Genomic DNA, 122,376 nt, shown 5'->3' with positions numbered 1-122,376 from the left:
CTGGACGTCCAGCTCTGGAGGAGCCTCTGCTGCACGTCCCGTAGTAGTGGGGGCTCTGAGATCAGGGATGGGGCCCCTCCCCACTCCCGTCTCTGGAAGCTGCAGTCACCCTGCAGCCCGTGACGCCCTCAGCCTCCTGGGCTCAGCCTCCGAGGCGCGCCCGCTCATCCCTTCGCTCTGCAAGCACCTGCTGGCCCCGCCACGGCCTGGCGCTGGACAGTGCCCCTCTCCAGGGATTCCCAGCCCGGTGGTTGGAGGTGACCACAGACTGTGACGCACCAGGAGTGGTCAGCGAGGAACAGGACAAACAGGGCGTCGCAGGCCCGCCCCCGCCTCCCCGAGGATTCCTGGCATGTTCACACGGCCATTTCTGGTCCCGTGATTCAGGGGAAATGAGGTCCTGGACCCAGTCTGCCCACTGGCTCTTCCCGCCTGCCCCCTGCCCGGGACGCCAGGGCTGGCAAGGGTAGTGCCGGCCACTCCACTGAGGGGCATTTGCAGCGGACGTCCCACCCCCTCACATCTCCTTGGCAAAGCCCCGTGGAACTGAGTGGGCGAGGTCCCGGGCTGGGACCCTGGGAGCCCTGAGGATACGGTCGCCTCTGCCGGGACGTGAGTCCCCACCCCGTGGAAAGCTCTGGGCAGGGAGGGGAGGCCTGGGGGCTCATTTCACACAGCCACTTCCTCTCTTTGAGTTTTGAGGTGCTGGGCAGTGCTGGCGTGTGCGTCGGCCGGGGGTGCAGAACCAGAGCTGGTCCCTGCTTCCAGGGGCACAGAAACACAGCTCGGAGGTGACGCAGCTGTTTACTAAAGCACTTCAACAGACTCTGCCTCCCAGCGATTCTGGTCTAGCAGCCGGGGCACAAGGGACCCGGGGGCCCAGGCCGCTGTGGGGTGGGCCTGGACGCATTCCTTCCCCAACCCGTGCTGCCGAGCCCCCCAAGATGCTCCCCTCTCGCCGACAGGGCCCTGGCTTCACCGTGGAGGGAGAAGCAGGTTGCTGCCCTGTGCAGAACGGGGGCCGGGCGGGGTGGGGGTGGGCTCTGGCAGCACAGCCTGGGAGGAGGTCACGGGCGGAGGGGCCGGGGACACCAGGGAGGGGGATGGCGGATGGTGGGGACGGGCTGTGGGGAGGCGCGGCCCCATCACACGATGGCCTGGTGCGGCAGCCCGTAGAGGACCAGGTTGAGGGTGACGGGGAGCCGCTCCGAGCCCTGCGGCTGCGGCCGGAAGAGCACCAGCCTGTCCTCCCAGGTCTGCAGAGCCTCATCTGTGGGGAGAGCAGGCGGGCTTGTGAAACACGGGGCTCACGGGGACAGGATGCCTGCGGCCCAACCAAGGCTCACGGTGCATGCGGGGAGCACAGCAGAGGTGAGGGTGCTGCTGGCCCTGCCGCTGGTCGCAGCCCGGACGGGGACGCCGGGCGCGGAGGCAGCAGCCAGAGGCCAGCGCTCGCCCACCCCTCACACCTTCACTCGCTCATCTGCGCGCTCGCTCCACGAGCTTTTGTTGTTCGGCAACTACCTCCCGGGCACCCGTGGACCATGTGAGTTTTGAATTTGAAGCCCCTTTCGCCTTGTATATTTGAACATTTCATGATTTAAATGACCCTGGGATAAACCTTTCTTAGTTACGGTAGATTCTCCAATCAACGTATTGCTAAAGCTCAGACTCCCTCGCACTCCATTTAAGGTTTTTACACCAGAATCCGCGTGTAAGGCCGTTGCCACACATGGACTTCAGGGCTCCATTTGCCTTGAAGGAGGAGTGGGCTCCCCGCCTCCCAGAGAACACACCAGGGCTTTTGGATTTGTGGGACTTGAGCTGTTTTGAAGATGAAGACGTGCCAGTGACCCATGTGTGTTTCCGTAAAGACATTCGAAGCCAGATCTCACTGTAGGCAGTGGCCTGTAGGAGGCTGAAGGTCTCTGTCAGGCAGGCTGACCTTCGGAGGCTGTGCAGAAACGGGAGAAGTGGGGGACCCCTGACCCTGCAGCCCGAGGGACGAGCAAGGAGGGAGGGCCGTTTCTAATCACCGTGGTGGACAGTTTCACTGGTTCCCCTCTTCTGAAGGAGGCGGGTCGTTCTCCCGATCGGCTTGCCAGCTGTCAACAGATCTGGAGAAGAAGCAGCCCTTCAGAGGGACCGTTAACAGCCCACAGGCTTCTGGGAGCCCCGCGGGGCTGCAGGACGGGCGGCTGCCGGCACGACTCACTTTCCCACAGGATGCTGGCCCGCGTCGCGTTGTCCCGCAGGACCGTCGGCCACTGGTTCGCCACAATGCTCCTGACCCCCACCAGACTCAGGAGGACGGCCGTCTCGACGGGCCCCTCCAAGGACAGTCGGGGTGCGCTGCAGGGGACCGAGCTCCTGGGGGCCGGGCCAGCACCAAAGGGCCCGGTCCGAGCCCTCCTCCACCCACAGCCCGAAGAGCGCCAAGTGTTGGACCGGGTATTTGGACTGACAGCTCTTAGGGTTCTCGAAAGAACCGAGAATTCCTCCCCCGCCCCCGCCCCCGCCCCCCACACAATTAAATACCATTTAACAAGAAAAGGCATTTCCGAGCCCTGCCAAGTCCCCCTGGGCGCTCCCAGTCATGCGGTGCGGGGCCAGGAGGGGAGCCCCGCCAGAGGGTGTCCTCTGCTCCGCCCGCCTGCAGCCCACAGAGGCCCTGGGTGGGGGGGTGACGGGTGACACGGGGAGCCCTGAAGCCAGGGTGTCCTCCCAGTTGCCAGCCATCGCTTCCTGGCCCAAACCCAGCTGCCTGAGGTTCCAGGCAGGCCTGTGGCCTGTGCCGGCGCCGTCCATCCACCCCCCGCCCTGGGACTCTGCCAGGCAGGGTCTGGGGGCCGGATGACGGCACCCCAGCTGCCCAGGGGGTGCAAGGACAGTGCCCCAGGCGGACAGCCGTGGCTCATATGCCCCCCCAGGTCCCTCGTCAGCTGCCGGAGGCCAGGCTGCAGGCTTAAGCCCGAGCGGAGGGGACCCTGGGCACCTCTTGTTCTGCGAGGACTCCACGTGGCGCCGCGTGCTCTCGCAGGACCGCGCCAGGTCCAGCAGCACCACCATCTGGCACTCTGTGGTCACAGGAGGGGCGGCTCAGTGGCAGGGCACCCAGGGTGAGGGTGCCGTGCAGGCGGGGGTGTCACCCAGGGCGAGGAGGATAGCGGGAACTCGGCCTGACCCGACCGAGGCTCCGACACCACTCGTCCCCGTCCTGGGTCGCGTGGGCTGCACGGGCAAGCCGGCCGTTATTTGCCTTGGCCGACCCACACCCTTCACGTCCTCCTTGGGTGACCGGGCTGGGCGAGGGAGGGAAGCCCACCCCGGGGCCTGCCACAGCTCTCCCTGCCTCGCAGAGGGGTCTTGGCTCCCAGAGGCCACCCATGAGGCACTCCGGCTTGCCAGGGGCTAGGCGTCGGTGGCCCTGGCCCCGTGTGCGCACTGAAACGGGGCCAGTGTCCAAAACGCAGCTCTTGGATGTGGGTGTGCGGAAAGCCCCACAGATGCTGAGGCCAAGCGTCAGGGGCCGTCCCCAGAGGGGGCAGAGCCTCCAGCTGTGTGAGGACAGGCCTGGCTGGGAACGGCGGGGGCACCCAGCGATGCTGTCACCCCTACAGGCGCCTGGGAGCCTATGATTTCTTCAGTGTCACTCACCGCTCGTCTGAGAAGGTCTAGAATTCAAGTTTCAGAGAAGCCTGTTTCTACCTTCTCCTGGGGTAAGAACGTGCGGACCCCACCCATATCGGCAGGGCCTAGGGAGGAGATGGGGTGACGGGCTGGGTTCAGGTATCCCGACCACGGACAGTGTCCACCTGGGCCACACACCCCAAGGGTAGGGGCCTCTCTGAGGGGTCCCTGAAAAGGCCCCCACTCAACCGTGCACAGTGGCCAGCTACCCAGCAATCCCCTCAGGAGAAGGTCACCTGAGGGCAGGCCAGACGACACTCACGGGCACCCTGGGGGTGGGCTGGGTGGCGCAGGGGCCAGTGGACAGCGGGAGGGAAAGCGGGGCCAGAGCGCCTGCATCTCGAGTACAACAACTGGTGGGAAGGGGCTGCGACCCGCACTTTCCAGAAACGCCCACCCAGCCTTCCTGCGCTCTGAGGCCCAGCCCTGGAGGGGTGACCCCCCACGCCTGGCCCTGGCCAGGCCTCTCAGAGGAACGGAGGAGGGGCCCCCAACCCAGGCCCCGCTGTGCCTTCCTAAAGCGCCCCCCCAGCCCTCCATCAGAGCTCAGGGGAGACACCTGATAAGACACAGGGGCTCCCTGCTCTGTCCCCGTGTGGATTCGACTTGTGCCGGCGGGTCTGGCAGAGAGGCGGGCTTTTGGGGGGTCTCACCTTCCAAGTTCATGGCAGCCAACCTTTCTACCAATATGTGGGACAGGAAGCTCTCCATCCCGTAGAAGAAAAAGCCTCCGCAGCTGCCCAGCAGCTGCTCCCACTCTGCCTGGCTGCCAAGGGAAGGAGAGAGACCCGGGGTGGGTGCCTGCGGGAGCCGCGGGCTAAGGACGCGATCCGAGCAGACTGTCCCCGCGTTCCGTTCCACACCCTGCCCCCGGGGCGGTTACTCTGAAAAGCCGCAGAGGGTCTTCCGTCCGGCCAAGGAGCCCAGGTCCCTGCCCCAGAGGGCCCCGCCCCGACAGAGCCCCTCCCCTCCATCGCGCCCCGCCCTCTGGGGCCCCCGCCCCCTCCGCGAGGCCCCGCCTGGAGGGGCCCGGCCCTCGTGCAGGGGCGCACACGCGGCGGGGGCCCAGGTCCGCATCCAGGATCTGGGGATCTAGGCGCCTCCATGCACCAGAGGGAAGGGTCTGACAGGACAGAAGTGGGGGTCAGGGCAGGAGGGAGCCTCGGCGGGACGGGGAGGGGGGAAGGGGCCGCATGCGGAGCGCCCCTCGGGCTGGCGCACCCCAGCCACCGCAGGACGGCGTCCCAGGAACCCAGATGCCAACCTGGGAAACTGCTTCTTTCCCAGATGCCCCGCCCATCTCGCAGTGAACGTGTCTCGGTATCTTTCCAAAATTTCCCGGGTCACGGAGACAGGAGTCAGCATTTCTGCAGCCAGAATCGGATGGTGAGAAAACTTAGGCGCACCGCGCGTGTGGGCACGGGCGGTCCCGGTGCCCTTGGCGGCTCTTGGCGTGGCAGGGCGGCCTGGGCCTTGGGCCCTCACAGACGGGGGCCCCGGGGGAGTGGAAATCTTAGTACTCCTTCCCTCCTTTGTGGAGAGATGAAAACACCAGCTCAGCAAAAGAGGAGCTGAGGAATCCTGTCCCCGAGCCGCAGAGGCAGCCCTCAGCCACAGCCGCAGGCCCGGAGTGGGGCACGGCGCCGCCTCGGGCCCAGGTCACACAGCTGTCGCCCTGACTGGCCGCAGACGGTGAGGGCGGGGTCTCGGAGCACACCAGTGTCCCCCTCCTGCCCACCGTCAGTGTAGCAGGAGGTGACGGAGGGCCGGGTGGCAGCAGAGGCCGAGGCACCCGGTCCACGATGCTCCGAGTGCTGTGGGCGGCGTATGGCTTGTGCGTGGGCGGGAGGGCTCACCTGGGCCTCGGGCCTCCTCGTAGGGGTCCACAACGACTGGGCCTTGGTTAAGGAGAAACAGGACCACACACTCGCTGTCTGGGGCAGAAGCAGCAGCAAAGGATACATCTGAAGTTGTCCGCGTCGACCGCGATGCAGTCGGGGGGGATGATCCGGGACACGACGCGCTGCAAAGACAGGCAGGCGTCCTTGGGGATGCGTCCTGGGGGCACGGCCGGACCTCGGGCCCCGCCCGGCTCTCTGCCTCAGCGGGGCCTCGACCACCTACCTTTGCTCCCTTCTTTGCTGTGCCTCTCTTTCTGTGATCTTTACCTCTGCTCTCCTTTTTCACATTCCCTTCTGTTGAGACAATAACAAGAAGTGGTGATGTCCTGGAACTAGACAGAGGCCGTGGTACACGACGTTCGAATGCTTAAATGCTTAATTTTATATTACGTGAATCTCACCTCAATGAAAAAAACAAGAAGTGGTGTGAACAGTTGATTTCCATTTTTGTAAAGTTGAAATGGCAGTAATCTCTCAAAGGTAAAGGCTCACAGGGTTGGGAAAGGCCCGGGCCAGGAGACCTCAAGAAAGGAACGGCCGCCAGAGGTTCCCGGGCCCATGCGGCTGCCCAATCACACACCACGCTGGGCACCTACCGGTGCACCTGCTGAGCTGGCCCAGTCGCAGAGGGCTGGGCCCTGCTGGCCCCTCTCCCTCTTGCAGGAGTATTTACACCTGCCCCCGCTGTGCTCCCATTCTGGTGAAGGTAACCGAAAATAACGCCAGTTTCCTTCATTCCCGTCTGGCCGCCTCAGAGATGTAAGCGCTGATGTGGGCCTCTCTGCCGTGTCCCAGCCTTATGGGGGCACCGCTGGGAAGCAGCTTGCCCTAGATTTGGATGGCTTTCTCCACCAGGATGAGAAGAACTCCTGGTTTGCTAAGAATTTCTATTACGGATGCATGCTTTTTTTTTTTTTTTTTTTTTTTTTTTTTTTGCGGTACGCGGGCCTCTCACTGTTGTGGCCTCTACCGTTGCGGAGCACAGGCTCCGGACGCGCAGGCTCAGCGGCCATGGCTCACGGGCCCAGCCGCTCCGCGGCATGTGGGATCTTCCCGGACCGGGGCACGAACCCGCGTCCCCTGCATCAGCAGGCGGACTCTCAACCACTGCGCCACCAGGGAAGACCCGAATGCATGCATTTTATCAAATGCTTTTTTTCCTGCATCATCTTGGATGTTTATAAGTTCGATTTCCCTTTAATCTGTTCCTCTGTGATACCTGTAAGTTTTTAAGGTCAGACTGGGTGATGAAATGTTACATGTTTCTTTCTTTCTTTGCTACTCCTGAGAAGTTTGGGTGTCAGGGTCTGGACTGGCCAGCAGAAGGATGGCTTTTTTTTCTTCTACCTGGGGAGACATGTATAGACTGACATGAACGGTTTCTTGAAATTTTGGTAGAATTCAACAGAAAAATGGTAAAAGCAATATTTTTTGTGGGGAAATGTAAATGTATTGATCGTCCTTTCTTCGCTATGAGGCCGCTGGGTTTTCTTTCCTTCTTGAGTCTCCGAGTATTTTTGAATATATTGTCGAAAAGTTGTTCATAATATTCTCTTAAATCTCTGATGCTCTTTAGAGCTGGTGTCTCTTGTATTTCTCACATTGTTTATTTATGTCTTGTCTGTTTTTTTCTGGATCATTCTCACCCAAATGTGTCTATTTTATGAGGTTATTTTTTCCCAAATAACTAATTTTTGTCTTTGCTTCCTATTTTGTTTTAGGGTCTGTTCGTGATCCTTTAAGCATTTAAAGCTAAAGGATCCTTCTAGATTCTGCTGTGGTAACATCCAGCCATCTTTGGCATTCCTATCATTGCTTCTTCTGAGTCCCGGGAGTTTTTAGAAGTCAGTGTTTTAAAATTTCCAGATGTATGGGAGTTTAAAAAATCCGTCTTTTGGGAATTGGTTTCTAACCTAATCACATGTGGCCTCAGCCAGTTTCTGTGATTGTTTCACGTGCACCTGAAAAGAATGGGAGTCTCTAAGTTTTAGACGCAGGGCCCACGTGTCTGTTAAGCCAAGTCTGTTAAGCGTGTTGCCGCAATTCTCGCTGTTGGCGCTCTTTCTGCTTGTCTGACCTTTCGGTCGTGGGGGCGTGCGGGAATCTCCCATCGCGGGAGTGGCCACCAGCCTCGCCCCCGGTGCTTGTTACTTGCTGCCTCCCGTATCGAGGCTCTTTGATCCTGCCACGAACTTCACCGCTATCACTGTGTGATGACCCTACGGACGCCCGCGGCGGTGAAGTCGGCCCCGGCGGACAGTGCGACGGAGGCCCTTTTGGGGGCTCGCCCGCCCGGCTCCTCTTTCCGCTCTTCTGCTTTCTGGCTTTTGCGCCCCCTTTCTGTTCAGGAGAGTCTCACGTGGCCGGCACCCCATCTACGCGCTCCTGTTTACGGTGTCTTTAGTCGGCAGGTGTGCTGCACTCACTGGTTCGGTTCCTGATCTGATGGATGGGCCACCGCACCTTTTCGCCCGTGGGTTCTCCGTCCTCTGCTCCGTGTGTGCGTCTCCACCACTGGCTCTTTGTAACTCGACTGAGGGGTTGGTTCACTTGTTTTTCTTATTCATTTTCCCTCTTTACTGGTTTGGAATTTATACACCAGTTATGCTCTTTCGTGATTATCCTTAAAGGTTTGCCATGAATATTTAACACTCAAAGGGCATTCCTCCAGCCTGAAGGGTTCAAGGCTCTGAGAACACTTCACTCTGGGACCTGCAGAATCCTTTTTATCCCCACTCCGTAATGCATTGAAAAGACTTCACTCACATTTATGCAGTATTTTTGTTACTTTATGGTGAGAGTTTGTATTAGGGTCTAGTTGCTGCTGTAACAAATTACCACAAATGTTGGGACTTAAAACAACACCAATTTATTACCTTACAGTCTGGAGGCAGGAGTCGAAAGGGGTCCCCCTGGATTAAAGTCCAGGTGCGAGGGAGGCTGTTTCCCTTGGGAGGTTCCGGAGGAGAATCGGCTCCCTTGCCTTTTCCAGCCTCCAGAGGCGCCACGAGCCCCTTCCGCTACCGCCGCACCCTCCTGCCTCCCTCTTTTCAGAACCCTGGCGATGACACTGGGCCACCCAGACAATCAGGACAGTCTCCCCATCTCAGGACCCTTCACTGAATCACATCTGCAAAGGCCCTTTTGTCACATCAGGGCACCTCCTCTGGGGCCCGGGGTCAGGGCGTGGGCACCTTTAGGGCCGCTATTCTGCTAACCCCACCAGGGGGTGGTCTGCTCTTCCAGACAGCGCTGGCGGCGCAGAGCGGCGGGGACAGGAAGGCCCTTTCAGTGAATGGGGCGTGCACAGCGGGGGACTCACGTGGGAAAGAGAGACCTGCCCCTTATCTCACACTGTGTGCAAAACCGATTTCGGATGGAAGGTACGTGAAGACGTGAAGGACAAAAAGAGAGACACAGTTAGAAGACATCATAGAACCTTCATGATCTTCAGGTAAGAAAATGTTCTTTATAAAAAGACCCCAAAAGCACCAGCTGTTAAGAGAAGATGGATGCATTGGACTATATTCAAATATTTTGTTCACCAAGAGGTACCACGTAAAGGAGTGAAAAGACCAGCTGCAGACTGGGAGGACATCTGTAGTTCATAAAATGATCAGAAAATTTATACAAACCTAAAGAACAAAAGGCAGATAACCCAAGAGAAAAACTGGCCAAAGACTAGAACGGATTTTCACAAGTGAGGACATCAAACGGCCCATAAAATGTGGAAGGGCTGGGCTCGCCAGCAGCAGGGGCTGCAGATAGGCGGGGCTTGAGCCCGAGGCCCCGCCCGCAGCTCCTGGTGAGCCCAGCACCGTGGCCTCTTGGGGGCGCAAGACCTGTTCTCTCTCCCGTCCTTTGTATCTGGCCCATTAGCGTCCTTTTATTTACGCTGATTTCCTTAAAGAAGCATGTTTGGGACCTTGCGTTTCCATTCCCAAAGGTGATCTTTACCTTTTAACTGGGATGTTTTGACCTTGTGCGGAGACTGTGATTACTGATGTGGTTGGGTGGAAACACACCATCTTGCTGTTTGTTTTCTATTTGTCCTGTCTCTTCTTTGTTCCATGTCCCTTCTTTTTTCTGCCTTTTTCTGATTAATCATATTTTTTTTTATGATTCCATTTCGACTTCCTCGTTGTGTACTAGCTGTACCTCTTTGTTTCTGTTTTCAGTGGCTGTGCTGGTCCAGTAGCCCGAGCCTCCATTCTCCACCCCCCACCAGCCTTTGCTGCCCCACAAGTTACATTTATGTACTGCTGTAGAACCCCACGACACGTTGCTATTATTTTTCACTCCAAGCTGTCAAAATCTTTTTTTTTAATTAATTAATTTATTTTTGGCTGTGTTGGGTCTTCATTTGTGTGCGAGGGCTTTCTCCAGTTGCGGCGAGTGGGGGCCACTCTTCATCGCGGTGCGCGGGCCTCTCACTGTCTCGGCCTCTCGTTGTGGAGCACAGGCTCCAGACGCACAGGCTCAGTAGTTGTGGCTCACGGGCCCCGTTGCTCCACAGCATGTGGGATCCTCCCAGACCAGAGCTCGAACCCGTGTCCCCTGATTGGCAGGCAGACTCTCAACCACTGTGCCACCAGGGAAGCCCCTGTCAAAATCTTTTAAAGAGATTTTAAATTAAGAAAAAAGCTTTAAATATTGACCCACCTAATTCCAGTTTCTGGTGTTTATTTCTCTGTGCAGATGCAGGTTCCCATCCTTTTTTCTCCTGCCTGGAGAACACTCTGCAGCATTTCTTGTGGGGTAGGCAGGCCTGCTGGGGAAGAATTCTTTCAGCTCACCTATTTCTGAAAAAGTATTTCACCATTGTTTTTGAGAGTTATTTTCAAAAATATCTGCATTGATAGATATTTTCTTTAATAATTTAAAGCCGTTCCTCACGGCTTGCATTGTTTCAGCCGAGAAGTCTGCTAACTCTCTTGTATTTGTTTCTGGATATATAATGTGTCTCTTTTCTTGGCTGCCTGTAAAATACTCCGTCACTGGATTTAATCACCCTGACTACAATGGTCCCTGGTATGGTTTTATGTCTTGTTTGGGATTCATTGAACTTCTTGGGTCTGCAGGATTACAGTTTCCATCAAAATTGGGAAAAGTTGGCCATTATTAACTCAAATGCTCCCCCGGCAAAGACTCCAGTTACAGGCAGGTCCGGCCGCTTCACTTTGTCCAGCAGCGCACTGGTGCTCTGTCTCTGTTTCTGTTTTTGTTTTTTTTTCAGTTTTTTCCTGCTGTTACTTCTTCAGGCTCACTAGTCTCTTCTCCTGTCGTGTCAAGTTGCATGAATGCTGCCCAGGGCATGTCCCTCCTCAGCAGAAGTTCAGTTCTGGTCCGTTTTACATCTTCCGTGTCTTTGCTTACCGCCTCCTGGAACACCTGGATTATAGTTCCAGGAACTGTCACCTGGGTCACCTCTGGTTCGCTTTCGATTGGCTTTTCTCTTAACCACGGGTCTTTGCGTGCCAGGTGGTTTTGATCGGACGTCAGACGTTTTGAAGTTTTCCTTGTTGGGTCCTGGATTTTTAAAAACACTCTACCCATCTTGAGCTTTATTTCGAGATGCGGTTAAGTTACCTGGAAATAGTTTGATCCCTTGAGGCCTGTTTTTAAGTCCTGTTGGTGGGACTAAAGCCAGTCTCCCTAGTGCAGACAGGCAATGCCCTCTGGTTCCTGTACCTGATAGCTGTGAATTGTAAGATGTTCCATTCTGGCTGTAGTCTCCACACACGCTTGCACTGACCGGCTCTCAGCAGAAGACTGAGGGGGGCCCTCTGCAGGTCTCTCCTCCCAGGACCGCCTTGGGTGCCCAGCCCCTCGTCTCCTCGCCTCGGGGAGACCGCCAGGCTCTGCCTGGTCCCCCACCCCCGCACCATGTGCTTCAGCCTGTGGACTCTCTCCAGGCAGAAAGCTGGGGCTCACCTGCTTGTTTCTCTCTCTTGGGGATTGCTGTCCCCCACTGCCTGTTCTGCAATATCTGAAAACCGCTGTTTCAGGTATTTTTCAAATTATTTATTTATTTATTTTTTGATGTGGACCATTTTTAACGTATTTATTGAATTTGTTACAATTCAACATTAGCTCCCCGACCAGGGATCGAACCTGCACTCCCTGCATTGGAAGGTGAAGCCTTAACCACTGGACTGCCAAGGAAGTCCCTGTTTCATGTATTCTTGTCTGAGTTTTTGTTCTTCCAGCTGGAAGGGCAAATTTGGTCCCTGTCACCTCATCTTGGATGAAAACAAAAGTCCAATCTATCTACTTTTAATGTAATTTGATATTTATCGTAGTGCAACATACACGCAGAAAACTGCACACAGCACCAGTGTACATCCTGGAGAATTTGCACACCCCAGGCACGGCCAAGTCACAGAACGTGATCATGCCTGAGTCCCCAGCCACCCCCAGGCCAAGCCAGGTCCCCCTCGTCCTCTCCCTCATTGCCTCTCGTCATCTGATTGATGACTAACTGTGTAGTTGGTTGGTTATCACCAGTCCCCTCCTTTGAAACAGAAGTATGTGAGGCCAAGAACAAAGTTAAATTTCCTGTTCAGGGCACGTTTGGCACCTAACAGGGCACCGGCACATAGCAGGTGTTCTCGGAATGAACCAGGGCCTCGAGAACTATGGTAACAGCTGATAACGATTTTTTGACAAGAGTTACATTCTCTTATCGTGAAAGTCACTTAAATATTTGCATTTTAAAGTCAAGTATCAGTGTAGCTCTTACCTGTCTCCTTTCTATGCAGGCGGTTCCACAGCATCTGGAGAGAAAACTCTCGTGACACGGAGGAGACCATCCCTTCATGGAACACAGAGAGACCTTCTAACGGCAGCTCCAGAAGGTGCCTGTCAGCGATCAGGATGACGTTGTCTGCGACCTCGGGCTGTACTGTGGGCGGGAACGCCAGCGGCTACCAAGGCAGCGGCAGACACCTGAGGGCCAGGCTCTGGCCCTCGCCACTGAGGCCGTCTGGCTGCTGAGCAGCCCCGCCTGGCGGGAGACGCGGCAAGGATCTGAGCCGGGCACAGCTCGCAGGCACGCCAGCGCCGTCCCGGGGGTACACGCCGGTTTTGACGGTGCGGCCGGGTCACAGCCAGGACCTGGACAGAGGCCAGGCCATGGGGACGTCAGGTCCCCTGAGGTTCTGAGGGCCGCCCAGGCTCCGCGGCCTCACCAGGGAGCCCCTTCAAGGGACGAACATCTGCACGAACCCCCCTCCCCGAGGGCCGTCCAGGCAGGGGCCACGGCCTCTGGGGACAGCTCCGTTCGAGGAAGGGTAGTGGCGCTCCCCTGACACCACGGCTTCTCCAGCCGTCGGGAAACCGGTGCAAAGGCTGAGGCCACCAGACATGTCAATGGAATTGATGTGTTTGCAAAGTCAAGTTACTTAAAGTCCAGCGGGTTTTCATCTGGGAACGTTTAGGGCAGAAGCTCCGTCACACAAGTGGTCACTGGGCTCCCGGCAGCTGCACACCTCGGCGCGGCCTGGGACCTCGGGCACCGGGTGGCTCAGCCACGGGGCAGGTGGCGGGGAGCAAACAAGAGCACTTCAGCTTCCACGTAGGAAAGCAGCAGACTGCTGACCTGGGAGGCCCGTCTGCCCTCCTGCCGTCTGACGTGCTCAGGAGGGTGACGGCGACGTCACCATGGTTTCTGCCCGGGCATCCGGCAGGGCAGGGGCATCTGCGGTCGCGTGGGCAGTGGCGGGGTGGCGCAAACCTTCCGGGAAGGCTGCCCCCGGCGGCCCCGCTGCAGCCACAGAGAGCACAGCTCTGCCGGCCTCCATCCCACAGACACGGACCTGGGGCCCCACTCACCCTGCGGCAGGAACTCTTCCCTCTCCTTGTCTTTGCCCTTGTATTTTCCCAAATCCGCAACAACTGTGGGAATCGGCGCTCTGAAAGGCAAAGGCAGAGATTCAGTTTTAAAAACTCCATGAAAATCACTGAGAACAGGGACAGCATCTCCTCAGGCTGTTCCCACCAGGGCAGTGAGGGCCACAAGACTCTCCCGGCCCGCTGTTGGGGACCGGTCTCCTGAGATGCGGGCAGGGACAACAGGCAGGATGTGAACACACAGGATTCAGGATGCTCTGGCCTGCTGGCCAATCAGGGAAGTTCACCTGCCCGACCCCTACCTTCTCTCCCACCAAACACAGACCCAAGGGGCCAGGTACTTCACCGTGCTCTCCCCTCCTTCTCACACCCAGGCCAGCGGCTCAGAGGGCGGCAGGGGCCCGTACGGCGGGGACGCCCCCAGAAAAGGTTTCAAGCAGGGCCAGACTTCCTCCCGACGGCAGGCGGACAGAGCCCGGGCTTCTGTTCTCAAAGAGCCTGTGCACGTCTCCCGTTTAATCGAACGGTCCGATTCAGCGCAGAGAGAATCCCACCAAGCCTACGGCGCTGTGGCCTCAGAGATGCGAGTTTCCACGAAGGAAACAGCTCTGACTTTCCCACGCCCACAGCCAGTCGCTCAGCTGGCCCTGGGACTCAGGGAGTGCTTGCAGGCCGCGCCCCGCAGCCCCGGGTGTCCCTGTACCTGTGCACACCTGGGTGCACCTGTGGGGACAGAGAGACGACACGACCCTGTACCTCGAGGGCTCGGGCAATCCAGACGGCGCCTGCTCTCCGCACCCTGTCCCTGAGCTCCTCAGGAATCAGCCCTCGATGGGTACCTGGCTTCCGGGGGGCAGCTGAGCAGCGGGAACAGTGGCCTCAGATACTCCTCCATGGGCTTCACGACCTCTGCGAGCCTCTGCACAGCGTGTTCTTCCCCTCTCAGGGCTGCGCCCTCTGACTCCTTCTTGCCCCAAAGACAGCCGCAGTCAGAGGCGTCAAAGGGGAAGAGGGGCGAGACCCTGCAGGCAACCCCCCAGGACAGGCCCAGCTCAGCAGCCAGCAGCCCCCCACCCCCGACTCCTCTGCCAGCATCGCGGAGGCGTCTGCAACAGACTTGGCTCAAGGATTGGTCCCGTGCCTGGTCTGGGAGCCTGACCCGGCGTCCAGCAGCGCCTGGGGGGTGGTCCTCGCCCAGGCCTCCCCATCCTGCCCTGCGGGGTGGAAGCAGCCCTGGCACCGGGCTCGGGGCCTCACCAAGCCTGGGCTCAGGGCCGTGTCCTCACTGTGTGCCTCAGCCTGGGTGTGCTCCCGGAACTGCTGGGCACTGGCCAACAGGGAGGAGAAGGCGGCTGGGCTCACGGCCATACGAGTCACCTTGCAGGAGCCTGCAGAGACAGACGCCGCCGCTGTCCCCACACGCGGCTTCGCAGAACGCCCCCCGGGGCTGAGGGGACCGCGGGTGGGAACCGGTGCGCACGCTCGGCCTTGGTGCCGGTGGGCGCACCCCTGCACACACCCCGAGGGTGGTGCTCCGGCAGAACTCACCCCCGACCTGGGGCAGTTTGCCTTTGGCTGCGGGGATGAACTTGGATTTCTCGTAGGCAGCGCCATACAGATGGGTCCTGTTGGCAGGACGTAGGGTGGGGTCAAAGCCCGGCTCCGGGGATCCCAGAGGAGCCCCGACGACGAGGCCGACTCTGTGCCACATACCCACCCTGCTGGGAACAGGAGCCTCCTCCCTGCGGTGCCCCAGCCAAGTCAGACACAGGGTTAAAACCGGCCCCTGGGGGGTCTGTGTGCGGTGCTGCCAGAGGCTGGGACACCAGCTTCTCCCCAGACCAGTGGGTTCTGCACCACTTGAGCAGTGAACTTCAGACCAGGGCCACGTGCTGGCGGGAGGTGGCACCGTGCCCTCTCCCCTCCCCGGGTCGTACGGGCCAGCCTGGCCATCGTGGCAGAGGGACAGTCGCCCCCCGCCTCCCCCCTCAGCGGGCAGCCCCCGCCGGCCTGTCTGTCCCTCGGCTTGGCAGCCCCGTGCTGTGTCCACAGGGACCTTAGCGGGCAGAAGCCTGGGTAGCAAGCCCGAGAACAGGAGAGAGAAGGCCTCACCTGTCCCGTGAGTGGTGCAGAAAGAGGATCCGAAAAGTGGGAGGGATTTCACTCAAGAAGTTAAAGTGCTGTTCGGTGACCCAGAGATTCTGCCAAGCCTGCGGGGGGCAGTCAGGAGTCAGCGCCGGGCGGCGGCTGCGGGGCCGGGCGCCGCCACAAGGGGGCAGCAGACGCACGCGGACTTCACCGCTGCCCTGGACACTGGCTCCGCCGGTACCGCCAGAGCCCGACCCGCCGCCGCACACCCGCAAAGGCACCGAGCCCAAAGGCGCACGGAAAAGCCCCGGCACGTCCTGCAGCACAGCTGGCGCCCTCTCCCCTCCCCGCGGTCCCAGCGCCCCCCGCGCAGACACCGGCAGGGCACGCGCAGGACCCGCGCTCCCGGCCCGCAGGCCGCGGGGGGCGGGGGCGGCCGGCGGTTCAGCCTGCCCGGACCCGGGTCCCCCTTCTCTGCGGGGAAGGGTCCGCAGCGGGGGCCACACAGCACCCCGCGGGCCGCCTCCCCAAAGAGCAGCGGTTGCTCAGAAGCCCATTCCCCACTTTCGGATGAAATGAGCTTCAGCTTTGCCCAAGCCGACCAGCGTCGGCACTCAAGCCCACGGAGGTGCGGAGGGGCTTCTGGGACGCTTGCCCCGGCGGCGAGCTGACACACGGAAGCCGTGGGAACGGCGCTCGGGAGGCTGCGGGCTGCTCACAGGGGCCACGGCCTCGCTCCAGGGGAGGCGCCGGCAGGCTTCCGCAGCTCGGGCGGCCCGCTGTGCGAGGCCCGGGCCCTCCGCGCTGGCGCACGTGGCGGCTGACCCCGCTGCCCTTTGCTGCCTGCAGAGTGTCCCATCGGTGAGGGCACCGCTTCTCGTCGTCCCTTCTGTGGCCACTGGGCACCTGGGTGGGCTCCCTTTTTGGGCCACAAATGCTGCTGTGACGTCTGTTCTTTGGGGACCACCGGCCGCAGGGGAGTTGCTGGGGGACGTCGCTTCCAAAGGGGCCACCGGGCCCCACCCCCGCCAGGGCCCCGCCTGCTCTCCCGCCCTTGGGGTTTGCACCTGTTCCCTTTCGGCCCTTCTGGTGGGTGTCTAGCAGTACCTGAACGGGGCTTTAAGTTTTCCATCTTCCTGATGAGCAGTGAACTTGCGCGTCATTTACAGAGTTTACTGGCCACTTGGGTATCTTTTGTGAAATTCCAGTCTTGTGATTGTTTTCTGTGGGACAGTCAGTCTTTCTCCTGCCGAGAGGGGACACCTCCTGTCTACACACAGGACACCAGCCCCTGGCCCCCCGCGTGTGTTGTATCTCCTCTGGGGCTTGCCTTTTGACTCCTGGGCTATGGTTTTGATGAACACAAGTTCTTACTGTCAGTGCAGTACAACTGATCATTCCCCTTTTGATGGTTAGCACCTCTGTCTCCTGCGTAGTAAGTCTTCCCTACTCCGAAGGCATGAAGAGGTCCCCTTAAAGCTTATTCTGAAAGCTCTGCTGTGTTACCTTCTCAGGTAGAGCTGCCCTTCGTGCAGGGCTGCACCATCCGCTCTTCTGCCGTAAGTGTCGCGCTTTTCATCTGTCAGGTGTGGGTGGTGGGTCTGTTTCTGGGCGTTTTCTTGTCCCATCGGTCATTTTCTCCATTTGTGTGCCAATGCCACCCTGTCTTACCTTCTATAGTTTTAAATACGTCTTGGTATCTTGTATAGTAAGCTGGCGTTTCCTTACAAACATCTTAGTATAGAGCCTTCCCCCACAAACAGCTGCCTCTAGGCTTACTTAGTTCTTCTTGAATTTTCCTTAGGATAGGTTTGCAGTTTTCAGGGTAGAAGTCATGTGTATCTTTTGTTAGATTTTCCTTAGGTATTTGATTGTTTTTGATGTTACTGAAAACGGTATTATTCGGACATTGTCATTGCTTGTTTGTAACTGGCATGTAGAGATACAAGTCATGTTTACAGCCTTCAGCAGTGACCTGCCAAATCTGCATGTTAAATCTGTTATCGAGAGACTGATTTTCAAGGCCCACAATCATGCTGATTGTGAATAATCAGTTTTACTTCTTCCTTTTCAGTGCTTCTGCCCTTTATTCGTTTTTCGAGTCTAATTGTTCCATTGAATAGAAGCAGTGATAGCTTTCTTGTGTCATTCTGACTCAAGGAGAAAATTTTTCAAAATTTTAGTATATAGTATGATGTGGGGTTTTTTTTGCGGTACGCTGGCCTCTCACTGCTGTGGCCTCTCCCGTTGCAGAGCACAGGCTCCAGATGCGCAGGCTCAGCGGCCATGGCTCACGGGCCCAGCCGCTCTGCGGCCTGTGGGATCTTCCTGGACCGGGGCACGAACCCGTGTCCCCTGCATCGGCAGGCAGACTCGCATCCACTGCGCCACCAGGGAAGTCCTGTAGTATGATGTTTGATATGGAGTTTTAAAGACATTCTTTATCAAATTAAGAAAATTATCTTCTATCTTGATATTTTGAAATCACAGACTGGTGCTGAATTTTGACAAATGTTTTTTTTGCGTCTATCAAGATGATCTTATGATTTTCTCCTTTTCCTCCTGTTAATACGGTGAATTATATTGAATGATTTAAAAGTATTAATCCACATGGAACACAGCCATTTGATCCTCATGTATTATCCCTTTTATAATCGCTGGATTTTACTTGCTAATACTTTGTGTCCACGTTGATGAGAGAGATTTTCCTTCCATGTAACGTCCTTGCTAGGTTTCTAGTATCGAGGCTCACTGGGCCTCTTTAAAGACAGTTAGGAAGTATTCCTTTTATTCCTATCCTCTGGAAGTGTTTTGAAGGATTACTTTTTCCTTCAATGTCTGGAAGAATTTATTGGCGAAGCCAGTTGGGTCTGGGATTTTCTTTGTGGGAATGTTTTTAATAAAAGCTGCCATTTCTTGAAGCGATATTATTCAGATTTTCCATTCTGTCCGCTTTGGTAGGTAATATTTTTGGGGGAATTTGTCCATTTCATCCAAATTGTCAAATTTATTAGAGTAAGGTTATAAAAAATAGTCTCTTACTAGCTTCTTGATGTCTGAAGGATCTCGTGATGTCTTTTTATTACCGATACCGAAATTTTTGTTTTCTTTCTCTTTTTTCTTTATCAGGTCTTTCTAAGTGTTTATCAATTTTATTAGTCTTCTCTTTGGAACCAACACTTGTCATGATGATTTCCTCTGCCGTAAGTGTGTTTTAATTTCATGGCTTCTGCTGTTCTCGTTCTTATTTGTTTTCTATTTTTCTTAGGTGTTTTTACTCTAGCTTCTTGAAATCACAGCTTAAATCACTGTAAGACTCTCTTTTGTATTCAAGGCTGTATTTTTCCTCCACGCCCTGTTCTGGACAAGTCGCCTAGGTTTTGATATACAGTATTTTTATTCTCTAAGTCAATTTAAAATATTTTATAAATTCCATCGTGATTTCCTCTTTGACAAGCTGATGATGATAGACATACTGGTTAATTTCAAGGCAGTTGTGTGTTTTACAGGTATCTCTTAGTTACTGATTTCCGTTTTAATTTCCTTGTGGTTAGAAAACAAACTGAATGACTTCAGTGCTTTGGAACTTGTTGAGGCTCTCGTGGCCCAGGGCTGGTCACACTGGCGCAGCATTCCAGGCCGGGTCTGTCCAGACCTCCTGCACTCACAGATGCCCCACACGCTTCTGCAGGCCACTGCCTCTTCATCTGCTCATCGTGCCAGCAGCCAAGAGGGCGGCTGCAGCCTCCCCGCAGAGCCGGGGGTCTGTCTGCAGCTGCTCTGTCTCTGGCAGTTCTCTTCTGCGCCTTTGAAGCTGCATCACTGGTGCTCATGGATTCAGGATGGTGGTCCGCGCTGCCCGGCTCCTGGGCCGTTTCCCTCCAGTAAGGCATCTTAGCAGAACGCTCACTGCTTCTCACCTGGTAGTGTTTTCACGGTTCATGTACTGCTTCTCACCTCCTCCAGGCTGGCCTGGCCCAGAGCAGCCTGCACCCCGTCTTGCCTCTGCCCCATAGGAGGGAGGATTCCCATCCCTGGGTCACGGCACTGGCTCTCGGCCTGGTGACTTTTTTGGTTGTCACACCTGGGGAGGTGCTGGAGGCCAGGCTGCCGCTGAACACCCACGGCGCACAGGACGGCCCCACCACAGAGGGTCATCCTGTCCTCAGAGGTCAAAAGGAGGAAAGCAGCCGGGTCAAGGGATATGAGGTCGGCCCATGCAAGTAACCGTGGAAGCCCCATGAAGGAGGAGGGTGGGCCTGACCAGAGCATCCGGGCCTGTTTTCTCTGTTGAGTTGCATCAAGTTTAATTTCTTTAAATCTCCAATTCATATTTGCTAGTCCAAATAAAAGCAGAGGTGCTATTAGCTACCATGCTCTGCAAATTTCTTTCAAAATTAAACTCTAAGACTTGACTGAGTATAAAACTTTCTTCAAACACAGTGAGGGCTGAAAGCAGAGCCCCGGGGTACTGTCCCCCTCGCGGCCTGCTGCAGCCCCTGGGCATTTGTACTTGCGAGCTCGCTGACTCTCGCTGTCACCGAGGAGGTGGGCTGCTATCCCCCCACCGGGCCCATGAGGAAGCTGCAGCTCAGAGAGGTTGAGTGGCCCTCCCAGAGCCACACAGCAAGCCAGGATTTGGACTCGGTCCGAGTATGTCCGCAGAGCCGCGGGGCCAGGGGCAGGGTCAAGGGCGTCCCTAGCTTGGTCACCTTGGATATGGCGGCCAGTCTCTGCTCCACGCTGGCAAACAGGTTGGTGGACGTCCTCTCCTGGCACCTCAGCCTGTGCTGCAGCTGCAGCAGCGCGGCCAGCTGTGAGCTGCTGGTGTTGGCCGTGGCCGTGAGCAGGACGTCTCGCATGCCCTCCGAGGCTGAGCAGCTCTGAAACAGACCACGGAGGCTGCCGAGGGGCCCGGGCGCCGTCCGGTGCGGGTGGGCGCCCAGGTGCTCCTCCTGGCAGCCGGCACAGCCGCGGGGCGAGGCCAGGCCGGACCTTCACCGCTGTGCCCGCAGGCCTGCAGCTCAGGACGCAGGGAGGAGGGCTCGACGCTCTTGCCCTACGTCGCAGGAACACGAGCTTGGAGGGCTTCTGCTGCTCGTGCACCCGTGAGCCTCCGGGCAACCTCGGGGGGCCGGCCCCCTTCTCTTGGTGTCCACGGTGCTTCCTCCAATGAGCGCCACCCTTGAGGCAGAGCCCAATTGCAGCCTGGCTGGCAGGGCCACCAACGGAGGGAGCACCGGGGTCTCGGGGACCCTCCTTCTCCCCAGTGGCTAAGAGGGACCTCGTGGAAGGCGCCCAGAGCAGAGCGCACCTGCGACAGCGCCAGGAACTGGCAGGTGGCCGCAGGGTCCAGGGTGCCGACACACTCCACCATCTCCAGGCTGGCGGCTGCGGCGATGTCCAGGAGGTTGCTGCCCAGGGCTACCTGCAGGCACTGCAGCAGCACCTCGGACGCCTGGGCCAGGTACCGCTGGGCCAGCGCCATCCTCCTCTGCGGGGAGAGGCTCAGGCTCAGGCCGGCTCCGCAGGCAGGGCGCGCCCGGGGTGGGGCTGGGGGCTGGGGCAGGGGTACCTTCAGATCCCAGCCTTTCCTGCTGTGCCCCTCGGGGGTGGCCCTGAGGGCCAGCAGGCCACCGTAGGGCCCCTTGCGGTCCTCGTCCTCCTGGATGATCTCCAGACACTCGCGGCTGTTCAGCTCAGCGCCCCCCTACGGAACACGCACCTCCAGTCGGCCCGCACGTCAGCACGGACGGCAGTGCCCGCCGTGGCCAGGCGTCTCTGTAGGACCCCTGGGTGAGGGCGCTGTGGGCACTGGGCCGGCATCTCGCTGATTTGGGTGACCGGCAGGACCCTGGCCCAAGAGCCTGGCGTTCGGCAGGTACAGCCAGGGTGGGGCCTCGGCGCGCTCAGGTCAAGGACCTTCTGTGCTCACTGCCCTTCAGTCCTTCAGAATCACCTCCCCCGGCATCAGGCCGGCCAGGACCCGGGGAGCCAGCTGCCAGTCTGCCCCAGGGGCCCGGGGGGCGAAGGCACAAACAAGGCCCTCCTGTCTGCAAGACAAGCCCCCTGACGGGGTCCTCAGGGTGCCAAGGGAAACTGCCTAGGGGGCAGCAGGCCCAGGAGGACTCGGGTTGAAGGGGAGCCCTGGGTTTGAGGGGACATGACACGAAGCGAGGCCTGGGGGGCACGTTTCCCCAGCGGCCCCTGCGAGTTGGGGTGTGGTGAGGGCCGCTTCATAGATGGGACGCCCGCTCAGAAAGGAGCTGTGTATCTGGTCCACGTCTGCCTGACTCAGGGCCACCTGCTCTGGTGCTCAGTAAATACAGGTTGAACAAGGGGCCAAACGCCATCAATTCACTCAAATGTGAGTCACGTCCTGCGGCCTGGAGACCCAGGACAGACAGTCACGGGCTGACCCCGGGGCCTGCACACCCAGCTGGGCCAGGGAAGTGGAGGCACCGGCCCCACATCACACAGGGGTGCGGCGCCTGGCTGCTCGGGGCTGGGGGTCTCCTGGAAGAGCAGGGTCTACGGGGATAAGCCTGGCTGCACCGCCAAGCAGGTGCCTTCCAGCTGGAGGAGGTGGCATCTGCAGAGGTGGTTAGGACGGTGACCTGGAGCTTCCACGGCCAGCGGTGGCAGTGGCTGTCACCAGAGCTCCTTCCGAGGGGCGCCAGGCCTGCTGGGCAGCCTCGTGGGGGGTGAGGAGTGCTGGAGGGAAGGGTGTGGGCTTCTGTGCACTGATGCAGCTGCTGGGGTCAGGGCTTCACCTGACCGTATGGGTGGGGAAGGGGAGTGAGGGGGCGGGGCAGGGGAGTGAGGGGGTGGGGGAGGGGAGTGAGGGGGAGGGGAGTGAGGGGTGGGGGAGGGGAGTGAGGGGGCGGGGAGTGAGGGGGCGGGGCAGGGGAGTGAGGGGGCGGAGGAGGGAGCGAGGTGGGCGGGGCCCCCCACTGTGCTATAGGATGCAGGTCCAGTGCTCAGGTGCAGGCCAGACGCCCAGGTGCAGCGCTGCCAGGGTGAGGGAGACACCAGGGACACCCACATTTGGGGTGGGGTGGGATGCCCCACTTAGGATGGGTCAGACCAGGACCAGCCGTGTGCCTGCCCTTCCTCTCCCACCCGTTCTTTGCAAAGGGCGGCCGCCCCTCCTCGGGCCTGTCCCCAAAGTCCCTGTCTCCGTCCTTCCCTGCAGGCCCCGGGCAGGGCTGCTGCCGCCCTTTCCTTCCTTCCATAGCCCACATCGCCCTTCTTGACGGGGATGATCAGAGACCTGTTTGCTACCTCAGTTCTTACTGAGGTCAGGTGAGCTCTAAATATCTTGTTTCTGTTTTTTAAGCGCAGGTGGTAGGTTTGTGAACCAGCCAGAAGCAGAAGCACATACCAAGAGGCTCTCCTCCCAGTAGAAGGCGGGGTGCAGGGGGTCTGCGTGCATGGCCAACAGGTGCAGGGCCTTCCCGGCCAGGCTCAGGAGCTGGGCACGGAGCTCCACGCAGCCGGTGCACAGTGGCTGCAGGCTCCCCAGCTGGGCCAGCACGGTGTGCGCCAGGGTCCGCTTCAGGGTGAACCACTTCTTCAGGGACACAGACCGCCTCAGTTACTCCACCCCCGCCCCAGAAACGCAATAGGCCCACCACTGCTGCCCCTCCCCAGTGGGACCCACCCTCTAACACCCCATGCATTGTGGCGAGGGTCTCCAAGGGTCAGGTGTTGGGAGGGTCTGAAGTCTGCTGATGGAACCTTAATTTGGGGCTGACTGACAGGGACATGAGTTTGTATGCAGCTCCATTTCAGGACTAATTTGATCCATTTAGAGTTACATCAAATTATTTGATTCATACTTCATGAAATCTAAGACAACGTCTAAAATGCCAGGACATGTTTCCCTAAAACAAATATTTTGCAAATGTAACTTATTTTCTCAACAGACTGCAGCTGACCTTTATGGACTCCTTACTGTGACGACATGACCGTCAGAGCAAACTCGCGCCTTGGGAAGGGAAGCCGTCTGTGCACAGGGGGTCTCCCCCTAAGTACGACCCCGCTTTCATTAGCCAGTTAGACGGGGCCTTTCTGAGGCCCACCGAGCTGCTGGGGGCTGCTGGGACCTGCCGGGAGCTGCGGGGTCAGGGAACCCACTCTGAGGGTTCAGAGACCTCAGGGGGAGGCCTGTGAAACCTGGCCTCCTGGACTCCCACTGGCTGGTCTGCACTTCAGGCACACGGAGGTGGAGGCCCCACCGCAGCATGACAGCCCCCGTTGGTGGGGGCCCCGGGGGACTGGTGAGTGTCCGTGGACGGTTACCAGGCCGACAGAAGTGTAGTCACTGGGGCTCTGCAGGTAGTCGGCCAGCAGCTTGTCCACCGAGCCCTGCTCCAGCTGCCGCTCCAGGGTCTCCTCCCACGTGCGCTGGAGAGTGTCCAGACACACCTCCACGAGGCTGAGCTTGAGGTGCGCCAGCCTCCTCCCCAGAGGGGTGCTGACGTGCTGCAACTGAGACGCGCGCAGGCAGTCACGGGCGCTCCCGCCAAGGCTCCGCCTCCACCCAGTCAGCCCCGACGGGCGCGCGCGTGCCGACGTACGGATACGCACGAAGATGGCGGCTGCACCCTCGCCCCCAAACCCCCTGCCCCCTCCGACTCAACCTCCTCCTTCTCAGGCAAACATGTGGCTACTTCCTGGGTCTACAAGTTAGCTTGCACTTTCTCGGGTTTCACACGAATGGAATCGTATAGCAGGTACTCTCTGCCTGGCGAGCTTCACTCGGCGTGGTTACGTTAGGGTCCATCCACGTTGCTGCCTGTATGTTAACCCCTTCGTGCGGCTGAGCAGTGTTCTGTCGTGTCGATGTGCCAGTGTGCTTACCCACTCACAGTCTGGGGCTGTTACAAATGCCACTGCTGTGAGCATTCGTGCACACGTGTGTGTGCGAACACGTGCTTTCACGTCTCTTGCGTAAACAGCTAGGAGCGGGACGGCTGGGGCATACGGCGGGCCTGTGCTTAACTCTTCAGGAAGCTGCCAAACCACCTCCCAAGGTGGCTGCACACGTTGTGTCCCCACGGGCAGCGTAGGAGAGTCCCAGTTCCTCAGGCTGTTCTAATATTCAGTGTGGTCGGTCCTTCAAGTTGTAACCATGTTAACAGGTGTGCGGCGGTTTTTCACTGTGGTTATAATCGGCGTTCCCCTGACTCACTAATAACGTTGGCCATCTTTTCACCTGATTATCTACCATCCACATATTTTCTTAGGAGAAATGTCTGTTCAAACGTTTGGTCTGTTTTTATTGGGTTGTTTATGTCTTACTAAGTTCTGAAAGTCCTTTGTATACTCTGGAGACAGGACATTTGTCAGATAAATGATTTGCAAACATTTTCTCCCCGTCATCGACGTGTCTATTCGTTCTCTTACTAGTGTCTTTTGAAGAGCAGCGTCCAATTTATACATTTATTGTTTGATGGACCACACTTTTGGTGTCACACGTAAGAAAGCTTTGCTAAACCTAAGGCCGCAAAGGTATTTTCCTGTTTTCTTCTAGAAGTTTGATAGTTTTAGCTCTTACATTTAGGCCTATGATCCATTTTTGAGTTAATTTTTACATATGGTGTGAGGTAAGAATTGAAGTTTATTTTTTGGATGCGGACGTCCAGTTGCTCCAGCACCACTGTTCTAAAGATGGGACTTTGTTCACTGAACTCTCTGCACCTTTGCTGAAAGTCAGTTTTCTGTCTCTGTGCGTGTATCTATTTCTGGATTCTCTATTACGTTCCACTGATGTCTGTGTATTTTTAACCCTAAAACCACACTGTCTCAGTTCCTGTAGCTTTTATAGTGAGTCAAAATCAGGTGGTGTCAGTCCTCCGACTTTGTTCTTCTTTTTCAAAGTTGTGTTGGCTATGTTAGGTCTTTTGAAATTCCATATAAATTTAAAAATCACTTTGTCAATTTCTAAAAAACAAACAAACCCTGCAGTATCTTGATCAGGATTGCAGATAATTTAGGGGGGAACTGACATCTTAATAACGTCAAGTTTTCTGAGCCATGCACTTGATATATCTTTCCATTTATCTAGGTATTGTTTAATTTTTCTCAGCAATGTTTTGTAGTTCTCGGGGTACGAGTTTTCACTTTTTTGTCAAAGTTCATATTTATGCTGTCATAAATGGTGTTGTTTTAAAATTTTTAATATCCAATTGATCATTCCTAGTACATGGAAATACACAATAATATTTGTATATTGTTCTTGTATCCTGCAACCTTACTGAGCTCATTCCTTAGTACTAACAGCTTTACTATTTTGTAGGTTACACAGGATTCTCTATACAGATGGCCACGTTAGCTGTGAACAAAGACAGTTTTACTTCTTCCTTTCCAGTCTGGACGCCTTTAATTTCTTTTTCTCGCTTTGTTGAATTGGCTAGAACTCTAATAAAATTCTGCATCAAAGTGGTGCAGGACGCATTGCTGTCTTTTTCCTCACCTAAGGGGAAAGCATTCAGTCTTTCAACATGTGAGCTCTAGTTCTTTTCATAGATGCCCTTTATCAGATTGAGGAAGATCACTTCTATTAATACTTTGCTAAGAGTTTTTTTTTTTTTAATCAGAAATGGATGTTGGATCTTGCCAAATGCTTTTCCTGCATCTATTAAGATGATCATTTATTTTTAATTTTTAAAAATATATGGTGAGGGCTTCCCTGGTGGTGCAGTGGTTGACAGTCTGCCTGCCAATGCAGGGGACATGGGTTCGGGCCCTGGTCTGGGAAGATCCCACATGCCGCAGAGCAACTAGGCCCGTGCACCACAACTACTGAGCCCGTGAGCCACAACTACTGAGCTTGCACGTCTGGAGCTTGTGCTCTGCAACAAGAGAGGCCGCGACGGTGAGAGGCCCGCGCACCGTGATGCAGAGTGGCCCCCACTCGCCGCAACTAGAGAAAGCCCTCGCACAGAAACAAGGACCCAACACAGCAAAAATAAATAAATTAATTTTTAAAAAAAAGAAAATTCTAAACAAATATACGGTGAACAAAATTGATTGATTTTTGAATGTTAAACAAGTCCTGGGATAACCTCAACTTGGTATATAACCCTTTTTATACATTGTTGGACTTAATTTTCTAAATTCTGTTTAAAATTTTTCCATCTATATTCATGAAGAACAATGGCCTGTAGGTTGTTTTTTTTTTTTTTTAATATCTTTACCTTGTTTTGGTGTCAGCCTCATAGAAGAGTTGGGATGTATTCCCTCCTTTTCAATTTTCTCAAAGAGTTTGTGCAGAACTGGTATTAATTTTCCTTAAATGTTTGGTGGGATTCACCAGTAAAGCCATATGAGTCTGACATTTTCTTTGTGGAAAATCTTTGAACTACAAATTCGATTTATTTAGTAGACAGAGGGCTATTCAGTTTCTGTTTCTTTTTGAGTGAGCTTTGGTAGTTTGTGTCTTCCAAGCCATTTTCCATCCATTTCATCTAATTGTCAAATATATTTTGGCATAGAGTTGCTCATGATACTCCCTTATTATCTTTTTAATGTGTGTAGAGTCTGTGGTGATGTCACAGCTCTTATTTCTGATATTGCTTATTTATGTCCTCTCTCTCTCTCTCTCTCTTTTTTTTTTTTTTTGATCAGTCTGGCTACAAGTTTATCACTTTACAGATCTTCTTAAAGAGACAGCTTTTGGCTTTATTGATTTTCTTTTTAATTTTTGTGTTTTCTATTTCATTGCTTTGTACTGTGATCTTCAATTTCCTTTCTTCTACTTATTTCTATTTCATTGCTTTGTACTGTGATCTTCAATTTCCTTTCTTCTACTTATTTCTATTTCATTGCTTTGTACTGTGATCTTCAATTTCTTCTACTTATTTTGAGTTTGATTTGCTTTTTCTCCTTTCACATTGCAGAGGGTGGTGAGATCATTGATTTGGGATCTTTTTCTCTTCTCATACAGGTGTTTAGTGCCACAAAATTTCCCCTAAGTATTGCATTAGAGATATCTTAAACATTTGGATATGCGCCCCCTGCAGCACTGCAGTTCAAAATAATTTCCCTTTTGATTTCTTCTCTGGCCCATAGTTATTTTGATGTACGCTACTTACTTTCCAAACATTTGGGCGTTTCCTCCATAGCTTTCTAGGTTTTTTAAAATTGAGGTAAAAATCACATAACACACTTACACCCTGAAGGGACAGTAAGCCCTGAATACGGTGAAATAGCTCTTCCTCTTCGGCAGCAGCTCTCTGGACCAGGTCGTATGCCTCCAAGTAACACGCAGTCTTCTGTTCCGCGTCTTTCTCGTTTTGGGCAGATAACCTTTATTGGACGGAAGAGTGGAACTTAGAACAAAAACGGCAAAGCATTGCGCCATCAGTACTAACAAAATGTGTAGCTGTGGCTTTCTCGTAACTATGACGCATATTTTATTGGTCCTTTAAATTTTATAATTAGATGTTCTACCTGGAAATATATTCTCAATATATCTCAGAAAAAAATAAAAAAACAGGAGCGATCTGGAGGAATGCAGTAAGCACAGCATGACACTATGCTCATAACTAAACTCGTGCTGATACATCAGGGGAAGCAATGCCACAATATTAGCTGTGCTGGTTTAAACCCCTAATTTTCCTGTGTTTTTTTGCATTTTTTAAAGTTGTACATATACTGCTTCTATGATAATATTGTGTTAGGTTGGGTTTCACAGGCGTCAGGTTGCTTTTCCCGCATAAAGGCTGTTTGTAATACCCTGCCCTTGGTTTGCTTGTTGTGTCTTGGACGCTTGCGTGGCCCCGACCGCGGGGGGGCCCTGGGCGGGGTGCGGGGACAGGGGAGCGTCACGTGGGAGGGTTGTCGGCCCGCTGGAGCGGGGGCAGCGCCCGGGCCTCCCGAGGTGACGTGCGTGTGGCCGCGTGTGCACACGCGTGTCCGCGCCCGTATGGTCGTGGGAAGACGCGCGCGCCTGGGGCCAGGGCTGGGCCGGGACGACGTGGGCGGACGCCCCCCAGAGGCTGCGGACCCCAGTACGTGTCTCTGGGGGAGGGTCGCGGAACCCCGCGGCCAAGCCAAGCCGTAGGGAGGCCCTGCTGGCGGCCAGCGGGGGTGGCCCGGGAGGAAAGCCGGGCGCGTGGGGGAAGCAGGGAAGCGCTGCGGAGGGCCGGGAGGGGGCGTGGGCCCACCCACCTCTTCATCTTGGCGCGCTCCAGCTTGATGTCCACACACTTCTCCTTGTGGCCAATGCTGGTAAACTTCTCCTCCATTTCCAGCAAGCGATTTTCCATTTCCATCAGCAGAGCTGAGTTCTGGAAGGGCTCAGAGTCCCCCGGCTCCTGGGCGGCTTGGAGCTGGAGGCTCACACACCTGAGGGGGGGGCGGGGCGGGGAGGCGCTCCCCTGAGACTCGTGGTCAAGGCCACCACCCACCTCTAGCTTCCCTCTGGGCGCAGGGAGAAACACTTTCCCCAGCGTTTCTTGACACCAGAAATCCTACAAGACACGCAGGTTCTTTGGTCACAATGCCATAAAATTAGAAAGTAACAACTCCCCACCCCACCCCTCTCTTAAAACACTCAGGGGCAGAAAAGAAAACCCACTGGAAATGGAATCCGTTCACAGGTCACACCAGCAGGCTGCTGCAGGGGGCGTCAGAGGTGCCTCTGCTAGGGGCAGAGACAGAGCACAGGGGCCACGGAACCCATCCCAGAGGGAGAGACAGAACAGCCACGACAGAACAAGCCCTCTCCCAGCACAGGAAGAACTCAGCAAAGACCAAGAGAGAATACAGAAAACCAAAATCGGGCGAAATCCACAGTTCTCTGGTCAGTGAAGCAGAAGATGCGCTGAGAAGGCGGATCCAGCTGGAATCTGCAAACCCAACTCAGGAGACAGACCTCGCGGCTTCGCGCAGCTACGAGAAAGGCACCCACGAACGTCCGTGCTGAAACCGCGAGGAAACCACTCTCTGGGAGAAGATAAACGACCAGGAGGATGGCTCGAAGATAAGTTGCTGATCTGAAAGCTGATGAGCAGAGGAGCAGACAGACCAACAGACCCCAGGAGGACGTCTGACCGCCTGGCAACGTGGGGAGGGGAGAGGCCGGGCCTGCCCCAGCCTTAGAGGCTTCCCGGAGACGGAGCCACTTCCAGGGGAGCTGAGAATCCACGGGACACACAAGGCCACCCGCCCCCTCCCGAGAGAAATGCCTGCGGCCGGGAAGGGATGCGGACGGACGCTGTGGGCACAGGGCCCTGTCCTGGGAGTCTCTGAACTTCGTAGGCTTGAAATTTGGCTTAAAAGTTAATAGATGGAAAAAAGTAAACCACTATTTTCACGTTGATTAACATTTTTTTTTTTTGCGGTACGCGGGCCTCTCACTGCTGTGGCCTCTCCCGTTGCGGAGCACAGGCTCCGGACGCGCAGGCTCAGCGGCCATGGCTCACGGGCCCAGCCGCTCCGCGGCACGTGGGATCTTCCCGGACTGGGGCACGAACCCGTGTCCCCTGCATCGGCAGGCGGACTCTCAACCACTGCGCCACCAGGAAAGCCCGATTAACATTTTTTCTTACAAAAAATTACCTGGCTTCTAGGTCTGTGGTCATGAATTCCAATATGGGCATTTGGTTCGGTCTCTCCTTCTTAAGAACGTTGAAGGTATCTATGAGCTTCTGGAACAGCTGGCAGACCTGAGGCAGGCCCAGCAGGGTCACGGCGGCCCCCGCTGTTCCGCCCCCTCCCCCCCGCCGCAGGCTGCACCGCCGGGCGGGCACGTGGCCGGCCCCTCACCACTGCCTCTCTCCTCTCGTTCTCGGTGGACAGGAGTGTGTCCGCCAGGGTCAGGGTGGACTCGTACCAGAACTGCTCACTGCCCCCCAGGTGCTGGGCCCTCTCGGCCATCTTCCTAGCTTGGCCGTACTTCTTTTCCTTGTTTGCCAACCGTGCCAACAGGTGCAGGCATTTCGATTCTGCACAAGGATCGTCGAGCTCCTAAAAAAGAGGTGCGTGTTGAGACAGGATGGGGAGTGGCGGGGGGAGAGTGAGCGAGAGAGAGACAGAGACAAAGAGATAGAGAGACAGAGAGACAGAGAAACTGAGACAGAGAGAGAGAGAGAGACGGCAGCCGTGGCACCAGGCCTCTGCACACACTGTCTGAGCTCTTGTCTGGAGACATGCCTGCAGTGTGAGGGCGCAGGGCCTGGGCTTGATGCCTGTGTGTGTGTTAAAACCTACTCCCCTGACTCTGGAAAGCACTGACAGCCCTGGAAAGCCCGCTCCTGGCAGCAGGAGGGTCGGGTGGCGGCCAGGTGGAGGTGAGGGCAGCGCGTGGATGACTCTTCCGTGAGTCTGGGGGAGGCTGACAGGGAGGGTCACGGATGCACGGCCACAGGCCAGGAGACGGGACTGCGGCGCCTGTGGCATGTGGGTGTCGGCTCACAGCCCCCCACCTCCTTAGGCCACCTGTCCGCCCTCTGGTCCCCACTCCTGGCCCCCGGGAGCCCCTCCGTGCCTGTGCTCCTCTGCAACCCCCCAGGGCCCACCCTGGCCGCTTCCCTTCAGCAGCCGCACGGCCTTCTCGGTCCCTTCCCAGGCCACGCTCCCTCTTGAGTCTGGTCTGCACACACCTGTCCCCCTGCCTAAGACAGAGAGCTGAACCTCCCAAGGCTGTGAATTTTTTGTGCCTTTATTAGGGGTGCTTCTCTCTCTGGAGTTCCTCTGCAAAGAAAGTGTCAGCCTGTGTGGCTCTGTAGCTGGGCCCCGCCCTCCCAGGGAACAATTCTGAACCCGCCCGGAGACAGAAGCGTCCGTCTGAGGCCCTGGGAGCCGCTGACGCTGCAGCTGAGCTACCACCTCTGGGGAGGGAGAGACGCACACACGGGTGGCTCCGCTCTGTCCGGGGTTTTTCCCGAGGGCGTCTGTCCTCACGGGGGACAGAGCCCAGGAAGAAAGCCACATCTGAGCTGGGGGAGGAGGCAGGAGCCTGGGGCTTCCCGAAGTTGGCACTGGAGGGGGCGGGGCCAGGGGAGGGTCCAAAGACCTGTTCTCAGGGGCAGAGCAGGCTCAAGAAACCCAGCAGACAGTAGTGGGGGCCTGAGGGGCTGAGCTGAGATCTGAGCGTCCAGGCTGGAGTCAAGCCTTTCTGAGGAGGCCGGGTGAACCCCAGGCTTCCAGTGAGACCCCGGAGATGCCACAGACACCTGCAGGGCCCACACCGAGGAGCGGCAACAAAGCAGCCAAGCGGGTCGGGGCCCCGGGGCCCCATCTATCTATCTGCCTCTCGGAACAAGACCGAAGCCCTCGGCCTCGCCAGGGGCGCCCATCCACACGCACATCGGGAGGCCGGCTCACAAACAGAAGGGGCCCCCCAGCCCAGGAGGAGAAAGAGGCTCTACCACACTCTGATGAAGGAGCTCGAGAAACCAGAGGAGCCGACAGACAAAGGACGTGAAGGACAGACCTCCGGCAGAGCTGGATCTGCACGTGGGAGTGGGACGGGTGCTCTAGAACAGGCTTCAGCACAGACAGGTCCCTGCCTCCCAGAGAGAAGGGTCTCAGCGGGGGCACGGAGCTGGGGGGCTGCCACTCGGGGGAAGAGGCCCCACAGGTGCAGTGGGCCGGGCAGGTGTGGCCTCACCTGGAAGGCCAGGTACGCCTCTGACAGGAGCAGCCGGGCAGGCTGGCACAGGTCCATCTCCAGCAGGACTTCAGCCTTGAGGGTCCACAGCTGCGGGAAGGACATTCCATCCAGGCCCCTGCCGGTCTCTCCGTCTATCTTCAAAGTCTGTAAGACATGCAGGCCCTCCGGTGCTGCGTGGGTGCAGGGCCCATGCTGTCGAGCGAGGTTCCCCACCGGCCCCACACCCGCCAAGCCCAGCCCCCACTCCAGTGCCCGTGGCCGGGCTGTCCCCCGGGAAGTCTGTCTCTCCTCACCCACCAGGCCCACCAAGCAGTCCCGGGTGCAGGTGGCTCGCCTGGCCTGTCCTGCAGGAGGGCTCTGTGCACTCCGGGTCCCGGCCATCCCCCACCACGAAGGGAGTCCCAGGTGTGGCACTCCCATGGTAACAAGTGCTCATGACCTCGGAGCATGGGGTGGGGATGGTTATTTCCTTTACGGGCGAGCCCATATGAGGCGAGCCCACCACCGGACGGGGTCGGGGGCAGGCCGGTGGGCGCTCAGGCCTGCGAGGGCCTCGGCCTTTCCCCCTTCTGGTTGGTGCGGTAGCTCTCCCGGGGGGGCACCCGCTACTCCCAGCCCGGCCTCTCTGAACTGCAGCTCAGGCCCTGCAGTCCCGTCTTCCCTGGGGACTTCCAGGGCCCGCAGGGAGGGGACACATCCCATCAGTCCCTGGATTTCCCAGGAAACCCCGCACCAGGATTTGGAGGCAGCAGGCAGTTAAGACAAGTCCGAGCTTACTGGCTGGCGCGGGACCTGTCACTGCCCCCGCTGGGCTAGGAACCGAGGTGCTTCTGCAGAGAGAGGCTACCTTATCCTTTGCTACGCGGCGCTTCATCTCTGCTTGCTGGGCTGGAGTGGGGGGCTCCCTCAGTGTTGGCAGACTTTCTTCTAATAGAGGTTCCTTATTTTTCTCCCTTTTCAAGGCAATTTCTTTTCTGCAGCTAATATAAGTAAAACAGGCATTATGCCAAGGAAGAAATACCATGGCCAGAGACTCCTGAAAATGTTCAGTTTCAGTAGGAATCAAAGAAATACAAATGAAGCTCCAAGAAGCCGCTATCCACTCACGTGTTTACGGAGATTTTTTTTAATTCCCATGGCTTAGCAGCATACATGACTCCCAAATCTGCACTCCTAGCCCGTTCTCTCTTCCAGACTCCAGGCTCATGCATCCAGCTACTCGTCTGACATCCCGACCTGGATGTCTAGCATGCATCTCAAACTTACATCCAGGCCAGAACTCCACCCCATCTGGAAAGGCAGCCCGCAGAGGCCCCTGCCCGGCCCCTGCTTCTTGTGGGACCCTCCTTCCCCGTGTGCCCTCAGGACGCCGCCTCCTTCACCCGTCCCGCTCCCCCTGGCCCCCTGCACACGCCTGGTGTGCTGTGTCCCTCCGCCACGCGGCCCCAGCCCGGGAGACGCCCACACACGGGAGGGCAAGTGAGGAGTGAACTGCCCCTGCTGCCCAGCCGTGGTGGGAGACGGGGCCTGGGGCTCGAGGAGACGTGGCCGAGAGCAGGGCCGGTGCCTGAGCGGCACGGCAGCAGGCGGAGCTCCGCGGCTCGGCTGACTTACCTCACCTGCTCCACGTCGCAGATGTAGGCGTGCCCGACCACCTCCTCGTGGAAAGTGGCTGCTTCCCTCAACTTCAAATCAGAACAAACTAGGGCAAGTCTGGGGGGGGCGAGAGGAGCGTCCGCCCTGAGTCGGGCTGCCCTGGGCTCAGCCAACTTGATACAAGTTGGTAAACGGGAAAAGGAATGGATAATCTGAGGCTATTTTCTATAATTTGTAAAGCTAAGCCAGATTACTAGGGAAACATAACAGACGGCTCTATCAAGTTCCAGCTGGAGCACGTTTCTACACTCATTCATGAACTGTACTCCACACGCATTCATGAACTTTACTCCATTCATTCATGAACTTTACTCCATTCATTCATGAACTTTTTTACTCCATTCATTCATGAACTTTACTCCACACGCATTTATAGCCTCAGGGTCATCTTTCGAGGTCAAGACAAGGTGCAGTGGGTGGGGCTCTGGCCCGTTACAACTTTAAGCAAACAAGCTCTGCTTTGATTCTTGTGTAAAACAGTTGTATTGTGAAATGATTCCAAGTTTCCAGAAAAGTTACACAAACACTACAAAGAATTACTACATCCTTCACCACCCAGGTTCTCTCTCTCTCTCTCTCTCAATTTTATATATGTAAAGATCTATTAAAATTTTATATAAAACTTTATAAAAATATAGAAATTGTATATATAAAAATTATTTCCTGAACTATATATAAACTTTCATATATAGTTCAGGAAATAATTAAAACTTATTTACACATAAATTTTCTATTAAATTTATATATATCAAATGTTTTCCTGAACTATCTGAGAGTAAGTTGGAGACACAAAAATGCTCCTTTTTTCTACTTATTCTACTTCAGTGTGTATTTCCTTGGAATAATCATATTCTCTTAAGAACCAGGCAGAAATTTTAAAACTAAAAATACTATTTTTATGTTTAAGTATTCTGATTTATTTGGCCTTACAAATCGTAGGGACTTTATTATTTATATAAATCGTCAGCTACAGAATTAATATTTTAAAATCTTGTTTGGTTTTATATTGCTTTGGGAAATATTCACTTTAGCCACTTAAATGTCTCCCAGCTCCCCCCAAAATAAAGCAGGTGGTACCAACCGGAGGTGGTAGAGGTCCTTGAGGCTCTTGCTGTCGACCACGGAGGCTGCAATGAGTACCTCCAACTGCAGGACCGGGATGGTGAGCTCATGAAGGAACATCTTCTGCAGGGCCTCGACCAAGTGGTCCAGATAATATAAACTGTACGTCTACATCAATACACAGCAAACATGTAAGGTCAAAGACGGGGGAAGGGTGGGCCGCCAGCTCACAGGGTCTTCCCTCCAGAAACTCTGTGCACACAGCGTCACGTGCACAGGGGCTGAACTAGTGTCTGTTGAGGGAAGGAGTGATGTGCTCTCTGCCTCCTGCCCTTCAGTGAATGGCTTTCAGCTTGCGTGTGCAACCTCCTGGAACCTCCAGCACCCGAGTATGAAGACGCTCACAAGAAAAACCCACCTGCTTTCATTCAAATTAAGGTCTTTGTTTCATTTCTTTATATACACATACAACTGCTTTCGAATTCAATACAGACAGAGACGAACTAATACTCCTTATAATGTCACGCTAGGTTTGATATTCTCAGTAGAAAATTAGAGAGGTTGGATGAGCTATTTTAAAAATCTGCTTAAAAGCACTGAAGAGTGAACAATGCAGGCAAAAATGACTGGGCCGAGACATGGAAGAAGATGTGAATCGAGAGATGTGAACCTGGCACCTTGGGATACATGTGTCCTGGGATGTCTGCTGACAGAAGAGGCAGCTGAGAGCCTGAACAGCACCTGTGACTCTTCCTTTGCAGGTGGAGTTGAGGGCCCACTGAAGGCTAGTGCCCCGACTGGGTCCCCAAAGCCCGCACCTGAGGCTCAAGGGCAACGAAATAAAACAGCCCTGTCAGGGGTTACGTCCCAGCCCAGTGGCATTTGGGTGGCCTGGAAAGCGTGTGTTTTTTTGAGAGACTAATAACTGATCATCCCTGGTGAGGCCGACACTAAAAGATGATAATAGGGTATTAAGGGGCTTCCCTGGTGGCGCAGTGGTTGAGAGTCTGCCTGCCGATGCAGGGGACACAGGTTCGTGCCCCAGTCCGGGGGGATCCCACATGCCACGGAGCGGCTGCGCCCGTGAGCCATGGCCGCTGAGCCTGCGCGTCCGGAGCCTGTGCTCCACGGCGGGAGAGGCCACAGCAGTGAGAGGCCCGCGTACCGCAAAAAAAAAAAAAAAAAAAAGGATAGTAAGAACCACATTATGCCAATAAATTAAAAATTTTATATTAACTGGAAACATCCTAGAAAAACACAACCCACCAACATTACAAAGAAATTATAAAATCTGAAGCGTTCTGTAACTATTAAGTAAATTGGATCCACATTTGAAAATCTTCTCAAATAGATCCAGGCCCAGAAGTCTTCACCAGGGAATTCTTCCAAACGTTTAAGGAAGAAATAACAGCTAATCTTATACAAATTCTTCCCAAGAAGAGTTCAAAAAGGGAACACTCTCTAATTGACTAAAAGGTCAGTGTGATATTGTGATATAATGAGACACTTACCTCTGGTCTTTGTTCTTGGTTCCTGGCACTGAGCTCCTACAACCCTTGGGATTTGGTGGTTCACAAGCCCCTTTCACCCACACCTGAGTTTACACTCGCAAGGTGACTCCTGGCCATCCCTACAGAGCTTCAGGATGGGGGCTGGCGGTCGGAGGAACCAACCACATGATGGGAGAGTGGAACCCTCAGCCCCGTCCCGACATCTGGGGCGGGGGGAGGGGCTGGAGGCTGAGTTAATTCCCAACAGCCCGCGAGCCGATCAGCCGTGCCCTGTCCCGGAACCTGCAGGGAAACCCTGCGGGAAGGGGTTTGGAGAGCTTCTGGGCTGGTGAACGTGTCCACCTGCCAGAAGGGTGGTGCCCGGCACACCCCAGCTCCACGGGGACAGACTCTCCCGTGCTCGGGACCCTTCCACACCTGCCCCATGGACCCCCTCATCGGGCTGCTCATCTGCATCCTTTACAACATCCTCTGTAACAGACCAGCGATCTAGTTAAGTCAAGCGTTTTCCTGAGTCTGGGAGCTGTCATGGCAAACATCGAACCTGAGGAGGGGGTGGTGGGAACCCGATTCATGGCCACACTGCATGGAGTGCAGTGGCCTGGGGACCCGACACTTGTGACCGGCGCCTGGTGGGGGCAGCCTCGAGGGATGGAGCCCTGACCCTGTGGGGCCTGCACTGAGCATGGCACATAGTGCCAGAACTGAGTTAAATGGGGGAACACCCAGCTGGTGTCCACGGGGAGCGGAGAACTGGCTGTTGTGCGGAAACCCGCACACGTGCAGTCAGAAGTGCTGGGAGCAGAAAACAGTTCAGAGTCAGTGCAGCCTCTTACCACTTCCTGACAAGCGTGTAGTATGAAAGGAAAATTAAACACCAATTTCCTCATGAACGCAGAGGCAAACACCCCGAACAAAATACTAGCCAGTTGAATCTGATGATAAGTGAAACGAATAATATGTCTCAACCAAGTTGACATTATTCTGATAAGCATTAGGGAATAAAGTAAGGAAAGAGAAAAAAGCCATTATGTGATAGATGGAGAAAAATACTTGATGAACATCTGTAGCCATTTGTGATTAAAACTCTTAGCAAATAGAAACAAAGGAACTTCCTTAATCAATAAAGAATACCTATAAGCACCTACAGCAAACATCGATGACACTGAGTGAAATGCTGAAGCCCCCTTGCTAAGCCAGGGGGCAGGATAAGGAGGTGTCACCATCTCTGTTCAGCGCTGTGCTGGTGGCAGCCAGCGGAATAAGGAGATAAAAAGTGTAATGATCGGAAATGAGGAAAAACATTTGCGGACGAAATGCAGACTCTGTGTTTACACATAAGATCCAAAGAATCTACAGATCGATTACCAAACTTATCTAGAAGTTAACTAAACTGATGGCTGCCAGGTCAAGATGAAAACAATTATATTTCTAGATTTCGTCTGGAGTTTAAAAAAATGAAACCAAAGAGGTATATTTATAACAGCAGCACAAACATCAAATACGTAGAAATAAATCTAATGTGTGTAACCTCCATGCATAAAACTCAAATCCATTATCAAGAGAAGTCACAGAAGACCTACGTCAATAGAGAACTAGAACATGCTCATCGACTGGAATAGTCAAGGTGGCAAAGACGCCAGTTCTCCCCCAAACCAAAAACTGATCTCGAGATTCAGTGCAATCACAGCCAAAACCCCACCAGGGTTTCCAATGGAAGCCAACAAGCGGACTCTAAAAGACACGTGGAGACACAAGGACAATGGAAAGGACGACATCCAAGACCTTCCTGAGCAACAAGGTCAGGCAATGTTCTCTCCCAAGCAGTCAAGGTGGCGAACCTCAGGAGCTCAGACAGTGAGGTGTTGGTGCAGGTGTGGACGCCCGATTCATGACAAGTGTGGCAAAGAAGCCCGGCAACCGATTTTTCAATGAGTGGTGTTAGAACATTCAGATTATCCAGATCGGAGAGCTCAGAACCGGATCCTTCACCTCACAGCACACACATGAACCAACTTCAAGTGGATCTAAGTCTGACATGTAGAAGTATAAAGCTTTTGGGAAAATACCATAAGAGGACATTTTCATGACCTTTGGGAAGGAAAACATTTTTTTAAACAGGACACAACAAGGCACTAGTCATAAGGGGAAAGATTAATACTTTTTCGTACACTAAAACTTGGAATCCGTATTCACAAGAAGACCTCAAGACAGTCAAGGCCCAGAGTGGAGGGTGACCTGCTGTCCTAAACTGTCAGAGTGTTTTTTCCAAGACAGATAAGGAACTCCTTCAATTCAACAAGGTAAAGACAGAGGCTTAATAAAATATGGGCGACCGATTGCACACGCAGGCCATGAAAGAGGACATTCAAGTGGCCAAAAGGCGCTGAGAGGCGTCCGGCCTCACCGTAGTCAGGGAGTGTCCGGCTGAGCCCAGTGAGAGGCCCACGCCCCCCAGACGGCCAGGTGAGAAGGCGGGCCTCACGGCACGACCACTGCCAAAGGCGGTTTGTCAACATGCTGTAGTTGGAGATACACGTGCTCCGTGACCCAGAAACGCCGCTGCCGGGTGTGCCCTCCAGGCACGTGGGCACGTGGGCCCTGAGACATCTGTAACAGGCACGCTGGAGACAGCCCCGTGCCTTCCGTGGCTGAAGGACAGACAGGCCGTGGTCGAGTCACCAGACGGAATACTCGTCACCGACGATGTGAACACAACCAGACACACGAAGCAGCGCGGAGGATTCCCGCGGACACCGCGCTCCAGAGAGAAGCCAGCCATGGGCGGTTAGAGGCCGAGAGTCTCTATTTCCACAAGCACAGAAATCAGGCAGGTGCGGGGCTGAAAAACAGCCCCCGAAGTAGCCCGGCGCTACCCCTGGAACCTGCGCACAGGTGTGATCGAAGTAAGGATGCCGAGCTGGGGAGGTTGCCCTGGATGATACAGGCGGGCCCCACGTGTCATCGTATGGGCCCCTGTACGTGGGAGATGAGACACAGACACAGCGGAGAAGCCACGTGACGACGGAGGCGGGGGGTGGGGGAGGTGACGCGGCCACAAGCCCAGGAGCCCCCAGGAGCTGGAAGAGGCAGGAAGGACCCTCCCCTGGGGCCTCCAGAGGGAATGTGGCCCCGCCGACATCTTGACTTCGGCCCGGTGATGCTGACTTTGAACCTGTGGCCTCCAGAACTGTGAGGAAACCCTTTGTGCTGCTTTCAGCACCTGGTTTGCGGTGCCGGTCACAGCAGCCGTGGGGCACTCCCAGGCATGGCTGAAGTTCACGTGCAGGAGTGCGACCTGTGCGGGGAATGCGTGCGGAAAAGTCCCCGGGTGCTCGGGGAGGGGGAGGGGGCCGGGGACGGGCCTGTGGGAGGGTCTGGGGGCTCATGCCCGGGAGGCCCTGCTTCACAATTCCCTGAGCAGAGCCCTGTTTCTGCGCATCCCTCTCTGGTCCCACTTCACACCAGAAAGCGTCAGCTGTGACAACAAGCCAGGAGGCAGGACACGGACACAGGCCTGGGACGGCATCTTCAGGTCCACTCACCGGCTTCTGGAGAGTTGACCGGTTGACGGCAAAGTTGCTCTGATCCTGCTTAAATACTGATATAGCTTCTTCGGGGCAAGCGTAGGAAGCCCACTCTTCTATGCTTGCGGGTACGTCTTCAAGGCGTTTGCCAGGAGTGGGGCTTTGAAACTGCAAAGCAGGAAGCCAGGCTCTGCTTTAGGAGGTGGAGCTCGAAGCAGACGCCCAGGTGGCCCCACGGGAAAGGACGGGTCGGCAGCGCCTCTGGGGACGTGCGTGGCGCCCTCCCTGGGCTGCCAGCCCGACGGCAAGCCACGCCGGACCCACACGTGTCTCCACTTCCTGGAGAGCAGTGATGGGGGAGGGAGGCGGGGGCGTCCCCAGTGGGGACAGTGAGGCGGGACAGCCGGGAGGGGTGCTGTCGTGAGCACAGCCCCAGAGACAGGCAATTCCTCCGGTGACAAGGTGACGTGCAGCACAGGCCCCCAGTGGATGGAGAGAAGGTGCTGTCCCACCCCACATGGCCAGGGCCCAGATGCACCTGGGCAGAGGGAGGGACCCGCTCTGGGAACGCAGACGACAGACCACAGGGGAGAAGCCAGACCCTCCCCGTGTCACCTCCTAACACCCGGGGCAGGGGGACAAGAACCACTGGCTCCACTTCCCAGGGGGAGAAACCGGACAGAGCAGCCGGGACGGCTCTGCCCCCTGCGGCCCAGCCTCTGGGACGAGGAGCCTCAAGGGCGGCTGGGGCAGAGTCTGGCCACCGGGAGGGCACGGTCACCTGCTTCGAGGCCCTGCCCTTGTCCTTGTCTCTGCCCTTGTCCTTGTCTCTGTCCTTGTCCTTGTCTCTGCCCTTGTCCTTGTCTCTGTCCTTGTCCTTGTCTCTGCCCTTGTCCTTGTCTCTGTCCTTGTCTTTTTCTCTGTCTTTGCTTTTCTCCTTCTCCTTTTGAAGCAACAATGAATGTGAACTCGCTGCTGCTGGAATTCTACTTTCTGAAATTGATTTTCCTGCTGTTAATAAAGAAACCTGGGAAAAGAAAATCCGACTTCGCAACACTGATAACACAAGCGGGTCCCCCTCCTCCCACGCACTCAGGTATGAGGGCAGGTTGGGAGGGAGTGGCCAGGCCATGAGCCGCCCGGCGCAGAGGTGGCGGCAGTGCCCCTCGGCGGGTGGACACGCGGCCGCCCTCCTCTGCCCTCGGGGGGCTTCCTCCAGGACTCTGGGCCTGCGGGGACGCACAGCTGACCCTTACGAAGAGCTTGTCAGCCCCATAAAATGAATTAACGTCTCTAATGAAGAACACACTCAAGTGACTTTTAGCGGTTCTCAAAGAATCGCAGAGCCGCTGCGTGGTGGGTGGTGGGTGGCAGTGGCCTGGGGCATCTTCAAGACCCAGGACGGCCTTCCCAGTCCTTCCTGCTGCCAAAGGGCGATGGCCCTGTTGTCCCCAGCACATGGCTGAGGGCAGGGTGCAAACCTGCCCCCAGAAGAAAGGCCTGTCCTGCCGACACTGTCCCACTGGGCGGGCACCGACGGCGGGAGGTCCTTGAGAACAAGAGTCGACCAGGAGCTGCCCCGGGGGCCCCGTAAAGAGGTGGTGGGAAGGAGGGCAGCTCGGAGGCCGTGCAGAGGGGGCATAGAGAAGGTTCTGGAAGCCCAGTGGCAGCACGGTGGAAAGACAGGCTTCTGCGGGTGGTTGGGCAAAGGCGCTGGGGTGAGTCTTGGGGAGGAGGGGCCACTTCGTAGGGAGCAGCGAGGTCCTCCCTCCTCCCCTGAGTCCCCAAAGCAGGGAGGGTGCTGCTGGGAAGGAGGGGAGAGGGACGCTGTCCCGGGAGAGACACAGGACCTGTGCAAGTGCAGGTTCCCGGGGCCTCACCTGCCAGATGCGGCGGAGAAAGGTGTAGGCCATGAGGCAGTAGTCCTGGTGGCCGGCGGCGCGCGGGGTCACCACCAGGGCCAGCAGCGTGTAGGCGCGGGCCAGCGTCTCAAGCTGCCGTACGTTCCGAAGCTTCTCCAGGGAGGGGGGCCCCGAGCCCTCAGCCCCCGGGCCCTCCGGGGCCGCCGCAGTGGACACCTGCTCTTCTGGAAGACAGGGGCCGCTGGGTGCCCTCCCTGCCCGCCCCCTGTGCCCGCCTGGTCCCCAGGGGCCCCTGCCACCCGGCCTGGGGTTGAGACTCTTCCAGAGGGGCGTGCCACCTTCACAGGGGCCACCCTCGGGGACGGGCCTCCCAGGGCTCCCCCAGCGGAGACAACAGGCCCACCTGCAGGGACGCTGCAGCCACCTTCGGGGCAGTGAGGGGATGCCGCCCCTCCCTCCGTCCATCTGGCTGGGCTCCCACCACCTCCCTATCACGCCTGGGCTGGGCCTTCCTGGTGGATGAGCTCTGCTGGAGCGGGAGGGACCAGCAGCCGGGGAGGCAGGGCCCTGACCTCGCCAAGCCCACAGGGCGCTGGCCTGCAGGGGCGTCGCAGGGATAGCGGAGCCCAGGAGCCCCTCACGGCGGGCGGCCCCTCCGCCCGCCACCGCGCCGCTCACCTGTGGCCCCCGCGCCTGCGGCTCCCGCACCTGCCGGCTCCGGGGAGCCCCTGTCGGGCCGCATCCTCAGCAGGATGTCGATCGCCCACTCCAGGTGGAAGACGACGTCTTCAAGAGGAAACTGGTTGTGGTACAGCCACTCGCTGAATTCCATGATGTAGTCAACCTTCTGCCACTCACTCTCTGGCTTCTTTGGGATTAAACAGAAAAGGGTGGTAAAGACACACACCTGCCACTCAGCAGCCCGAGGACCACACGGCAGGTGTTGTGTTCCCCCACCTCCTAGAAACAGAGGGGCTGCTTCTCACCCGTCTCTACCGTCACGAGACCACCAGGCTCGGCAAGACCTCCCACGTGCAGCGGGCAGCAAGACCAGAGCCAGGCGAGTGACCCCGGCCTCTGCTCCCTGTGGACGCCCCGCCACCTGCCCACCGGACCCCTCGCGGGCCCTGCGTGTCCCTCCCGCCTCCGGGGCGACGCCGGCCTGAGGGGCTCTCTGCGGGCGCTCCACCACCAGCCCCGGGTCTCCTCCGGCACTCGGAGGTATGGACGGTTCTGTGGCTCACAGGGCTCGGAGGGCACTGAAGATGCTGCACCGTGCAGTGTGCAGCCCGAGTCAGACCCAGTATCGCTCATCAATCATCACTGCACGAAGGGAGGAAGCTGCCCTCCCTGCCCCCCCGAGAGCGGAGCCAGCCTGCCTTCCGCTTGCCGGGCCCCAGGCCCCACACCCCACACCTCACGCCTCACATGCCAGGAGGATGCGCGGCCGGAGGTGAGGGAAGGGGCCGGTTGGTGGGACACGCAAGGTCAGGGTGGACTCTCCCCAGGACACTGCCTGACGTCACCAGGGAGCGGGGGCATCCCAGCCCTGAGTGGGGTCCTCCCCCTCATTAGCAGGTGGGCAGAAGGGAAGAAGGAGTGGCCCTGAGCAGTGGGGCCTGGAAGCCAGGTGACAGATGACCACGAGTGCTGAGGAGGGGTCGGATGGGGCCTCAGAATGACCGTGACCATGTGGTCACGGGTGGCTTTGACGAGAGCTGTGCGAGAGAGACGATGGGGACAAGGGCGGTGGAAGAGGGAAGGGTCATCGTTTCAACAACGGTGCTGGGAAAGCAGGCAGCCACACACCGAGGAAAGGAGCAGGACCCCTAACTCGCACCAAACACACGGCTGAGCTCAAGACGGATCAAAGACTCAAATGTGAGAGCTGAAACTATGAAACCCTTGGAAGGAAACGTAGAAGTCTGCGTGACCTTGGATTACACGCTGGTTTCTCAGCTACGATGCCATACGCGTAAGCAGCAGAAGAAACAGACAAGTTGGACGTCACCAAGATTATAAACTTTTGTGCTGCAAATGACGTCATCAAGAATGCGGGAAGGCAGTTGAACGGACGAGCCACAGAATGAGAGAGAATACGCACAAAGCTTATATCCGGTAAGGGACTCGTATCCAAAACACATAAACAATTCCTACAGCGCAGCAATAAACAGACAAGAAACCAAATTTTTTTTTAAAAGGGCAAAGGATTTGAGTAGACATTTCTCCAGAGAAGATGCACAAATGGCCGATTAGCACAGGAAAAACATGCTGCCAGTTACTACGTTAGTTACTAGGGAAACGCAAGTCAAACCACGACTCAGGTAGCTAAAGACAGTCATCACGTGACCTGGGAGTTCACTCCCAGCTATGTGCCCCAGAGAACAGCTATAACGTGTCCGTGCAAACACTCGCACACGGCTGTCTACAGCAGCCCAGTCACAAGAGCTCCTAAGAGGAAGCAACGCCGAGGCCCACCGGCGCAGCCTCCGTCCACACGATGGAGGACTATTCAACCAGCAGCAGCGAAGCCCGGACACGCGCTTCAACAGATGGAGCTTGGACGAGACGTCCAGGGAGGGCAGCGGACACAGAGGACCCACCTCGTCTGGCTCCATGCGTGCAACGCTGGCTCACTGGGGCCGGCGGGGGTGGGGGGAGGGACACAGTGCCCACGGACCTGGGTTTTGGGGGGCTGGTGAAATGTTCTAAAATTGATTGTGATGATGGCTGCATAACCCCGTGAATTTACTATAAAGCACCTTGTACCCCTAAGAAAAAGGAAGCGAAGGAAGGAAGGGGCAGAGAGCCTTTCCACGGAGTCTGTGCAGAGGGTTCCGGCAGCTCGGCTCGGCCAGCAGCCGCCCCGTCCATAGCACCGCCTGCTCCCCCGGCACAGCTGCCTGGCCCCAGGAACCCTGGCCTGGGCTCCAGGCGCAAGACGCAGGGGCACCCACGGCCGCTTGTAGTGGGCCCGGGCCTCTGCTTGACCGATGGGTCATGACCGCACGGCCATCGATGGAGCCTGTGTTCGGACCCCTTCCTGGGGACACCCCGACCCTGGAGCGCTCTGAAAACCTCGGTGGGATCTGCTCCGTGAAGGGGAAACGTTCTGCTCAACAGAAAAGCCTGTCAGGTGCCTGCCGCAGGGCACGTCTTTGGGGGCTTCAGTCCCACAATCAAGGGGCCTTCTTTCCCCCGAGGCAAGTCCCACAAGCTCTGCACCAAATCAAGGTGCCCGCCCTCCCCCAAATCTCCAAGCGCGTCGAGAGGAACACGTGTCTTGGCTTCTCGGGGGCGGGGGCCGTCCCCAAGACCCCGAAACCCCAGAGGCTGCAGAGCCCCGCGGCCCACCCCCTGCCCTCCCCACACGGCCTCACAAGGACTGCGTCCCTCATGTGGGAGGACAGGCTCCGTCTGCCACCCCGGCTCGTGTCCCGCTGCCCCCCCTTCCTTCCGGTTCTCCCGAGGGGCTGGGCTCCGCACCGCCCCCCCTCCGCCCGCACCTTCCCACCCCCGGGGGCTTCATCCGCAGACACACGGTGAGTCAGAGCCAGACCTGCAGGGCCTGGATGGCGTGGAGGTAGCAGGTCAGCTCCCCGGGGACACTCGTGGAGTTGAGGGCCAGGCGCCGCCACATGTGCGCCAGATACTCCTCACTCTGGTCTTTGAATCTCTGAATTTCCATCACGAAGTTCTGGCCGAGTCTAGCCTTCACCACGACCATATGTTTGAAAATCAAGCTGAAGAAAAGTAAACGAGAGAAATTAGCGCCTGGATGGTGAAGGTCGTCCCCGTATAGAAGGCACACCCGCTGGAGTGTCTGCGCGCTCCTGCTCACGCAGAGAAACCGGGAGACCTGAGCGCCTCGGGGGTCTTGGGTCGTGCTGTGTTTTGCTTTTTCCGTTTATCATTTGTGTGTGTTGGGCTTAAATCCCCTCCCTTCGTGTGTTGACTTCTTGGTAGGGAAATAAAGTCACCAGGGGAAAGGGGAGAGTGGGGGGCTGAGGAGGGAGCCACCCTGTTGGGGGGCTGCAGGGGAAGGTACCCCGGGGGGGAGGCGCGGGGAGGGGAGGCGCCCTGGGGGGCCTCAGGGACTCACAGGCGGTGCGCCGTCCGCGGCAGCACCTGCAGGGCCTCGTCCAGCACCTTGAGGCAGCCCTCCCAGTCATGCTGGTCGGCGTGGCTGTGGAACAGCAGGCCATACAGCGCGGCCCTCAGCGTCAGGTCATCCTCGGCCCCTGCGGTGGGAGAGGGGGCTCAGGAGGGGCGCCGGTCAGGGGGTCTGGGGATGGAGGTGCTAGCAGCTGGGGGTCCACAGGACCGGGAGGCCCCCAGGGAGCACTCGGGACACGGCCGCCTGTCTGGGACATCCCAGGCCTCATGCCGCAGAGCCGGACAGCAGGTGGGACCGCGTGGAGATCCAGCCACAGGACCTCGTCATCTGCGTCCCTTAGACACACGCAGAGCTGCCCTTCCAGGGCCGGGCCTCGAGCACCCGATCGTGGGAAACACATCAGTCCTTTTGGGACTGAAGGCTCAGGGCCTCCTCCCGGGCGACACCTGCGCTGCTGTCCTCCCTCCCCCACCTGCCTCACCTGCACCAGGTGCCCCCAGCTGCCCCTCACCCCACCCCGCCAGGCTTTCTCGGGCCCCGCAGTCCTCTAAGCCCCTTCCCTTTTGGAAACTCCCGTTACTCTTCCGTAATTTTAAAAATAAACAATGGGAGCGTCAGGAAAGAAGAAGCCTCTCCCCACCAGCCTCCCCAGGCCGCTCGAGGGGCCGCCTCAGCCGCGCCGTCCAGCAAAGCAGAGCCCCTGCCCCTGGTGCCAGACACTCACGTTGTCCTGTTTTACCTCGTTGACCGTGTAGCTCTCTTTCCCGTTTTTGAATCGTTATAGCAAAGGGGTGAACACGCCCGTGGATCCTGCCGGCATGTTGTCCGGCTGCTGGCTAAGAGGACAGCACCAACTCACACCACTTAGGGCCTGAGGGCTCACCGTGGCCCCCCACTGCCAGCGCTGGGACGGAATACAGGTGCCCAGGAGCAGGGGGATTGAGGCACGTGACCAGATAAACTGGTCAACGTCTTGACACTTGGGAACGTGGGTTCCATAGCGTGCTTTCCTCCTCTCATCTCGGCCGGGCCAACTCGGAACCACACGCCGCGGTGGTGAGGGCTCTTACAGTCAGGGCTCTGCACCCCCTGGTTGGCAGCAGGGCCACATGCCCCTGGACGTGGCAACCCCGCTTGCCAGAAATTCCAGACGGTGCCTCGGATGAGCAGGGAGAGACTGCCCGTGCGAGTTCACCTGCTGAGCCATCGGGGCCATTTGTTACTGCAGTGTGGCATCTCGTAGCCTGACTAATGCAACTGCTCGTGCATTACAGAAATGGATCATTTAGCCGCTAAATTTGATGCCAGTACTTTTCCAGTGTTTACTTTTTAATTTTCTCATTTCTCATTATTTAAATTTTCACGTATTTTGAAAGTGTGCCTCTTTGATCACTCTAAACTTTAGGCAGGAGTCTTTCCTCAGAGCGTTGCTTCGCTCAATTCTACTTTCCCGTTTTTTCCTATGGCTTGAATTGTTCACGCTGCTAGACCATTCAGCTGAGTATGTTTCAGCGCGGGGAGCACAGCGCACACGGGCTCCACGCGCTCCGGGCGGTGCCGGGGCCCCAAGCAGCCGGCTCCTCGCTGGCCCTTGCAGTCCTGCGGGTCTGGGCTGCTGTCTGCATCTCCCTCTGCGGCACCAGCAAACAATCTTACCTGGGGGTCTAGAGTTCAACTCAGTATTTAATTACACACGGTCACATCTTTGTTCACTATTTTAAATCGAGTTTCTCTCTCTCGTAGACTCTGAGGCACCTGATGCAGGGCCACGGCTCTAATCCACACATGCACGCTTTGCAGTACACACCGTGGCCCTTACGCTAACAGGGATGATAATTTTTTAGCAGATAATCATTTTTTATTTTAGAAATAAATTATACAATATGTTTTATTTTATTAAGGTCACTACTTTTTTCCGCAGAAGTATATCTCCACATTTTTATGGAAATGGAAAAGTGTGATTTACCTGTCAGAAAAACCCAGAGGCTAGATTTCAAGGCTGCCTGGGAGGGCGCAGGGTGGCCCTGAACTGGGGGGCCACCTAGGCTTGGGGGGTTTCCTCATGCTTACAGTGGGGGTCCCCGATTGCTCGCGAGGAGCCCTCACCCTCACCGTGCCTGCCCGAGTTCAGGGCTGAGCAGGCGTTTCCCGTGGTCACTGCCACGACTTCACCTGTTCTACACAAGGCTCGGGATCTAACAACACCAGGCCCTGCCCGGCCTCATGTCTGCGGCTCCGTCTGTCCTGCATCTACAAACCTGAGAGAAAACACCCTTCCATCGTCCCTCCACTTTGGAAGTCGGCTGTGGGCCACTGGTGCAGAAGCAGCGTCTTCCCTTTTTCCTAAAGCAAAAACAAATCAACAGTACAGACGTTTGAAAGTTGCAGTTTCTTCTTTCACCAGTTTGTTTTTCATTTGGTTCAGCATTGAATTACGGAAGCTGCGGCTAAATTTCTGAAACACTAAGTCACAAAAAGTGGAATCACATTTCCCCTGTAAGAGAAGGCGCTCCAGTTCAAGGTTCACTACCTTAAAACACACACACACGCACAGGCTAGCCCTGCAGCACAGTCTACGGCTACAATGACACGAAGCAGACAAGTCGGTTGTATAGCTTTGAGTCAATAGGATCAAAAGCACATTAGGAAAACTTATGGGACACGAAAAAGCAGGGCTCAGGGGGAAGTTTACACCTGCAAATGCCGACACTGAAAAGGAAGAAAGATCTCAAACCAACAACCTAAGTTTACACCTTAAGGAACCTGAAAAAGAACAAACTAAATCCAAAGTTAGCAGAAGGAAGGGAATGTTAAGGATTAGAGCATAGAAAATAAAAGGAACAAAATCAATGAGACCAAAAATCGATTCTTTGCAAAGACCAACAAAATAGACAAACCTTTAGCTAGACTGGCAAAGAAAAGAAGAAAGAAGCCCAAATAACTAAACTCGGAAATGAAAGTGGAAACAGTACTATCAACCCCACAATGATAGCAAGAACTATAATAGAACCCTACTAGCAACTGTCTTCCAACAAATGAGATCGCCTACAAGGAACGGAAAAATCCCTCGAAACACTCAAATTGCCTAAGAAGAAATAAAAAATGGCAACAAAATTCTAACAGTAAAGACTGAATCAGTAATCAGAAACCTTCCAGTTAAGAAAATTCCTGGACCAGCTGGCTTCCCAGGTGAATTCTACCAAACATTAACAAAAAGAATAACACTTATCCTTCTCAACTCTTCAAAAAATTGAAGAGGAAGGAACATTTCCTAACTCATTCTATGAGACTAGCATTACTTTGATAGGGGGTCCAGATAAAGACATCACAAGAAAAGAAAATTATAGATGAATACCCTTTATGAATATAGATGCAAAAATTCTCAACAGAGTAAGTTGCTGAATTGCAGATCAAATCCAACAACACAGTAAACATATTATTCACCACGACCAAGGGAGATTTGTCCCAGGAACACAAGGCTGGTCCAACCTAAGGAGTGTAACCCATCGCCTTAATAGGACAGAAGAGAAAACCACACGATCAGCTCAACTGATGGAGAAAAGGCATGTGACAAAATCCAAAAACGTTTCATCACAAAATCTCTCAGAAAACTAGGAGTGGTGGGAAAATTCCTCAACACAGTAAAGTTATGAAAAACTCACAGCTAGCGTGATACTCAAAGGTGACAGACTGACGCTTTCTCTTTCAGATCAAGGGAGGTCCCCGGGCCGCGACCTACCGCACTCCTGGGTGACGGCGGAGGGGGAAGGAGGCCTCACTCCCCGAGGCCCACCAGATGCCTGTCCACTGTCAGGCAAAACCTCCCTGGGCCTTGAGTGGGTCTGCGCCCCCACCCTCCCTCCTCTCCCCTTTCCTACTGGCGCTTTCTAGGTCTGAGTTAGGGTTCCCTCAGGGATGGGGGAGGACAGAGCTGAGCCCTGAGCGCAGCCAGGAGCCGCCCCGCCTGCCCCGCTGGGATCTCACGGGTGTCAGCGTCCCCTGTCCCCCATGCAGCCGTCGTGTTCATTGCCTGAGTGCTTCCACGGGGCCCGTCTTTCCTCGGGAGCCTCGCGCACCGTGCTGGAGGAAGGACGCGAGAGGCGGCCCAGGGCACACCTGCTTTCTGGCCTCCGTCTTGTTGATGATGCTGATGACCTCCTGAGTGGCGCTCTTGCACTTCTTCCTGTTGACCGCAGAGGACAGCAGCGGCAGCCAGGTGTTCCAGAAGTGTCGGGCGGCCTGCATCACCAGGGCGCTGCTCCCCGCGATGCCCCCAAACCTGGAAGGGAAGGTCTGACCTGGACAGGTATAGGCGCCGAGGGGAGGGGTGGGGCCCCAAGACATCTCTGCAGGACCAGGACGGGCTCTGCTCAGGGCAGCCCCGCCGTGACCCGCTCACGAGCTCCGGCTCCCCGTTCCTCGGGCCCGTCCTGGCTCAGACGCTCAGGGCTGCCGGGAGCACCCAGGGGTGAGGTGGGTGTCACCGCACGGGGCAGGCGATGACCCTGGTCACAGGGCCACTGGGGGAGGGGCCGGCCTCGGGGACAGTCCCCAGCGAGCACCACGCCCCGCAGGCACCATCGTCCCCACCCAAAACACGCACCCCAGACGCGCCACGCACACGACGACCCTGGCCACCGGGGGCCGCAGCCCACCTCGCACTCTCTACGAAGGCATTGGCGGCCGTCAGGCGCAGCTGCTTCCAGCCCTTGAGGTTATCCATGATGCTCCTGCCCTGGATGCAGGCTGCGGTGCTCAGCATCTCCGCCACCAACTCAGCCTCCACCCTGCAGACAGACAAGCGCCACGGCTCCCAGGAGGCTCCTAGGGGAGGGAGGTGCCGCCGAGAGGGGAGAGCCCTGGGGACACCCCACCCCGGCCCCTGGAGAGAGCCCTGGGGAGTCCAGAGTAAGGTCATGAAGGTCCCCAAGCCAGAACTAACTGGCTGAGTCCAGTCAACCCGCAGAACCACGAGACAGAATCATAAGCTGATGTTTGAATGACTAATACGTAGGGTGTCCTGTGCGGCAGCAGCAGCAGAACAAGGCGCCCACCCCAAGCGAGGCCGGGCCCTGCCGGAGCGATGGGGCCCCGTTCCCCGTGCCCCAGAGCATGTCTTGTTCAGGGGGCCTAGGCTCTGCGCTGAGAGCTCAGAACGTACAATTTAGACTCAGCAACGTCAAGGGTGCCGCGAGCTCTCTTCTCTCAGCCAAGCCGTGGCTTGTGCACGTAACAACCACACGCACGTCCCTGCAACTCGGCTCAGGGGGCACCAGGCTTACTCTAGGAGAAAAGCACTGGTTTCTGGGTAGACCTCCCCGCCATGGCCTGGGAGGCCCCAAAGGCAGGTACCCACCTGCAGGAGCCAGCTGCTCCGCCACCCTGCCCGTCAGGAGTCTAGGGGAGAAAGAGGCTGTCCCTCCGCCTACAAGGATCTGCAGGGCACGGCCAAGCTCATGCTCTAGGGGTGAATCGGAGGCTGGCCCCGTCCCCCAGGATGGGCGTGCCAACCCAGCAGGAGGTGGAGGAGAGCCTGGCCCCGCTGGGCCCTGGCGTTGCTGTCCTGGAGACCTGGATCTTTAGGACGTGGTCCTTGGGGAGAGTCTGTCAGTGACAACTGGGTGATCTGCTGATGGCGACCACCTATATGCTTACGGCTTACTCTGTTCTATCAGCCACTGAGAGAGGAATGTCGAGATCTGCAGCTGTAATTGTGGCTGTATCGAACTTTCTGCTTCTTGAATTTTGAAGCTCTGCTGTTAAGTGTATACACGTTTAAGACGTTTATGTGTTCTTGCTGATGGAACCCTTTTATCTTTGTGAAACGCCTCTCTACCTCTGATCGCACATCCTGGGAGCCTTACTCCAGCCCCACGGCGTTCTTGCAGCTGCTGCCGCAGAGGCCATCTGTCCCCCTCCTTTTACTTTTCACCTGTGTCTTTGTATTTGAAGAGTGTCTCTTGAAAATGGCTTCGAGTTGGGTCTTGCTTTTTGGGTCCAGTGGGATAAACTCTGCACTTTAACTGGAGTGTTGGTCCGTTTACATTTAACGGGTCTGTTGGTGTGGTTTTGGGTTAAACCTTCGATTTTGCTATTCGCTTTCCTTCTGTCCCATACGTTCGTCCTTTCTTTCCTCCCCTCTTGGATTAATTGAATATTTTTAGTGTTCAATTTTATCTTCTCCATTGGATGTCTAGGTATAATTCTTTTATTGTTTCTGCAGTACTTGCTCTAGAGACTGCAACATACATCCCTAACTAATCACAGTCTATGGTGAATTAATATTATACCACTTCACAGACGGTGTAAGAGCTCTCGATACCCCCATCTCTCCCATTCCCGCCCTCTGTGTTGCCACTGTCACACATTGTATTTCCACATTTGTTAATAATCCCACAATGCGATGCATTTTTGTTTGAAACAGGCGTATGTCTTTTAAAGAATTCAAAAACTGAAGGGGGGAAAACCTTTTATGTTCAGCCACACAGTCACCACCTGGGGCGTTCTTCACTACTTCCTGAACTGAGTTTCCATCTGGTACCATCTCCCTTCAGGCTGAAGAACTTCCTTTAGCATTTCTTGTTCTGTGGGTCTTCTGCGAATGGATTCTCTTAGTTTTAATTACTTAAAATTAGTTTTAGTTTTAATTAATCTAAAATGGTTTAGTTTTAATTAATCTAAAATGGCTTGATTTTGCCTTCATTTTTCAAAGGCTATTTTTGGTGTATACAGAATTCTCGATCGACAGGGTTTTTTCTTTTTTACCACTTAAGATGGTTTACATTGTTCCTGTTGAGAACTCGCCTCTCCTCCCTGTTTCCCTGTGTGCAATGCATCCTTTTCCCCTTCCACCGTCCTTCCAGGGTTTTCTTGTCACCTTGGTCTCCAGCGATTTGCCTACAATAAAAATAGGTGTGGCTTCCCTCGTGTATATCCTGCTTGGAGTTCATTGAAAATCCTGGATCTCTGGGTTGATACTGTTAATTCAATTTGAAACAATTTCAACTATTCCATTTTTGAATATACGTATTCCCACCTCGCCCTCTATCCTCTGTCCTTCTGAGACCACGCCTGCACTTGTGCTGGCCCATGGGCTCTAGCCCACTGGTCCCCAAGGCACTGCTCCTCCGTTTTTCAGGACTTTCTCCCTGTGCTTCAGTTTCCATAGTGTGCTGACCTGTGTTCAGAGTTACTGATCACTTCTCCAGTGTTCAAATGTCAAGCTCTCCCACTGATATTTCCATGTCAGAGATTGTACTTGTCATTTCTAGAATTTCCACTTAGTTCTTTAATTAGAGTTTCCATTTCTTTGTTGGAATTCACCACCTGCAATTTGCCCATTAAAATCCTTTCTTTCCTTTCTTGTATTTACAGTAACTGTTTTAAATCCATCGTCTGCTAATTCCAACATCTGTGTCATGTCTGAGTCGGCTGACTGCTTTTTCTCCTGGGATGGGCCACAGTTTCTTGTTTTTCCACATGCCTGGTGATGTTCGCTGTTACGCTGGGCGGGGGGCGGGGGGCAGGATGGAGGGCTGTCTTGCTGAGAGTGTGGATTATGTTGCCTTCCTTTCAAGGAAGGTGGGGTTTCATTCTGGCAGGCAGTGGATTCACCTGTGGCTCACCCTTATCCTACTGAGATCTGGACTAGGCGTCTTAGGGCAAGACTCGCGTGGCCCTTAGAGCCCAGCCCCTAAGGCGTGGTCTTCCTGAATGCCCCGGCGGTTCAGCAAGGGCTCCCTGACTCTCCTGGGTCAGCACGGGGCCTCTGGCATCTCTGTCGCCTGCTTCCTGCCAGGCCTGCGGGATCTGGCCTTCTCTGTCCAGGAACCTCCTCGCTCGTCTTGCATTCTGTGGAGTCCAGAGGCCCCAGCAGCCCCAGGGTGTGGTCTCTGCCTCCCGAGAGCATTTCTTCCGTCTGGGCTCCAGCTCCCGGGGCTGCCGTTTGGGCAGCGCCCCGCGCCCCCAGGCAGAGCGCGAGGGTGCACGTGGGGCTCACTTCTGATGGCCTCTTCTTGCAAGAAGCGTGGCCTTGGGCCATCTGTTGGCCAATGTCTGGAAGCAGTTGTTTCCTGTATTTTGTCAAGTTTTACAGTTTTTTAAACAGCACAAGAGTATGAGATCCACTGTGTGTCATGGCCAGAACTGGTAGAAAAAGTGACTTTTAAGTTCACATAAAAACCCAACAGTGATGATGATTATGTCAAATAAAAGTGCTAAACAAAGTAGAAAGGTAATCTCTGTTGGTCTGTTTTAGGGATCTACATGAAATTCCTATTAATATATATTCCTTTACATTAATAGTATAAATATGAACCTGATTCTGGTAATTACACACTCAGAGGTGAGAATACTAATTGATTAGTAACTGCACTATTTTTCACCAAGATCTGAAAACTATTTTCACTATTACTGTGAAATGCTATCATAAAAATTACTGTGACCAATTCCACACTGAGTTTCTTTACATAACTCGCAAAATAGAAAAAATGAGCATAAAAATTTGAAATATGTATAATTGTTTTGAAAAAAGGTGCATCACCTGCGGTACACGCCAGGTGCTGAAGTTGACCGCGGATCCTGCTGACTGGGGACCGGGTCCAGGGCTCTGAGGGGCCAGCAAGACCACCGTGCAGTCGGCATCCCCTAGAGAGCCAAGGGCCGCCCACCTCTGCCTGTCCAGCCTCCCAGCACCCAGCTCCAGGCCTAGACACAGCTGGCCCTCAGTGTGGTGAAAAACGGGTCAGGTCCACAGTCAAGCCCGGGTAGGGGTGACCCCACTGAGAGTAGTGACACCGACCACCACTAGAGGACAGCAACAGTCTACAAATGAGTTCTCCAAGGTCTTGAGGTGAAAACCAAACTTTTACATAGTCTTGCACGACCCCCCCTTTCCCTGTTACCATATGTAAACATTTCTATTTTTAGCCTATTTTATTATAAGAATTGCTGTTTTAAAATAAAAGTTAATTTAAGGGTCACTGAGGAAAGAACGGCGAAGCTGGGGCACACACCCATCACCGCAGCAGGCACCCTGCCACCCCGTCCCCTGACAAGCTCTGCGGTGCCGGCAACGAGTAGTGAAATCAGCCTTAACTCCGCTATAAGAAGACGAGGCAGCAGCCCTCACACACCGACTCTTTCTTTATGAATGTAGTCTTTTTCTTTCTTTTAGAATTAACCTTCTAATTTTTATCAAAGTGGTACCTACCACATGGTTGAGAACTACTCCCCTACCCAGCCCCCAGTCCTATTCCCAAGAGGGAATGACTCCTAGGTCTTCAGCTCTATCTTCTAGCAGGTATACGCTTTCCTCCAAAAAACTGGCTTCTATCTTGATTTCCCAATTTATGAATTTTAAACATTACCTACAGAAGTCCCTTTTCCCAACTTATGAATATAGCTGGTCCCAGCATTACTTTTAATTCCCTTATTATCTTTGTACCTCAGAATATTCAGCTTCTCAGATGAGGGTCTCACGCCACCTGTCCTCGTCCCCCTTCCCGCTGCTAAAGTATGTTATCTGTGCTTTTACTTTACTTTCGTACTGTCAAAATTGGTAACATTGATATTTTACTGGGTAACCACAAATAAGCCTTCTTTGTCAAAATGCTGATCCTAACACTGGAATATCAATAAACACCCAGATAATGTCTGTGTTTCTCACTGAAGAGGCAAGCTATTACTTTTGTTACCTCCTGGCATTTCCAACTGGCTCTTCTCCCTCCCTCCTTTACCACAACACCTGTAAACTCTCCACCACACTGGGCCCTCCTCTGGCCCTGCCCACACCCCCAGGGCCCTCCCCTGCATCCTTGCCGAGGAGGCTCTCTCAGCAAGCAGTGCAGCTGGGCACCTTTTCTGGACTGCATCTCCATTTCCAGCATCCAACATCTTTCTCTTTTCTGGGTTACTCCCTTGTTTTTCTGGAGTGTATCCTCAATTAACTTTCTAAAAACAGGTGTGTGACAAATACATTTTCTAGGTCCTCATCTGTTTAAAAGTAGCTTTCTTTACCAGGATACTTGAAAGTTTGGGTGAGTTAGAATTACATGTTGAAAACTACTTCCACTTAGAACGTTCCACTTTCTTTTAGCTGCTAGTGATGGTTTCTGAGAAGACTGATGCGTTTCTATTTCCTTCTTCTTTTTCTTTTCTTCTAAACGCTGTAGGATAGCCTCCGTATCTACCGTGACCTGATGACCCCATGACGTATCTGGATGTGAGTATCTCTTCATTCTTCTCGCCGGTCATTTAGTGGGAGGGTCAGTCATGAGACGGTGTCCTCTGCTCAGGGAAGCTGCTGCTTTTCACCCCTTTCTTAAGAACGCTTTCTCCCCTCTTTCTGGAATTCCAATAGCTGGGTTTAGGACCTCCTACTGTTTCTTCTGGCTTTTCTGTCACATTTCCTTCTGTCCTTCTTCATATATTTCCTGCACGATTTCCTCACACTTTATCTTCTAGCCCTTCACTGACTTTATTTTCAACTTCAGAAATTACCTTTTTAATTTTGAAGAGCTCTGTAGTCCTTTTCCTTTTATTCCTCATTCCTTTTCCATAACACATTTTAACTTCTAAATGCTGCATCTTCTCAAATACCTTGGACGTTATTATTATTTTTTTTTTAATACTTCTTCTGATCATCATGTAATCTGTTCTGTGGAATGAATTACAGAAACCTCAGCTACAGCTAGAGTCAGGCCAGGCCTGTCAGGGAGGTCCCACGTCCGCCACGCACCGCAATTACCCCAAACAGGAAGGGGCCTCGCCTACATCTCAGACAGGAAGGGGCCTCTACTCACTGTGCAGCAGGAGGAAGGAACCTTCCCTCCACCCCCAACAGCCCGGCCGATCAGAGTCCGGCACAGACAGCCAACAGGAAGCCTCGGTACTTTGGACCCCCAACTCCCCCAGTGGACTCTGGCTATCACAGCCCCCCCTGACTCCCCCTTTTTCCTAGAAAAGCAAGATCCCCCTCCTTGTTTTCCACATTTCCTGTGGTCCACCGAAGTTTGCATTTCCCTAATTGCAATTCCTCTGCTATTCCTGAATGAACCCGCCTCTCCTGGTGAGATAACTGGACATATTATATTATAAAAGTTGACAGTTTCTTCCAGAGTAATTTTCCCTATTTCTTCTCGTTGGTCTTCTCTTCAGAGCTGAGGGCCTCTCAAAAGTCTGAGGAACCTCGGTTCACACTGGAGAGTGTGTATAAGATGCTGTGGGGAGCTCGGAAGGGCTCGTCTGCTGACGAGCACAGGTTTACAGTTGTTGGTGGAGACCAGTGTCTGGTGGGGACCCCTGTGCTAAGGACCAGAGGCTTCCGGGAATAACCCCGAGTCCCTGGCTGCTATCAGATGTCCTGCCGGGGGGGCGGGTGTTCCGTGCGCTACCGCTGCGCCTTCTCCATCTCCGTAGGCTGGGCACCTGAGCCAGCGGCCCCCTGGCCGTCACGGAGCCCTCGGCCCCCACCTGCTGCACGGTGAGGCCAGGGCAGGACGTTCGAAAGCCTTTCAGAAGCCAAGTCCTTCTCAGGATGGATTGTTGAGCAAAAGCCACCTCCGTTTTGGAGGAAAGGCAGTCACGAGGGAAAGCCCCTTGCGGGGGTGGGCGCAGTGAGACATGCTGGGCTGGCCTGGGGGCTCCGTCCAGCCTCTGCTTCAGCGGCCTTGGTTTTCACGCCAGCAGCTGCCGGGGCTCCCCGCTGCGCCTCCACCTGCTGGGTGGCCTCGGCCAGGGCCTCAGCCTCTGCCTGCCTTGGTTTCCTTGCTCCCAGTGCGGGCACGGCAGCCCCTGCCCAGGAGCCGCTGCAGGGACAGATGAGGTGCGGGTGGGGCCTCCACGGGAGCTCGGAGCAGCCTGTGGCCCTGGCTGCATGCGAGGCGGGTGACCACAGCTCGGGTCATGGTCACTTGTCAGCCCCCAAACACCCACGGGGGTGTCCCACGCAGGCCCCAGAGCAGCTGCTGGGACGTGTCGGCCGCGCTCCCGCAGCTGGCCCCGGGATCCTGACCGGAAGAGGCTCAGGCCTCCACTCCCATCACCCAGAGGCAGGAGGCCAGGCCTCCCTGGATCCGGCCTCGAGCGGTCAGCTTGGCTGTGCGGCCACGATGGGTATCTTCCTGGCCTGGGGGCCAGGATCCTGTCTTTCAGGAAATAGACTCAGAAGTAAGGCAAAGAGAAGAGCCTCAAGGGAAACAGTCTTTACAGCAGAAATACTCACAACAGAAACAACTTTAAAACAACCTCCTGTTTAGGAAGACGGAAGGATCAGAAGCCCTGATTACCGACGAGCTGAATGGGGCCCGGGGCACAGGAGCAAGCGGCCTGGAGCGCCTGCGGCCATCCCGGGCACCCTGGAGAGCCCACCGCCAGCAGCGCTCGGGCGGAGAGGAGCCAGTGGCAGGGGGGCTATTTTCATTTCACTGAAATCACCCTTCAGTTACTTCCGAATTTACGTGGCCTCCTAAGTCGCCTGCTCAAAACTAACTCAACAAAGCTGCCTGCCTGTGGGAGCGGCCGCCGGTCGAGCCTTGCGGCCCTTTCGGCCTCTGAGCCCCCGTCACGCCCGCAGCTGGCGGGGCTCGTGGGGCCTCGGGACCCTGCTGAACACGGCTCTCCAGGGGCCGCAGCTGAGGCGTTGCCCCAGCCGGCGCGGGGCTGGCGGGGTGGCTCCAGGGCCGAGTGGGTGAGGCTGCCCCGCCTGGCGGGCTCAGAGGACGCACCGCGCCACAGGGACACAGGTCGGGCGCTGGGGCGACTCACGAACTGAAGGCCTGCAGGTGCTTGATGCCCGTCTGGATGGCCTTCTGCGAGCAGGCCATGGTGGCCTCGTGGTCCCGGGCCACGTAGGTGAAGTGGGTCAGCCGCGTCAGGGTCTGCAGCTCCACGAAGGGGTCCGACCAGCTGCACTCCAAGGCCATCTTCACCAGCTGCCAGTGGCGGGGGAGAGGGGCGTCTGTGAGTGGGTGGGGGGCGTCTCTGCTGCCGGCTCACGGCTGACATCACATGGATGGGTCCAGTGGTCACCCGGCCTAGGCCGAGTCACCTGCAAGGCTGAGGCTCCAGCTGCCAACTGCGGCCAAGCCTGGGTGGGGCTGGTGGGTTGAGGACAAATGTCCCAGTGTCCACACTGCGTTCCTGCCACATGGGCAGCCCTGCCCTCTGACGAGCCAGGAGACCAGACTCAGGGGCCCTGAGGGGACCCTCGGCTCTGTTGGGAGCGCTGTGCAGAGAACACGGCAGGGCCGCTGGCCACCTGGGGCTCCTTGTCTCGACAGCACAATTCGAATAAGCACCTCGAGTTGGGGAGCCTTGTCGGGGCACAGCCCCTGGAATGCCTACCAGGCACCTAGTGACACCTGCATGGGCCAAGGGGGAGGAAGGTGACTTCTGGGGGGACGTGACACCTGTGGGGTGAGGGAGCGACAGCTACCTGAGCCAAGGGGGGCACCGTGAAGTCCATGAGGCCCAGCCCGTTGCAGGAGTGCATCTCCAGAGCAACGAGGACTCCGGTCACCGAGTTGATGCCCTCGTTGGCGCTCTGGTGGGAAGGAAGTGCAGAGGGCCCGTCAGCCCCGGGGCTGGAGAATCTGGACTACTCGGGAAGTGACCCTGTGAAACATCAGCTCTGCGGCAACGATCGGAGCTGTTTGTGTAAGTGTTTGTCTCCAAGCTACCTCTTCACGTAATAAAGAGGAGTAGGCGCTGCAGACCCCAAGGTGGCCCGGAGGCTGGCTGAGCCGGCCAGAGGTGGAGGGCAGGTGGCCAGGCACAGCGGTGGCCCTCTGCCTAGAGGCCCCTCCCTTGGTCCTGCTCCAACCCGGTGCTCACTCCCGGCAGGTTCAGATGCCCCTCCCTGATGGTCCCTGCCTTGCCAGCCTCACTTCCCACCTGAGCCACGTGTCCTGGCTCCAGCTGGGGCCCCAGGGAACCTCCCACTGGCCTCCATCCACAGCCCACGTCTGCAGGAGGAGAAGCCGTGGGGCTGGCCCTGCCCCCTCCCCTCTGGGTCCCTGCATCCTCACCCCGACGGCCTTGCGTTCACAGCTCAGGTGGCCCGTGGGGCCCTGCCAGGGAGGTGTCCCCCTGTAGCCTAGACACACCTCCAGATAAAGCCACAGCGAGGTGTCACCGAGGGTGGACAGCGCCCCCAGAGGCCCAGCGGCTCTTGGTGGACAGTTAGAACCGTGGCCAGTCGGCTGGAGGAACGAGGGGATGTTCCAGCGGCCAGGCAGGCAGAGGAGGCCTCACGCCCCATCTCTCGGGGGTCGGCCTGGGCAAGGACGGACCCTCCTGAAGGGAAGCACCCCTTCCGCAGCCCCGCCGCCCCGTCCCCCAGGCTGCTCGCCCTCGGGTGGGGAAGACTTCAGCGGGGGCGCCCCCCGGCTGGCACCTGCTCGTCCGTGCCCAGGCGCGGCCCGATCTGCTGCCACAGCAGCTGCTTGGCCTTCACCCACGTGGCGATGAGCTGCTGCCGGATGCTGACGGGCACCGCCTCCTCAGGCACCGTCCCGTTGGTCAGGTTCAGGGCGAACTCGCAGACCTGAAACGGAGGTGTCCTTGCTCATGACACCTGAATCCAAACAGGGGACCCGAGCCAAGACCTAAAGCTGCAAAAACAAGCAGACCCGGCGCTGGGTCCAGAAGGGACGGTGGCCCGAACACGCACTAGTCCTGGGGCTGAGGCACAGCCTCAGCGGGAAGGAGGCACCGCTCCCGGCCACACCTGGGGCAGCCGCAGGCTCTGCGCCTCCCTCAGGCTCACTACGGAACTCACCTTCGCTCACGTTTACTAGGAATGGGTGAGGGGTCATCCGTGCTTGTCAGCACCCATCAACATCCCTCGTCCTCGACTGGGAAGACCGCCACACAGTCCACGTCCCCGGGAGACGCAATCAGGGCACAAACAGCCCCCCTCGGTCACCCGTGGCACCGCCCGTATCCCCGGCCTGTGCATCTTTCCTTTGGTGTTGCGGCTTTCCTGTTCTGAAATGGCACTGGTCCTATTTTTCTGGCCTTATGTCCACCTTTTTCTGAGCTCTGGGACCTGCAGGGACGTCCCCACCACTGACACCCAGGTGTTCTCGTCTTGTTTCCTTGCTCTTAGAGAAAGCGTGTCCCCCCACCCCACGCCCCATTTCTGGGCAGCTGAGAATGCCTGCAGCTTCCTTCCTCAACTGCTCTCCCACTGACGCCTGCACTGACCGGGGTCTGCCACTCCCCCGGCTCCGATCCCACCCTCGGGCGCGGCACCTCCACTGCGGTCCTGACTTCAGAGGCGGCCTCAGGGTCTAGCGGCGTATGAAGTGGGTTTGAGCGTGTGTGTCTTCTAGACTTCTCTGGCGTCAGGGCTGGGATCCAGGCGATGATCAGGCCTCGTGCCAGGGTGCTGCAGAGCGTCGCCAGCAGCGCCAAGTCTCTGGAAGAGAAGCATGTCCGGGCCAGGCCATCCCAGGGAGGAAGCCATGGTGACAGGACTGGCTGCGGTGGAGGCTCGTCCTCCACCAGGCGGCCTTCACGCCTGGGAGACACCTGTGCCGTGTGGGCTGGACTCCTCAGGGAGTCCTGCGGGGCCTGGACAGAAAGGCCCACCTGGCCACCGTGCCCACTGCCGGGCCGTCCAGCAGGCCCTCCACTGGGCGACGGATGGAGCGGGCTTGGACCAGAACCTCCCTGCTTCTTCCTGAAGCGTCTCAGCACCAAAACATTTAAAACCATCAAACGCGGTCCGACCTGTGTCTACGACAGAGACACGGACACCCGCCTAGAAAGAGAGGAGCTCCCGCAACCCCTACGGTCCTGGGGACCCTGCCAGGGCCTCGCGCCCAGAGGAGAGGTGAGGGCACTGGCAGGCCGTCCTCCATGGCTGCTCCGTCCTATTCGCAGTGTAAAAGTCCCCATGTGCACATGTAGCTGCGTCCTGACTCACTCAAGCCTTTCTGCTTCGGGATCTGGCGGAAAACTTTAAAGTTGAGTGTTTAGACTAAATGCCCAAGCAGCAGAGAACACAAAGAGGGCTTCACACAGTCACCCTCATTAGGTAAAGGTCTGGCCTGACTTGACGCTTTCACACTTCCAACTTCAGGTAGTGAAAACATCGGTCTCTCATGAGTTCACACCACCTGGATATGAAAACTCCCGGACACTGATTTCCAACCCGCCCCAAATCAGACCAAGGTCGGTTTCCACCCCTGTTCCTACGAGGCTTGGGCCTCGCCAACCTCCCTCAGAATCGCACTGTTTGCAACAAGAGTGTGACAGGCCGGGAAGCTGCGTGGCAGTGGTGCTGCTGGGAATCCGTGTACGGGCCCGAGGGCGTCTGAGCACCTCATCGATCCCCACACGGTGCCCTGAGGCTTAGAGAGGGTGAGTATCTTGCTCGGGGTGCACGGCCAGTACACAGAGGCCCTGTCACTGCTACGCACTAGGTGAGGGTGGCCCCGCACGTCCCACCCCACAGCTCCCAGCCCGATCCCAGGGTCTCTGGCAGGGGCAGGATGGGGCCCTCCTGGGAAGCCAGGATGCACACAGCGACCGGCAGCCTCACCCACCCGCTGTGGCCCATGGCCTTGACGATGCCCAGGAGGTGGTACAAGGCGTCCACGAGCTCCCTCTGGCGCCCGGCCGTGATGAGGTGCTGGTTGTGATTCAGGACGTAGACCACGGCGTTCTGCACGAGCCACGCCTCCTGTATCATCTGCCCAATGTCGGCCGAGCGCAGCCAGCTGTTCATGGTGTACTGCGACAGGCCCTCTATCCAGGTCCTACAGAAGGCGTGCGTCAGGCTCTCCCCGGGATTAAGACCCTTCCCAAAGCGGCAGGAAGACACCAGTGTGAAGCCATCCCTAGAGCCCAGGGGTCAGAAAGTTGCCCTGCTGGGGGCTGCCCGCCACTCCCGCTGAAGGACCCAGCCTGCCCATCTCTTCCCACCTCCACCCCATCCGCCTGGCTCTCCCATCTCCCTGCTGGATGCCCCTCGCCCTGCCCCTCCCTGGCCGAGGACGGACCCCTGGCCGAGGCTTGCAGGCCGCCAGTCCAGCTCTGCACCTGCCTGTGCCCAGTCTCCCCGGCCCATCACACACAGGCTGCCCTCCTCCGTCCACATGGGCGCGTGGGACCTGCTGGCCTCAGACCAGCGCCTGGCAAGCCCTTTCTCTAAAGGGCCAGACAGTTAGTACCCTGGGCTTCGACAGCTGCATGGAGTCTCTGTTGTGTGTTTCTCGCTATTTAACTTCACAAACTTAAAAGCCATCAAAATCACCGTTAGCTCGTGGGCTGTACAAAAGCGGTGGTCAGGTGTGGCCTGGGCCCTCCCCCAGGCGTGGGGTGCCCGGCCCAGACGGAAGCGGCGGCGGCCCCTGGGGAAGGCTGCGGGCTGTGCTCTCACAGGCGACTTAAAACACCAGGACAAACCCCATCTGCGCAAAATCAGGGCCCTCCTCCCTGTGCCTCTCGTGGGCAGAGGGAGTCCGGCGGCATCCCCAACCCCTCCACAGCAGGCGGGTGTGCGGGCCCGTCCACTGGGTGCAACAAACAGGAGAGTGGCCCCTGTCCGCATTCAGCGGGAAGCAGCCAACAGCCTCGGCTCCTGCGACACCGCAACGCGGACTCTCACTCACCACCGCGTTCACCTCTCGAATATTTAATTTTAGATGAAACAATGGCTAAAAACTGTGGTTGTTTCCACAGCACCTCGATTTCATGATTAAACCGCACTTGGCATCTCACGTGGGCAAGTCTCTGGGGGTTCCCTGTGGACCCTCTTTCCATGCACATACTTCCCGGGACAGTTTCCCATGGCCAGCCCCGACTACCGCTTCCCTCCGCAGACACCAACTCCCTCACATCTCGTTTCCACCAATGACGAGGAAGACTAACCACAGCGAACAACGACGTGAGCTAGTGAGCCGTGCTGGACAGCCGGCCACTTCTCTCACATGTCTGGGCGCGGCCCGCGGCCCAGCCTGTGCCCCCGGGCCACACATGAGCTGTGCCAGGTGCATAGGACGCGCCCCCGCGGCTCCCCTACCGGTACGTGATCCACTCGGCGTTGTCCTCTGGGGACTCGGGTATGTAGCCCACCGGGTGCTGACTCAGGTCCTCGGGGGGCATGGGATGGTCATTTAGCTGCACGCCCTCTGATCGCAGCAGGTGGACGGTGGCCTGCAGAGGAAGTGAGTGGAGTGGAGGAGAGGTCCCGGGAGCACAGACCCAGCGCAATGTCCCCAGGGCCTTCCCAGCCCCTGGGTCCTCCCTGCCTGCAGCGACACTTCCCCCACCCCACGCCGTTGCTTCACCCATACACGCTGCATCTCAGAGAGAGACCGGCTCCTTTCGAGAGCACAGCCTGAGCCCCCAGGGACACAAACGTCCCCTTGTCACACCACAGGCGTCCACAGCAACCCAGTCCCCGTCCCTCCACGGCTGTGCACGGAAGCCCTGCAGGCTGACAGGACCAAGGACGGGGGGCAGGTGGCCTTGCCTGCCTCCCGGGGGTGATGCCGGCTCCATCCCTGGCTCCGCGGTCACCTGCCCCCAGCTCTCAGCATGGCCTGGCCCTCCGGAGGCGCTCAGCAAACCCTCACTGAACGAGCCGGGGAGTTCTGTCCAGGTTACCCCATCGACCCCCAAAATAAACAACCTCGAGTGGCCCCAAGAATCCCGAAGTTACAAAGTATCACCAAAATCACCACCACGTGCAGGTGCAGGGATGCCAGTGCCAGCTTAGACCCAGCTCAGCCACCTGGCTGACGCTGGGGTCTCTGCATGCTCACTGCAGGGGGCGGGAGCGACCCCAGGTCAGGGCTGAGGGGGGTGGTCGCCAGCAGCCTTCAGCGGCCTCTGAGGGGCTGAGATGAGAACACACGCTCCTCCCTTACAATGGGTTCAAAGTGCTTTTGAAGCTATCCCCATGCAGAGGGCACTCCCAAATCCAGTAACCATCAGCCTGCAGTACCTACGTCACCGTGGATTCACAGTTCAAACATTACTTCTAAGGAAAATTAACATCTACACCCCTCACGATACATTCTGATTTATGTCTTTCTCCCAGAAAATCTCCCAAGAACCCGGGAAAACTTCCCTAAAGGACAGGCTCCTTCGGGAGCAGGGCTGGGGTATAGGGCCACGTCCGTGCAGAGGCAGGTGACACGGGGGCCGAGGGGCCGTGGGCAGGGACGCACCTCAGCGTTGATGAACCCCACCTCCGCGAACTCGCGCAGCAGGCTGGGGGACACCGGCCTATGCAGGGTGGCGTCTGACTGGCCCGAGGAGTCCTGCTCCGCGCCGTCCCCGCCCTTCTTCTTCTTCCCTGGAAACAGCAGAGCGGCAGGATGCTCAGAACCCGAACAGCCTTTCAGGGAACGCGGCGCAGCCCCGGGTGCGGCGGCGGGGTCTCTGCGAGGTGGCACTGTGCCCAGGAGGGGCTGGCAGAAACCTCCCAAGCGCAGGGGCCCCACGGGGTGGCGAGGTGTCCCCAAAGCCAGCTTGGCCATGGCCAGTCTCCCACCGATTCCCTGACAGCTGGGCTCTTGGTTCTGTTTGCGCTGTTCTGCCCCTCAAGAGGCCCCGGCCCCGCCCCCAACACCCAGGCCCCGGGCCTCCTGGGACTGCCTGCAGGCCCCCCCATCCTCACCGTCCGCAAAACCAACCTCTTCCAGAGACCTGCAGGCCGGACTCGTGCGGACCCAGCGCTGACGGGGTAGCCGGCCCAGGCCCACGCTCTGCCCGCAGGCCCCCGCCTGCAGCCCTGGGTCCCCTCGCTGAGCCCCGCGGGCCCCGCAGCAACCCCAGGTCGCCTGGGGAGATCCCGCCAGTGCGGGCGCCCAGGCATGGCCCCGGGGCCTACCTCGCCTGAGCCTCGCCTGCCGCTCCACCTTGCCGACGTCATACGCGAGGCAGAAGCGGCTGGCCGTCCGGCACACATCCCACACGCCCTGCTTCCGGGCCACCTTGGCCAGCTCGGCCCAGATCTGTACCCTGCACAGGTGCACGATGAGCTCTCTGCTCGGGAGAACCGGCGCAGGGCTCCTGCCACGAGCCCAATGGACGTCCCAGCCTGGACGCGAGGCGACGGGCAGACCCGTGGGGGTGCTGCCCGGGGCCAGGCGAGGGGGCGGGCAGCGGTCCGGTGCCCCCGCCGCGACGACCCAGGAGCCCCCGCACGCCCCCCGGCCACCGCCCACTCACCTCTCCTTGGCGTTCCGGCCCTGCAGGCTCTGCACGTGCCCCGCGGCCTCATCCACGCTGAGGGAGTGGTGCCGCGCCTTCGCGTACAGGTAGGTGAAGCGGCCCCGCTTTTCCCCGGTGGAAACTGAGGGTGGACAGCGGGACGGGGCAGTGACGCGGCGGGTCCCGGGTCAGGGCACGTTCCCGCAACCCCAGCGCGCAGGACTCTGGACGGGTGTGGTGGCGCCTCCCGGGCGTCTTTTGACCTTTTCATGAAGATTAGGTCCCGCTAGCTGTGCCTTTGTAGGGGAGGGGCGCCGGGCACCAGGGGCAGCTGGTGCACAGAACGACCCCCTCTGCACCCGCCAGGCCGGCCCCAAGAGCCTCCACCCGCGCCCAGCACAGTGGTGGCCTCTGTCCCCACGGCCCCCCACCTCCAGGAGCCAACTGGCAGGGACCCCGCGGAAGGCCCCCGCCTGGCCAGGTACTCCTGCCCGGCCCCTCGCCGAGTGAAACGCACCAAGAGAGCCCGAGCGTGTCCGGGGCGGCTGCCCACTGGGCCCGTGCCCCTCACACCCAGCAGGACAAGAAGGAAGCACGGGGTGGCACTGCCACGCCCCGGACGGGGTGACAACAGGACCTGGTGACGTGCGGCGGCCACAGAGACAGCACAAGGTCCGTGGCCCACCGAGGCCAAGGGTCACATCCTAGAGCCATCCCCCAGTCCACATCCCAGATCCACCACACTGGCCACCGTGGGCTCCCTCCGCGGCTCCTATCTGCAGACGGCAGGGGCTGCCCGGCTGAAGGCTGCCGGGGGAGCCAACATTAAGGGAGCCCTGGGCAACCTCAGGTGGGACTCTGAGAGGAAGGGCGCTGGGGTGCTCCAGAGCCGGGCGCTAATCTGCCATCTGCAAGGGTTCGATATACTTGGGGGTAATGCAGAGAAGCCCAGGACCCCCATCCTCGAGGGGGACAGTGGCATGGGGGCAGTGCCCCCTAAAGTATACGAGGAAGCCCTGACCCCCAGAACTCCAGAATGTGGCCTTGTTTGGAGATGGGTCTTACCAGGAAAAATCAAGTTAAAGTGAGGTCATTAGGGTGGGCCCTAATCAATTATGACGGGTGTCCTTAAAAGGGGAAATTGGACACAGAGAGAAACGGGTGCAGAGGCAAGCCAGCCGTGTGGGTCCCGGAGACAGGCCCAGGCGGCCCCTCCCTCCAGCCCCTTGGTCTCAGGCTTCGGGCCTCCAGGCTGTGTGAGCCTCCCCCCTCGCCACGGGAGGTGCTCTGTCGCGCAGAGTGGGGACAGGAGGCTGCACACCAGCACCTGAGGCCCGTGTGGGCGGAGGTCGAGGGCGGGTGGGTTCAGGCGTGTGTGCGCTGCTGAGAGAGCCTGCACACCTTTGGCCTCGTTCTCACTGTCGAGCACGATCTGGAAGGTGTCAGGGGCCAGGGCCAGGCCCGCGGTCACCAGCAGCGCCCGCTTCTTGCGCACACTGTCCTCCGGCATCGCTTTCTTTGCCTGCGAAGGGTAGATGGCGTGATGAGCACCCACGTCGTCCAGAGCAGCTCCGCTGCCCGTCTCTGCTGAGCGCTCCTGGCCTGACGGGGCCCCGCCCCGGATGCCTGCCCTCCCCAGGCGCAGAGGCCCCAGGGCCCAGGTCCGGGGGGGCGGGGCGCACCTGCTCAATGGCCAAGGTGGCCTTGTCCTCGGTGCGCTCGGGGACCTGGCACGGCGTGGCGCAGAGGTGCAGGCGGTTGAGGGCCATCCTGAGCGTGTCCTGGTAGAGGCCCAGGGTGTCCAGGAGCACGGCCTTCCTCAGGTGCCCCATGGCAGGCTCCAGCCGGTCCGCACCCTCCTCAATGTACGCCATCTCCATGTGCACTTGGCAACGGAACAGGACCATGAGGCTGCGGGGACAGACAGCATTGCAAGAGCCCGGCGGGGCTGTCGCGGGACACCCCTGGTGCCTGGTTTTCCAGCCCCGCCTTCTGCCCTTCGTTACCCCAAGGACCCACGGAGGACCAAGAGGTGGTCCCTGCAGACCACAGGAGACCTCGGAGCCCACAGGCGCACCAGGGCCAAGGAGCGGCAGCTGGGCCCAGCCGGGCTCCACGCTACAGAGAACGACTGCGGCACGAAAGCCAGGTGGCGGGCTCAGCAAACGCGGGGCGCCCGACGCTGCGTCTCGTCCAGCACCCCGGGAGGCTCCTGGCGAGGCCAAGCAGGTGAATTTAGCACAACCGAAGCCCAGGCTTTGCCTCAGCGGATGGGCCGTCTCGGCTCTGCTCTGAGTTCTCTCCATCTCATCGGCCGAAGCACACACTCCCCTGCTCAGAACGCCTCTCGTGGACCCGTGGCCCTGCCTGGCGTTTGCTCCTGCTGCTGCCTCTGCTGGAGCCTCCTGGGCTGGGCGGGGCTGGAGACGGCCGTGTCTAAGCTGGTAACAGTCTCCTCAAAGCCCTTCATCCACAGCACGCAGAGCCCCATGCCACAGCCTCCACCCTGGACGCGAGCATCAGAAAAGCCAACAAATTTGGTCGAATTAAAGTTCTAGGAGACCCATGAGCCGACCCTCAGCCACGGCAAGGCACAAGCGTCACACGCTAGGCCCGTGACCTCAGGGAAGAGCACGCAGTGCCCAAGGCGCCTGGAGGCTGGCGCTCCGCTGCTCGGGGGCCGGGAGTGGTGGGCAGGAGAGGGCACCTGGTTGATGCCAAGGGTGAGGTCTGCGCTCCCATCAGGGAAGCAGGTTCCACGGACTCTGCCCGGAAGCCTGGACAGCAGCCAGTAATAGGCCACTTTCTTCTGTGTTGAGGCAGCGGAAGAGGAGGCCCACAGAATGGGAGCTGGACCAGCACCGAACTGTGTGCTCTGGGCAGCCTGACCCTGAATCCATAATGCGAGACTCATCCAGGGCTGGACCACGCGAGGGGCCATCTGAGGCAAGCTGACACCACAGAGAGAGGGTTACACAGCGGAACAGTCCTGGTCAGGGACAACCCGGCAGGCGGAGAGGTCTACACAGCAGAACAGCCCTGGTCAGGAGCAACCCGGCAGGCGGAGAGGTCTACACAGAGGCACAGCCCTGGTCAGGAGCAACCCGGCAGGCGGAGAGGGCTACACAGCGGAACAGCCAGCGTCAGGAACAACCTGGTAAACCATTGGCTCAAGGAAGCCACAGAGATGATGGTGAGTAAGCACAGCAGACTCGAATGAGAGACTCCGTCCCTGTCAAAACAGGATGAATGGGACCAGATGAAAAGGATTAGAAATGAGTAATTTTCAGAGTTCCTTCTGCTTCCAACTGTGATCAAGTCTCTGCCACGAGTATCCACTGTGAAGCTGGACCAAACACAGCACTGGGTCTGAGCAGCACAAGCCTGGGGTCCCTGGAGGCGGGAACTCAGGAAGGAGCCCGCACCCTGCCTGGAGACAGTGTCCCGTGGCATTGCGGGCAGAGCACTGGGCCCAGAACCAGGGCACCTGCCGTCCACAGGGAGGGTCTCTGCTCTGGGCTGGGAAGGCTGCTCCAGGCTGGAGAAGAGGAGCCGGGTACCAGAGCAGCTGTTGCAGGCCTGCCCACCAGAGAGGAGAGAGCTGGGTATCCCTCACTCACACCCCAGATGTCAGCCGAGCCCACGGAGATCGCGGGTGCAACTGGGCTAGAGGTTGAGCCCCACTGAGACAGGCTGGAAGACACTGTAAACTTCCAGAGATATGGCCAACAAAACAAGAAGCCAGCTCTCAACCCGTAACTGAAGTACCCAAGACAACAAAAAGCAACACTCTCTTTAAAAAGATCACAGAATCCACAGACTCCACAGTGCACCAACCACAACATTCGGTACACAATAAAAAACTACTGGACATGCAAGGAAACAGGAAAAGGTAACCCACAGTCAGAACGTAAGAGGGGCCAGATGCTGGGTTTTTATCAGAAACTACGAAGGCCAGAAGAAAATGAAACAACCTCTTCAAAGGGTTTAAAGAAAAAAAAATCTGTAAACCCAGAATCCAGCAACTGGTGAAAATAATCTTCAAAGATGAAGGTGAGGTGAAGTCATTTTCAGATCAACAAAAGCCAAAAGAATTCATCACCAGCAGTCATGCATTACAAGAAAAAAATAAAGGAAGTTCCTCAGGCTGAAATAACAGCAGAAAGAAACTTGGATCTGAGGGTAAGAAAGAAGAGCGAGCCTGTGGGATTGACAAAGAAGTGGGCAAATATAAGAGACTATTGATTTTCTCTGTAATTTTCTTTAAAAAACCGCTGGCTGCTAAAAGCAAAACAATGACCTGTAAGATGAGGCCCATAACACATTGAGAAGTAAAAGACATGCCAACAACCACGCAAAGTGGGGTAGATGACGGGAAATGCGTGAGGTTTTCCCTTTGCCGGGTGGGAAGCACCACCTCACACAGACTTAGCTAAGGAGGATGTGCACTGTTATCCCTACAGCAATCCCCCCCCCCAAGGGTACAGTGGACAAAAAAGCTGATAGAGGAAGTAAATCCAATGGTAAAAAATTCAATTAACCTCAAAGAAGGCAGGGAAAGAGCAGCAGCAGAACAGAAGGGACAACTGGAAACAAATGATGAGATTGTAGACAAGTTCAAAGCTACACTAAACGCAAAGAGACTAAACACTCCAGTTAAAAGGCAGAGATTATCATACTAGACAGAAAGAAGTGAGGCCAAACTACATGCTATTAAAAGCTGTGTTCTACACTTTAAATTGGAAGATCCACAGAGGATGAGAATTGAAAGGATGGAAAAAGAAATGCTTCAGACGGGCCCAGATGGTTTCACTGGATTCTATCAAACATTTAAGGAAGAAAACACCAAGATTGCACAAACTCCTTCAGAAAGCAGAGGAGGAAGAATCCTTCCCACCTTCCCAATTCATTTAATAAATTCAGCATGACCTTGATGTCAAAACCTGACAAAGACATTACAAAAGAAGAAAATCACAGGCCAACGTCCTCATGAACCTACACGTAAAAATCCTTAACAACACGCTGACATATGTCAGGACCATGCAGAGAATGCAAGGTTGGTTCACCACTCAAAGTTCAATCAGCATAATTCACCAGATTAAAGAACAAAAGAGAAAAGTCACAGACCTTTTAATAGATGCAGAAGAAACATTTTTTTTTTTTTTTTTTTTTTTTTTTTTTGCGGTACGCGGGCCTCTCACTGTTGTGGCCTCTCCCATTGCGGAGCGCAGGCTCCGGACGCGCAGGCTCAGCGGCCATGGCTCACGGGCCCAGCCGCTCCGTGGCATGTGGGATCTTCCCGGACCGGGGCACGAACCCGTGTCCCCTGCATCGGCAGGCGGACTCTCAACCACTGCGCCACCAGGGAAGCCCCAGAAGAAACATTTGACGGCACTCAACACCCACCCATGATTAAGAAACAACACAACGAAGGGACATTAACAATGTTTGTATTCTATTGTGTGCAATTATATCTCAATAAAGTTAATCAGAAAAAGAGCTGTCAGAGGAAAAGAGGGCAACTAGAAGACATTATTTTTAAAAATCAGGCAAATATGAAAATAAACTAAAAGGATATTTTGGAAGAAATAGTCATTAAAATTTAAAAACATAGGCTAAAGAAAGGAAGGAAAATTAGAGAATTTGTAAAATAAAAGAGTACTAATGGCCTGGAGGAAATCTGTCAGAATTCAGCGTGTCACACATGGGGGGTGGGGCCGTGAGCGTGGAAAGTTCGCTGGGGGCGGGGTGGGGGGGGTTGGTAGCTGGGCTAGGAGCCTGTCATACATCCCCATGGGATTCCAGAAGGAGAAACTATTTTCAAAATGGGTAAAAATCCCAGATTTGAAGAGAGATGCAGCTCTTCACAGCCAAGACCCCCAGGTGCCGGCAGGAAATGAACCATACCGGAGACCCTGGGGACCCCCCTTGCCCACCCTCAGGCTGACAACCAGGCCCCTGGCTCCCCTGCCGAGACCCCTGTTCCGAGGGCTCAAGTAGGCGACAAAACCCAACCCTAATTAATCACAGGAGCAGACGGGGCAGGGCAGCTCTCCCCACCGCCCCTCCCGGCGGCTGCAGCCCCTCCTGGGTGACCCCCCACAGCTCCTCTCTGCCCACACACCAAGTCCCCGTCTCCCAGACCCCTTGTCTGCCAGGGACCAACTGCAGCATCCCCATGGGCTGCGACCCCCAGCCGGGGGGCCTCACTGCCTCACCGCCCACTCCACCTTCCCTCCTGCGCCTGTGCCCACAGGCCCTGTGCCCTGCCATCCCCCTGCCATGCAGCCCAGGACCCTCCTGACAAAGCCCTATCTCCTCAGCCCCTCTCGATCTCAGATGGGCGCCGCCCGGGTGCCCCCCAGCCTCCCCCCTACAAGGCCCTGCCCCCCGCACTCCAGACACACCTCCCCCACGGCCTGCCGGCCTCTCAAGCTGGCCCTTCTGCGGGGAGCCGTGGAGTCCTGCTGCCCTTCCTGCCCACTTTTTTGGGAAAACGTGTTGGACTTCGTCCTTACCCCAAGGGTCTCCCGCCCGCTTGTCTCCCCCCGCGGGGAGAGCCCAGGACCGCCACCTGTCCATCTTCTCCAGGACCTCCGCGATGCTGGCCAGCGACTTCCGTAGATGGTGCCGCAGGTCGTGCTGCAGCAGCGGGAGGCAGGTGTTCCACTGCGTGGCGCACACCACGTGGATGGCCCGCGGGTCGCCCAGGCGCACAGCTCGCCGGAGCACCACGTCCAGTCTCTGTACTATATTCAGCTGGGTCTGCACAAAAGACAGTGGCCCATGTGTGAGGCGGGGGCAGACGCGCAGCCAGGGCAGCCAGGGCAGCCCCGGCCGACCCCGAGCCCAGGAGGCCGCAGGGGGCGCCCAGGCCCACAGTCTGAGTCTGTCCGTGGAAATGGCCTGCGGTCGAGACCCTGCCTTAGAACGGGCTCTGCGCCCTCTGGGTGCGTCTCTCCTCTGTGAGCCCATCTGAGCGAAGCTGCTGATCTCCTGGCCCTGTATATTTATGGGGCCCACGCCCAGTGACGTCCAGTGAACAGCTCCTCCAGGCCGTGCCCCACACGCCCTGCCCAGCAGACAGGCGCTGGCCGGCCTCAGCCTGTGCAAGGGGCCTCACCAGCTCCATGCCTCCCTCAGCGCCCGCTAGGGCTGCCTTGCCGCCTAAGCTCAGCCATGTCCATGGGCTTCTGGCACCTGGGGGCCTCCCCTCGTGCTGCTCCCAAGCCACAGGGACCAGCTCAGGCTTGGGGTCCAGACCCTGTGACTCCTGCCTGCCAAGATGTGTCCATCAAGGCCTCATTGAACCGGTGCCCCTGAAGGGCCCCTGGCCCGAGGTCCGAGGCCGACAAAGGCAGAGGGACACAGCCCTGCAGTCTCTGTGCCACCACCAGCCAGCACCAGCACGCGGTCAACAGGTAGCCCACGACCTCCCTCGAGAAGATCAACGCCGGCAGGGGCAGCCACCTGGGCAAGTCCAAAGGGAACACGCACATCCCCCAGGTGGCCTCGAACTCGCGGAGCCCCGGCCCAGCTGATCGTCCCCTGGCAGAGCTCACGGCACCGACGCTGCCTCTCCTGCTCCAGAGGGGCAGCACAGCCCGGCTCCAGGGCTCCAGAGAGGGTCCCAGGAGCTGAGCCAGGGGGCGGACACCTGGGCCCCAAAGAAATGCCAGCCGCCATCACTCTGTTTCAGGGTATTTTGGTTCCCTTTTTCCAACTGCAGGATTCTTATTAAAGAACATAAATGATTGCTGGATTCCTTTTCGGGCGGTGGCTGCTGGACCAGCTCTGACTGCATTACATAGGACGCTGAGCTCACATGGTCTGTCACTTTGCCACCGTGTTCACCAGGCTGCCGTGCGCCAACTCCTCAGAGAGACAGCTGCCTCCTCAGTAAATACCAGTGGAATATTCTAGACAAGTCAGGGATTTCCAAAGGGGGCAGCGAGGGAGGAACGCTCGTGTGGGTCCTCTGGACCTGCCCTCCACCCTCCCCGAGGTCCCCCCTCCCCCATCCCGTGAGGACCTCACCACTTCACTGGAGCCCCTCTGTTTCCCAAGCCCAGCGAGGCCGACAGCCCCGCACTAGAGCCGGGGCAACGTGTGCCTTCCTGGACCTGAGTCAGGATGGCAAAGTGCTCTCATGGGGACTCAGCGATCACCAATGGCAAGTGTTATCAGTGTGCTGGGGTGGGCCGCTCCACACAGGCCGCAGGAGGGCTTGGCCAGAGGATGGTCCCACCCCAGCCCCTGGCCCAGAGAATGGGCTGCATGAACCCAGACGTCCGCCAGGCCAAGGTGGCCCTGGGAGCCGTGGGGGGTCCAGCTCCGTGCCGCAGAGGAGGACGGCAGCCGGCCTCGGCAGCTGGGGGACACCCAGGCCCCTGGAGCTCCTGCCAGAGAGGCCACAGTCACGGGTGGGAAACCAGGGCACAGGGGGCTGGCCCGTGCCTGTCAGGTCTCCCCCCCAAACCTGGCACCAGTCAAATCACAGGGTCCAGGGAACCTGCACAACAGTTCAGCATCTGCTGCGGCTCCCAGTCGAGGACTTACCTCCACAGCCTCTCGGGTGTAGATTTTCATTTTATTTGCAAGTCTTTCAGCTTCCAATTCATACTCCAGGCATTCGATTTCAATTAGCTCCCCGGGATCCTGCGGGGCACAGGAGTTGCTGTGTAAGATGGAGAGTTTTAACGAAAGCGATCACGCACATTCATTAACTTCAAAGACCATTTAAAAATATGACTCGTGTACTAGGTAGAAATTCAACAAATAAAAATTAGATGATACAAATATATATAAGAAAAACTTCAAATGTTTCCAAAAGATGCAAAGATTTGAATGAGAAAGCTAGAAAAAAATTGTTTTTCACCTTTGATAGTTAATTTCACTGGACACAGAACTTTTAAATAACTACACCAACTTCAGACAAACGCTCTGTTATGAAACTTGGCTGATTTCTTTCTTTGAATCCCTGCCGGGTTTGGACGGGGCGTCCTGCTGGAGGCGGCGGGGTGGCGGGGGCCTGGGATTTGCTGCGTGGGTGGCTGACACACACTTTACTTCTACAAACTGCTCAGCTGTTTTCCCAGGGGCTGCCGTTTCCCGTCCCGCTCCTGGCCATCTGGGGCGGCTAGTCTCCAGCTTAGCCGTCTACTAGGTGTGTGCTTGTGAGATAATAGCTCACAAAGTTTCCTCTTATTGTTTTCTCTTAACGTTTTCCCCAGAAGTTTTATCATTTTAACTCACCTTTTGGTTTATGATGCATTTTGAGTTGATTTCTGTCCCCGGTATGAAGTGCAGGCCGATGCTCGCGTTCTCGCACGTGGTTGTTTCCTTGTCCGGTACCATTTGTGGTTGAGATGCTCTGTCACCCACCGGAAGCCTCTGCACCTCATGCAAGCTGGAGGCCCCGCGCTTGTGGGTCTCCTTCTGGACCCTGTCCTGTCCCTCAGTCTCTGTGAGTCTCCACGTCAAGGCCACCCTGTCTCAACCATGGAGACTTTCTATCAGGTCGTGCTCGTCTTCTGACATCGTTCTGCTTTTTCAAAGCTGCTTTTAGCTATTCTAGATCTTTTGCATTTCCACATAAATTTTATACTCAGCTTGCCAATTTTTGAAACACTCCTGCCGGGACTTTGATTGAATCGCATTGAATGTACAGTTCAATCTGGAGAAAACTGACATCTTAACAATATTGAGTCTTTTGATCCATGTTGTTATCTTTGCTTTAAATAGCCAATTATCTTTTCAAGAGATTTACAGATTTTTCCGTCTCTGTGTGACTCATGCGGCTCCCCTTGCTGGTCCTCCTCACTGTTTGTGTGGATCCAGATTTCCGCCTGGCATCATTTTCCTTCTGCTTGAAAAAGTCCTTTAAAATTTCTTGTAGTGTAAGTCAGACTCTTTCAGATTTTGTATATTTTAATAAATACTTATTTTGCCTCTGATTTTCAAAGATATTTTCCCTGAGTGTAGATTTTTTAGGTTGATAGTTTTTTTGGTTTTGTTTTTTTATTCTTTTTCGGTACGCGGGCCTCTCACTGTTCCGGCCTCTCCCACCGCGGAGCACAGGCTCCGGACTCGCAGGCTCAGCGGCCATGGCTCACAGGCCCAGCCGCTCTGTGGCATGTGGGATCTTCCCGGACCGGGGCATGAACCCGTGTCCCCTGCATCGGCAGGCAGACTCTCAACCACTGTGCCACCAGGGAAGCCCGGTTGATAGTTATTTTTAATTTTATTTTAATATTTTAAGGATGTTGATCTTATGTCTTTTGACTTGTATTATTTCCTACAAAAAGTTTGCTGTCATTCTTCTCTCTGTTCCTCAGTACATAATTTCCTGCTCTTTACAGACGATTAAATTTAGAATTTTGAGCCGTTATTTCTTAAAATATTTTTTTTCTGTCCCCTTCTTTCTCTATTCTTCAGGGACTCTGATTACATATACATTAGAGTCTGCTTCAAGTCGTCCCAAGCTCACTGATGTTCCCTATATCCTCCTTAGTGTTTCTCCTTTCTGTCTCATTTTAGATAGTTTGCATTACTATACCTTCGAAAGTCTGCTAATGTTTTTGTCTGAAATGTCTACTCTGCTTTATTTTTATGTAAAAATTTTAATTTAGGCATAATTGACAAATAAAATTGTATACATTTAAAGAGTGAAGTGTAAAAGCATAGACATTGTGCAATGATTCCCATAATCAAATGAATTCATGCATCCATCACCTCACATTGTTATTGTTTTGTTTTCTTTTTGGTGAGAATGCTTAAGATCTTTCTTACCAAATTTCAAGTATACTCTACAAAATTCTGAACTGTAGTCACCAAACTGTACATTAGATCCTCAAAACGTATTCGTCTTAAAGCTAAAAGTTTGTCCCCTTTGATCAGCACCTCCCCACTTCCTGCACCCCCAGGCCCTGGCAACCCCCAGGCTATTCTGTTTCTCTGTCTGGCTTCTTTCACTGAGCATATTAATCCACACTGTCACAAATGGCAGGATGTCCTTTCTCGTCGCTGAATAACACTGCATTACACACACACACACACACACACACACACACACACAATTTTCTTTATCCATTCATCCATCAACTGACACCTAGGTTGTTTCCACATCTTGCTTTTGTGAATAATGCTGCAGTGAACATGGGGGTGTAGGTATCTCTTTGAGACCCTGATCTCATTTCCTTTGGACGTACACACAGAAGTGTGATTGCTGAATCATATAGTAGTTCTATTTTTAATTTTTTAAAGCACTTCCTTACTGTTTTCCATAATAGCTGTATCAATTTACATTCCCAACAACAGAACACAAGGGTTCCCTTTTCTCCACATCCTCACCAACACTTGTCATCTCATCTTTTTGATAACAGCCATTCAAACAGGTGTGGGGTGATACTCACTGAGGTTTTGATTTTATCTCCCTGATGATGTTGAGCACCTTTTCATGTACGATTTGAGTATCTTCTTTGGAAAAATGTCTATTCAGGTCCTTAGCCCATGTTTCCCATTGGATGATGATGATTTCCTACTGATGTATGAGTTCCCTATATATTTTAGATATTAAACCCTTATCAGATACATGGTTTGCAAATATTTTTCTCCTATACCATAGGTTGCCTTTTCATTGTGTTGTTTCCTTTGCTGTGCAGACACTTTTTAGTTTGATGTAGTCCTACTTGTTTACTTTTGCTTTTGTTGTCATATTCAAAAAATCATTGCCCAGAACAATGTCAATAAGTTTTTGCCCTATGTATTCATATAGGAGTTTTACGATTTCAGGTCTTAAAGTCTGTAATCCATTTAATTTTTGTGAGTAGTGTAAGGTACGGGTCCAATTTCATTCATCTGCATGTGGCCAGTTTTCCCAGCACCGCTTATTTAAGAGGCTGTCCTTTCCCCACAGCGTTTTCTTGTTGCCCTTGTCAAAGATTAGTTGACATTATGTGTGTGGCCTTATTTCTGGGCTCTCAATTCTGTTCCATTGGTCTGTGTGTCTATTTTCATACCAGTACCATATGTTTTGATTACTATAGCTTTGTGGTATAGTTGGAAATAAGGAAGTGTGATGCCTCCAGTTTTGTTCTTCTTTCTCAAGAGTGCTTTGGCTCTTCCGTGGTTCCGTACAATTTTTTTTTTTCTATTTCTTGAGAAATGCCATTGGAATTGCAATAAGGATTGCATTGAATCTGTAGGTGATTTTGGGTAGTATAGACATTTTAACAATTTTCATTCTTGCAATCCAGGAACATGGGATATTTTTCCATTCTTTGTGTCTTCTTCAATTTCTTTCATCAATGTCTTCTAGTTTTCAGTGCACAAGTCTTTCAATTCTTTGGTTAAATGTATTCTTAAGTCTTTTACTGTTTTTGATGCTATTGTAAATGGAATTGTTTTCGTAATTTCTCTGTCAGATAGTTCATTTTTAGTGAACAGAAACATAACCGATTTTTGGATGATGATTTTGAATCCTGCAACTTAACTGAATTTGCTCATTAGTTCTAATGGTTTTTGGTGGGGTCTTTAGAGTTTTCTCTGTATAAACAGGTTATGCCAAATGCAAACAGAGACACATTTACTTCTTCCTTTCTGATTTGGATGACCTTTATATCTTTTTCTCGTCGGACTGTTGTGGCTAGAACTTCCAGTACTGTGTTGCACAGCAGTGGCAAGAGTGGGCGCCCTTGTTTCATTCTTGGTATTAGAAGAAAAGCTTTCATTCTTTCACCATTGAATGTAATGTTAGCTGTGGGCTTGTCATATGTGGTCTTTGTTATGTGGAGGTACATTCCTTCTATACCTAATTTGTTGAGAGTTTTTATCATGACAGGATGTTGAATTTTGTCGAATGCTTTTCCTGCATCTATTAAGATGATCATATATTTACCCTTCATTCTGTTAACGTGATATATCACATTTATTGATTTGCCTACATTAAACCATCCTTTCAACCTCAGGATAAATCTCACTGATCGTGGTGTTTGATCTTTACAATGTTCTGCTGAATTCAGTTTGCTAGTATTTTGTTGAGGATTTTTGCATCTGTGCTCATCTGGGATATTGGCCTGTAATTTTCTTTTCTTATAGTGTCTTTGTCTGGTTTGGTATCAGGGTAATGCTCACCCTGTAAACTGAATTGGGGAGTGTTCCTTTCTCTTCAATTTTTTGGAAGAATTTTTGAAGGATTAGCATTAGTTCTTCTTCAAATGTTTGGTAGAATTCACCAGTGAAGTCATCTTGTCCTTGTTTGGAGATTTTTTGATTACTGATACAATCTCCTTACTCACTGGTCTATTCAGATTTTCTATTTCTCCATGATTCAGTCTTGGTAGGTTGTTTGCTTCTGGGAATTTATCCATTTCTTATAGGATACCCATCTTCCTGGCATATAATTGTTCACAGTAGTCTCTATGATCCTTTGTATTTCTGTTATCAGTTGTAATGTCTCCTCTTTCATTTCTGATTCTGAGTCTTCTCTTTTTTTCCTAGTCTAGCTGTTTGTCAATTTTGTTTATTTTTTCAGAAAACCAGCTGTCAGTGTCAATGATCTTTTCTATTTGTTTTCTGGTCTCTATTTCATTTGTTTTTTGCTCTGATCTTTGTTACTTCCTTCCTTCTGCTAACTTTGGGCTTTGTTCTGTTTTTTTGTTTTTTGTTTTTAGTTCCTTGAGGTATAAATATAGGTCATTTATTTGAAATCTTTCTCTTTTCTTATTGTAGGTGTTTTCGGCTATGAACTTCCCTCTTAGGACTGCTTTTGCTATATTCTATAAGTTTTGGTATGTTGTATTTCCATTGTCCTATGTTTCAAAATCTTTTTTTCCCTTTTGATTTTTTCTTTGTTCAGGAGTATGTTGTTTAATTTCCATACTTTTGTGAATTTCTAGCTTTCCTCCTGTTGCTGATTTCTGGTTTCACACCACTGTGGTCAGAAAATCATCTTAAATTTGTTGAGACTTGTTTCATGATCTAACACAGGGGTCCCCAACCCTTGGTCCGTGGACCAGTACCAGTCCACAGCCTGTTAGGAACCAGGCCGCACAGCTGGAGGTGAGCGGCAGGCAAGCGAGCGAAGTGTCACCTGCCGCTCCCCAGCACTCGCATTACCACCTGAACAACCCCCACCCACCATCTGTGGAAGAACTGTCTTCCTTGAAACTGGTCCCTGGTGCCCAAAAGGTTGGGTACCGCTGATCTAATGTATGATCTGTCCTGGAGAATGTTCCATGTGCGCTTGAGAAGAATGTGTATTTTCCTCCATTGAATGGAATGTTCTACGGATGTCTATTAGGCTCATTTTGTCTAAAGTGTAGTTCAAGCCCAATACATACTTATTGATCTTCTGTCTGGATGATCTATCCATGTTGAAAGGGGGGTATTAAAGATTCCTACTATTGTTGCATTGCTGTCTATTTCTGCTTTCAGATGTGTTAGTATTTGCTTAATATATTCAGGTGTTCCAATGTTGGATGCATATACACGTACAATTGTTATATCCTCTTGACAAATTGATCCATTTATCATTAATGATACTATTGATGCAAAACTGCAAAAATCACATCATCTCAACTGTATGAATTGCACTTAAAAAAGACTGAAAGGAAATTTACCAATACAACAATTTAGGCCCTCCTGGTGAGGGGCTTTTGAATTCCTTTCCCGTTTTTGTTTTTGTTTTTTTGCCTTTCATGTCAAGATCACAGTGAGTAGGGGTGGTGCACCCAGTCCCTGACCACCTACTTTGCTGTCCATCTTCTTCAAGTCTGAGAGGCAGTCAGAGGTGATCTCCCCACATTTCAAGATCAGAGAAAGATGAGCTAATTCAAAAAGCAAAAGAATTCTGGAAACAGAAACAAAGCAGCATTGGGTCAACAGGAGACAACAAGGAACACCCACCTGTGGGTAGAATAAGTCTTCAGCTGTCATTTGCGGGAGGCAGGAATAAAATGGAAGAGAAGAGAAATCCTATGGTGAGGGTCCCTAAGCCCAGCCCCCTCTGGCCCTGACACAGGATTTGGAGGGACTTCCACTGACTCAGGGCAGGTGCAGGTGCAGCCTGATGAGGGGCTGTGAGCCCTGGGCATCACCATTTGAGCCCTTGGTGGGGGGCAGGGGTGACAAGAGACAGACACACATTTCCTCGGGGCCGTGACCAGAGCATTCACAGTCACCAAGTGCCAATCGTGGTCTTTGTGGAAATCAGCAGGTTGATGCTAAGATGTGCACGGAAATGCAAAGGACCTAGGCTCTCCTAAGCAACTCCGAAAAAGAACAGTCAGAGGACTAAACTGCCTGATTTTAAGACTTAATATAAAACTGCAGGAATCAAGGCAATGGTTCCCAGCCTGACACCATCACGTCTTGATGAGGCAGTTCTCTGCTGGGTGGGGACCCGTCCTGCACACGGTGGAGTGTTTAGCGGCACCCCTGGTCCCCAGCAACAGTGGCCACCAGCAGCGTCCCCAGACATGCCAGCCTCCCTTGGGGATAAGCCAACACCTCCCTGCTCTTTCCGAGGCAGGCGTCATAACCTGACTGTGGCTGGACCACACGGGCTGCACTTGGTCAGCTCCTCTCAGGCCCGCAGTCTCACCCCCGCCTCCTTCTAGTGACCGCGACCCAGCTTCCGCCCACTCACAAGGAATGCGTCCAAAGCAGAGGAGCCCCGGCAATGCTAACCCTTGCCTTCACCTGATACGAAAACTGAAGAGTGCCCTGTGCTGACAGTGGTCACGGAACCCCCAGGGGAGGTAGACCCTCGGTCCCACTGGTAGTCAGGTGCCAGTGTTAGCTCCGCCCCTTTAAGTCCTCCTTAAGTCCCCTGCGCCCCTTTTGGCGGCTCGGAGCACAGCTGCGGACGCCTCTGGATTGTTGTCCGCAGACCGGTCCTGCCCGTGTGTCAGTCCCCGCAGTGAACTTCCTAACTGCACTTTACAGAGCTGCCTGCTTTGTTTTTCAGTCTCAGAGACGCTTCTCAGCCGGGAGAACATTATCCGACACCTCCACCTCTCAGCACCCACCCCGGAAGCAAGCACCCTGTCCGCTGCAATAGGCGCCCTCCCGTCTCCCTTCATGGGGGTGGGTGCAGGTTCCTGCCCTCTGCCCCGACCCGTGCAGCCCGGACCTCCAAGCACCCTGGTGGGGCCTCCAGACCCACAGCCCCTCTGACCTCCCCGAGCTCCAGCCACCTGGGCCTGTTGTGCAGGGAAGAAGGGAGAACCCACACAGGGAGCCAGCACTGATTTTCAGTGCTTTTTCGGTCTTAACCTCACAGAACTTTTATTTCTACCCGAATTCTAGATACAGACGCTCAGGTGGGGAGGGGTCAGCGGGCGCCTCACAGACGGCTGGAGCCTCAGGGCTGAGGAAGGACCTGACCCCACAGACAGCATCTCCAAGCGGCTGAGCCTGTGACCCAGGCCAGCAGGGGCCACGCCCCTCCCAGCCCTGGGGAGCAGCTGGGCTGAGCACTCGGGAAGCCACATCACAAGCCACATGCAGTAACCTGGCAACCGCGAAGCCACAGGCCCACAGGCGGGGTGGGGGAGGGGGGCGTGTGGCGGGCGCAGGAGCAGGGGCACAGCTGGCTCCGTGCAGGCCACATGCCGGGGCTCCTGGGGGAGCCAGGTGAGCGCCCACAGACCGGGCTGCTGGGCCAGAAGCGTGGGGACTCCCTGACGGGTCCAAATGGAGCCTGGTCCAGGATGCTGGGGGATGAACGTCAGCTCAAATTATTCTTATCTTAAATAAAACACAGCTGGGGACTTGCCTGGTGGCGCAGTGGTTAGGAATCGGCCTGCCAATGCGGGGGACACAGGTTCGAGCCCTGGTCCGGGAAGATCCCACATGCCGTGGAGCAACTAAGCCCGTGCACCACAGCTACTGAAGCCCGCACGCCTAGAGCCCAGGCTCCGCGACAAGAGGAGCCACCGCTATGAGAAGCCCGTGCGCGGCAACGAAGACCCAGTGCAGCCAAAAATAAATAAATAAAAAAATAAAAATAAAACACATCTGTACATCAAAAATTGTTTTAAAAGACCTAAAAAGTAAACATACTGACACAATTGATAACTATACTGGAATTGGAGGGCTCAAATTTTGAAACAGAAAAAGCTTTTGCAAGTCCTTAGTAAAATGATTTACAACCTACTTTTTAAAAACTGGGCAAAAGAAATCATTGGAAAATTAACGAGAGGAAAAAAAATGTCCGTAAATATATGAAAAAAAGTTCCACTTCGCCAGCAGGGAGTGGACCTGCAGTGGAGTCAGTGCAGTCCTAGGAGGTGGGGCAGGTGTCCTGGTGTCATGTGGTCCCCTCTGTCCCCACGGTCCCCCCTCTGGAACCTCCCAGGGCCCCTCAGGGAGGCTGTGCCCAGGCACGGGACGAGCAGGACCTGCTCTGAGTTAGAGCAACTCAGAGAACCTGATGAAAGAGCTGAACTGGGGGTACATTCCAGACCCTTCTTTCAGCCTCTGGCTCAACTACAAGTTCCCAGGAATCCGATCCAGGACTGAGCTCTGAGCAGTGCTCGCAGGACTCAGGCAGCAGAGAGCTGACAACGGAACTGCTCAGGGAGAGGCACGCTCCTCTGCGGCTCAACTGTGAGGCGTCTATTCAGAAGGTGTAAGATGGTGTCGTAACTTGAAAAGCACTTGTGATTAGAAGTCGAATTTGACCTTTAAAAAGTATGATGTGAAGTTTCATAACCCAGGTGCTGCCAAGCAGTACACACCTCAGGACATGAAAAGACTAGAGGGAAACACTGACACCTCCACGATGCCTGACGCTTGCTTCCGTGATGATGGTTGTGTGGTTTTCCACATTCTCCTATAGCTACGAAATGCTGTACATAGATGTGAAACTGCAAAAACATAAACACTTACTTTTCCTCTCTGACCGAAGGCAAGTTCTGGTGATCGTAATAACTTAAACATTTATAGGTATCCTTCAGAATTTTGTTGGTATCTTCAGATAAATCATTTTTATCCAGTTTTCTAGAATATAGATTGATTTAATCAAATATTAAATAACCAAAAGATCCTGTCAGATTTCTTTAAATTATCCTAAAAAAATCTGAAGTCCATGAACTTGTGTCCTCACTGAACAGAAGGTCTAAGGTAACACCTCCTCCTTCTCCATTCTCCTGATGACCTCTCACGCCCTCCTCCCTCACTGCCAGCCCAGGCTCTATCTCCCTCCATCACTAAGGACGGATCCCGAGGACACCGTGCACAGGCCCTGTACCCAGAACGAGTCCCACACCAAGAGCCCACCGAAAGGGAGGCTTGGCCCTTCCCATCTGCCCAGATCCAACCCAGACCAGCACCTGCCTCCCCCTGGACAGCTGTCCTCCCCACTCACACCGGGATCTTCTCACTCACACGCTGGAATCTCCTCACGCACCCACACCAGGATCTCCTCACACGCCGGGTTCTCTTCACTCACACACACCGGGATCTCCTCACCACACACACCAGGTTCTCTACCATCTATTTCCCTCTCGCCACAGCAGGTCTCTACCTCGGTATAATCTCCCCCATGCACTGTCACCCAGTCCCATGAGGGTCTCACCCACGACTACTCTCTTTTTGTTCAAGCTCATGGCCAGGTCTCAAGCTTCCTCTGGCAGGGCCAACTGAAGCATCTGACATGGCTGCCGTCCCTCTCTTCTAAAACCACCCTCCTCACTGCTGACGAGCTGCACTCACTCTGGCATCCTCCCCGGAGCTTCTCAGTAAAGGGAGGCAAGGCCGAGCCCGCCATCCAGCCTCACCATCCCTGCACGTGCGCCCCGCCCCGCCGCCCTGCCCCGCCCCGCCCCGGGCACAGAGACTGGTCGGCGCCCATCCCCCTTCCCAAAGCACTTACGCTTTTAGCACATTAATCTGGAAAGTGACAGACAGGCTGACAGAGCTTCTCTCTTCTTCCTCTAACTGAAGCTCATCCATTAATTCATGTCGGACCTGTTGTAAGATGAAAACAGAATATTAACAGAGATTTGAGCAAATAATTAGGGAAAGACCAGATATCTTATTTAGCTATTATTTTACAAACATTCCTCCTTTAAAAGTAAAATTCCGTAATTAACAATTATTTTCTCATTTATTATGCTTTATGTTTAGTTTTTCTTATACAATTTGATTCCTATATAAAAAATTAATAGGTGATGAATGCTCTTTACACACTGTTGCCGTAATTACTTAAATTACTAATTTTCTGCTCACTTTTTAAAAAATTCAGTGCTGTTAAAAAGGAAATATTCAGTCACAACGAAGGAAAAGATTTTGTTTTGCTCTGTTCATGCTGGTACATATGTATGTATGTTTTTGTATCTCTCAGTGGATGGTCTTGTCTGTTTTTTATACATAGTTTCCTGAACAATGGCTTAAGAAAATACTTCTTTCTACAGTTTGGAATATTCCAACTTACCATAAGAGCAAATATTTGTCGATACTTCTGTGGCGCATTAGCCTTGATGAACGGGGCTGCAGTGGCACAAAACTTCGCGGCCTCCTCGTTTCTTCCAGCTTGTAGATAACACTCCAGAAGCTCCCTGGATAATACAGAAATCGTCCATATTAAACCTGGATGAAGTCATTTTCTGCTGTAAACGCCTAATAACCCGGTTATTATATTTTCATGTTTTACAAATTTCAGAAAGATGCAGGGATTGGCCAGCTCCTTACCCCACGCCCAGTATGGGGCTCACTGAGCTGAGGCCAGGGCTGGAAAGCTCAGCCACTGCCTGCAAAGGGAAAGGGGACTGTTTGGCTGTGAGTACCAAGGACTCAAACAACGGTGTTTTACAGAAAGAGCATAGTTTTACTTATTTTCGGTTAAAGCCTCCCCAAATAGCTGTAAGGTAGGTGAGGAACGCCTGCACACTCTGGATTCCAACTTCAGGGCCGACCCTCTGGGCCCCGCCAGTAGCATCCACAAAGTCACTGGCCGCAAACAATGCCACCCAAATACAGGAAAGTGTCACCGAGCGCCTTTCAGCCCGCCTGGGGACCACTTGCTGACATCCACGCAGGGCTGTCTGTCCCTGGGGTTATGCGCTCAGGGCAAGCTTCCCTAAGTGGGGCCACCTGGATGCGTGAGCACTCGGGCCAAGCTGTATGTTGCTAGAATGTCTACTAGATTCACAACTTATTTATTTTCAAAACCACGAGCCAGGACTATGACACAGGCTCCCACTTCCTGGGTTCTGAGTAGAAGCACGTGTTTTGTGGTAACACCTGTCTGATCAGGACACTGTGATGCCATCTGCAGAGTTTAGAAACATGTGCAGACAAGACACACAAAACCTGATTCTAACTTCGGGCTAGAGAGCATTGCCAGGGCTGCGGTGTGAGATGTGGTCACGGGAGCGGGGAGGGGAAGGCCAGCGTCTGCCGGGTGTCTGGGGACTCACAGCATCAGCTCGGCCCGCCAGCCTTTGTCTTCCTCCTCAGTCTGACTCAACACGCTCACGATTTGGGAGAGGCTGGGGATCAGGCGGTGATGATACCCAGGCTTGCGAAATGGCCTCACCATTTGCCAGTAGAGGACCGATGCATTATACACCAGGAAGTAATACCTGGGGCACAAGAAGAGGGTGGGTGAGGCTCACCCAGAGCCAGTCCGTCCTGAGCCCCTTCCTGAGGGAACCCAGGGCCTCTGTCTCTGGCAGGTGCAACAGCCCTGCCCGAGCCGCCCTGGCCTGGCTGCCAGATATACATGTCGGGTGGACGCAGCATCCTCCCAGAGGCAGCCACGTGCCCTGCTCAGCCGCGTAGGTGGCTCCAGTTCAGACCCCGCCACAGGCTCCTGGGTCCAGACCAGAGAATCCCATCACTCTTTTGGTCATTCTGGAAAGCGATCAGCTCCCCATAAAAGTACCCAATGAGGAAGGCCTCCTTCGGCTTTCAAGGGATAGACAAGAATGGGCAAGTGCAGGGGGCATCGAGGAAGGCTGCCTGGAGGAATCAGCCAAGAGAGCAGTACAGGGAAAGCGGCTTGGGTGGGGTCCCCGTGCGAGCGGATGAAGTGCACGGTGGGTGAGGAGGAATGCTGGGGCAGAAGCAGAGCGCCCCGAGAAGCTGGGCCTTTCCCTGAGGGCTGCAGGAGCCCCCAGGAGAACCCGAGTGAGGGAACCCAGGCGCCTCTCTGGAGGGGCCACCTCTGCCTTGCAGGACCCAGGTACCTGGCGGTGCTGGCTGTCTGATGGACGGTGCTGCCGATGACCGCTGCGACCCAGAGGAGGGCAGGCCAGGCCCAGCAGGAAGACAAGGCTGCCTGCTCCTTCGTGGGGTCTACTCAGACCCCTCATCAGCCCCCAAGGCTCCTGGTCCTCCCCAGGCAGTCTGCACGTCCCCCCAAGACCCCTGCAGTGCAGCACTGACCAGGCCCCTCCCCAAGGGTGCCCACAGCGTGGGCTCAGGGCTCCAGGGCATGGTCCCCCTGAAACACCCACTGTCCTTAGAACCTCTGGCTCAAGGCCGGGCCTTGCCGTCCAGATGTCCCCGCTGAGGAAGGGTCTGCGGAGCTGGGCCCTGTATCCCCTGCACCTACGACAGGGGCTGGCCAGCGGAGGCCATCCACAGCGACACTGGGAGAAGGAATGAATGAACCTAGGGTTTATACTTAAATGTGCTTTAAACGTTGTGTCCTGTTTAAATAGGCTGTATCAATACCAGTTTGTATGCAAACTTAACAATTTCAATAATATTTAAGCAGTAATTAAGTAGAAAACTGTGCTGGAGTTTCAGAGGAATCAAACCTCCAGACACGAAGCCGTGGGCCAGGCGATCTGCCAGGGGGAGCACAGGTCGGTGGGGGCAGGGCAGGGAGGGAGCCCAGATGCCAACCCCCCAGAGAGGACAAGAAAGGGAGGTGCCTGGGGACTGGTCAAAGGCGAGGTTCCCACAGAGAAAGCAGGCAAAAGGCATCTGCAGGTCATAGAGACCTTTGCACAGGGAAGAGGGTGCAGCTAAAGGGTCCAGTGTGCACGCGGCCCAGCTCCAACGCTAGAGACGTGAGCCCACAGCCATAGATGCAGTAAAACACGAACAAAACAAGACAAAAACCCCGGCGTCCAAACAGACAGAACCACCTGGTAAGTTCTGGTTCTAAACCTTGTACACACTCAGTTAGAAACGGCCGTTCCGTCATGCTCACCTTGGTTCTCCTTTTGCAAAGTTGATTGCCTTCATATACTGAGTCACGCAATTTTCAAATTCCTCCTAAACAACATAAAGAATGCACAATTAGATCAAATTTGCTACTAGAACATCAATCACTGTTCACCGTCACTCCCCTGAACGTTAAGCCTCTCTGAAGACGGCCTGGCCCCCAGGGTGTCAACAGGGGGAGTGGACGCCCACAGAAGCTCTCAGGAGCTCCGCCCCCTCCCTGGAAGCCTGGAAGTCCACCCCCACCCCACCCTGCGCCCCACCTGTGCTGCAGGCACCACCAGGCACGGGGACACAAAGGGCAGAGGTCAAAAGGACACAAGCCAGACCCCTCAGGGAAAAGCACAGATGGGAAATGCGGCATCTCACTTCACTGAAGAAGAATCTGGTCACCCAACTCCCAACAAAGCCGTTTTAAGGTGAGTCTAGCCTGACGCCGTCTGGAGGTGGGGGAATTTTAACTGCGGCGGTACAAGCCGTGGAACTTTGAGGAGAATGGAAGCAACCTCTCAGGGGAAAAACACAGTAGGACAACTACATATTCATTTCAGGATGGCAAGCTAGCTAAGGGTGCGCTTCACCTCGCCAAGACACTCAAGGCTGTGCACACCAAGCCTTCACGATCCAAAGGACAGTAAAGAAAATCCGGCGGAAGCAGCGCGCAGGGCTGGCGGGGACGCTGGGACAGGGCCCGGAATCGCCTCTCACCATGTTTTCGGTGGACTTGGGCGCACACAGCTGGGCCCTGCACAGGTGCGCTCGGCCCAGAAACTGGGTGACCGGCCCCTTCACCTTGAAGTACATCCGGATGCAGTCCTCGCTCATCTCGGGCTGCCCCATCTGCGCAAGAACACAGACCCCCCCCCCCCAGGAGGTTCGCAGAGGGGGCGGCCCAGTGGACCACCCACCAGGGGCTGCCGCTTCCCGATTCTAGTACAAACCAAGAAATCGGGGTCCCCTGAAGGCGCCTCCCTAGGACCCCTGGGATTATTCACCTTCAGGGCCTGTTCTGCACACAAAACAAACAGGTCGGGGCTGAAGCTTTCTGTGGGGTCGAACTCTGATTTCCCCAGGTTGGCGGACTTGATCAACTGATAAGCCCTCTTCAGGGACGCAGCATCTATCAGGACAGGAGTTGAGGCAGATTTGGTCATCACGCAGCCATTGCCCCACCAAGCAGCAGTGGGGACGGTCAGGAGGACCCGGGACAGGGCTGGGGTCGGGCAGGCAAGCCCGTGCTGGCCCCCGCGCTGGCCCGGTCCTCGCCGGGGGAAGGAGCCCAGCAGCGAGATGCCCCGAGCTCAGCCCTCCGGGCCCCGCAGCAGCCCTGCGGCTCCGGCTTCAGGAGCAGCGTGAGGTGAACAATCCTTGAGGAACGGTTAGGAAGGACGAAAGGCTTCCTTTTAAAAAGGCGCCTTAGTTTGCCCAAGTCAGACAAATCCTCGAAGCGCTGGCTTCAAGGGGTCACTGGAACAGGCAGGGCGGGGGCCAACAGGGTGGGGACAGCCTCCCGGTGGGAGGGCGGTGACCGGCGGGTCCCGGGGTCTCCCCAGGGGCGGGGAGCGGGCGGGTCCCGGCCCCCCACCCACCCTGCTGGCTCTCGGCGCGGGCCAGCTCCTGCATTATGACCGGGTCCATGGCGCCGGCGTCTGAGGCGCCCGCTGCCCAACGTCCGCAGGCTTTATCTCCGCGGCCCAGGGGTTGCCTAGCGACAGAGAAGGGCGCCGGACCTACGGGTCGGCGGCGGGGCCATACTTGTCCGGAGGCGAAGCGCTCCGGCGCCCACCCGGTGAGAGAGCCTTCAGCCCCTCGTAGAGGACGTGAGGGCGAGGCGCCCGCCTGACCGGGGTCGCGTCCTCGCAGGCGGGTCCGCAGGCTCTGCCCCGCCTCCCGCCCCTGCTCACCCCCGTAGCGGGGCTGCCCAGTGCAGCTGCCGCGGGTTCCGATCTGGGTCCCTGCCGGTCCAGGATGCCCAGGGTTCGGGCCCTGACCCTCTGCTGAAACCCCCTCGCAGTCTCCCACAAAGCGGTCCTGCATTCCTTAGCTCATTCATTCATGTATCCTGCAAATAGTTAATTGCCCCCTGCCACTGGCCGGGGCTGAGCTGGGCCTGAAAAGGCAGCCGGGTGGACGGCCGCCCCCGTGGGGAGAGGACATCACACCCGCACGGAGTAACTGTGCGCCCGGGGCGCCGCCAGGGCAAGCGCGGGAGCCAGGCCACTTGTAGAGGGGTGTGGTCCCGAGGTGGGTGTTGGGGAGAGTGCCCCAAGCTCAGGGCAGTTGGGCTGAGGTCTGAAAGAGGGGCCAGGTGCTGGACAGAGAAGGAAGGGGAGAGGATGTCCAAGGAATAGCGCTTGCCAAGGCCTGGGGAGGGGCACGCGGGGTGGGGGGCACAGCAGTGCGGATGGGGGTGGGGGCAGGAGAGCGCGACTGCCAGGGCGGGTTCTCGTTCCTACTGCTTTAAGCGGTGTGCCTGGGTCTGAGCATGTTCCGCGGGCGCCAGGTGAAGACTGGGTGATGGATGTGGCGCCAGGGAGGGCCAGGGGACTACACACCTGGGGGTGGATGGGGGCACGGGCCAGCCTGGGGAGCTCCGGGAGAGGGCGGGTGGAGTGGGGCTCAGGAGGACGTCGGGCCTTCTCTGTGGGACATGTGGATCGGGTGCTCAGAGCCCACATTTGTGGGAGGTGTCTGAGCTGGGAGGAGAGGTCCGGGGCTGGAGGCTCAGGCCTGTGAGCAGGTGTGCAGAGGTGACGGCATGCGGGTGAGCTTGCAGAGGCGGAGCGTGGCGGGGCGAGGAGTGCTGGAGGCAGCTCTTGAGACCCCTGGGCCGTGGGCAGGAAGCAGGTGCGGGGGAGACTGGAGAGGTGGACAGGAGGCCTGTGCAGGGCTGAGTCCACAAGCCAAGGCAAGGGGGAGAGAGGGATCGGCCAGGTCAAATGTGGCCCAGACAGTGGTGAGGTGAGCCCTGGGAAGCCAGTGTCGGGTTTAACAGCACCCCGGGGGGGAGGCCGGTGCCTCAGGAATAGCTACATCTCTAACTGGAGGGGGGGAGGGGGGGTGTTGGAGGGGGTGGAAGAGTGAGCGAGGGAGAGGAGGCAGAGGGAAAGACTTGGGTACATAATTCTTTAAGAAGTCTGGCTCTTAATGGGGAGGAAAGAGACTTGGGGGAGATGATGTAGGGCCTTTGGTGTCTGGGGGGGCGTCTTATTAAAGGTAAAAGACAGTTAAGCACTTTTCAAGTTGATGGGCTTTTATTCGTAAACAAAGTGGTCATGGGTGTAAAAAATCCTGTGGCATCTACAAAACTACTACAACTACTACTAAGTGAACTTGGCAAGGAGCAGGATACAGTGCTATGCGTGGATATCAATTGTATCTGTGTATACTGACAACCAACAGAGAAGGGCAGAAACGTACCATTTAAAATAGCATCAAAACCAACTACCTTGGGATAAATTTAACAAAAGATGTGTTAGTACTTTTCCACTGAAAACTACAACATCTTGCTGTGCGAAACTCCAGGAGACCCCCGTGAAAGGAGAGGATCGCTGAGCTCGTGAACTGGAGCTTATCTGTGACATGTCCTTCTCCCCAGGCTGATCTTTCTACTCAATGAAATCTCAGTCAGAATCCCAGAAGTGCTTTCCTGGAAATTGAAAGCTGATTCTAAAATTTATATGGAAACACAAAGGCCTAGAATGGCCAAGCTAGCCTTGAGGAAGAAGAACAAAGTTGGGGGACTCAAACTCCTGGATTTCAACACCTACTCTAAAGCCGCGGTGTGGGCTTCCCTGGTGGCGCAGTGGTTGAGAGTCCGCCTGCCGATGCCGGGGACACGGGTTCGTGCCCCGGTCCGGGAAGATCCCACATGCCGCGGAGCGGCTGGGCCCGTGAGCCATGGCCGCTGAGCCTGCACGTCCGGAGCCTGTGCTCCGCAGCGGGAGAGGCCACAACAGTGAGAGGCCCACGTACGGCAAAAAATAAAAAATAAATAAAGCCACGGTGTTTCAGACAGTGTGGTGTTGGTGAAAGACAAATGAATAGACCGATAGAACAGAATAAATAGTTCTGAACCAGACCCACATGGATTCGGTCCATTGCTTTTGCCACATGTGCCACTTCAAGGGGGAAAAGGAAAGTCTTCGCAACAAGTGATGCCAGAACAAGTGGGCCGTGAATTGCCTGGAACCTGCATCACACCATGGACAGAACTAATTTGAGATGGACCATAGGTAGACTTTAAAAGGAAAATTTAAGTGCGTACAGCTTCTTGAGTAAAACAAAATACTTCACCACCCTGGAGCACACAACGGCTTCTTAGGTAGGAAATAAAAAATGGCATCAAAGGAAAAGAAAGAAAGCTGTCCTCATCCAAAGTGAAGCCTCTGCTCTTCGAAAGGCACTGTTAAGATGAAAAGGCAAACTACAGGGTGGTTGAAAATAACCACAGTGAACATCTAACAAAGGACATGTATCCAGGTTATAGAAAGGAAGCCAATAGACCAATAAAAAGACAACACAAATTTTGAAAGACGGGCATAAACTTGAATAGACTCTCAAAAATACAAGATATTTGAATATCCAATAAGCACGTGAAAAGGTGCTCAACATCGTCGGTAATCAGGGAAATACAAATTACAAATGTTCAAAAAGAGATGTCGCCATAGACCCACTAGAACGGCTACAATGGAGACAGCCGACAAAGGTGGAGGTTGGGATTCTTCCGCACTGCTTGTGGGGATATGAAATGTGCTATCACTGGAAAACGATGTTTTTAATAAAGTTGAACATCCCCCTACTCTCTGACCCAGAAATCCTTCTCCCAGGCATTGACCCAGAGGAATGACCACATGTACGCACAGGGACGTGTACGAGAAATTTACACAGCAGCTTTATCCTGAATGGCCCCAAGGTGGAGACAACCCCAAACGCCCAACGGTAGACAGTTGTGGCACAGCCACGGTGGACCACAACTCGGCAACAAGAGTGAACCAGCCACACGACCCCGAGGTGGATGAATCGGGGCAAAAGCACCAGGCGTGGAAACCATCTGCACAATCCCGTTTCCACGAAATTCTAGGACAGGCAAAGGGACACTGAGGTGACAGAAATCGGGTGGGGGCCTGACTGGGGAGGGGTGGCATACAAGGTCCACGTCTTGACTGGACAGTTGGGCACGTGGTCGTATGCATTTTTCAAAATGCAGCGAAGCGACATTTAAAGCAGGGGCATCTTCTTTTACTGTGATGACAGCCAAGCCGGAATGAACCATGAGCTGGGCCCACTCAGAGCCGGGGTCCGCGGGCCGGGTGGGTGGACCAGAACCAGGGGTCAGCTGGCGGGCGCTTTGCCTGGGAAGCTGAGAGAGGCCAGGTGGTCTGGGGAGGACTGGGCGTGGAGGAGGGTGAGCGAGTGGGTGACAAGAAGCTCCTGTGGGCCCTGCGTTGTGGGGCCATGAACCCCGAGTGGCACCCCCATCCCCAAGATGCTCCCACAGGGCACAGCTGCCCAAGTCCAGGGTGAGAGAAGGTCCCCTGGGGCCTCTGTGGGTGGGAGGCTGAAGGAGCAGGGGAGGTGGGTGCAGGCATCGGGCGGAGGTGACCGGGAGGGGAAGCTGGCGGGCAGGGTGGGGTGGGTCTTGGTGCCCTGGGCGGGGCTGGGCTCTGGTGCCGTGGCTGCCAGAGCCCAGAAGGCCAGCCTGCAAACAGGAAAGTGTCGTGGATGATTTGATTTGACAGTCGGCAGCAGAGGGGCAGTAGAGCAGACCTCCCTCACCTGGCCTCCCAGGCTTCGGGGAGATCTTGTCGTACTCTGTCTTCTCCCCTTCTTCCTCGGGAATAGATCCCAGCTTTTAGCAGGCACAAGACGTCCCCAGTTCCTGCCTTCCTTATGACCAGTATGGCCAAGTAACCCAGCTCTGGTCACTGCAATGCAGCCTTAGGGGAGTGTGCTCAAAGGGAGAGCAGCCCCTTCTTTGGCCCTTTTGTCTGCTGGTGGGACAGTGGCTATGAAGGCTGGAGCTTGAGCATCCACTTTGTGCCATGAAGAGGAAACCTCTGTGCTGGGGTGAAGGAGCCCGGGTCCCCTCTGTGGGCAGCTGCTCAGTCCTGGGTAGCCTCCTGTGAGAAAGAAGTAGACTTCTCTCTTGTTGAATTCACGGCTGCTTTGTGTTTCCTGAGACACCCCCAACCGCCATCCTCACCAGGGCTTTAGCTGTGCCCGTTGGTGAAGGTTAGGACGCAAATGCAGATCACAGGGCAGTAGGAGGGAGGGAAGACGTCTGACACATTTTCTGACAAGTGTCTAGGTTTTCTTAGCTAAAGTTTAGAGCCCAGCGCATGATGAAATATGGATACAAGTGTACACACATGACAAAAGAAGTTCTCCCTGGATATCACTTTGAAACCTAAACACCCTTCTTCCTCGGCGTCCGGAGCCGTGCACCACCTTGGAGGGAGAAGGCTCCAGTCCCTGTCAAATTAGCCAGCAATTAGTCCTCACAGATGGTTCTCAAACATGTCTTTGTTTATTCATAAAGACATCCGGCACCATACGCATAGCAGTTATAAAGTATTTATTCCCACCGAGGAAGTGTCTCACAGACATTGTGTAGTAAGACTTTCAGAGTCCTAGAGCATTAAATATTAAAACTCCTGTTTCCAGTTTTACAGCAGCCTTAAATATTAAGAGTGGAAAACAAAAGTTATTTTTTGCCGGATGGTATTTCATTTAGCAAAGACAGTTCAGGTCAGGCCCACTCTTTGCTTTATCTCCCCAAGAATCAACTTGGAACTTGTGGGGCGCCACGCGTTTCCCCCTGAAATCCTCCTCCGCTCCCTCCAAAAGCTGAGCGTGCAGAGGAGCTTGGATAGAAGGCCGGGCGTCTGCCCAGGTGGGGCCCACTGACCGCCCAGGAGGCAGCTCCGCAGAGCCCTCCGCGTGGCTGCTTCCTGCCTGTGCCCCGCAGCCCCGTGGGCTTCCCTCTGGGCCGTGAGGAAAGGTCCTACTCCTGCACTGCGAGCACTGCGCTTACAATATGTGCCTCAGTACGTAAGGTTGTCCTGCGGTTTCTTCTCAAACAAATAATTGGGAAGCTTGTCCTTTTTTCCTTTTTTTCCTGCACTCTTGAACTGGTTTTCATAACGTTGTAATTATGTGTTTCTTAAAGGTTCACTAGAGCTTGTGAAACTGGACATTTTCTCTTCTTGTTTTGAGCAGGTGTGTGTGTGTGTGTGCATGTGTGTGATGTGCGTATATGTGCTTTTGTGTATGTGTGTGGGGGTCTTTGTGTGGATATGTACGTGTGCATATATGCTCGTGTGTGTGTCTGGCGTATGTGTACATGTGTATGGATGTGTGTGTGTGTGTGTGCGTGTGTGTGCTGCACGCGTGTGTACTGTTGCAGCTCTTTCGCAACACTCTCATCTGTGGTAACTGGCTCCTCCTGACTCAATTTGGTAATTTATATTTTCCTAGAAAAGCATTCATTTCATCCAAATTGTAATATGCATGGGGTTGAACAAAGTAGTCATTTATGGTTGTTTTCCATTTTCTCTGTATCTGGGGCTGATTTTTCTTCTTATTTCCTTATTTTCTGTATCTCTCTTTTTTTCTTGATTAGGCTAGCTAACTTATTTTTAAATGTTATTGTTTTCCTATTTTTAAGAACCAGCTTTTGGATTCATTTATTGATCCTATCATTTTTTATTTTTTAAATCATTAATTTCTTCCTTGGTTCTTATCTCGTCCTCCTGTCTGCTTAACTTAGCTGTGTTTTTAGTTCTTATTGAATTGGATGCTTGCTTTATTATTTTCACCTTTTCTTAGTAATTAATATAAGTAAAAAAGAGTGACTTTTCATCTGAGCGCTCTGTTAGCTGTATCCCATGATTTCTGATATATAATGCAGAAGCCTGATTCTCAAACTGTTGAAATGTGTTTTTTATACAAATAGCTGGGGGTGTGGCAGAGAACCCGCTAGCCCATTGATGAGGAAACTGGCGGATGGCCATAAGGTCCAAGGTTGCAGGACATAGAGTCCCGCCAGTGGACCAGGGACAGTGAATCAGTTTCCTGCCTCAGATCCACACCTGGTGCACGTCGCACGGGACGATGAGTGTATAGCCTTGGGGTCACTTCTGTACCCACACGCCATCCCCTTTCCACAGGGTGGCCTCTGGCTTCCCAGGTTGGCCGGCCAGCCCTGGGGTCACGACAGGAGCCCCCAGAGCTCTGCCCGCTGCACGGGGCGGGCGAGGGCGTGGCCTGATGCTGAAAACCAGAGCCCCTAGCTGCCTTACTTCCAAATTCTGGATGCATTTTCTCGAGCAGCAGGGATTACCCTAGGATTGCTTTCTAGATAGTCTGTAATGAGAGTTCTTTCTTCTCTGGCTCAGGAGTTTCTTATGCAAGTTGAAAGTTTTTTGTTTCCTGCCGCTTCAACTTCTCGCGGTGCCGCACTGTGAGCAGAGCCACTGTCCCGGCCGTGCCTGCTTTGCTCTGCATCTTGGGCCAGATATGCAACCGGTTCTCAGGACGGTCCCGCAGGCACTGGAAACATCATGACACGTCAGTTAGAACCTGGCGCCGATTCTACTGTCCAGGTCTCTGCATCCTCACCTTTGAAAACACAGCATCACTGGTGTGCTTCTGCCTGGGTCTCCGTGCTCACCTGCGGGCTTCCCTGCTTTCAGGGCCTCTGGTCCTGTGTCACGTGGCACATTGGGTGGGCAGCCTTTCCACCTGCACTGTGGGTTATCACCTCTGTCGTATTGTTCATTTCTTTTGCCTGGAGTCCAACCTTGTCTGATGTGACAGCGGTGTCCATGGGGTGGGGAGGTGACGGCGGTGTCCATGGGGTGGGGAGGTGACGGCGGTGTCCTTGGGGTGGGGAGGTGACGGCGGTGTCCATGGGGTGGGGAGGTGACGGCGGTGTCCCTGGGGTGGGGAGGTGACGGCGGTGTCCCTGGGGTGGGGAGGTGACGGCGGTGTCCTTGGGGTGGGGAGGTGACGGTGGTGTCCCTGGGGTGGGGAGGTGACGGCGGTGTCCCTGGGGTGGGGAGGGTGATCGCTGGCATCCTGGGCTTTGGATGCAGCCTCGGGTGGAGTTGAGGAGTGTGCGCCCTCAGGAAGTGGCCACCAGAGGGAGATGATGCTCTGATGGCAGCCGTGGGCCCTCCTGCCGGTTCTCCACCAGGCTCCTGACTGCACGGCTGGGATCCCAGGGCTGAGCATCACTGAGGGCGCTCCTTGGGCTGATAACCTCCTGGATCCCATGGGCTCGGAGCAAGGCCCCGAGGGCTCCCAGGCTGTCCAGGGGGTCCTTTGCTGCTTCTGTGGTGAGGACTGGGGCAGGATTGGTCAGAGAAGCTAGTCTGTGGACAAGCCTGTGAGAGTATGATGGTGGCGGCTCCTGGGCTCCTTCCTTGTCGGCTGGGCAGTGATGGGGGATGACATTGCAGAGCAGAGACTCTCCCCCCCAGAGGGGACACCACAGATCACCCCGGAACAGTCCTGGGTGGAGACAGTGGAGGGCACGCGGTCGGGGGATTGGAGGTGGGTGCGGCCGGCCCTTGCAGGCTCTGCTCTGCAGCCCCAGAGGCACCTCTGGATCCTGGCATCGCCCGCGCCCACGGGTCCCTCACCCTCTGCTCTGTGGCCAGGCCTGCCCCTGCCGTGGGTGGTCCAGCTCCCCGATGCCACAGGGACCTTGGACCTGTCGTTGACTTGAGATTGTTTTTTTTGGGGGGGTGCGCGGGCCTCTCACTGTTGCGGCCTCTCCCGCTGCAGAGCACAGGCTCCGGACGCGCAGGCTCAGCGGCCATGGCTCATGGGCCCAGTCGCTCCGCGGCATGTGGGATCTTCCTGGACTGGGGCACGAACCCGTGTCCCCTGCATCGGCAGGCGGGCTCTCAACCCCTGCGCCACCAGGGAAGCCCACGTCTAGCATTCTTTACTGTCAGAATTCAGGTGCTATATCTGTTTTTAGTCCTTAACATAACCTCTGCAATAAAATATCTGGGCTCCCAAAGTAGGGGCAGAAGGATTTTTGGATACTCGACAGCTGAAAGGATTTGAAAGTGTCCAGTTTTCCTGTTTCAGCTTCAGTGTGACACATTAATTACAAGGTCACCTTTGGCCGAATAGAAGACTGGCGTTTCCTTTGTGCAAATGAGACATGAGAAAACTCTCTGTGATGTTTGTTGTGATGCAGAAGGACCCAGGCAGAGCCTTTTATGGGAAGAACCGGCCTCGGGCTCCACCGGCCTCTCGCAGCCTCTGCCTCGCCCCGACAGAGGCCGTGAAGCGAGTTTGCCCCCAGAGCCCCGGCAGGGAGGAACCCGGCTGGGGCGTCCACGCGCTCACGCACGCCTGCTTCCCTGGCCTGTTTGGAGGCCTGCTTCGGGGGACCTTGGGCGAGACCTCCCTCCTCCGACTCAATCTCCTCTCCCGGCCCCCCCTCCCCTTGCTGGCAGGTTCCAGGGCAATTCGGGGCGTTCAGCGCATGTTCCCAGTTGTGCAGACATCACACTGTCCGCCTCCAGGACCCTCTGATCCCCGAGCGCCAGCGCCCGCCAGCGGCCGCTCCGCGTGCCCCTCCCCCAGCCCCTGACAACACGGGTCTGCTTCCTGTCTCTTTGGAGTCACCTTTTCTGGACACTTCGTATGCGCGGAATCATATAACACGTGGCCTTTGGTCTGGCCTCTTCTACGGAGCACAGTGTTTTCAGCGTTCACCCCCGTTGTAGCGAGTGTCAGGGCTTAACTCCTTCTCGCGGCCGAGTCACGTTCCGGGGGTTTCATCTATTCAGTCTCACATGTTGATGGACGTTCGGGCTCTTCCCGCCTTTGGGCTACTGTGAATCGTGCTGCAGTGAACACAGTGCACAGTTTCTGTTTGAGTTCTCGTATTCGGTTCTTTGGGTGTATACTCAGGGGTAGAATTGCTGGGTCTTATGGAGTTCTAGGTTTAACTTTCTGAGGAAATCTCATCCCTCTCCTGTACAGGAGAGTGACTGCATGCACTCGGGTGTCTATACAAAGCACACAGTTTATAAATATGCTGCTGACATAGGTTCAGTCATGTGTTACCTTATATTTAAAATAAGCATTAGCGGAGCTCAGCGTCAAGCAGCCCCCGTTATCTGTTTATCAACTGTCATTCTGATGTGAAAATTCATACAATTTGAAACTCTCTTAGTTGCGCTGAATTATGAGGCAGAGCAGGGAAGCTGATTCTTTTTCATTTAAATACATCTTGGGCTTGAGCGGTTTTGTATTTATAAAATAAATGACTTGTGTGGTTTCTTAAATTAAAAATCTTAACAAACGTTATCACTTAGATGAACACAATTAGGTGAGATCCTCAAAATAATAAAAAGGCCTCTTTCGGAGCACTTTGGGTATAAAAATAAACCAGCGCCTCTTGGGGGAAGTTTGTCACCTTTGCAGCAGCAATTCCCCAGGGGCTGGTGGAATGGAAGCCGCGTGCAACCGAGGCAGCAGGTCCGTCCACGGTTGCTTCTAGCTGGACTTGGCCCTCGGGGGAGGGTCTGAATTAATAGCAGTTTTGAGGAATGGGATTACACACTGTGTTTCTTCCTTAGCTGGTCGGGCTTTTTCTGGTCACCCGTTAGAGGAAACCTGCGTCCAGACTGCGTGGCCCGTCACCAGGTATCTGGGGCGAGGACGGGTCAGGGTGGGGTGGGGCTGACGCCTCCTTACTTGGGCCCCCGCTCAGTGGTGACAGCGCTGGAGGAGGCGGTGGCTGTGTGTTTGGCCTGAGACAGGGCTCTCTGAGCCCGCGAGCCTGGCTGTGCTGGTGGACGCGTTAGGGTTAGGGTTAGGTTAGGCATTCATTTTCTGTAGAAAGAGCTATTTTTCTGAATGTGTGTACAGAAAAGTTGTCAAAATTCCTCCTCTGGAGACGCTGGGCTCCAGCCTGTGCCCGAGAAGCTCGGCACCCCTCGCCCGACTGAGGCCATCTCTGCTGGGAAGCGTCTGGCTCCATGACTCACGCGGCCTCCTCTCCCGTTGCGCCAGCCTTGTCTGGCCTGTCTCTGTGGGAAATCAGCCCAGGGCAAAGTCTTTGCTGTCAGAAGAATAAAGCAAATGCAGACGATGATGACAGCTCACTATTCAGAACACGTTGTCAGAGGCGTTGGCCTGGCCTCCTGGCTGAGCTTAGCTCGGCCCGAAGACGTTATCTGTGCTTCGACGTTGATAAAACCAGAACAAGCGACCACCATGCTCCTAGCTGTCGTCATGGGGACTAGAAATCCAGGATCGTGTTGTTTGTTGTTGGATGGATGCCATCCTGGCCCACTGCACTCACCGGGCTCTCTTCACCCCCAGCCCTGCCTGGTGCCCACCTGGGCTGGACGGCAGGTGAGGGGTCAGTGGGCAGTGGAGGGGAGAAGCCCACCCGAGCTGGCTTCTGTCTGCGGGAGGAGTGACTGCAGCTGACCCAAGCCCGGGCGGTGCCGGAGCCGCTGCCGCCGCCTCCGAGCCCAGGGGCCTGGTCCTGCCCTTCCGTCTGTGCGGGAGCCCAGCAGCCCTGCCCGCCCACGCAGAGCAGCCACTTCTCTGGGACCCGCTCTGCAGGCCAGCGCCAGGCCGCATCTCTGATTCCCTCCACGCCCACAGTCTGCTTTTCCCAGGAAGCCCCTCACCCCGCCGTGAGGATGCTGCCTTCCGTCAGAGCAGTGCCTCCCGGGAGTCAGCTGCCGGCCTCTGCGTACCAACGCTTTGATGCTGATGTGTGGCCCCGCCCGTGACCAAAACTTGCCGAGCTCGCTCTGACGTGCAATTTCTGCCACTTTGTGTTTTCATTCTCTGAGTTTAAACACGATTCCCCGCCCCCTCCGTTTTTCTTTGAAGACCCTGGCCCTCGTCCTTCCTGTTCTGCTCATTGCTGGCTGAGCTGGTGCCTACTGAACCCCGCCAGCCAGGAGGCGCCCTCCCGTGCCCAGGGCCCCCCACTGGCCTCTCCATCCCTAGCTTCCCCGTGGGTGAGGGCCGGTGGTGCGGGGTGTGCCTCCCTGCCAGTGTGGGCGCCGAGTGGACTTGGCCTTGGGTGTGGCCCCACTCGGGGCTGACCAGGGACGATGGGCAGGGAGGTGGTGGATGCCGCTGTTGTCAGAGGTCGCTCCTGGGGACCCTCTGTGCAAAGACCTACTGGGTCGTCTGTATCTGGGTTTGCATGAGTCGGCTCTGTAATCGTGAAAGACGTGTTTTCACTGGTTTTAAAAAAATGTATGAAAGGGAGCCTTAAGACACCCTATTCTGAGGTGGCGGAGGACATGGTCTTTTCCTACCACGCTGATTTCCAGAACGAACGCGGCAGCTTGTCCAGCACGTGGTGGGGGACACTTGCAGTTCATAGATGGCATGAGGCCTGGCCCGCGGCTCCCGAGCTGCTTACCATGGGCTCTGCTCGCCTGATGATGTCGTTCTGATGGGTTGTGCAAAACTTTATTTTCAGTTAATCGAGTTATATTCTAAATACAGCCCATGGAAGAGCTCTCTGTTTAAAAGGAGCTTTGCTGAGCCTCGATGCAGGAGATGATGCAGGAGCTGACGCAGGTGATGCCAGCTCACTTTATTTTCCTTAAAACCAGGAACAGGCTTCCACAAGTGACTGACACAGACCCTGTCACTCCGGGTCTGAAGGAGCCCCTCCCACAGGCCGGCTTCCTTTCGCACATGGAGCTGGTCCAAAGGAACCGTGTAAAGTAAACACTCTCCGAGCCGAGTCCTGTTGCCCCATTCCCAGTGCCACTGCAGACATGGACTTTTCCAGAAAGCACATTGGCCCCCGGACGTAGTGAAGTCATCTGTTCCGGGCCAGGCACCAGGAGCGGAGTGGACAGGCGGCACCCAGGTGAATAACTGTGCACGCTCTGTACATGCACAGTGCACGCACACTCACACACCTGGGCACGCCTACATGCACACACTTACGCACAGGTGTGCACACACCCATGCACTCACGCACCCCCACACGGACAGGTGTGCACACGTGTGCACACGAGACACACCACACTCACCTGCAGGCCCAGCCACACACGGACGTGTGCCCTCCCCCCACCCCCCTCAGCTCCACCAACTCCTCATCTCTTCTCCGTTTCTGCAGGTTTTCCATTTCCAGAATGTTACAGAAAAGGAATCACGCCGTGCGTAACCCTGGGGACTGGCATTTTTCAAGGAGTGTGGCTGCCTGGAGGCTCACACAAGGAGTGTGGCTGCCTGGAGGCTCACCGGGTCGTCCCCTCGTTTCTAGGGCTGAGTAGTTGTCCGTGGTCTGGGCGCATCTCAGCTACCTTATTGTTGAAGAGCATCTGGCCTGTTCCTACACTTTGGCTGTTATAAATAAAACTGTCATAAACATTTGTGCCCAGGTTTTTTGTGGGAAAAAAATGTTCCTTTCTCTGGGATAAACGCCCAGGAGTGCAATTGCTGGGTCATATAGTAATTGCATGTTTAGTTGTTTTTTTAAAAGCTGCCCAATTGTTTTCCAGAGGGCCCTACCATTGTACCTCCTCAGCAGCTGTATCTGAGGGATCCATTTCCTCTGCCTCCTGCCAGAATTTGGGATTTTTTATTTTAGCCATTCTGAAAACCGTGTAGTGATACCTCATTGTGGTTTTAATTTGCATTTTCCTAATGGCTATGATGTTGGACATCTTTTCATGTGCTAATTTGCCATCTGTAGATCCTCTTGGTGGAAAGCCCTTTGTGACTTTAGCTCATTTTATAACTGGGTTATTTGTTCTTTCTTTTTTAAAAAAAAAAAAACTGTTGAGTTTTGAGAGTTCTTTATATGTTCTAGATACTAGTCCCTTGTCAGATATGCAGTTTGTAGTTTTTTCTCCCAGGCCATAGCTTATCTTTTCCTCCTCTTAATGGGGTCTTTCGTAGAGCAAATGTTTTTGATTTTGATGAAGTCCAGCCCATCAATGTATCCATTTATGGACTGAGCCTTTGATGTCGAGTCTGAGAGCTCTGCCTAGCCCTAGATACTGGAGATATTATCAAACATCTTCTCCTTTGCTTTTTCTAAAAGCTTTATGCTTTAAGTTTCCCGTTGAAGTACGTGGCCTGTTTTGAGTTAATTTTCGTGTAAGGTGTGAGGTTTCAGCCAAGGTCCTTTCTTGCCTGGGTGCCCACTTACTCCGGTGCCCTTTGTTGAAAAGGCTGTATTTCCTCCGTGGGATTGTTTCTGTGTCTTTCTAACAAGTCAGTTGAGCACATTCGTGTGGGTCTGCGTCTGGCTCCTCTGTCCTGTCGCACTGATCTGTGTGTCCGTCCCTCCATAGACACTATCCAGTCTTCCGAATAAGTCTTGAAATTGGATAGACAAATACCTCCACTTTTTCTTTTCTTTCTTTCTTTTTTACTTTTCCATATACACTTTAGAACAACCTTGCCTGTATGTATGAAAAAAATTAACTAGAATTTTAATGAGTCGTTGAAGCCTGTATATCGATTGGAGAGAGTTGATATCTTTCATTGATTCTTTCATTATCATTTTGTGGTTCTTACATAAAAGTTCTGTACATGTTTTGGTAGATTTATTACAAGTAAATCTTTCTTCCTCTCCCCCTTCGTTTTCTTCCTTCCTTTTGTGATTTAAATGTCATTTTATCTTTAATTTTGATTTCCATGTGTTTACTGATAGTATATAGAAATATAATTGATTTTTTTGATCTTGTATTCTGAGAACTGCTATTAGTTCTCGTAGTTTTTTGTTTGTTTTTGTTTTCTGTGAGGTTTTTGTTTTGTTTTGATTTCTGGGATTTTTTGATAGTCATTGGGATTTTCTACATAGACAGTCATGTCAGCTGCAAACACGAACAGTTTTACTTCATCCTTTCTGGTCTGTATGGCTTTTATTTCCTCTTCTTGCCTTATTATGTTGACTAGAACTCCCAGTACAATGTTGAATAGGAGTTATGGGAGTGGACATCCTTGTCTTGTGCCTTGTTTTAGGGGGAAAACATTTAGACTTTCACCATTAAGTATAAAGTTAGTGCAGGTTCTTTTTAAACAAGTTGAGAGTTTTTCTCTATTCCTATATTTCTGAGAATTTTCATCATGAATGTACATTGACTTTTTCAAATGCTTTTTCTGCATCAGTCAATACGAACACATGATTTTTCTTCTTTAACCTGTTCAGATGGTAGGTTACACTGATAGATTTTCAAAAACTGAACACAGCCTTTCATCCTTGAAATAAACGCACTTTCGTGCTGTATAATTCTTGTTATGTGTTGCTGAATTCTATTTACTGATTTTTTATAAGGATTTTTGTGTCTATATTTATGAGGGATGATGGTCTGTGGTTCTCTCTTTTTGTACGGTTTTGGTATTAGAGTAATTACTAGCTTTATAGAGTGAATTACGAAGTCTTCCCCCCTCTTATTTTCTGGAAGAGTTTGTATAGAATTGGTGTTAATTCAACTTTAAATGCTTGATGGAATTCTCTAGGGAAACCATCTGGGGCTGGAGATTAATTTTGGGAGAATCTTTTAATTATAAATTCAACTTTCTTCATAGTTATAGGGCTATTCAAATTATTTATTCATACTGAGTGTGTTGTGGTAGTTTATGTTTTCTAAAATATTGGTCCATTTCATCTAAGTTCTCAAATTTATGTGTTTAATTTTGTTTGTAGTAGCTCTCCCTTTATTACCCTTTTGATGTCTGCAGGCTCTGAATTGATATCCCCTGTTTCATTCCCAATATAAGTTATTTGAATTTTCTCTCTTTTTAATCATTCTTTATAGAGATATGTCAATTTTATTTATATTTTCCAAGAATCATCTCTTTGTTTCATTGATTTGCTCCATTTTACTATTTTCAATTTCATTGATTTCTGCTCTTTAGTATTTCCTTCCTCTGCTCTAGATTTATTTTGCTCTTCCTTTTCTAGGTTCTTGACGTGGGATCTTAGATTATTGATTAGACATCTCCTCTTTTCTAATATATACATTTTAGTGCTACAAATTTACCTCTCAGCCCTGCCCTAGCTGCATCCTACAATATTTGGTGTGTTGTATTTTTATTTTAATTCAGTTCTGTGTATTTTTAAAATTTCCCTTGACACTTCCTCTTTGACTCATGGGTCACTTAGAACTGTGTTGTTTATTTTCCAAGCATGTATAGTTTTACCTGTTATCTGTTTGTTATTGATTTCATTGTGGTTGGAGAACACCCCCTGTATGGATTCAGTTCTTTTAAATTCGTTGAGGTTTGCTTTATGGCCTGGGACATGGTTTATGTTTGTATATGTTCCATGGCCACTTGAAAGAATTCTGCTGTTGTTGGGTGGAGGTTCTTTAAACGTCAATTAAATCCTGTTGGTTAATGGTATTGTTGAGCTCTTCTATATCTTTGCTGATGTTCTATCTTTCAGTACAGAGAGATAGATGGGATGTTTAACTCCCCAACTGCAATTGTGGATTTGACTATTTCTCCTTTAAGTTCTGTCAGTATTGGTTCAAGCATTTTGAAGCTCTGCTGTTTGGTACATACACATTTAAGACTGCTATGTATTCTTGGTGAATGGACCCTTTTATCATTATATAATATCCCTCCTTGTCTCTCTGTCTGTAATTTCTTTGCCCTGAAGTCTATGCTATCAATACTAATATAGCCACTTCTACTTCTTTTGATTAATGTATGCATGATATAGTTTTCTTCATTCTTTTACCTTCCACCGGCCTGTATATTTGAAGTGAGCTTTTGGTAGACAACAAATGGTTGGGTCATGTTTTTTAAACTACTCTGCCAATCTCTATCTTCTATTTGGTGTATTTAGACTATTTATATTTTTAAAATTAAGATATAATTCACATACCATAAATTCATCTTTTTACATGTACAATTCAGTGGTTTTTAGTAAATTCACAGTTATGTAACATCACCACTATCTAATTCCAGACATTTTCATCACCCCAAAAGGAAACCCCATGAGCAGTAACCCTTCATCCCTTCTGTTCCCCAGCCCCAGACAACCACTCATCTACTTTGTGTCTCTATGGATTTGTCTATGCTGAGCATCTCCTGTAAATGGAGCAATACAAATGTGGCCTCCTGCAACTGGCACTCTTCACTTAGCCTAAGGTTCTCAGGGTCTACTCGTGTTTTAGCATCAATCAGCGATTCATTCCTCTTAATGGCTGAATAACATTCCATCATTGGAGATGGCATATTTTGTTTATCCATCATCAGTTGAAGGATTCGCGCACACTTTCTTTAATTCAAAAACTTGGACCTGAAAAGAAAGGGCTTCAGTCACACAGAGGCTGCTTCAGATGAACCCAGATCATCAGAACGTGAAGCTGCTCTGTGTGCTTGCCAGCGTCTTCTTTAGAAACCGTGAACACTAGCCATTTCTAAAAGCCCACATGGAGGTAAATGAAGAGTGCTGTTTATATACAGTGAAAACGAGCCTGAGGCCAGAGCCTCCTTGAAAGAACGAAAGCACCAGGTGACCCAAGCACCCTGCAGTCTGGGGCACCCTGTGTCTGGAGTCCTGTCCTCCCAGAGCATCCTCCTCCCCCAGACCTCACCAAATCCAGCAGGAGTGCAAGGTCACGCCAGAGGGGAGGGTAACCTTGGGGGCCCCTCTCTGCGGGAAGAGACTTGGCCCAAAGGGCCTCAATGAGTGGGGAAGAGGGGACTGGGCGGTGCCTCGAGAGGTGGGGAGTGTTCGGAGGAGAGAGCAGGGGAGAGGGGGCATCCTCTTGAAGAACAGAGCACTGGTGAGGATCAGCTCGTATACCGTCTGGGGAGACCCTGGGGCCACTGGAATGGTGTTGGGGTGAGGCTGCCGACAACGGTGCTTCCAGGTGGGTCTCTGACTGGGTTCTCAGATCAGGGACCTGACCACGCCCCACTCCGCCCACGGTGAAGATGGGAGCGCCCTACTCCCTGAAATTACCTCCAGTCGGGAGACAAACAAATGAAGCGAATGCGTCCAGAAGTGAGCAAGAGAAAACCAGGCAGTGTCCTTGAGCCGTGAGCGCCCCTGGGATGTGCTGGGAGGTGGGCAAGGCCTGACTCTGGCCCACCAGAGCATCTCTGTGGCCAGAATGAAGATCAGAGACCAACTGGGGCGTGGAGCCGGTCCCGGGTCCCAACCATGCAAGCATGTTTCCAGAGGAAACACTTAACAGTCCTTGGGTTTTAATCAATATTATTCAAGTTACAAATTTAAATGTCTTTCCTTAAGCCTCTAGGCTGAACTCACAGATCTTGTTATATTATTTATGGATTTATTAATATTGGCATAAAATAATAAATGTCAGTCATCTTACTCGCCATTTGATTAATTCATACACACGACAGTTTCCCTAAGCATTTAACGTCGTTTACACATTCAGACAATCTCCTCCAGCAGCTGAAACTGCAAGCACAGATTGGATTGGCCACTTCTTTCAGACCCTCAGACCCTCTGGGGCAGCCCCCCAACCTGGTGAAACCCCCCTGCACGGCAGGAAAGCTTGCACGGCAGCCCTGTGGACGGGCAGGGGTCAGCGAGCAGAGATTCCTCGGGGCGTGTGGACACAGAGCGCCTTTGGGAAAGCACGCTTGGTGGGGGCAACTCTAAAGTCACCGCCGGCCACAGTGTAGACTCGCGTCCTCAGGGCAGCTGGGGGTCACCCAGCTGAGAGCCTCCGCAGCTGCCCGGGGTGCAGTGTCACCCCAGGGGCCCAGGGTGGGGCTCCAGCCGCTCCCTGCTTCACAGGTGGCTCTTGGAGCCCCTCGTCTTCCCAGAGGTGACGTGCGGGCAGGTGTAGGGCCGGAGCACGTGGCTGGAAGGGCCCCCAGCCTGCTTCTACAGCGGCCGGAGCAGGGCTCACTGTGACCCCGGGGGGGTGCCTGGGGCGGTGGGCTCTGTGCAGGGTCCGTGCTGCCTCGCGCTCAGGGCCCCTGCCCGATGCAGCCTGTCCCCGGGCCCGGGGACCCTCTGGTGCCCAGACTCCGCTCGGCTTCATCCCCTAGGGAGAGCTTTGCTCTTTGGGCCTAGAAGGAAAACACCGTGGACAGAGCAGAGGGAAACAGGACTAAATGCCACACCCTCCTCGCAGACTCGGAACCGGAGGGTGAGGCCCCGAGAGCTGAGGGCGTGGAGCCCCCAAGGCCAGCGCGCAGTGGGCGAGGGCAGCAGCCCTGTCACAGGGGCCCCGAGAAATGTGACCCGGCTCCACCAGTTCCGGGGGTTCCCGGGGTCTCGGTGTGCGGGGGCGCCCTGACTTGCCTCCCCGTGTGAGGCCCTGGACTGAGCGAGTCTCCTGCCCTCGGCCCCGCTATGGCTCAAGTCGTCCCCCTCCCCCGGCCACTTAGTTAAAACTCCTGGTCTGGAGCCTGGCGGGTATTTGAGAACAAAACTTCTTGTTTCACGAGCTCCTTGCAGTAGAAGCCAGTGTTTCCGGGAGCTCATGCCATGAAACCCTGCAGGATTCCCACTGGTCCTGCGGAGCCCAGGCAACCGGAGGGAGACAGCCCGTCCCCTTTGGGCCCCTGGACAGTGCCTTCGCCCTCCCTGTCCAGCCGGCCACCCGCCCACACTCCGAGCCCAGAGGGGCTGCGCTGCAGGTCTGGGCCTGGGGGAGGTGATGCCCACGAACTCTGCTGAGGAGGCCCGAGACCACCTGGGGGAGGGGCTGGGCAGGGGCGCCTGGCCGGGGTCCCGGCACCTGGGGCCTCCTGCTGCCCCAGGGGTGCGCTGGCCCGGCTCTGTGGTCGCACACAGACCCCTGCACCCAGGGTCAGGGAACAGGCCGTGCGAAGATGGGCTCCCCCAGCGGCAGGCCATCTTCCACTCTCGCCTCAAGAAGAGAAATGAAGCCTCCTGAATGTTTCCGTATTAAGCCTGAGCAGGTGCAGGGAGACAGAACCGTCCCCGCCCTCCAGTTGCGAAGACCTCCATGCTGAGATGGGTAAGTGGGGGCTGCACGGACTCGCAAAGACCTCGTTTGGGAGGGAAGGGTCCGCAGACCGAGGGGTGAGGGCCCTAGGAAGGGTCTTCCGGCAGCGGCCCTGGGGACAGGGCTGTCCACCCTGTTGGACTCCTTCCCGTGGCGGGGAGCGGAGGGGTGGGTGTGGACGGGCCCCTCCCACGGGCGCCTCTGCAATCCCCAGCAGGCAGTGCCTCTCACAGGGGACTGGGGCTCATGGCAGGCCCCGAAGGTCAGCGGCTGTGTCTCCGAAGGTCAGCCTGATGCCCTGAAGGTCAGCAGTTCTGTCACCGTCCTCGCACATGCCGGAGGAGGGCAGAGACACACCGCAATGGCCCCCAGGACCTGCGCACCTGAGAGGCCGTCTGCCCAGAGGAAGCCACAGCCCAGCCCACACGCTTCAGGGACCTGACTGCGCTTCCCCCAGGGTCAGTATTTGCGGGCGACAGGAGGTGGGATGAGCTGCCTCTCAGCCTGGCTCTGGGGAGTGGAGGGCGGCCGGGGTGCCGTCTGTACGGGGCTGCCCCAGACAGCCGGGCTAAGTGGGGGGTCAGTGGGCACAGGAGCGGGAGGGGCCTCACTGCCTCTCTCCAAAGCTCAGCTGAAGTGCCCTGGGGCGAGGTGGATGGAGGGGCCCGGTGGGCCCAGTGGGACTCCACCCGCCCGTGTGCCCTCCAGACCGAGGGGCCCTCGAACACACTCTGACAGAAGGGAAAAGCTGCGATCTTTGAAGCCACTGCTGTCGGGGATGGCGCAGAAACCACCGGGCCACCCGCCCTCCTTCCTCCTCTGGAAGGACGGACGGAGGACGCAGGGCTGGTCTCTCTGCAAACAGTCCGGCCCCTCTTCCTGGGGCATTTCTGGGACACCTGGGCCTTTTCCATACGTGCCAACAGCGGGTGTGCCTTTCCCGGGGCTGGGGCATCAGGGAAGCCTGCAGAGCTGAGAGGGTGAGGCCTGCTCAGAGGGCCCCCCAGAGGCTGACCTCTCCATTCTGACTTCCCACCCCCACCTGAACCCGCCTTTGGGCTCCCAACCCCTCTTTTCAGTGAACCCCTTCCCAGGGTTGTCTGCTTTCGTGAAGTTCCTGGGTGAGTCAGACCCCGTGAACGCGAGGGCTCCCCCTCCAGGGTTTCCGAGCTGGCCTACGGAGGGGCGGCGTTGGCCCCTGCGTCCCTACTGGTCCTGCTTCCGAGCCCATCACTGGATCAGCCAGCATCTGCTTTGGGACAGATTTTGAGGGGTTGGGGTTCTGGATCAAGGAGCACCAGCTATGATTAAACATTGGGGGCCACGGTTAATTACACAGATAGAGGGCCAGCGCCCAGCCTTGGAGGGAGGGTCAGCAGACAAAAGGTGGCTCTTGGTCAGGCGCCCCGAGGAGCTTCGCCCTTTGGTGTTCCAGAGCCACCTTCTAAAATCAGAAAGGATCAGAGCACGTGTGCTGATGAAACGCCACATGCTTCTACAGGGAAGAACTGTTCCCGGCTCATCCGGGCGGTTCGTCCAGGGATGGATGTGTAAACACGAGGCGCGTCCCTCTGGTCCTAGGGAGACCCGACTGGGGGCGATCTGGTAAACGTCAAGTTCCCGTCACATCTCCCGAGCCTGTGAGCACAGAGCGTCCTGTGTGTCTGTCACCACCCGCCCAGCTACATGGCCAGTCCAGGCAGAGAAACCCTGGGTGCGCGTAAGTGCACACAGAGCGGCTTCTCCAGGCTGGACCGTGGCAGGGAAGCGGAGTGCCAGCTTCAGGATGGGCTGGTTCAGGCTGAGGAATTAGGACGAAGAATGACAAGGGCTCCCGAGAGGGTGGGCTCTGATAATGGCTTCCAAGGGCACAGTGGTCTGAGCATCTCCCAAGGCTCTCCTGAGAGATGCTGCTGGTCTGGAGGCTGCTGAGCCCTCAGCTTGCCCCGGGCCGACAGCGAGTGGACCAGAACCTCCCGCTCTGCCCCTGCTGCGCACAGCTCCGGCTTCATCAAATAATCCCCCGAGGCTCTGGGGCTCACCAGCCAGACGGGGGCCAGGGCTGGTGAGCAGCTCCCCCGCTTGGAGTCAGCACTTGTGGCTCCTTGGTGAGCCTCCCAGGCCGGATCCCCCAGCTGGGAAAGGCAGAGACAAACAAGGCTATTTGACGGTTAAATAAGGAAAGAGGCTTGGCGCAGCCCAGGGACCAGGAAGCAGTGCGTCCTGCGTGCACACTGGGGAGATGGTCTGTGCCCGTTTAACGCGGCCTCTGGTGCCAGTGCCACGCCGCACACATGGCACAGAATGAATGATCACTGATTGCGTGCAGGGAGGGGTCAGGTAGGGGAGCAGGGAGGGGGGTGGGGAGCAGAGAGGGAGGAGGACGCAGACTCCAGAAGCAGGTGACACTGCTAAGATCTCAGCATAAACAGCCAGGACCTAGAGCCCTGTCAGATTACACGTGTCAAGAGGTCAGGCCCGTGTGCTGCACCGTCAGACAAGGGCCGGGGCTCTGGACGGGCTGGTCACAAAGACAGCTCCAGCCCTGAGATACGCTCCTGCCCCAGAAGCAGGAGTGGAGCTGGGTGTGGGGGGACTGCCCCCCAGGGTAGCCGGCTCCGTCCCTCCCTCCCACGGGGGGCAGAGCCTAGTCCTCAGAGGCGGCCGGCTCTGTCCCTCCCTCCCACGGGGGGCAGAGCCTAGTCCTCAGAGGCGGCCGGCTCCGTCCCTCCCTCCCACGGGGGGCAGAGCCTAGTCCTCAGAGGCGGCCGGCTCCGTCCCTCCCTCCCACGGGGGGCACAGCCTAGTCCTCAGAGACGGCCGGCTCCGTCCCTCCCTCCCACGGGGGGCAGAGCCTAGTCCTCAGAGGCAGCCGGCTCCGTCCCTCCCTCCCACGGGGGCACAGCCTAGTCCTCAGAGGCAGCGTCCTTCAAAGCCTGCGTGCGTGGATTGTAGCCGTGCTTGGAGTCTTGAGAAAAGACCCTGCCCCTCAATACTGTAATAAATCACTCGAATCAATACTTAAATCAGTCACTTGAACCTCCCAATGGTATAATAAATCAGCATCGTTACCATGTGGGGAATTGCATTATATTTGAGGAAGGATTAAGAAAAGTTGGTGTGTGATAGAGAATGAGACAGAATCACAAAGAATCCCCTGGAACCAGGGGCCTGTGCTGCTGCCCGTGGGGCTGACACGGTCTGGTCAAGGGCTAGGTCGAGGTCCAAGAAAGGACAGGAGGGGTTTCTGCGCCGCCCCTTGGAGTCTGTTGGGATTTTATTGGTGGCTTTATCCCAATCGAAATGAAAAGAGCGAGTTAGCATTCCTTAGACAAGAAAACGCCGTAATTTTATAACAAGAACAAACAAATGCTTTTCGGACCTTTTACACGTAAACATATTCTAGGCCCGTGCCCAGGGGAGGAATGGGAGCCCTTCATGCGTGTGGGAGTCCTGTGGCCGTGGCTCAGAGCCTGTGCAAACTCGGGGCTTGGCTCCCAATTCTGTGCCACCACCACGAGGCCTGGCTCCACCCTGGGGCAGGGGTGTGGCAGGGGACACCCTGAGGGCAGCTCACTGCTGGCCTCTTGTCCTGGGGTGTTTCTGTAGCTTTGATTCTGAAGACCCTTAAGCTGTCCCTGGAGAGGACTCCCAGCGGACGGGGTTGGAGACAGCTGCTTTGTCTCCTAGGGACCCCTCCCGCCAGCCCCGAGGGCCTCTGGCAACCACGAAGGGGGCATCCTTCATCCCACACCTGCAGGACCCTCACTGCCTGTCAAATGCAAGTACCAGGACATGTGTGCGTACACGTGTGCACCTGTATGTGTGTGCGCGCGTCTATATGTGCACGTGTGTGCGGGTGTGCATGAGTGTGTACGTGTAGGGGCACCAATCATGTGTGCACACGTGTGAGTGTACGTGTGTGCGTCTTATATGTAAGCGTGTATGCACACACGTGTAGTTTCCTCCCGCACCCGGGCGCTGGGTTTTGGGCCAACGGCACGCGGTCTCGTGGGCCCAATTCCCGCAGAAAGCAGAGCCGAGACGGACGCCTGGGTCGCTCCCTGTGCGCCTCGGTCTCAGGACAGTGGGCTGGAGCGGGGTGCGGTGGCTGCCTATCCCGGGGCCCCCATTAAGCCCCCTAAATGCAGGAGGAGAGCATTCATCCGCTGGTGCTGGCTTCCATCGGGTAGTTCTGGGGTCCACAGCTCATGGCCAACAGGGCGGCCCCGGAGAGCAGCAGGAGGCCCGCACGGGGTCAGGAGAGGCCCGTCGTTCTGGGGGGCAGTGCAGGCGTCCCCGGGCGGCAGGAAGAGCAGGGAGGGCTCGTCAGGTGACCAGCAGAAGTTCTGACACGGGGGACCCCTCGCCTTGGTTCCCTTTGCAAAGGGGCCTCCACCTCTGGCAGGACCGGGTTCCGGCCCACCGCTGAGGGTGCTGCCAGCTGATGGTAGCCGGTGGTGGCGGCTCTGGACGCACCCGGCTGCGGCCCCTGATCAGCGCCACCTTGTTCCCGTGCCCGGAACTGGAGGGTGGGAGGGCAGCTCCGGTGCCAACACCCCCTGCTCCCTGCCCAGCAGTGTGGGTCCCTGAGAAGCCAATTCAGTAAAGGAAGGACAAACTTTCCAACAGCTGGTGCTGGGACCACCGGACACACAAAGAATAAACTCAAAACTCACTCAGAAATGCAAAACTGTAAAACTCCTAGAAGGCAACATAAAGGAAAATCTATATGACCTGGGGTTTGGTGATGAGGTTTTAGATACAACAGCAAACGCATGATCCCAAAATTCCTGCGTCTGTGAAAGACACTGTTAAGAGAATGAAAATACGAGACACGGAATGGGAGGAAACGTTTCAAAGCCACATCTGATCAAGGATTCAGATCCAGAATGTACATACAACTTTTAAACTCAAAAATAAGAAAACAAACGGCATGATTTACGATTGGGATAAAGATCTGAACGGACCTCTCCAAACAAGATATAGGGATGGCAGATAAGCACGTGAAAAGATGCTCCACATCATGTGATATTAGAGAAATGCAAACTGAAACAAGATACCTCCGCACACCTATCAGAGTGGCTCAGATCGAAACCTGCCAACACCAATGTCTTGAGAGTGTAACCGAAAGTGGGGGTCCAAGCTGCTCGCTGCTCAAAAGCCAATAAACAGGCCATTTGGTAGAAAGCAGAGTCTGCTTTATATTGGGTGCCAGCAACGGGAGGGGAGGGCTAATGCTTGTTCAAAGGGCAACTCCCCCCACTGACAGTCAGGGGGCAAGAGCTTTTATAGGTGGACGGAAGGGGCTCCATGCAGAAACAGCACAGTCAGCTCTGGCAGTCATCTTGAAATTGGTCATCGGTGGTCTGACCAGCGTCATCTTGATTGTTTTAGGTACAGTGAATCTTCAGTTCCTGGGTCGTTTGTTTCCATTTCCTTGAGGCCAGTTCTCAGAACTGTGGCAGCTTATGTCGTGGCTACAGCCTGGTCATCATGGAGTTAACTTCTTCCACCCGGCAGGGGTTTCAGTATCTACAAGACAGCTCACGGGATACGGCTCAGAATATGATCTATAGCCCTTGAGGAGGAACTAAAGGTCCTTGACTTTGCTTAATGACTAAACTATCATTACTCTGTGTTTCTTGAGTGCTTTCCTTTGCTTCTGCGTTTTCTCACCTCTCTGATTAAACTTATTTTTGGCTAGAATTTTTCCACAAGCAAAGGCAGGTGGAGGATGGGGCGGGGGGAAGGACCCTAGGGTCCTGCTCATTTCGAGTCAGGGCAACAGGAATCAGCATTCCTGGTGGGGACGCAAGTGATGCAGCTGCTGTGGAAGACAGTCTGGAAACTTCTTTATAAATCTAAAGGCAATGTTACTATCTCATCGAGCACTTCCTCTCCTAGGTATTTACCCAACTGATCTAAACGCTTTTGTCCACACAAAAACCTGCACATGAGCAAAAAGGTGCAACCAAGCAAGACCCGGGGGGCCTTCCCGGGGCAGAACCCCCTCCGCCCACGCCCTCCACCTGCCTCTTGTCTGTAGAAAACTCTAGTCTCCCAGGCTTCCCCGAGTCCCAAAGAATAAATTTAATCAGAGAAGTGAGAAAATGCAGAAACAAAGGAAAGCGATCAAGCAAGACAAAATAATGATAGTTCAGCCGTTAGAGAAAGTCGAGGAGCTTTAGCTGATGACGTTGACTTCCAAATACCTCACCACCAGCAAGTCAGAAGAGCGTCCACACCCCACAACCTCGTGCCTCATCCTGTCTTTAAAAACCTTTCCCTGGGAGCCTTCAAGGAGTTCAGTCTTAAGCACTAGCTGCCTGGACTCCTTGCTTGGCCCCTGCAATAAACACTGCACTTTCCTTCCCCACCACCCGGGGTCAGTAGATTGGCTTTACTGCACAAGGGTGAGTGGACCCAAGTTTGGTTCTGTAATAATTTTGGCACCCCTGGTGGGACAGAAGTCTGGAGCAGGCATCTTGCCCGTGGCACATCGGCCCCTGGCCAGTGGCAGCTCTTGGATCCTGTCTAACAGCTGCCTGAGCACCTCTGTCTCAGGGACAGGCCCAAGTGTTTGCCACTGACCAGGAGTCGCTTGTCCACGGCGCTCTCAGTTCTGTGGTGAAGGAAACAAGACTCTGGTCCTGGTCGGTCTGGTCTGGTTTGTGAGCCTCTCTGGTAAGTGACGACACCAAGGTATTCCTATCTCATAGGCTTCACCTATGGTGGAGTGTTGGTTGGGATTTTCCCTTTTGGACCAAGGTTTGGTCATTTGGCTTTGTCTCTGGTGGGGCATTTGCATCACCCATAAAATGGGAGTAAATATTTGCAAATTATGTTTCTGATAATGGATTTAATACTTACAATAGAGAGAGAACACTTAAAATTCAACAACAGCAAAAAGAAACCAAACAACTTGATTTAAAAGAGGGCAAAGGATTGAATAGACATTTCTCGAAAGACAACATACAAATGGCCAATAAACATGAAAAGATGCTCCACATCACGGGTCATCAGGGAAGAGATCAAAACCACAGTGAGATACCACTTCACACCCATTAGAAAGGTTGCCATAAAAAAATAGAAAATAACAAACATTGGTGAGGATGTGGGGAAATTGGAACCCTTGTGCACTGTGGTGGGAATGTAAATTGTGAAGCTGCTGTGCCAAACAATATGGAGGTTCCTCAAAAAATCAAAAATAGAACTAACACATGATACAGTGATTCCACTCCTGGGTATACACCCCAAAGAGCTGAAGGCAAGGAACTAACACATGGTACAGTGATTCCACTCCCGGGTATACACCCCAAAGAGCTGAAGGCAAGGAACTAACACATGGTACAGTGATTCCACTCCCGGGTATACACCCCAAAGAGCTGAAGGCACGGAACTAACACATGATACAGTGATTCCACTCCCGGGTATACACCCCAAAGAGCTGAAGGCACGGAACTAACACATGGTACAGTGATTCCACTCCTGGGTATACACCCCAAAGAGCTGAAGGCAAGGAACTAACACATGATACAGTGATTCCACTCCCGGGTATACACCCCAAAGAGCTGAAGGCAAGGAACTAACACATGATACAGTGATTCCACTCCCGGGTATACACCCCAAAGAGCTGAAGGCAAGGAACTAACACATGATACAGTGATTCCACTCCTGGGTATACACCCCAAAGAGCTGAAGGCAGGTACTTGAATGGATGTTTGCACACCCATGTTCATAGCGTAGCTAAAATGTAGAAGCAAATGGATAAACAAAATGGGATCCATCCATACAAAGGAATATTATTTAATCATAAAAAGGAAGGAAATTCTGACACAGGCTGCAACGTGGATAAAACCTGAGGACATTATGCAAAGTGAAATAAGTCAGTCACAAAAAATACACTGTGTGATTCCATTTATGGGAGGCACTTAGAACCGTCAGAATCACAGAGACAGAAAGTAAAATGGGGGTTGCCAGGGGCTTGGGAGGGAATGGGGGCTTGGTGCGTAATGGGGACAGAGATCCAGTTTTACAAGATGATGAAAAGGTGGAGTTGTGATGTCGCACAGCATTCTAAATGTATTTACTAACACTGAGCTGTGCACTGAAGAATAATTCAGATGGTAACTTTTATGTTATGTGTACTTTACCACAATAAAAAAAGTCAAGGTCATCACTAGCGCTTGGTGTTGTCAGTGGTTTGGATTGTGACCATTCTAATAGGTGTGTAGCGGTATTGTGTGTTGCTTTACATTTTCCTGGTGACATATGCTGTGGAGCATCTTTTCATATGCTTGTTTGCCACGTGTATAGCTTATTTGGTGAGGTGTCTGTTAAGGTCTTTCGCCCACTGTAATTGGGTTGTTTTCTTTTTGCTGAGTTTTAAGAGTTCTTTAAATATTTGGACAGCAGTCCTTTATCAGATATGTGTTTTGCAAATGTTTTCTCCCAGTCTGTGGCTTCCTTTCTCTTTTTCTTCCATCATCTTGAGCAGAGCGGGAGTCTCATTTTAATGGCGTCCAGCTGATCAGTTATTTCTTTCATGGACTGTGCCTTTGGTGTTGTATCTAAGAGGTCATCACCAAACCCGAGATCCGTCTCAGCCTGAGCAGAGTGGATGCTGCGGGTGCCCTGCCCACCTGGGCTGCATCGATGGAGACCATGGCCTTGCTGCCGACAGCGGGTCAGCATGCGGCCCCCAGAGCCCCGCAGCCCAGCTCTCCGGCAGGATGGGGAGCTGCCTCCAGCTCTGGGCTCCCCCCACCGCCTCTGTCCCCTACGGCCATGTATTTCTTTGGTTTCTGATTTGTCCATCTGCCTGTGGGTTAGCCCGAGCACATGAAAGCTGGGGGTGTGTGTGTGTGTCTCCCTTCCTATCGTCTTGGAAAGCCTGCAAGCCATTTCTAGGGGTCTCAGTTGTGTGGGGTGTGCCGGGCAGGCTCCAGGCGCCCCATGACCCCTGCCTCTTGCTGTCCGCCGGCTCGTGTGAGTCCCTCCCCTCGGTGAATGTCTGGGGGTGGGCCTGGTGCAGGGGGGCCCTTGGGCCTGGCCTCCCACCCTGCCTAACAGATGGAGGGGCTGGCTGTGCCCCCGCTGTCTTGGGGGCTGCATCTCTCCAGACGCCCCCATCTCAGCTCAGATTCCTGACAAAGGCCGGCTGAGCCCTGCGGTTTCCAGCCTGTGAAGGAGCCTAGCCTGGCCCACTCAGCCTCCCATGGGCTCTGTCAGGGGAGGGGTGACGGGGTCTCTCTTCTCCAGGAGCCTCCCTCCCAGCTTCCATCCCACTAGAGGGAAGGACAGGACCCGCTGGGAGCAGGACCCTCGCTCACAGAGTAACTTCCCCCAGATAAGGGGCAGGGCAGCACGCCCACAGGCTCTTGCTCACGGGTCCTCCCCAGGTGTGTCCCCCCCGCCCTGTGAACTTAGGGAGGCACGGAGGAACCCCTAGTGAGACCCAGGGGTGGGCTCCGCACCCTGACCTCTGTGCCCAGGGACAGTTTGTCGAGTCCAGACCTCGAGACCTGGAGTTCACGGCCAGCCTGTCCCCCGTGTGGCTGGCCAGTTCGTGTGCTGCGTTGGGCCAGGTCACTGCAAGCCCGGTGACTGTCCCAGGGGCCCTGCAGCAAAGGGGGCACGTGTTCTCAGACGTGCCTGGAGCCTCAGGGTCCCTCTCCCCTCGGGGGGCACCTGGGAGTCCCCAGCGCTTTGGCCTTTGTGCTGAGATGAAGAGGCTGCTTCTTGGAAGGTGCTTTACTAACACTTGGGAAGAGCTGCTGTGGGGCGCCGACCCCGTGCTGAGGTTCCCGTGACGACCTGCCGTCCAGGTTCAGGGTGCGGGGCGTGCAGAGCCGCCGGGCAGCGGCCCCCGGCCCGCCTTTCTCTGCTGAGCTCACTCTGGCGGGTATTCTCAGAAGCACCAGTGTTCCCACGAGCTCGCGCTTCTTCCCCCCCGAGGCCCCGGACAAGCACTTAGAGCGCTTTTCTCCTGAACTATAAACAGTGGCTAAGATTCGCTTTAAAGACAGGAACTGGGCCACGCCACGGGGGTGCACTTTGCTCCCAAGGACCTGGGCACTGTCGTCACGCCTCTGGCCGCTCGGCCTGTGAACACCCCCCGACCAGCCCATGCAAGCAACCGATTCTGCGTCAAAGCATTTGTGCCAGGCTCAGCAGTGGTTTCCGAGGGCCGGGAAAGCACACACCTGCCTCGCGACCTGCCCATCAGTGTCTCCATTTAGCTCACCCACTGCACCGCCGCCCCGCCCACCCCCCAGCCCAGCCCGAGACCCGCCTGTCAGCTCCGGCCCCAGCCGCCGAGTGAGGCTGCGCACCTCCCCGGCCTGGCGCCCCCCCTCCAGCCCCGTCCTCACCCTGAGCTGGGCTCCGTTTCCTGCCCGGGTCCCGGCAGCCCCTCAGGGCCCCTGGCTCTGGCTGTACCTTTCTAATCCCCACCCCGGGAGTCAGGCCTCATCTCAGCGGGTCCTGCTTCCTCCAGGCCTGTCCTGAGCCCACCTTCCCTGCGCCTGCTTCCGTAATGCCTTCCCGGAGCCCGGGGCTACCCCCTCGTCCTCCCGCAGCCGTGCCCCAGGCCCGAGGATGGGCGCCTCCGGCCGCGGCCCCTCACCCCGTCGGCCCCCCTTCTCACCAAACCCAGGACCACGAGGGGACCGGAGGTGAGGACGAGAGAGGAACCTGACGGCGGGGTGGCGGGGGAGCAGAGCCCTGGGGAGGAGGCCAGCACTGCCGGGGGCCCAGGCGGGTGGAGGCCTGTGCGGGCCGAGCTCGCAGGCGCTGGGGGGGGGGCAGTCTGCAGGCCCCTCCCGCCTCCGCCTGTTCACCCCTGGACCTGAGGGGACACAGCACCGCACAAGGCCGCCTCGCACAGAAGAGCGCCCCCCCCAGACGCCTCTGTGGCAGCTTCCGAGGGCGCCCCCGCAACCCCCGCCCCGGTGAGGCCTGTGACGGCCCCGCCTCCCAGCCTGTGGGCCCATCGCCTCCTTGGGCCGTGGCCTAGCTCTGTGGTTTTTCCCCGCTTCGGTGCAGGCCGGCCATCTTTGAGCAGAGACCCAGACACAGTGGATCTCACGTTGGCAAAGTGCCGGGTGTTTCTGTGCTCGAGCATTCGGTTAAATTACCTGATCCTCGTGAACCTCGCTTCGTAAGGTTTGTGAGGTGGGGCCAGGGCAGTGTTCGCTCCAGGACTCTATTTTCCACCAGTGAACGCCTCTGTGAGTCTACCCAGGGCCCAGGAGTCGCGAGGTTTTCTAATCTGGCTGGACGGAGGTTTCCTTTCAGCCTCTCGCTGCCCCTTTCCCGCCCTCAGGTGGTTTCCACACACACGTGCTGGAACCAGGAGGACGCACGTGGGACCCTCCTTCCCTCTCCTGGTGACTCTCCGGCACAGGGAACCAGACTGGACGTTCACACCACCAGGGCCTCCCCACGCCCTGCCCACCCCCGCCTACGGACAGCTGCCGTGGGGACACAGCGGACAGACTGCAATCAGGCTGAAGGATTGTTCGCAATCACGCAGCTGTGGACAAGTTTCCCAAAATAAGGACTTGTGGAGAGAGATGAGCAACTTAGCACTCGCCATCAGAAAAGGAAAGGGATGGAAAAACCCAGCAGCCTGCAAAAGTAGCAGGAGCCTCGTGTGGAGAAGCGCGCCATGGACTTGCCTCTTCCCTTGGGGGTGTCGTGGCCTCAGCCTCCTTCCGCGTCCTGAGACCTTCCAGTGCGCACAGGGTTACACTAGTCCCTGCTTTGACCCTTGGGTGTCAGGGAGCCGCAGGCTGATGAGGCTGTGTCCTCACAACCCTGCTTGGGTGGCACGTCCATGCAGACCCCGTCCTGAGGGCCATAGTCTACAGGGCGTTTGGACCGAGCGCAGGACAGCTGCCACCTGCGAATATTTTTCCCTGCAGAGAGGACCCTCCACAGTGACGTGGAGGAAAGCGGGGCCCCGTGGCTGCAGCAGGGGAGTCTCCAGGAGCCACTGCAGGGGGTGAGTAGGACGCCCCCATCGCACAGCAGCCAGCTCGTCTTCAGGCCAGGACACCCCCAGGATTCCAGAGGAGTGAGTGGGAAATCTCCCCTTGGCTCCAAAGCCGGGCCCTGGAGCAGCAGCCCTGGTCTGGACACAGCTGGTCTGGACGTAGCCGGCCTGAGCCCCTCGATGGGCCAGTGCTGGCGGCTCCTCTCCAGCCAGGCCCCCAGGGGAGATGCGACGACCCTGGACCCCTGAGCCCGGCGGGGCCGACACTCTGGACCTGACGGGTCTCCTTGCCAGGTGGGCACTAAACGGGCCTGAACTGCATCTCAGGGATGCTTTCTGACCACGGGGTGGACGCTCTGCCCCACTGAGCAGAGCTTCTCCTCAGACCCCAGCTCTGCCTATGCCTGCCCGGGACCCTGGGCTGTACGTGTCCATGGCCCTCGGTCTGGGCAGTGGGTCCCTCCTCGTGGGGCACAGGGCGCGGTTCCAGGCGGAAGGAGCATCTCCAAACCTGCACCTATGGGAACCACCTGTGTGGACGCCAGGCCCACACCTCCATCTCCCAGGCTCCGTCATGGGGGGTGAGGAGGGCGGTGCCCGCCTCACCAATACCTGTTAGCGCCCATCCTTCCACATTTCCACATCCCAGTGCGTTTGACGTTACAGCTGGGTTTTTTTGTTTTGTTTTGTTTTTTTGCGGTACGTGGGCCTCTCACGGCTGCAGCCTCTCCCGTTGCGGAGCACAGGCTCCGGACGCGCAGGCTCAGTGGCCATGGCTCACAGGCCCAGCCACTCCGCGGCACGTGGGATCTTCCCGGACCGGGGCACGAACCCGTGTCCCCTGCATCGGCAGGCGGACTCTCAACACTGCGCCACCAGGGAAGCCCCTACAGCTGGTTTTGACTCACGTTTCCCTACTGACCAACAATGCTGCACCTCTTTAGTGCACGGAATAGCCATTTCTGTATCTTCTTTGATGAGATAACTATTCAAACATTTTGCCTACTTTCTATTTGGGTTATTTATCTTATTATTATTGAGTTGTAACAGCTCTTTATATATTCTGGATACAAGTTCTTCCTCAGATATATGATTTCAATTCTTTGCTTCAGTCGACAGCTTCCCTTTTCATTTTTATGTCTTTTGAACTTGTTGTGCTTTCTGTATCTAAGACATCTTTGCCTAAC

General features: G+C 55.2%; 1 protein-coding gene across 1 annotated transcript; it reads right to left on the bottom strand.

Annotated features, from left to right (window-relative positions):
* Nucleotides 1–794: 794 nt before the first annotated feature.
* Nucleotides 795–89,887, bottom strand: CFAP46 (cilia and flagella associated protein 46). The gene is made up of 61 exons (XM_060034133.1): nt 89,839–89,887; nt 89,245–89,369; nt 88,958–89,089; nt 88,236–88,300; nt 86,491–86,655; nt 85,506–85,629; nt 84,945–85,039; nt 83,960–84,070; nt 80,816–80,915; nt 74,624–74,722; nt 72,639–72,829; nt 67,747–67,975; nt 67,466–67,586; nt 66,083–66,206; nt 65,742–65,872; nt 65,077–65,204; nt 63,924–64,057; nt 62,446–62,658; nt 61,148–61,313; nt 60,288–60,437; nt 59,328–59,435; nt 58,658–58,824; nt 50,548–50,679; nt 50,009–50,171; nt 48,151–48,235; nt 45,878–46,016; nt 45,335–45,518; nt 42,469–42,643; nt 41,794–41,996; nt 40,695–40,940; nt 39,932–40,081; nt 34,895–35,043; nt 33,772–33,870; nt 33,005–33,137; nt 32,155–32,301; nt 30,309–30,509; nt 30,102–30,208; nt 28,710–28,886; nt 27,710–27,845; nt 23,835–24,023; nt 22,915–23,103; nt 21,993–22,061; nt 21,490–21,633; nt 21,106–21,240; nt 20,845–21,024; nt 20,243–20,413; nt 15,555–15,652; nt 14,991–15,067; nt 14,700–14,830; nt 14,282–14,406; nt 13,416–13,504; nt 12,334–12,495; nt 5,815–5,885; nt 5,653–5,713; nt 5,547–5,582; nt 4,955–5,057; nt 4,344–4,456; nt 2,996–3,077; nt 2,216–2,352; nt 2,037–2,117; nt 795–1,270 (listed from the first exon to the last, which is right to left on the bottom strand). The coding sequence occupies exons 1-61, from the start codon at nt 89,885–89,887 to the stop codon at nt 1,146–1,148; spliced, it is 8,121 nt and encodes a 2,706-aa protein (XP_059890116.1). The 3' UTR covers nt 795–1,145.
* Between the last annotated feature and the right edge of the window lie 32,489 nt (nt 89,888–122,376).

The sequence above is a fragment of the Delphinus delphis genome, chromosome 16 (genome assembly GCF_949987515.2).
Source record: "Delphinus delphis chromosome 16, mDelDel1.2, whole genome shotgun sequence".
Lineage (NCBI taxonomy): Eukaryota > Metazoa > Chordata > Mammalia > Artiodactyla > Delphinidae > Delphinus > Delphinus delphis.
This window is presented reverse-complemented; position numbering and strand designations above follow the sequence as displayed.

Bases quoted from the DNA above. Each gene is read 5' to 3' on its own strand.
- CFAP46 (XM_060034133.1), bottom strand. From the start codon at position 89,887: ATGGACCCGGTCATAATGCAGGAGCTGGCCCGCGCCGAGAGCCAGCAG. The intron at 45,519-45,877 runs GTGAGTCCCTGA...ACTTTTCTTCAG, and splicing joins CCGCGGACGGCGCACCGCCT to CTTGATTTTCAAACATATGG. The intron at 5,058-5,546 runs GTGAGCCCTCCC...TTCTGGCTGCAG, and splicing joins CGAGGAGGCCCGAGGCCCAG to AAATGCTGACTCCTGTCTCC.